General features: G+C 44.6%; 1 protein-coding gene across 1 annotated transcript; it reads right to left on the bottom strand.

Moving 5' to 3' along the window:
- Positions 1-7549: 7549 nt before the first annotated feature.
- On the bottom strand, positions 7550-69608 carry DAP (death associated protein). Its single transcript, XM_063086875.1, has 4 exons — positions 69395-69608; positions 57051-57147; positions 10843-10885; positions 7550-9463 (listed from the first exon to the last, which is right to left on the bottom strand). Exons 1-4 carry the CDS (start codon positions 69447-69449, stop codon positions 9350-9352), a joined length of 309 nt encoding a protein of 102 aa, XP_062942945.1. The 5' UTR covers positions 69450-69608; the 3' UTR covers positions 7550-9349.
- Between the last annotated feature and the right edge of the window lie 74571 nt (positions 69609-144179).

Here is a 144179-nt window from a genome sequence, read left to right on the forward strand (position 1 = left end):
CACGTGGTCCCTAGAGGGTCCTTAGGGTCCTCGGGATCCTCCAGCCCATCCCTGCTCTGGCTGTCATGAACCTGGGACTTAGGCCTCCTGTCCAGTACCTTGCTGTTGTTCCTGAACACACTCTTGATTGTCAGGGATCCCAGCATCCCTTTCTGGAATCTTCTCTCCTCGCCAATCGCAAACCTTTGCACCTTCCCAGCACGTATGTCCATGTGGGGATCCCTGTCCTATGGATCCCAGCCCTGCCTCCGTTTACTGAGTGCCTGCATTAAGCAAGAGGTTGGTATACACAATTCCTTCTTGTCCTCACAAGGCTCTGTGGGTACACAATGGCCTGCTTCGGTAAGGGCGGAACTGGGGTCTAGATATGCTGATGGAGGGACTCTGTGCTCATCAGGGGTGAGGTGTGAACCAGTCAGGTGTGGCTGGAGCCTGGGCTTGCCTTGCAGTGCCATCAGCCCTGCCCTTTTTTGATCCCCCCTTTCACCACCTGACCATTGCCGGCTGTGTCTGCTCAAGACCCCACATACCCATGGCTCTGCTCAACAGAGGACAGCCGTCCCCCACCCTGTCTTCCCTAAGCAGAGCTTCTTGCCCCCTGTGAGGGTTTCAGATCAGCATGTGCCCTTGCAACAGATCTTTCTCTGTGGATTCTGCCTTCTGCTTAAATCACCCTCTCCCAATCCAAATGCTACCATCTACTAGCGCTGGCGACTCTCTGTGTCCCTGAGATTTCAGCATCGGTCTCAGAGTCCTTGGGGTTTCAGCATCCAAATGGACCCTCCCAGGCCTTCTCATTTCCTCGATTTTTCTCAGTTGGATCTTTGCTGTACATGTCAGGGTTCTCCAAAGAGACAGGTTATGTACATAGATATATGAGAGGGGACTTATTAGGGGAATTGGCTCCTGTGATTGTGGAGGCTGAGGAGTACCACGATAGGCTGTCTGCCAACTGGATGCTGGTAGTGCGGCCCAGTCCAAGTCTGGAAGCCTCAGGACCGGGACACAACCAGCTGATGGTGTGATTCTCAGTCCGAGGCCAAAGTTCTGAGAGCCAAGGGTGCTGCTGGGGTAAGACCTGGAACCCAAAGGCTGAGGAGTCTAGAGTTCTGATTTCCATGGACAGGAGAGCAGAGTGTGTCCCAGCTCCAGCGGATAGAGTGACAGGTCCTCCTTTTCCTCTGTTTTTGTTCTCTCCGGGCCCCCAGTGATTGGATGGTGCCCACCATACTGAGGGTAGATCTTTCCCACCCAGTCCACTCAGGCCTACAAGCTACTCTCTTCTGGAAACACCATCATGGACATAACCCAAAATAATGCTTTACCACGTTTCTAGGTATTCCGTAATCCAGTCAAGTTGACACCTGAGATTAACCATCACATTTGCCATTACGCCACCCCGAATTCCTCTGACTGCCTGTCTCTCCCCTGCCCTCACACCCCAAGGTGCTGTCTCTGCAGTACCTGCCCCTCCTGGGCTAGCAGGCCATGAGGTCTGCTTGATAATTGAACACGTGACTGTGGTAACACTGCTTGCCTCCAAGTCCGTCTTCCAAGCCTCAGTTTCCTGGTCTTGTGAGTGGGTGTGATGACACCGGGGTCTGCATCCTGGGGTGGATGGGGTACATAAAGGCCTAGCACATAACAAATAACAAAAGTGCATGTACGAACGCTTGGTGTACGCTGGCTGTGACTGCTCCCTGGCTGGGCCCTACATGCAGCTCTCAGTGCATGGTGGGAAGTGCTCCTAACCCTCTGGGCCACAGCCTTGCACCGACCACGATGCTGATCCCCACTGCCCCTGGAGTGTGGGCAGCCTCTCCTTTCTCCAAGTCCCCTGCCACGGCTGGAGGAGTCTAAGCTTGGCGCAGCGATTCCACTACGGCTCCGCTCTACCTCAGCTCAGTCTTCCCAGGCTCGACAACCTTCTGAATCGTCTTTCACTGGCCCTGCGGCTCACACACTGCAACCTTTCCGTCGCCTGCTCACAGACGGCCTTCCACGGGCTTTGTTGAGAGGGCTGAGCTGGCGCTGCTGAGCGGGTGGCCTTAGCTGTCCTCTTCCGGACCTCAGCACCACTGTCCTGCGTCCACACCAACTTCTGTCATGCTTGTCTTCATCTCCAGGGTGGGCTCCCTGCTCTGGAGCCCGAGCCCACCTTCCAGTGACTCAGCTACCATTGCCATCACTGACCATCTGGCCGCTGTTCTCTTTCCATGCCTTCAGTCACTCTGGGCCTTCCCCACAGCATGTTCAGTTCTCCCTTTAGCTCATGCTAAAAACAGCCGTCCCTTCTTCAAACCCACTTTCCCCTTCTTCCCATTATGGACAAACCTCTCCACTCTGACTCCTGGGAAGTCTGGCTTCAGGCCTCCCACTCACCAGAGACCCCTGCTCTCGGGTCGCCAGGAGATAGAACTGTCGCCTGTCTTTAGCGCCTGGCTGTCCTCAGCCCCCAGGTCCCGTCCATGTGCGCTCCCCTTCCCTCCGTCACACTTTGGGTTCACGTAGCTGTGCCGGGGCTGGCCCGTGCCCCCTCGCCCAGCCCAACCTCTGCGGCACCTCCTTGCAGACACCTCCAGCTGCTCTCCCGCCCTGCACCCCACAGGCTCTGGTTCCACCTGTCGGAGCCCCACTCAGTCACTCTGCCTGGAGAGGGACATGTCGGACTCTGCCCGTGGTCTCTCGCCTCCCACACTCATTCTCCCACTGTCGGTGCTCGTTTTTGTCAACACCTTCCCCAACACCCTGGCCACCCAACCTTGCAGCCGCAGCATCTCCTGCGTCTCCTGTCCCTCGCCTCAGAACCACACTCTGCGATCGTGTTGCAGCAGCAGCAGTTCCTACCTGGGCTTCCTGTTCTTTCCTCCCAAGACCGTGGCTGAGGGAGACACGACGCACCATGGAGACGATGCTCTGCAGTCAGAATGACCTGGATTCAAGCCTCAGCTCTGCCATTTGCTAACAGTGACTTTTAAGAAAACATCTTTGAGGTGTAGCTACCATACTGAACAGCTCTTCCATCTACAGTGCACACTTCAATGGCTCTCAAGCACATTCACAGACACGCACGCATCCCCATGGCTGATTTTAGAGTATTTTCATCACCTCCGAAAGAAACCCCACACCTTTTAGCTGTCACCTTCCTATTCTCCTTGCCCCCACCAGCCCTAAGCCTGGTCTCTATAGATTTCCCTGTTCTGGACATTTCCTATGAATGGCATCCTATGATATGTGATCTTTCGAGACTGGCTTCTTTCACTGAGCATGTTTTCAGTGTTATTCCGTGTTGCAGTATGTTTGAGTTCTTTACTCGTTTTCATGGCTGAATAATATTCTTTGTGTGGATACACAAAACGTGGTATTCTTCAGCAGATGGACATTTGGATTGTTTCCACTTTGGGCTACTGTGAATAATGCTGTTGTAAACACATGTGTACGTGTTTTCGTGTTGATATTTTTTTTTAAAAAAATTATTTTATTTGTTGAATCAAAATCGATTATACATATTTTGGGGCTTGAACATTAAGATATGTTGATTAAATCAATATTACTAGCATATATTTTGTTACAAATCATAATTATTCTTTATGCCCCTTGTCCAATCTCTCCCCATCCCCCTCTGCCTCCCCCTCCCGCCTCTGATAACCCTAGATTTCTTCTCTCCTTCTCAAAGAGTAATGGTTACTCTGTGGATTTGTTGCCTAGATGATCTGTCCAACGCTGAGAGAGATATGATCAGGTCCCCCAATATTATCATAGAGCAGATGCATCTTCTGTCACTCTGAAATGGGTTTTGTGGAAAGAGACATCATCTTCTTTTCTTTGTCTTTGCTAGTGACTCTTCTTGTGTGAATGTGCTCCAATGGTTGGTGGCCCATCTGTGTGGTGGCTGTGGCATCTAGCCACTTTTGTGGCAGCCATGGTTACTGTGGTGGCTGTGGTGGGCCACCCAAGTAGAGGTGCTGTTTTTGGTATGCTCCTTGGCACTGGTGGTATGCCTGGTTGTGGGGTGTGTTTGGTCCCCTTCTCCATGCGTCTGGTCCCTGGGAAGGCCCCAAGGCACTGGCGCAATGTGCCTGGTTGTGGGAGAGGGGTCCAGTCCCCTTCTCCATGTACCAGGTCCCTGGGTGGGCCCCGAGGTGCTGGCACAGTGTGCCTGGTTGAGGGAGGGCAGTCTGGTCCCCTTCTCCATGCCCCGAGTCTCTGGGCAGGGCTAAAGGTGCTGCCACCATGTGCCTGGTTGTGGGAGGAGGATCCAGTCCCCTTCTCGATGCCTCAGGTACCCAGGTGAGCCCCAAGGTGCTGGCATTTTATGCCTGGTGTGGGAGGAGGGTCCAGTACCTGGCTCCATACCTCAGGTCACTGGGCGGGACCTGAGGCACTGGCTTGGTGTGCCTAGTTGTGGGAGAGAGGACCGTTCCCCTTATCCTTGCCCCAGGTCCCTGGGTGGGCTCCGAGGTGCTGGAATGTTGTGCCTGGCTGTGGGAGGGTTGTCTGGTCCCATTCTCCATGCCCTGGGTCCCTGGGCAGGCCCCAAGGTGCTGGCGTGGTGTGCCTGGTTGTGGGAGAGAAGTCCGGTCCCCTTCTCCTTGCCTTTGGTCCCTGGGCAGGCCCTAAGGTGCTGGCGTGGTGTGCCCGGTTGTGGGAGGGGGGTCCAGTTCCCCTTCTCCATGCTTTGGGTCACCAGGATGGCCCCAAGGCACTGGTGCAGTTTGCCTGGAAGTGGGAGTGGGGTCCATCCCCAGATCCAAGCCTCCAGTTCCCAGGCAGGCCCCAAGGTGCTGGTGGTGTGACTGGGCCAGAACTAATTTTTTGTTCTTTGCTTCTAACATGGGGGAACCTCCTGTGGGAACCAGTACTTGAGCTGTGTGGTTGTTTAAATTGCTACTTTGCTGCTGTTTCCCTAGGGAAGGTTTTTTGTGCAGCTCAGGGGTTAATGGTTGACCTCATAGGTACTTTCGGCTCTCCACAGACCCAGTGCACCTGGGTTGTGTAGAAACTCTGATCTGGGCCTGAGTCCTTTCATCAAACTGCACCCCATGCAATTCTCTATTCCTGACCAGTCTCTTCTGAGTGGTCCTGTGCTGATTGGGGGGCAGATCAGCTGTCCTTGCTGTGTCCCAGTGTTCCCCTGGTGGGCCTGTCTCCCCCACCGCCCGTGCTACAAACACTTCCCATGGGATGGGCCCTGCACTGGTCCCTTGCGATGACTCACTGGCCTCTGAATGGCTCCCCTTTTTTCTGGTTGTTCTGGCTCCTCGCTCCTGTGTGGGTCCACGGGAACACTATTAGTGGTCTTGCTGTCCTGGGGGCCACCAACACCCTCTTCTCCCCTGCTGCCTCCAAGCAACTCCATCTGAAGGGCACAGCTGCAGCTTCTGCCGGCTCCTGCTCCATGTGCTCATTAGCTCGAGCCTTAAAGCAGCTGCGAACCGAAACGCTCAGAGCAGCTTTTTCTTTCTCTCATTGTGGTTTCGCCCACCTTCATGAACTCTGTAGGTCTCTCCTCCTCTTCCCCTGAGCTCCAGTGGCCCCAGCTTGGCTGTTACATTTTTATAGTTGTAAATTTGGTTGACTTGTGGGAGAGAGTGACGCTGGGGACCGTCTATTCCACCATCTTGATCGGATCCCTGTGTTGACATGTTTTCACTCGTCTTGAGTATAAACCTGGGAGAGAATTGCTGGGGCATGTGGTAACTATGTTGAATTGTTTGAGGAACTGCCAGACTGTTCTCCCCAGTAGCTGCACCGCTTGACATTGCTGGCAGTGCTGTATTAGGTTTCTGATTTCTCTACATTCTCATCAACTCTTGTCATTATCTGACTTTTTGATTCTAGCCATCTTGACAAAGTGGCATCTCATTGTGGATATGTGATTTGCATTTCCCTGGTCACTAAAGATGTTGAGCACCTTTTCCTCTGCTTGTTGGCCATCTGTGTATCTTCCTTGGAGAAGTGTTTGCTAACAGTGACTTTTGACACTGGACACCGAGCTTCAATCTTTCCATTTGCAAAATGAAACAACCACCGCTGATGGAGCACTGTCTTAGAGAACAAGTGGGACCTGGAAGCACAGTGACTCTGAACTGAGGGCATGTGTGACTGAGAGCTGCAGCTCTCACAAGTGACTGGAACCAGGGGCAGACAGCCCTCCCGACCCTTCAAATCCCTGCTTCCAGTCTTTCTCTCCCTGACCCCTGCAGATGGGCTTTAACTGCTCCATGGCCAGTGACACTGTGTTATATCTGTAGCAGGTGAGGCATTCTCACAGAAAAGATTTTTTTTTTTTCTTTTCAGAAAAGCAATTTACTGAATGAAGTTATTAAAATGGTGTGGGCTGGGAGTGAGGTTCCTGGCTTTTCAGCATATGGTTTATGTCCTGGGTTGAATAATGCCCCCCAAAAGACATGTTCAAGACCTGTGAATGTGACCTTATTTGGAAAGGTCTTTGCAGATGCAATTAGTGAAGATGAGGTCATACTGCATTAGACTGGGCAGTAATCTAATGACTGGAGTCCTTAGAAGAAGAGGGAAATTCAGACACTGACACACATAGAGGGAGATGGCCATGTGATGGCACTGTGAGTTTGGATTTATGCTGCCATGAGCCAGAGTGCCAAGGATAGCCAACAACCGCCAGAAGCTGGAGGAGACGAGGAAGGATCCTCCCCCACAGCCTTTGGAGGGTGCACAGCCCTGCCAACACATTGATTCAAACTTCTAGACTCCCGTTTGTTACACCACAGCAGCCTCAGGAACCTGATGCAGGTGACAATAATGCTTTCGAACGATGCAGAAAGCCCTCGAGGACAGTTCTGCTCAGTTTGTGGCGTGTCTGCATTTCTGTCCACCACTATTTATTTACTGACAGCAGACTCTCCGTCCAGCGATACAAGATGAGTAAGACCCTGGTTCCCGTCCTCAATTTAGAACAAGACACAGGATGCCAGAGAACAGGAACAAACAGCAGCTTCCAGAGGCAATACGGAGGGCGCAGGCAAGACCGGGCTGTCGGGAGATGGATTCTAGCCAGGACCCCCTTGCCCAAGCAAGTGTGCCACCCAGTCCTTTCCTGATGAACATGGCTCTGCGTGAGAAAACTTCAAGGCCCTTCCCAGCTCATATCCTGGGATCTGATTCTGGATCTCTCAGTTTAACAGTTGTGGTTCTCTTCTTACGCACAAGGGTCACAGAAGACCTTTGATAAAGGCGAATGTCTTGCACATCAAAAGCTGCTCACTGCCGCCCCGGGCTTGCTACTACTAATTAGCTCAGATCTGTTCCCAGAGGACCTGTGTAGCACAGAACTAGCTGCTGGGCCCAAGTAATATATTTTAATCAACTGTATTAAGCTTTTCCATTTTATGACATTTTAAGTAGATGATTAGACCTGAGTTGCCAGATGTCCAATAGTTCGTCTTTGTGTCTGGGAAATAATTTTTGAAAATATCCATCATGTACATGTGTCTGTATTTCTATTGAAACCATCTGGTAACCCTAGTAGAATGTAAAAGGGACTCTGAAATATAAGAATAGACAAACCACGAGAAGTGCAGGAACTTTATTTATAATCATAATTATTCTCAGTGTTAACCATGGATAAATTCATTTAGGAAAACATTTTGCATTCAATGTTCTAGAGCCTAGAGATGCATGCCAGATCTAGTTAAAAGTACAGGAAAAACACACCTTTGGAAAGAATGGCACTCCCTCTAGCTGCAGAACTAAAAAATATTCAAGATGCTTCTCAATTTTTGTAGCCGAGGGTACGATGGTCTGTACAGGCCTGATTGGTGCTGCCGCTCCAGGTGGCCCTTCCTAGATGCTGGCTTCCCAAGACAAGCCAGGAGGAGGCTGCTAGTTTCGTGTGTTCTGTGAGGGGAAATGACACAGTGCCTTGAGGGTGACACTCGGGCTTCCCCTAAGTCAGTTAGCTGGGAAGCCAAACACTGCCTTTAAAATGTGAGGCAGTGCTATGCTTGTCCCTCAGGAAAGAGAGAGAGCTGGGCCTGACAGCTCTGCTTCTACTGACACCAGCTGGAGGTGTGGACTGGAGAATGGTATCAGGAAGGCTGGTGGTATGGACCCTGCTTCCAGTAACACTGCTGACCTGCAGCAAATTCAATTGTTGGGGAGAGGACAGTCGGGGCTGCACCCTGTCCATAAGCTTCGATCCAGAAGATTTTAATGTCTAACTAGATGAGCCCTTTGTTTTTTCAGAAAGGCGCGGCATGTTATGGCCAGATCCAGGGAGCAGGGCAGGGTGGCTCTGAGCAGGAAACACATATATAGGTCAGGGGACAATCTGACGTGCCCGTGAAGACTGGCCCAGGCAGGTACATGTGTGGGGCAGGAGGGATTCTGGACAGTGAGACTGACTGGCAAACAGGTTTTCTAGCTCAAAGGGAATGTGGTGTTACACCTCCCTAGGGAGACAAGAGCAGGTTTTTCACCTGGTCTTTTCACGCTTTTGACTCTTGTTCACGTGTCACAGAATTAGCAATGTCTCCTCCTCCGCCCTGGTCAGTGGTCACTTCCAGAACTCAAAACCACCTGTGTGGTTACTGAAACATTCAGGTTTGCCTTGATTTTCCTCATGGAGCCTATCTGGATTGAGGCAATGCTGGACTTGGGACCCATGTTGAGATCTCATTTCAGAAATGCTCCCCTGCCTACATCTTCATTTCTCAGCACGATGCCTCCTGGAATAAGAGAGCCATTTCAAAGCTGCGTGTTTTTCTTTGGCTTCCCCTGTGAGAGCCTGATCACCTGTACAGCAACCCCTCACCCCACAAGGGAGGAACACTTGGTGTCGCTGTCGCCTGTGGCAAAGGTCTTTCCTACACTGCCTTTCCAAAACTTGCCACCTTAATTAACTTCCTTATTGCTGACTCTCCTGTGGGTGTGAAGATTTTATTGTCCTATTACTAAAAAGCCTGAAATGATTGAGATTTTCCCCTAACCTTAATCTAACGCTCCCCAATTTGTGCCTTCTTGTTTTTAAGATCACAGATAAGGACCCTAGGAAATCACTAAAACAGAACTAAAGCTAAAGTTTGAATGACTTCATTTTACTAGGGTCTTGTCAACTCTGCTAATGGCACTTCTGGGGCACAACGGCTCTCGAATGGCATCTAGCCAGGACTCCCTGCCCTGTAAACAAGGTTTGGGGTTTGGGCCATTTCTAGTTTTAAATATGGAAATTTAAGGCAAAGGAAGGTTTGCTTTGCTTTGTCTTAGATTTCCCAACCGAGCAATACTTTGCAGCGTGCCAGTTCTCTCTGCTCGGAATATCACATGCAGGAGAATGGCACTGCTGGGGAGGGTGCGGGGTCCGGGTGCTGGTTCACTTGCGGGGCTGCTGGATGTGCTGCGTTCTCGGGGCAGGGTGCTTGTCCATGGAGGCATGGGGCTTCTGGTGAGCCACCTGCGCGGCTGCAGGGGGGAAGTCTTTGTCACCCTGTCAGGAGACACAGAACACAGAGGCTGATCAACAGTAAACGTCTGGGCGAGTGTAAGAGGAAGCCCCCAATCCCAGCGTCCACCCCCAGTCCCTGCAGCATGGGTGGGGACTGTGAGTAGGTGATGAAATGGTGAACCCATCAGCAGGCAGACGCCTGTCTCCTGTTGGTTGGAGGGGGTCCGGAAGCTCTCATGGCTATCAGAGCTGGGAGCTGCAGGTGGCACTGAGGCCAAGCACCATCAGGACGGTGAGTGCTCACTGCCCCACGCCACAAGACACAGGCACCGTACCACTCACTCGCAACGAGGTGGGTGCAGCAGCTTTCTTCTGCTAGGTCTGTTTTGTGAACAGACCATCTGATCATTTGAATGGGGGCAAGACAGGGCTAAATCTAGTCTGAATTCAGATTTGCTGCCACAGCTGTGAGCCAGACCTAGATGCTGGTTGGGAAAGAAAGTCACAGGCAAGGGCTGAAAGCATAAGACAGAGCAGATTTGACCTGCTGAGTCTTGGGGAAGGTATCTGGCTGTGTCCGGGATGAATCAGCTTCTCGTGCCATCAGTGGGTGTATGACTGGAGCTGGGGCAACTGGCTGAGGTGTGACCTCAGACTTGTGCTAGCATTCAATTTTCTCACATGTAGTACATATGCCACCCGTCCGTCCAGGATCTCTGGGTGGCTGTGGTCACAGCTCCACCAACAGTGAGCTGTCCCCAACTATGGCATTTTCTTCAGACAACATATGATAAAGATCGAATGTCCTGAGGGACAGAGCCATGGACGGCACTCCTGTGGGAATTTGCTGGTGGAAAGTCTGTAGTTAAGACAAAAATATAGATCTCACCAGAAGGGGGCTCTTCTAAGGTAAAAGGTGTGACAAAAACCATGAGTTCAGTGCACGGTCGGCAAACAAAAGCAACCACAAATGGGTTGTAATTGAAAGGGCGTGGCCATGCCACCAAAGCTTCATTCGTGGACACTAAATCTGTGTTTCATTAATTCTTATGTGTCGTGACATGTAATTCCCATTTTGATATTTTCAATCATCTAAGCATATAAAGACATTCTCAGCACACAGGTCACTTAAAAACACCTGGCCTGCGGGCCCTAGCTTGTGACCCCTGGCTCAGTCTGAGGAGGGAGGTGGTTCTGCAGCCTGTGTGGCTCCCGTCTGCTGAGTCACACGTTCTTAACTGCAAAAGCACAAAAGCTCGCTGGAACGTGAGCGCCCAGGAAGCCCCAACCCGGGTTAGATGTGCAGTGTTGTCTGGTTACTCCAGGCAGAGCTGAACGGGAACAGGAGGAGTGGGGGAGGGCGCACTGTGCTGAGCTGGCGGCCACTGCAGATGCTGGCGGAGGTTGCGAGGAGCTCTTACCCGGGCGACAACACCAGAGATGAACACGGTCGGTTTGGGTGGACTGGAAGACAAGATGGGAGAAGACGGGTTTACAGAACAACTCACTACAGGTGAGTGCGGAGGCAGGCACTGTGAATGTGGACCAGACTGTTTTTAGGGGTGGAATCAGCAGTGGCCATTTGGGCCACTCTGAGGAGCAGGGAGGGGATGCGGGCAAAGCTCTTCTGAGGTTTTCGTCATGTCGATGGGCTGTGCGGCTCAGCAGCCTCCCTCTCCTGAGCTCAGGGCAGACATACAGTGAGAGAGGAAAAGAGATCGCAGCCAACAGCAGAATTGCCTAAAAACACTTCACGTTTTTGTTTTTCTGGTTAATCCTCAGTGTTTTTGTTGACTAGCCAGGACAGGGATCCGAAACCTTGACCTCGTGTTAAAACACCGTACTCTAACCAACTGAGCTCTTAACCATGGGCAAGCCCAGCAGTTCTGGTTTAATGCAATTTTGGAAACAGGCGCTTCTTTGAGGCAGCTTCACACTGGGATACATTGGAGACTCATCAACCAAGGGTTTCCTTCCTAGCGTCCTCATGGAGTCAGTGGCTGCCGGCAACTTCTACGGCATGAGATCCTACATAAAACTCCAGGCCCCTATGGATCCCCAGGTATTATACGTGTAAGGTCCTTGTGAAGCTGCTGTCACTTCTTAACATTTTAACTCATACTGAGCTCGCCAAAACTGGCACAGTACTGAGGAGTGGAACACAGTACCAGAGTAACACAGGTTCGTTGCTGAAACGCAGACAAATCAAAGCATGTTCAACTGCTACCACCTGGAGATAATCACTGTTTACATGGTAGACACCCTTCTAGTCTTTCTTATGGGTAGATGTACTTGCTTATTTTCTTATTAAATTCTTTTCTTACAAAAAGAGAGTGTTTTGTAATTTGCTTCCTTGAACCGAGAACCTGTGGAGCACAATTCAATGTTAGGATATACTGTTCCATGTATTTTTTTTGATGGTGCATGTATCATAGATTAAAAACAATGAGACACAGTTTGGGATAGTGCACATGGTGTATGCACCTCTGAAATGCCTCTACCACAGGTAAGAAGACCCCGTTGGGACAGTGCCATCAGGGGACAACTCATGGAGGTATAAAATAGACACACACACTAAATGGGACCGTAAGCAGGCTGCCCCTGACTAGTAGATCTTGCTTTGCGAAGGTGGAGTGGCAAACACTGGATGCAGAGAAAAGACAGGCACCAGCTTCCAGTAGCTTCCAGCAGCCTCCATGCTGGAGGCTCCCGACAAACTCCTCGTGACACCCCAGCCCCACCATGCAGCAGCCATGCCACCCGTGGCTCTTGGGAACCTGGGTATCAGGAGTTTATCCCCAGCACTTGCTCCCATCTGTGTGCATACAGGTGTCCAGACCCCAGGGACCCGCCATGGGTCTCACTCTTCCACCCAACAGCCTCGAGACATCTCACGGGAGATGTGTGTGAACTGTGAGGGTAAAGGATCATGACAAACCTGCTCCAGCCTGAATGTCAGAAACCCACATAACAGAAGCAGCCTCACGTTTGGCCTTTGACTGCTTGGGGCCTGCTGAGGCCAGTTCTCTCTTCCTAATACCCACTTCAGCATCTTGTCCCCATGTGAGCCCCTCAAGGAGACTGTCCCATCACGACTGCTGAGTGGCCATGCAAGACTATGAGGGCTAAAAGAGACCCCCCGTAATAACAATGATCCCCCCAGTCCCAGCTTATTCCAGGGGTGTCAGGGAGTGTGGTTGCAGATTTCAAGGGTCTCCATAGGCATCTGCGGAGGATGATCTCTTCGCTAAAACCCTGATCTTACAGGAGGCACCTATGTTTTGATGAGTCACCATCTAATCTTTTGAGTATTAGTGGCTTGTTGGTTTCTGCTCAGAAAGGGAGAGTGTGCCAAGGGAGAGCGTGTTGGACTCAAGAGTAAAGAAATGTGCTTCCGATAGCAATCAGGGCAGTGGGTGGAGGTGAGGTGGGGCTCATGGGGTGCGGTGATGAGCTGGTGCTGGCTGGCTTTCTAAACCAGGTGCTTCATGGTATACTCTGTGCAAAGCGGCTATTCACTCAGCTGGGAGTGGTGTTTGTGACTCGGCCCAGAAGCTGGCATGAACCAAGGTCTGCAGGCCCCATCAAAGGGACTCAGGATGGAAGGAATGTGAACTTGGCCTTGTGTGTACCCCAGCAGGCTAATTCTGAAGCCAAGACAGGGAATGTGACTTGATGGCAGCAAGCTCAGGTCAGAGCAGCCTTCTGGGGCACAACCAAAGCAATGTGCATTCTGTCCGGTTACCTTGGGGCAAGGGAGGGGCAATGTTAAGATCCCAAAGACTTTATCTTGCACTGCTGTTCCCCAGTGCCTCCATCTGTTTGATACTGGTAAGAAATAAGGTTCTGAGAGAAGTAAAGGAAAACCCTGCATATCCAACACATTTGCAAGTAAGGCTCTTGCTTTAACATGGCACTTAAAAAAAAAAAAAGCAATTCAAGAACAATGCTGCATGTGCAAAGTCTTCTCTGGCCGAGAGAGAGGAGACTCAGGTGGGAATCAACAGGGACACCAACAGAGGGTCTACTTTAGGTCTGGTCAGCTCCAGGAAAATGTTGCTGCTGAAGATAGAGCCCAAGCTCGCCCATCTCCTAAATTTGCTTTAAAACCAAACCTAGTTCAGCAACTAATTAAGAAAAACTGTTTACCATAATTTTGGCCATTTTTAAGTGCACAGTTCAGTAGCATTAAGTACATTTAAAATGTTATGCAACCATCACCACCATCTATTTCTAGAACTGTTCACCATCTCAATGAGAACTCTGCACCCACTAAAAAATAACTCCCTGTTCCCCACTTCCCCCAGCTCCTAGCAACCACCATTCTACTTTCTGTCTCTCTGAGTGTGACTACTCCAGGGACCTTATACAAGTGGAGTCAAGGTTCATCTATGTTGCAGCATGTGTCAGAATTTCAATCCTTTTTGAGGCTGGATAAATAATATTCCACTGTATGTCTATACCACATTTTATTTATCCACTCATCCGCAGATGGACCCTTGGGTTACAGTGGAATTGCTGGATCATATAATTCTGTGTCTAACTTTTTGAGGAACCGCCCAACAGTTTTCCAGTGTTTGAACCATTTTACATTCCCACCAGCAATGCACGAGGATTCCTAATTATCCTCACCAACACTTATTTCCTTTTTTTTTTTTTTTTGACAAAAGCCATTCTAATAGGTGTGAAGTGGTATCTCATTGTGGTTTAGATTTAGCTAATTTTAACTAATTTTAAGAATAAGCTTCCTTGCAGCAAAGAATAATAAATATCAATCTGTATTGATCGTTCCTTCAAGGTCTTTGAGAACCAAAAGTCCTCTGAAAAAATCCTTCTTCTCTTCTCTAAAACTGAAAAGGCCATCATCGCCTGTAAGAACATATGGCAGCTGCCTGTGAACAGACGGCAAAAGGCTGGCCTGGTCCCTGGCGTCTACCAGCCACGCCCACCTTCATAGAACTCTTCCTTCAGCATGGCACATGTCGCACTGCAGGTGTTCACCAAGCTCGGCCAGAGGCCCCTGAGCACAACACCGTTTTCCACCCACAATTATTGGCACCTTAATTTTGTAAACGATTGTTTATTACATTTATATAGTAAAAACACTTTCTAAAATCTTTGAGATATGATAGCTTAAACAAAGATTCACAAACAAGAAACCCTGGTAAGGAATCTGGGTACAAAGCTGTGCTTGCAAAAAAACACGTGTTTTAAATTCCATTAGTGTTCCATGCAAAGTACAACCTACATTTCTGAGATTCTATAAACTGTGGTAGCTGCTTTGAGGATTTATTTAATCTGATGAAAATCATTCTGACAGATGCTGTTTTGAAGATGCGACATTATTTTCTCTCAGGAAACAAGAGACAGTGAAAACTATCATCCCTACCCTATCCATATCCTCAGGACTTTCCAGTCTTTAAAAACCATGCTTATTTAAATTTAAAGGAACTGCAAGCCAGGCAGAATTAGCCAGGATCAGAGTCGCAGTAGCATTCCCATACGTCAGCAGAAACCGCAGCTTTGCCACACCTGGGACTGAGTGGATGCTGAATGTGTGTACGCACAGGTCTCTGCTGTCCACCTTTGAAGAACCACGTCAAACTCTTAACAAGGTCATTTGTCCTTAACAAAAGTTCTCTGTTATTTATTTTCTAAATTTCCTTAACGAGTAAGGCTTACACCCATTGATGTTTCATGGAAACTGCAGATGGGCAGGATAAAATGCAGAAATGCTCAGTGAACTGGTGATCTTTGGAGTGCAGACATCACTGAGACTGAGTTTGATGGTCTTATCTTGAACTGAAAGTCTTGAGGGCTGAGGAACCTGAATTCATGTTTTTAAAACTTCCCTGAACTCCAAAACAGCAGTTATTGAAATAAATTTCAGTATATTTTATTTAATTCAGTATATCCAAATTACTACCATTCCAACATGCAATCAACATAAAATCATTGAGATGACTTGACTTTGTTGACTGTGTGTTCTAAGACTTCATGAGCTTCCTCGTCAATGCAGGTCCCCGACGCCGTGACGTTTCTGCCCCAGCTCTGAGGTGTAAAGCAACACATGCTGCACACTAGAGCTGGACGGAACCCTACTGGTGACCTGATCCAGCATCCCTCCATGTGGAACCTGTTGCTGCATGTGCCTTCACACCTCTGCAGACAGGAGCTGAGGGCTCCCAGGGCAATTGGGGAAGTCCCCATGTGACCTGCATTCTGGCTTCCTGCACTTTGCTCAGAGGTCCCATCCCAAGTCTAACCTGGGACATTTCCCAGGCTCAAGGGCATGTCTTCAAATTCCTTCAATTGCTCTCCATTTAGGTTCCAGTGTGGTTTCTAGATTTTGCCCAGAACTGCACGTGACACCCCACATGTGCCCACACAGTCCTTACAGACCACCTGTGTTCTAATATGACTCTCTCCTGGGCTACAGAGAGCAGGTCAGCCCGGGGAAACGATGCTGGGCTCCCAGGAAAAACCGATTGCTAGTACTAGTCTCGTAAGATCACTGCTGACAGGCAGCTTGTGTTCGGAGTAATCCAGGTCTGCGGCCTTGCTCTCCCAACTGGTTATGTGGGGTCTTCCCTCCCTCCCTTTGGTGCAGGGGGAGCCCCTGCACCCCGAGAAAAATGCAAAGCCCTTCCTCACCAAAGACAGGACTGTGTGCAGCAGGGAGGCATTTGATGCCCATATAATTAGGGTCAGCTTAGTTACCATGTAGGGGCATTTTGGGATGACACACATACACACACACACACACACACACACACAGAGAGAGAGAGAGAGAGAGAGAGAGAGAGAGAGAGAGAGAGAGAGAGAGAACTGGGAATCCAGTCAAGTCACTGATCCTATTGAAAATAGCCGAGATGGCAGCACAGGCTTTACTGGAGAGTTGTGCAAGTATTTAACAGAATCATTTCCATTTTAGCAGCTCTCATCTGTGTTCAAGGAAGACCACTCAAGCTATCCCCTGCAAATGCTTTCTCCTCTTCGTATAAATGCACTCTAAAAATACCAGTGGGAAGTGTTCACACTGAAGGAGGGGACACAGCCTTTCACGCACTTTTTTTTCTTTATTTTCCCTAAAGAATAGGAGTGATCTTAGGTGACAACAACTACTATTTATCCATCACTTACTATGGTCCAGGCACAGAGTTAAGTGCTTTATTTAGAACTGTTGTATCTAACCCTCTCAACCCTGCAAAGCAGGAACTATTACCTCCATTTTACAGACAAGAGGAGTAAATCAGAAAGGGTCAGTAATCTGCCTGAAGGTTGCACAGTAGGAAAGGGCTGGGAGCCAGACCTGGAATAAGGCACATGATCTTGCCCATGAACCCAAGCCCTCATTTTGGGGAGCTTAGTAGCCTCGATTTTTAGATTCTGTCTTCTGAATATGATTTAGAGATGCAGATTTTTAAGGTAAGCAATCTAAATGTAATCTGAGATTCCCTTATTCAACCAGACTGTGCAATACATTCACATCTACTTAACTATTTACTTTCTGACTTGATAATTAATTTTTTTCTTAAAAACTATCATTTATATCTTTAGCACTTAACTAGCATACAGGGCACTTCCACATACATTATTCACTCATCTGATTCCCCTCAGCAGGTGTTATTTCTATTTTATATTTTATAGCAGAGGAGATGCTGCTTCAGAGAGGCTGGCAACTTGTTTGAGGTCCTGAGCGCCAGGGGGAGCTCTCGGGCCAGTGCTAACATGTGAACAGCTTGACTGTTCCCCTTTCCCAGCCCACTGAAGAAAAGAAGAAACAAATGAAAGTGACATGGTGGCCAAGGACGGTGAGAGGCCGCAGTGGGCCCCAGCTCCAGCTTACTTGAGCTTACAGTGGAACCCGGCTGTGTTCTGGGGAAAGGGCTCGGAGGAAAGGGGTCTGGAGCTGTCAATACTGAGCCCACCAGCTCCTCCTGCACCCCTGGCTTCTGAACACAACCCAGGAAACAATGACAGAAGGAACCCTGGCCTGGACATTGACAGTGTCCAGCGGTAGCACGGCGCCATCCGGAAAGGACTCTGATGGCTCTGTCAGTACATGGGAGGGGCCAGCACGTGGCACTACCCCTTCCTGGTTAGAAAGTACGTGGGTGCTCAGAAAGGGATTTTCCCCTGAAAATCTCCCTAAAAGTCAAGTTGCCTGGTGAGTCAGGGGGCAGAGCTCAGAAAGCTGTGAGAGTCTCGATTTCATTCTCTAAGAAGTTAAACAGTTCCATGAGAAGATACCTCTCCTGAGGCTGAAGCCACAGACGGGCCCTATTTAACCTGCGGCAAACCCACATGGAGTGCTCTGCTGCCCCCCACCACAAAGCCCCTCGAGGGTACTGTGTACCAATAAGAGGGGAGGAAAGGGCACCAGTGGTCTCCCCAGTTCCAGTCCCACCGGTGGGATCTCTTCCTGTGCATTCCCTCCTGCTGGGGTGGGGGATGGGCGGGTTTAGCACTGGCTGGGACGGACCTCACTGGACCGCACGAGAGCCACAGCATCGCTCCCACGCCTCCACAGATACGGACTGAGCCCCTCCCAGCACAGGGGAGAACAGGTCGGAACAGCGGCTGCCCCCGAGGAGCTTACAGTCCAGCAAGGAGTCCGAGTGTCAAGTGGAGATGCACAAATGGCATTGTGTGCCAGGAGGGAAACAGAGGGCGCTGTGCTGGACACACTGGGGGACTGCTTTGTAAAGGGGAGTCCATGCAGATCCCAGGAGGTGAAGCTTGAGCTGAGCTCCACATGTGTGCACGTGTGCATGACAGAAAGGAGGACACGGTGCTGGGGCGCAGAGGTGGAGGGGCACGCAGTGATCAGCTGTCGCTAGCCCCGAGTGAGTGAGGACCAGGGGCCTCTTCTCCTACAATGACTTGGGGTGATTTGGGGTGTGGCCCAGCACGTGTGGTCATTTACCCCGGAAAGCAGTCTTCTTGCCGACCCTCCTTATGAAAACTTGGGGCCTTTAAGGCGACACAGGAGCAAATTCTGAAACTCTATTTCAATTTCACTCTGAATCTGTGGCTTTGTGCTTTCCTGTGGCTTACAGAAAAATATATTCCCACTGGGATGATTTAAAAAGAGCATTTCCTAGTAAGCAGATGAAATACAAATCCTTTCCTGCCATTTTTAGTTCTTGAAATATCATCCTGACTTGGTCTTAATTTATTTTCGTTATGAATTTCCTGGACACCAAAATAATAATTAGCGTGGCTGGTGAGCAGAGGGGAATGCCTCAGTCGACTGCGCCCAGACACTGCTTTGTAACGTCATTCTTCAAAGCTGACAGTCAAGGTTGCCCAGAACATTCCCACAAGATGGCACTGCTGGTCCTCTCAGTGTTGGCTCTCAGGGCCTGCAAAGGCACTGGCCGGCTCAGCCATCCTGAGGATGACTACAAGACGATGGCCACCACGGGCAAGGGCACCTTAGGACAGGTGCGACCCCTTCTCCCTAAGGAGTGGTTTATTGTCAAGTGAGTCTGACAGAGGGTAAATACAACACAACTCAAGTGCTTTACGTACAATTCTAAAGCCTAGAGAAAACAACCTGGAGCCCAATTCCTTCTAGATGTGACATATGGCATGTATAGTAGCTTTCAAAAGGGCACGGGCAGAGTTACTCTTCTAGTGGAGATCATTTGAGCTTGTGTTCAAACTGGTCTAATAACCCCTCATTTTTAATGAGAAGACAGTGGTTTCACTACACTGGAATCAGAGTCTTCACATCTTTCAGTGACGGGACTGTGACATAGCAATAATCACCCTCTGCTCTCTTAGTAATCCATCCCCTTACTCAGACATACTGATTTGAGGCTACTGCCATTTTTAGGGCAAATCCTTACCCCCAGCCTGCTCTGAGTCTGTCCTAGAGATGAGGAACAGTCTGGGCTGGGTCCTTGTGAGGGAAGGATGCTCTTGTTTGGGGGTTCTAAAATACTTCTCTTTAGATAATGTGCACCCACAGATATTTGGTTAGTTGCTGATCCAGCAGTCAAAACTTCACCTACCCACTTAGTTAGAGAAGGCTAAAACCCCAAGTGCTGAGTGTGTAGGGTAAGAATGGCTTATACACAGACGATGTGCTCCACAGACACTCAGAAGGTGGTGTGAGAGCCACTGACTGCTTCAGAAGGGGCTGGCAATCTTCACTTTACCTCTAGATGGGCTCAGAAAGCTACCCTAAAGCGCAGTACTCTTGACATTCCAGAAACCCCATCATCCAACTCACAGCTTTTCCCGTCTCCTTCTTCCCTCTGCTCTTATCGCCCCCTTTCCCTGGATGCAAAGGAGATAAAATAAACACAGTAAGCACTCTAGTTACTCATCTCGCATCTCGCAGATTGAATACATAGTGAGTGTCTTGGGCCCACGAGTCCTCATTCTTCACACACAGAGGAGTGACATGCTGTGACAGGAGAGACCCAGGCCATGCCTCCCCTGGTGGGCTGGTGGGCAGGTGGGCGAGGGCGCTGGTCACTGCCTGTGCTGGAAAATCCCAGTTGTTTGCTGCTGCCTGGAGCTCAGAGGAGCTTCAGAAGCACCAAGAAAAGCCATGTGATGGCACGTTTGAGGGCCTGGGCTTCGGAGACTCCCTTCAAATCTCAGTTCAGATGAGTAGCCTATCCGAGCCCTAGTGTCCGTCTGCAAAATCTAATACGACAGATACCTATTTCACAGAGCAGTTGGGAGTTTTAGTGAAATAACATGTTCACTTTGCTGAGAATATGCCTCTGCTGACAGGCTCATATTGAATGGCAATAAGTACTGAATTAATTTCTTATATACACTCCAGAAGTTGCTTTTTTGTCTTCTAATGTAATCTAAGAATTCCTTTCTTCCTTTCTACCTAGAGAATTTCAGGGCTTCTTAGAGCTTCTTTGAAGAATGCCAGGATGCTCACTTGAATTTCCCACTCCTTTGCTGTCAGCACCATGCATTCCAGGGGGCAGGATTTGAGGGCACTGTGATGAGAAACGAGTCCCCAAGTGCCCACCCCACTCCCAGCATCCTGCATGATTCAAGCGGTCTAGGGCAACAAAAATGACTGCCTCCTTTACTTTGCTATGTTCCAGAGAATACAACTTTTAGGAAAAACATAAGTTATCATTAAAGGCAAGGGACAAGTTTGAAAATTTAAAAAAAAAATTGCGTGTGTGTTTCACCACTTGGCAACGTAGAAGATGCTGGCGGGGGACAGGGGGGCAGGAGCCTGCTTACTGGGTAGCTCCAAAGCTGCAGTGTTGGAAGACTGGCGGTAGGCAAGCCTCCTCTCAATGTGCTAAATCAGCATCTGTGATATTCGGAAAGGCTCCTAGGGGCTGCCTAGGAAGTGCCCGCTCAAGGTGTGTCCTCCTATGGTTAGCTCATCACAAGAGAAAAACGTGCTGTCATCCAGCACAGCCTGAGAACAATCTGTAATTATCTGACAGTCTGTATAACTGCCATATATGTATTAAAAAGGTGACACGCTACTTGATTTTAGCAAGTAACACTTACACTTTGATTCTGAATACATCTGCTTTACGGTCATTCTTTTGAATTTCAATTATGGCAAAATGCCAGTGAATAATAGTTAATGCTGATTAAACAGGTGCTAAGAATCAGAGTATTTATTGTCTATATCTTGAAATCAGATCTTCAGGTTCAAAGTTCAAGTTTTACAACAGTAGGATTTTCAGGAGGATGGTATCCATGGTTCAAAGTGCAAAGTGTGTATTTTATATAGGACAGCTATTAAAAAGCTTTAGAAAGGAAAATGGCCACACAAGTAGAAAAAAATCTGACAAGACAACTACTAATAGAATTCCTACTAGAAAAGAAGTACACATTAATCAAATACAGACAACAAAAACTTCATCTGGTCTGATTCTACTCCCATCCCTGGTAGTACAGGTAGTTGACCTGAAATGGGACCAACTGTCACTGGGATGTTTTTGTTTAGATCCCAGAAATATAAGAAGAGAAATGCCAGATTTAACTTGTTCTCAGGATACCTTCGGCTGGTCTCATAGTCATGGGAGGTATGCATCTAGCAAGAGTCAAAACTAAACCCAGCTCAGACTAAAGTCAGGTACATCTGATGATGGACAGGAGCTTTCTCGTTTCTCTGTTGCTGAATTCACTAGTAACTACTCTTAATCCACCTCCACACGTGTGTCAGGGGAGGGTTTTGGTGATCTGAGTGTGTGGTCACTCCCTAGCCAGTCATGCTGACCTTATACACTGCACTCCTCAGCCTCTGGATATGCAAATTCAATTGCTGTGTGATTAGAAATGCTGGCTCTAGGGACCTTCCTCAGATCATACCAAGTGCTCAGGCCTTTTCTGGAATTAGCAGAAAAAGGGAAGCAGAGCCAAGTACTCAGAAAACTAAACCCACCACCAATTTTACTTACTTTTTAAAAGCAGCTGGTGAGTTAGGGTAAATTCTATTCAATCCAAGAGCCCCATCCTCACCCCTCACCTACATGTTTATAGCAAGTACTCCAGAATATTCAAACAGCCTGGGAGAACAGCAGTGTAGACTGTGGCACAGACTAGTGTCAAAGTCACTTAAAGTATGGATTTTGAGAAATGTACTCTGAGCCACTGATTGAAGTCCTCACTTATTCCTTGATACTGACTAGTCACGATGCTCTGATGATCTCCAGTGACTAGGTCACACAGGTAAATCAGTAGTCAGGGACTTAAAGTTCAGTTATGGCTTATTTATTAGTTGGTTTCATTTATTTATTCACTCACCATGCACAAACACACACACACACAAAGATACTTCAAAAAGTTTGTGGTAAAATAGAATTAAAAGATAATCGAAATCTTTCCATGAACTTTTTGAAGACCCCCATATATATACATACATATGCATATATATACACACACACATATGCATGCTTATATATATATGTTATATATATAGTGTCTGGTAAGTAGCAAACATGCCTCAAAACCGAGAGGTATCTGCATCATCTCTGGAGCACCTCCGTCCGTTTTCTGCCTGGTTGGTGGCTGGAGGGACTAGGAGTAGGTCCCTCTCCACACCATCATCATCTCCCTCCTCCTCTGCACAATCAAGCTTTTGTTGTTCACCCACTGTACAGGGGCTGGGGGCAGAAGATGGGTCCTAGAACACCCCATAAATATCATCAAAAGGCCAAAGGGGCATGCCTGTGAGGTTTAACAGAAGCCAAAGTGGAAAACAGGTCATCAGCAGGGCTTGTTCTTGTTTCGATGTGGCCATTCTCTGTGGCAACCATAAGAAAATGGAGTATGTCCTTATCAACGGGAAGACCGATACTCCATCGAGTATGCAAATTCCCCCACAGCTGCCCCTGAGGACGTGTGGGAACCACAGAATCCCCATGAGCTTGGCAAACAAGGAAGGATTCCAGGTGAGGAATGAAAGAGCAGGAGCAGGGAGCAAAGCAATATCCACACGTGCGCTGCACAGGGCCCACGACCAAAGACCCCCACCTCCTTCCTTCCAGTGGTCCTTCAGCATGTCTCTCTCCTTGAGGCCCTTTCCTTTGCTTTCCATGGGGACAGCCAGGTCTGCCTCACCACCTATGGATCCACCAATGACGCGGTCAGTGTGCCTCGTTATTTACAGTGAGGTGGCTGACGATGGACGCCGAGGCAGACCCATGGGGCTGCAAGAGAACAGGGCCAGCAGCAAGAGACCTGGGTTCTCACAGAGAGCTGGCTGGCAATGGGCACTTGAGTTAAACTCTTGCAGCCTCAGCTGCCTTATGTGAAATGAGGAGCTAAGCACTCCTCCGGCGCTCGTGGGACCTGGGAAGACCAAATGAGCTCCCACGTGTCATCACGCATTAGGCATAGAAGGGAACTGTTATCAAGTCAGCGTGTAAACCAAAGCAGATTTAGACAGCCCGAGTGACAGTTTGGTGGAGGGGAGGACTGGATTACGGTTATAAAAATGACAGTAGAGCAGCACCGCCCTGCGTGTGGAGGACGGCCCCAAGTCCCTGGCAAGGCTCAGGGCCCCAGCGTGGGCCTTCCCGGGGCTGTGCGGAAAGGGCTGAACTCTGCCAGGTGAGATGCCCTGGAGAGATGGTCACCAGCACAGAGAGGGTGGCCGGGACAAAACCCTGGGTGACCCCTCAGCAGGGTGAACACACATGCTTCTAGGGAACATCAGGGCTAAGTATAAACCTGGCATTTAAGAAAGCAGAAGAGAATTTATATGTTATAATCCTCACTTTGAGAAGGTACGCACGAGGGGACACCCCCTAGAACACCCTCCTGCTTCCGCTGCGGCTGGGCAGGCAGGTCCACCCCTCTTATTTCTCAGGCCCATCTGTTCCCTGTGACAGAAAGTGTAAGAACAGTGTGGCTGCGCTTCAGAGGAGTCTGAGAACCACCACGACAAATGAGAATGACCTAAAGAGGCTGGGGCAAACAGAAGAACTGGAGCCTTTGCTTTTTCTTTTAACACCTGCTGGGCCCTGAAGGAAGGGGTGTTTTGCTTGGGCTGGGAGAGGGGAAGGCCATTTTTGGTTGAAGAGTAGGCTCTGGTTGGGGAGCTCCAGCTGGCTCAGCTGAGCCCCTGGGGTGGACGGGATACGCAGGGCAGTTAGCATACGTGGATCTGTGCTCACCACCACTGTGCCTGTGCTGTGCACCTGGTAACTATTCACTGACAACCCCCCAGTGCCCCACAGAGCTCCGTGCTGCAGACTGACTGCATGGGGCACTAGGTCTGCAGGGTGGTATGGGCTCAAGCCAGATCAACCTGCTTTGCAAGCGAACTCAGGGCCCCTGCTTCTCTGGGCCACGTGCCATAGATAAGATAGCCCTACAATTCTGCATTTTGTTATCCAAAACCAGATCACATTACCTGACCAATACATGTCCTCCTGTGGCCCATGGGAGAAAAGGTTTGACATCAGAACAATCCAAGAAATCTGGGCCATGTGGTCCCTGCTCTGGAGTAGCAGGGTGTGAACCACTCGTGCTTCACTGTTCCATGTACTCCCTGAGCAAAGCTGTCATCTGGGAAACCGGAGGGAAGGACCCCAAGGAGAGGTGACACCCAGAAGGAAAACTATGGAGTCTGGGTGGGGCATGTGTGTCCCCAGTCAAGCCCCGAAACATCTGTCTGCTATGGGACACATCTCCGCAGGAGACAGAATGCAGTGCTTCACACGAGGTGTGTGAGTGAAGGGCCCAGACGGAAATCGTCTGTTCCATGCCACCTGTTCCACATGGTGGAGGTGGGACAGGATGGAGCCCTAACTCAGAACATGGATTCAGAAGAAAGTTCTACCACGTACAAAGAATGGGACTTGGAAGTGTTCTTTTCAAGCTCAAGATGCAATTTTCACTTTTTCTCAGCATTTGCCTCAATAAGGTACCAATTTGAATATAAAGAAAAACCCAGCATCTTCATGGTTCAGTAACAGGGCTGAGTGAGATGGGGCCCTAAACACAGTCATTGGGGACATAAGTACAAACATTTTCTGCACAGTAGCCTTCAAAAATCATTGCAATGGCAGATGGCATTGTATTTGTCTTCTATTTTTTTCTTAAAAAAAAGGGGGGGGGGGTGCAGGCAACCAATCCGCTGCTGCCTGCTGTCTCCTCTCTGACCAGAAGGGAAAACGCACTTTATTCAGGGCGACAGAATTACACCTCACCTTATCCCTAGGATGGTGACGTGCCCCTGACTCCCTGCGACAGTCTGGGTTTAGGCATCTGTCGTGGTGTAATTACTAATAGTCCCTTCTTTCACTCTTAAAAGCTTACCAGACTAAACATGTATGGTCACTCCAAGCTGAGACAGAATTAAAGAGTCTCATTTCTGTAGAAGATGTGCTCATATTCCTGGTATAATGTTGTACTTGAGCCAGCTGGTAAACACCAGCCTCAAGGGCGGGCTCACACGGTATCTTTCTGTTGCTCTCCCTGACCCTGACCCTGACCCACACAGAACTTCTACTTTCCCAGCTGTATTCCCACAAGAGCTTCCCACTTATCACAATGTGGCATGGGCTTCTGCGTGCCTGGCTCCCTTTCAAGGTCAAGGATGATGGTGAAATTTGCTGTGTCCCCAAGAGTGAGCACAGTGCCTGTCACATACAGATGCTCAACTAATGCTGTTAGCACCCCACGAGCATCGCTGGCCAGGGATCCTCAGCTCAGCACAAGTTCGCAGTAATGGCCAAGGAGTGAGTTAACCAGAGTGCTTCACTGGGCCTGTCTGTTGCTCACTTAGGGATGCACACAGCTCCTTCTGCACAGCGAACCTCAAAGGCTTGCAAAAGAGCAATTAGAGATAGGGGATTTATTTTTGTTACCTAACAATCTGGCCCAGCTGGATCCACTGGTGATGGAGTGATAACCCGGAGTCCCCAAGTAAATGGGCTCTTCCCCCAGCTTCTGCCAGACCAATCTTGAAGGTTAGTAAACAATTTTTCTCTCTCTTAAGAGGGAGCTCAGGCTAAGAGGTACTTCAGAACATCTCAAGCCAACCTTGAGAATGGTGACAGAACCATCAGTTGAATCTTAAATGATAAGAGGTTAGCTGGGGCAGGAAGGAAGAGAGGGATGGGGTGTGTGCCTCATCAAAGACCACTTCCAAGAGTCTGAATTAACAATGTAGCACGAAAAAACCCAGCCAGCTTCTGTACGCAACTTCCACGGAGCGGCCGCCAAGGGCTGGATTTCTTTGCAAGATTCTTGACGTTTTTCCTTAAACATCCGAAATCGTTCAGAAAGTACAGGTGATCAGAGTGAGAGACTCAGGCTCAAAGGCAGCTCATCTTGTAGAGAAACTGATGTCTTTATAAAGTGTGATGTCATTCATGACAAAAAACCCAACTCAATGCAAAAGGGATCATAGCATCCAAGGCATTTTCTCAGGAGCCGCAGAGAAGATAGAGACGTGCAGCCATGACTCTTATCCTTGGCGTGGATGATCTAGCACGCTCTGCCTCCTTGACTATATAGATTCTCAAATACCTGGCAGACCCAGGTCTTAATTTTGAAACTTTCTTCTCTGTACCTAGAGCCACCCCCTGATCACTGGGTTTAGTCATCTGCTAAGTATTTGGAAACATAACCTATTTAAGTTGATTTCCATTTATCACCAAGCACCTAAGAGCAGGAGCGAGACGCAGGGCTCTGTGAGGAATGACCCAGTCTAGGGCAGTGGGCTATGCTTTACAAAGGAGGTGCTCCCAAAATTAGGAGCTAACTTGTTGGCACACAGAAGATTTTTTCCCCTTAGAAACAATATGAATGATGCTTAGGTCCCTGAACTGTCTCATAATCCATGGGATACCAGTGTAGACTACTAAATGCCAGTGTCCTGAGTTTTAGAGCTGACAGTGGGACTGGCTGGCTGGCTGGCTGGTTTCTGCAGGGTGTGGCAGCCCTGGGGCACGGGCATGGGGAGGCAACTCCTGCAAGGGCAGGTCTATGTGCTGCACATCAGGTGCTTCAGACTGAGGGACAATAGTGAGAGACTCTATTTTAGAAACCTGGAAACTCACTGAGAGAGTAGCCCAATGAAGTTAGCTCTAAAAAGACTCTTTTCCCTAACAATTAAAAGAAATACACCAAAGGACCTGTGAGGGATGTATAAATTATTAAATTATTAAGAAGTTGCTATTAAGTATGCAGTGTTAATTCAATAATTCATACTGGACTGGTACAACAAGATTATTAAAGCTTGTAAAATACTGCTGGCTTTTGGCAGCAGCCAGCAAGCTGAGGCGTGGGCCAGTTGCTTTTTACACAGCATCCTGGGTGTGAGGCACCAGGGGGCTTCTTCCTGGCTGGCTTCCCAAGGTCCCCAGTGGAACAGACAGCAGGACCCTGCTGGGTCTCACCGGCTTGGGTAGGCAACCGGCACCAGCTTGTGTCTATGGCTTCAAGAGGGAGCTATGAGAGGGAGGAGGAAGGAATTCCACAGCACCCAGGCCACTTTGGTGAGAAGCATTCACGTGGGTGTGACAATCTCTTGCCTGAACCCAGGAACAGAGCATCCTGCCCTTCAGAAATCCAGGCCAGCAGGCGACATTCACTGTTGTGTGGATCTTTGCACCTCGGAGTCTTCATTATAGCCCCTGATCTCCTCTGCCTGGAACCCTTGGGGCTAGACAGGGTTCAGAATTCAGAATTTTCCAAATTTTATAAAGGTAATATGTTACGTAAATCATATATAATGAACAGGCCCAGAGAGATCTGGAGCAGCCCCCCATATTCAAATCCACTAATTTTTCTATAGCAAAACATACAGATATTACACTGAGCAGGACACATAAGGACTATAAATAGCCTCACATCAGCTCAATTTTTGCCACGGTATGAATTTTAGTGTGAAAATATGAAAACCTTTGCAGCTTTCTGAGTCCTCTGGGCTGCGTATATGCTTGCCCTGGCAACATGGGCACTTTCTGTTCACTACTTCCTATGCATCTCTGTGTGACCACCCCCTATGCCACCAAAAAAGAGAAATGGATCTGGGATAGATGAGATGGGAAAGCTGTCAACAGGTAAACAGACTCACAGGCATTTCTCTTGGAATGCATGGAGAAGCTATGTCAGCGCTATACATTTATGTACATAGGGTAAAACTGGATTCACTCAATTAAGCAAAACCCTTGGCAAAGCAGAATAAAACAAATGCAATCAGGGACTTTCTTACAAATTGTCAGTCCCATCTCAGCCTTTTCTTATAACTTTAAGGAGGAAATGTTTAATCTTAATTATTAATTCTTCTCTACTCTGAAAGTGTTTAAAATATTTTCTATTGAATGGCTTTTGCACAATAAAAATTTGGATCATTTTTCATTGTAATCCATTGTGCACGGAAGCACACTTGCGCACACACACACGCCCTTAAAACAAACAATTCTGACGCTTGTTAGCTTGGGATGTACTCTAATATTTTCTTCTTGATTCTATTCCATTTTCTTAAAATGCTGATGTCTACCCACTAACCAACTTCACGGCCCACCAAGGGGCTACAACTTACCCTCTGAAAAACACAGGTGACTCTGAGGAACACACTGAAGGATGACAGTTTCCTGAGCTTCCACTCTTCTCTGTATCACAAACAATGAGTGTAAGTCACTGTGTTACACAGGTGAAGTCCCGCACTACAGGTCTGTTAAGAGAATGGGGTTCAGGGCCAACAGGTAAGGTCATGACCACTGTCAAATGATCTCAGAACCTCGGACCAGATACACACGGGCACAGGAGGACTGTGTGTGCTTGTTATAAGGTGAATGGTTTTTCCAACAGAGTAAAACCTTATTTAGTTGGATTTCACTAATTCTAAGTTTATGTTCACTGGGAGAAAGGCTGGGCAAACAGGCAACATAAATGAGATGGCAGGAAGAATTTTAAAACCCCTTAAGAAAATAAGGTTTGGGGAAGACACCCAAACACCCTGTAATGAAAACCTACACACAAATAATTGATATGTTGATTACAAACAATTCTTACTTAGCATTAAATCATGTCTCTTCTATGAGGAGTTTACTGGACACCATTCTGTAGACAAGTCTGAACTACTGTGTGATTATGAAAGTAACATCATCACATTTCTTCATAAATATTTAAGAATTTGGATTTTTAAAAAGCATATCAGACTATCATTCGCTATAATTAACACAAATTGGTGCAGTTCTACTGCATGAGGTTATGCTTTTTAAATGTTTTCAGGTTTATACATTTTCAAAATATGTACACACATTCCCATAAAAACTTGGACAAATTACTTGGGATGGAAGATAAATAAAAAATTCAATTCCCTGTCTAGTTACAGCGTAACTGTTGCACGGTGTAGAGACCCAAACAATATACTCCCAGAGGGGAACCAGTCAAATAGGTAACATGCTAAATAAATTCCACCACTGGAGGTTTGTTGAGGGTTTCCATAGCCCACCTCATTGCCCAGGTGTGTTCATAAACATCCCACCACACCACCCAGAGGGTGGCTTCGTGGGCACTTGGGTTTGGCAAATGTTGGGCTTAACAGGTGTGCGGCGTTCTCTGAGGTAGGGCCTTTTGCCAGGTCCTAAGCTAAAGTGCATGTGAATTTCCAAGAGGGACCCGAGGGGGACGCTTGCCCAACGTCTCTGATCCTCTGACCACAGGGCTCTCTTTATCAGAGAGCACTTTTCAGGACTGGCACACTAGGAAGACACTGCACAGTGAACGTACCCACACTCCACAATGGCACTGAAAATGTGGCTAACATAAAAGAAGCGGCAGTTACCTGCTCATAACATGTCCCAGGTGATGCCCCAGAGGGAAGAATGACTCACCTGGAATTGGGCAGAAAAGCACATTCTTAGGACCCACCCCGTCCACCTCCATCCATAACTCTGGGCCCAGCTATCTGTGTTTAAACAGCCCCAGGTGAGGCTGAGAACCAGGCTCTGCTCCAAGGGAACAGTGCCCACTGGAGTGGGGCAGCCCCAGGAGGTTTGGTCACCTCCACCTTCAAAAACAAATTAGGGAAAATCAGCTTCCTCACATTGAGGACATGAAGACAAACAAGGAAACACTTTTCAATACCCTGGCTGCCTCTCCCGCCCCACTCCAGAACAACCCAGCCCTGCAGCCTTAGGGGGCTGGGCAAGGCCCTTCCAAGAGCCTGCTGCTGGCCAGGTGCCACCTGGAGGCCTTAACCAGCCTTGATCACATTATATCTTTTGAAAAATCCTATGAACAAAGTATCACTGGCCCATCTTCAAGTAGGGAAACAGGTCCAGAGAGTTGCAGTTATTGGGCCAAAACCACAGAGCAGCTCTAGCAGAGAGAATCAGCCCCGCTCTCACCCTGCGCTCACCTCCCTGCACTGGGAAATGTGATGTGTCTGCAGCTACGACATCAGACAAGACACTGAAGGGTCACAGAACTCTGTGGGGCTCAGGAATGACAGAGTATTCTCAGTGAGATCAGGTGGCCTTTGAAGTCAGGTCTGGAAGCCTGGTGGGAGGGTGGGTGTGCTGGGGAGACGCAGAGGACGGAGGGAAGGAGGGACCGCATGGAAGGATGGGATGGGGGAGCGCAGTGGGGAGTGGGGCTGAGAAGGCACTTTGACCGAGGAGCTGCACTGTCCTCTGAGGATGATGGGGAGCATCCAGGAGGGGAATGTTCTTCCCCCGGTGTGTGTCCTGGCCAGAGGCAGATGGTATCTCCCACCGGAGCCTGCAGCCCGGCCTTGGGGAAGATGCCCAGGTTGTGGCGAGGCCCAGGCCAGACTAAAAACCCAGGAACAGCCACGTGCCACAGCCTACTCTTGTGCCCTCGACTCAACCTGTCCCAGCCTGAGCCCCTCACAGGGAAACACGCACGACCACAGCAACGGGCAGCCTGCAACTGCAGACAGCAGCATATTCCCGGCTCTCAGGACCGGCTCCATGCTCAGGGCCTCTCCACCCCATCCCAGGGCCGGGTACTCAGTGAGGATTCCATGCAGGGGGCGATCCACTGACACAGACAATTTCAACCCACTGTGGCTTAAAGGAGATTAAACAGAGCTTCAGGGAAGCTCAGGAAAGGGGTGCCCATCCCTGCCAGGGAAGTTGAGGCTTTTACCTTCATTAGAATTTCACCCCAGAGCCAAGAGTCCTGTGTCTCCATTCACCCTCTCCCGAAGGCCAGCCTTGGACAGGGTGGGACTGGGGCCAGAGGAGGTCTGACTGGAGCATAATTACCTTGGCTTGATTAAGAAACACTGTTTATAGGCCTCTCCAAATGAACACCTCCAAATTTGGTGCTCTGAGGACACTGGGACAGCTACGATAGCCGTGCTTTTTCCTGGCATTTAGAATCCTCTGAACTCCTACAGTGCTTTCTCCTTTATTTGACCTGTTTGGTACTTTTCACTGTCCTCCCCTACACATGTCTGCCCTCAAGCACTGGGTATGCATTGGACTCCAGACTCAGTTTCTCCTCTAACAACGACTTGAGCGTCCAGCATTTGCAAGCACTGTAGGGATAATAATAGTACACAGACCTTCCTCAAAGAGGCGACATTTTCAGCATCAGCACCAGGCAGGGCTGGAAGCACGTGAGGCAGGTGATGACCGTGTGCTGAGAGGCTGTTCTGGGTTGAAATGCCCTTCCCACCCCAGTTCGTTCTGCATCCAACATTCACATGTTAAAGAACGAACTCCCAAAACCTCAGAACACGACTGCATTTGGAGACAGAGCCTTTAAAGAGGTAATTACGTTAAAAACGAGATCACTCAGGTGGACCTTAATCTAGTATGACTGGTGTCCATATAAAAATAAAAATTAGGACACAGACACACAGAGGGACATGGAGACACAGAGAGACGGAGCCACCTACAAGCCAAGGGGAGAGGCCTCCAAAGGAACCAACCCTGGGGACACCTTGATGTAGAACTTCCGGCCTCCAGAGGTGTGAGACAGCACACACCTGCTGTTTCAGCTGCCCCATCTCCAGTCCTTTGTTAAGGCAGCCCTAGCAGACTACCACAGGGACACTTACGGCATGTGCAGAAAGAACCCAGGTGGGATTTGCTCCTGGGGCTGCGGAAGCAAGGCAAGGCTTTGTGAAGAAGTGGTGTGTATGGGGCCTGGGAGGACCAGCACAATTTGATGAGTTGAGAGAACCTTCCGGATGCAAAGGCATGCGGGAGGAATGAGCATCGTGTGTTCTGACAACTGAGCAGACACTTGCACGCTCAGGTCACAATTCATGGGAAATGGTCCACAAAGGCTGAATGGAGTGAGACTGGGCAGCACCTTAAATGACAGGTTGCAAAGAGCAAGAGCCCATGAGGCCAACAGGGCACAGTGGGGAGAGCTCTGGATCAGGGCTAGGCAAGCCCTGTGGTTCTGTGAATTAGCTTGGAAGTCTATGGGAAAGCCCCTGGCTTCCCAGGGCTTCTGTTTATTCAATTACAAAATAACAACGCTGAACCACATCAGTGGTTATCAGTTTTTCCCCCAGTAGCAGAAAACCCCCCTTTTAAAACATCCAATCTCAATGGAACCCCAATATATCAAATGGATCTAAGGGGGGGCTGTTCTTGTTGAAGTGGAGGGGAGCCTGAGGGGGACTCCAAGGCACTGTCCATGGGGCACACGTTCTCTAGTCACCCTTCCCCAGCCAGAGGCTCCATGATTTACTCCCAAGGAATAATGGTTATCAAGTGGGGAAACTGGAATGTCAGAAAGACAACTTAATATTGGAATCTAAGATAAAATGGACTGGGGGAAGACCCAGGCAGAGAGACCAGTAAGAGGTTACTGCGGTAAACCAAGGCTAGAGTCCACAGCAGTCGGAATATTTACTTTGGGGAGTTAAGTCAAAGGAATAGTGATAGGATTGGGCTGGACAGCAGAGGAGGAGAAGAAAGATGACTGGTTTTCAACCCAGGGGAAGCAGAAAATGAGAGAGGCTGTGACTGAAACAGACAGTGAGCAAGGACCGCCATACATAACGTGCTGCATCTTTCACAAAGCTGGTGTCTTCTCATCTGAGACGGATTATTATTTCACCCCCATTTTATACCCAAGAAGCCCAGGCTTTCAGAGTTAGTGCTTTTCCACGAGCACAAGGCAGCGGGTCACAAAGCTGGATCTAAAACCCAAGTCTTTTGCCCCAAGCCCTGGGCTCTCTGTACTGCCTACCACACAGAGCTGCAGTGGATCTTGACACCCCGAAGCAGCCGTCCCTGCAGGCAGCTGGGTGTGGGTGTGCTCTGGAGAGGCCTCAGAGTTGGGGTGCATGATGTGGCAGTTATCCCTACCCTGGGTAATGACTAAGGCAGGAAAACATGCAAGTCCTCTGGTGGATGGTGAATGGAAAAAAGCACAAAGGCCTGAGGGCTAAGAATCAGGGACAGACATCCTATAATGGAAAATTCCATCAGTCTGCCTGTGTATTTTCTCTTTGCATTTGGAAATGAAAAGGGTGATTGGGACTGGCAGTAATAATGCAGACTCACAACCAAATCACTTAAACAAAGCTGTGGGTTCTCTCCACACTGAGGGCACATATGGGCTTTGGAACATGACAGTCCCACCAAAATCCGGACCTTTGCAAAGGTGTCTGATGCAAGAGAAAATCAGAGTAGACTTGACATATGTGTTTAGACATATGGTTTGATATAACACGGATCTAAGAGGTATAGGATGAAGTTCTTAACCCGAGGGACCCAAAAGAGAACTTAGGACATCCATGAACTAGGCTAGGGGAAACAAACCAACCAACCACCCACCCTACATCTTTATTTCCATTAACATCTAAGTGATAGTTAGCATTCCCTCTCATTATGAAGCCAGGCAATAAATCACAGTAGTATCAGCAGTACCTGTAACTTTTTTGTTAACAGAAATCACAGACATTTTTAAATCACCTTACTGTTGTTGCAGATATCTCCAAATGTGAGTGAGATATCATCACCACTTCAAAGCGATAGCAGAGATCAGACCTATCATGAGACCTTGTTAGTGACTCTTTAAAAAAAAAAATCATAATTTAAATTAATATTTTGATAACTGCATTCATACTTCTTAAGGCAAGAAAACCTGTAATACAAGTAAACCAAAACAAGATCAGGAAAAATATAAAGAGAAAAATTCAAAAGGATTTGAAAAATTAAGAAAAACAGGTATACCAATACACAGATATGCAGACTATAAGGATCTCTGTACTTCCTAGAGTTGAGTCTCAAATGGACTTAAACTTCCTTGTATGCAAAGTGAAGGGAGTTTCACGGACAGTTGCTGAGTCCCTATTTTTTTTTTTATTAATTATTTTTATTTTAACATTTACTTCTACATATGTGTGGGGTGCAGTGTGTTGTTTCAATCCAAGCATACACTGTACAACGATTCACACAGGGTGGATAGTGTAGTTTTGTACCTGTTAGTTCACCTCTTCTCCCCTCCAGCCCTCCCCTCTAAGTCTCTGGGAACCATTATATTCTACTCTCTACTTCTATGTCAACCACTTTTTTTTTTGATTCCACATGTGAGTGGGATCATGTGGTATTCAATAGATGAATAGATTAAAAAAACAAAACTGTGGCATATATATAATGGGACATACTATCATTTGCAGCAACATGGATGGAACTGGAAACCATCGTGTTAAGTGAAGTAAATCAGATACAGAAAGACAAATGCCGCGTAAGTCCCTATTTTTAGAGAAGGAAGGGAGGTCCCAAATGCAAATTGCTGGAGAGTTTAAAGACTCTGTAGCCTGACATGCAGTGGTTTTGGTCCTTGCAAGGATGCTGCTGTACCTCCCACTAAAGAGTATTCGTGAAGTAGGAACAGTGGCCAGACTACATGGCTCAGGATGGCAACGGGAGTCACTTTCCAGCCCATGTAGTAACACTCCCACCTATCTCCAGGTGATGCTCTCTCAGGCAGCCAAGCCTAGCAGCACCAGTGCATGCCCAGCTCCATTCTACCCATGGGGCATGGGGCAGAAGCCTGACCCACTTGTGGGTTCCTACGGCACCATCCTCTGGCCTTCAGAAACTCAGGCAAGTGGGCAATGGCCTGTGGGTCATTAACAGGTGGTCCCTGAGGACCTGGCAAATGTCTTTTTAAAATAGTTGCCTAGTCACTTCTAGGTAAATAACACCCCTTGCAAGCAACAGAAAATGCTAGGAAGAGTTAACACAATTGTTGGGGAGTGAGTGGGTTAACTAGGTCTTGAGGAAAATGGGGCACTGGTTTTGCGATGCCATGGAGAGAAGAGGCCAGGCTGACGCAGACAGGGAGGCCGCCAGCTCCGCTTGTCATCTGCGCCCCCTACCCGTGAGAATTCACTGTGAGATTTCAACAAGGAAACTGCACCGAGGTCTTTATCACTTTCTTTACATGTCAGCACGTCACCTGTAACAATTAATTTGATGATCCCAAATTGGATCTGACAGGAAGCCTCTCGATGATACGCCAGATTCAGCAGAGATAAACACCGTGGTTAATTTCTCCAGCAGAGGATGCAGTATCAATCCAGGGCCGCTGTCATCAATTTCCGTCCCACTCACTCACGTTGACATTGCCCCTTAAACTGATAGCTGTAGCCCATTTTAGGAAACGGGGCATCCCAGGGTTGTCTGCTGATCATTTACTGTTTTCAGATGGGGAGAGCCAGAAATTGAGCACCATCAATGGGGAATCAGTGGGCGAGGTGAGGTTGAATAGGCTCCCAAACTGTGTTGGGAAGGAAATGAAATGTGACTAGAAGAAAGCGTGATTTACAATGAACTCTTTAGGAACACGTCTACTGTGCAAAGTAAACTCCCTTTGGGATCTAGAAATCTGTGGACAGCAAGAAAAAATAATATCCCCAATCTACCCCTCCACCTCTATGCTAACTCTAAACTTGTTCACTGCTGCAGCTGCTGGCTGCGAAACCCAGCCTGGACCTGGATGTCACCGTAAAGTCACCCTAATGAAAATTATCTGGAGGAAAATGACAATGTTAAATGATGACACTTTAGCTACCAACAGCCAGACCGTTCTCACACCCACCACCTAACGACTGGCACTCATTGCCAACTTTTTCTTCAAATTACTATTCCCCACCATCCTTCCAGGACTGCAGTTAGGAAGGAGCCCACAGAACCGCATATCAATCACAGAAGCCGCATAGCAAGACATTCAGTGTTCGATGTACCGAGAAATCCTCTTTACACGTCTTTATGCTTCTGGCCACTGCAGCTGCAAAATCCCAGCCATTAGAAGGGACAGCCATCTTTCAGAGCAGTGTTCCTTAATGGAATGTCAATGCCAAAGAAATACAGACAGATCTGCCATCTCTCCTCTCTCTCCCATCACAGTCTCCTCTACAAAGAGCAAGCAATTAAAAAAATAAAAACCTAAACGTTTAGTCTCTCTAAAACAGTATTGGTAACAAACTCTTACACTGATAGAAGACAAAACATACTGTATTAACAGCCCATCAGATCAAAACAATTAGAATAATAAAAACCATGGAAATTAATTCACCTCCCCATCTATATCTATATCCCAATCTACATCTACAACTATATAGCTCCTATCCTATAACTATAATGTGATTTGCACAAGATCACTCAGCTAGCTAGTGGCACAGTTGGCCTGACTCAGGTCTTCTAATGGGGTCCTTGAATTTCACCATGATGCTCTGTTCGAGCAACTTGGTGGCTCCAGGACCCTGGAAACAATACTTAGCTCTCTGGGTCATCCCAGCAAGACTACTATCGTTATGCTTGCTTCCTTGGGACACCTGAGGAAGATGTAACAGATGGAGGCACATGGAGGAACAATCACTAAGAAAACTAAGGCAAGAGATAAAACTAAACAGGTCTTGAGTGTTTTTAGTAAAGAAAAAGACAGCCCGCCATAGTCACTAATTAACACATAGCACTTTCCAGGGAGAGACTGCTTGATAGGCTCCAGGGCAGACACTAAAGCAAAAGAATGATGTGTGAAACCAAGCCCCACCTCACTGCAATCTAAGGTCTGAGCTGGCTACCCATTTTATTATACACCATTATCTCCTTCCTCATTACAATGCTGGGTTGTGACACCTTCAGTGTTGACAGAGATCCTAAGAACACATGGAAAGCAGACTTGCTCGGCACCTGAGCCTCTGCTGGGTGTCTATCTGCAAGACTACTGAAGTGAAGGCCAAATACAAAGGGTGCATTGTCTGGGTGCAAAGAAAAAGCACGACACAAAAGTAAACCTGTAAGATTTGTCCAATAACCACAGAGAACGGGCATTCCACTTCCTGTTCTATCCTGAAACATTTCACAATGACTTGCAGTAAAAACTTTAAATTATAAAGATTTGAAGGCATAGCAAGCACCTCTACTCCTGTTTAAGTCTGAAATGACTTCTGAACACCTGTCCAGGAACTATTGTACCAGCAAACCAAGGCAGACAGCCTCAGGGAGGACCAACCAATCTCCAGAAGTTTCCTGAGGACTGACATATTTTCTTATCTCCTTCAGAGTCCAGCGAGCTTCTAGCTACATAACAGGAACCCCACATATATGGGGCTGTTGTTAATTCATGCTGTGCTTTCCCTTCTTTCAAAGCTGACAGATATTCTTTTTTTCCCCTCATTTTGTTTTCACTTAAAACTCCCATATGAGAAATAGACACATGTACAAATCTTGGCCTACAAGATGAGACAGGTACCAAAGGTTAGTGACTTACCTAAAGCCACCCAGGAGCAATGGGCCAGGACCCCGGGAATCCCAGGCTCCTTCCCTTAGCTCAGGACTTTTCTAGACAGAAATGTTTACACACATTTCAGGCAGACGAGGGGAGGGAGCTCTTGGGGGCTACGTGTACCCTACTGTTAGGTTTAGTAGTCATAAATGTGGTCTTGGATTAAAAAAAAGTTGTAAAGACCAATAGATGAACTAACAGACAAAAGGCACAGCCTGGATTGGGTCAAACTCAAGCCATAAGGGGAAACATTTCTCTCTTCTGGTTCTGTGTCCCTGAGGGATGCTCCAGTGACTCAGAGGAGCAGCTCATGCTCCTGGGCTGGTCCTCAATGCCTCTCTTCCAGGGATGCAACCACCTGGGCACAAAGTTGGCTCTGGAAAATGCAAGACGCATGTGGGTGTATCCCATCTTACTCCCAGGAGAAGGGGCGGTTCCAGAGGTGCTTGCTGGCCTGATCTTTCCACTCCCTTCTCTCCCACGCAGGCTGCCCTCTGGCCCAACACCCACGGGCTCGGCCTTGCCAGGGCTGGAAAAGGTCTGCAGTTGTTTCTACCTATAACCACATCTGGAAACCCTGGCAAAATGAACACAAACTGTTCGATTCCTCAGCAGTATTTGTTTTGGGCCCATTTGGCACCACCCTTCCTATTTAAGGCTTATTTTCTTTCTGCTTGAAGTTCTATCGAATTTAGTAGCGCTGAGTCATTGGTTTTCGCCCTGACTCCAACTTCCTCTTACTTGTACGTTTGCTATCTGAGTTCCTCTCTGTGCAGTCGCCTTTGGGGATCTCCAGGGTTTGGCCTCTGAAGTGGAGTCATACCCAGTCTTCATGCCCTGTGCCTCCAATCCTGAGGGTGGCTTCTAAGTAGATGATTGCTTTCCTGGCTCTGAGGCTTCTGCCACAGAGATCTGAAGGCTCACCACAGAGACCTGTCACATCAGCCAAGCATGAGATGCCCCTGCGGAAGCTGCTGCCACTGCAGAGCTGCCCGACGCTGCCCTGTGCCTCGTACAACCACAGGGCTTGGGCTGACAACTGGGTAGAAGGAAAATGACAGAAGCTCCTTCTTAAACGAGCTTGGAGGGAAACCAGTACCTAGTAATACAGTGCTAGTGCTGAAAAGATGTCTCTGGCTTAAAAATTCCAAGATTTTAGGCTTTCTTCTCAATAATTTCCCTTCAACTCTGGGAGAAGACGACTCGCTACGAGAACAGAAACGCAGGCACGAGAGTGGGCAAGAGTCTTCGTAATCAGAAACATCTGGAGTCCGATCCTATTTCTGCAGTTACTGTCGGAATGACCTTGGGCATGTCATTAGTCTTTCTCAGTAAATCTCCTTGACCATAAAATGGGATACCACTACCTCCCTTTTATGCTGTAAAGACAAAACAAGACTAAGTACATAAAGAACCTAGTCTAAAGGTAGCTTGTACGTATTTGCCAGTATTTGGCTATTAGACTTTCTGAATGATGGCAAATTGCTTGTCAAATATCAGGGACAATCTTCTAAACTTCTCATTCCCCAAGGCCCAATTAAGATGAGACGTTATAAACTCAACAGGCTGAATGACAGATACTATCAAAACAGATTACAGCCCCATAGAAAAAATATTCAGTTCTGCCCTATGGACAGTTCATTTATACCATCTCTCTTTTCTCCTCTGAAGTACTTATAAATATGGTGGCCAATTAGGAAGTTATAATTACTCACCCACAACTAAAGGATAAACCCTCACACAACATTTTCGTCCTTTTACAGTCTTGATAATTTCTGGAAAGTGCATAGGCTTCACTCACATTATGGAGACTGGGACAGTGCACTTGCCTCAGATCCTTGCTGCTCCCCGTGCCAGAGAGCTCATGACAGATGCTGAGCCCAGGCTCACCCCAGCCCTAGGACAAACAGTGTGTGTGTGTGTGTGTGTGTGTGTGTGTGTGTGTGTGTGGTGTGTGTGTGTGTGTGTGTGTGTGTGTGTGTGTGTGTTACACACACAGAAGACGCAGGACCTCTGGGTCAGAGAAAAAGAGCATATCACTGAGCAAAAAAAAAGTGGCCAGAGCGGTATCTCAGCACTAGTTCCCCAAGTGCTGATCCTACAGTGACGGTGACATGGTAAGAACCAAGTGTTACCTGCGCACGTGGTGGAATCATCACAGGAGAGGAGGAACCCCACAGTTTGGGAGCTCTGATTTTATACAAGGCTGCAGGTGACCTCCCCTTCTTCCCCTCTGGAGAGAGAAACAGACACTTACCTTGACCCTGGAATGCAAGGAATTATCTTAGAGGCGGGGAAAGGAGGTCTTTTCTTTACTACTCTGGACCTTCTCTGGGGAGGGAAGACTTCTCCAGGCTTTATTGTCCTGGAATGTCTCCTTATACAAATATTATTAACCTGACTGTAATTGTCTCTGCTTGGAGGATCTGTACTGTGCAGAACCACGAGATGTCCATGGAGAACTATCTCTTGACGTGCCCATTGTCACGGTAATAGGTGGCTGGAACACAGTAGGATTGTACCCGGCCTCTGCCCCAGTGGAGCTGGCAGTCTGAGGAGCAAAGAGTCAAGACAAAGTGCTATGAGAGGAGAAGTCCCAAGTGCCTGTGGGAACATACGGGCCTCCTCCCAACCCAGACTCTTTCACCCCCATCCCAGGGAGATGGGAAGGAAGGGGTTCCTAGGGCTGCTGACTTCCAAGCTGAGATCTGATGGTCAGGATGGCTGGCCTCTGAGCACAAGGCAGGGACTGCAGTAATGGTGCAAGAGGTACGTGGGGTGGGGGCTGCACCCTTGTTCCTGATGCTAGAGGGCCTGACTTTATTCTGAGGGTTCTGGATGTGAGGGACTGGGGCAAAGGGAAAATAAACGTTGATTTCCTGGTTCTGCTTGAATAACTCAGTACTGAGAGTCTAATAATGAGACGGGAAAGCCAGGAGGAGAGCAGTGTTTGAGGGAGGGAAATGGTGTGCTCAGTTTGCAGGCAGCTGAACACACTGCAGGAATATAGATTGATACAGCCAGTCTATACGTAATCAATAGTCAAAGAAGTAGAACATCAAGGTGTCGTAGTTTACTTCTTTTTGTTTTGTTTTTTGGATACCAGAAAATAAATTTTTATTTTGTATTTGTTTACTAATATTAGTTTACAAATATTTACTCTTCTGTGAATTATTTGTTCGCATTGTTTTTAATCCACTGGGAATTTGATGTTTTTATTATTGATTTGTGTGAGCTTCCCATTCATTTTTACAGTCTATATTGGGTTATTAATTATCATGGCTACTTTTAAAAAGAATAAGTAAGGAGAAAATATTTAGATTTAGCCCAAGGGATAGGCAAGAAAGATAACAAAGACCTCTGATGGACTGAAGTCTTTTGACCTACATTCTCCTGCCCAAATTTTCAGAGCTTCAGGGAAACAAGATATAAAAAGATACAGAGTGGTAACTTACGGGTTTACAAAATTAAAGCAATGCTACTGATTTATAATTTTACTGATTTGTGAATGTCCTCTAGAAAACTTGACCTGCCAGTAAGTCCAGGTAAATGGATATAATCGCCAAATTCCTAGGTTCAAATTAATGTCAAATGAGGAGAAACTACTTTGCCTGAAGATATGACTTTTTGACCATAACCCACAGCAAGGGGCGAGGGGGCCACGCCAGGCCTTGAAGAAGCTTTGGAGAGATACACCCCAACATGACGGCACCGTTATGTGAGCGATGAGGGGGGAGAGAAGTGGAGAGGAAGGTGCAGAGGAGAGACGTGCAGATCAGCCCTCCCTCCAGCATCAGCAACATCATTTGCTCTGCCTTTCAAAATGACCACTGATGCCGTTCCCCCCGACCACGGCAGACTCCCCGTATTTCTGCCAATCAAAATTCTACTTGTGCTTTTAGGCTCAGAGTATCAACTTTGTCACATGAATTAAACAGTGTGTTAATTAACAGCAGTCATGTTGTTAATTGTCCTAGTTTTTCTCTTAAGCCACAGAACTTATTTAATATTGCAGGATATCAACACCCCTTCCCAGAGAGCAGTTTTCAAAACCGGCAGGACAATTCCCTCGTGTCCACCTTCTACTGAATCCATGCTTTGGATCCAGTTAACCTTTGCTATGGAGGTCACGCTGTGCTCTTCTGTTGGTAGGAATGTTAGATAAATAGAACGAATTGGTGCTCTTATAATCAAATTTAAACTTTATACCCAACCACTGTCTTCGAAAACAGACATACACATCAGAACTTGCATATTCCTACTCTACTGTCTTAGCCTTCCTTCCCTTCGTTTCCCACCTCCCACGATGCCTCCCAAAACAGTAAACGGCAATTACTTCTCTCAATTTAGTTAGAATGACCAAAGTTGCTCTAAATTTGGTTATCATTGCAGAGGGAAACTGCTCCAAAGGAACACTCAACAGATGTCATTTATAATCTTCTTTATTCCCGACTTATATAACTTCAAAGTTATCTAGTTAGTGGTGTCCAACTTTTTTGACAAATTTTTGGAATACTCAAGACATACTATTTTCGCCCATGTTCTGTAGCTGCCCCACGCTGGGCTCTGCTTTGTAGAATGCCAGGGCAGTGGCAGCCAACCACACCACTCGTAACGATCACGCCTTATTTGCAAGATCCTTAGCTTCAGGCTTGCCCATAAATCTAGAAGCCATGTCCATAAACACCCTATTCTAGTTTCCCCTTAGCGGAAGCCTCATCTTTCCAGCAACCCTGAGTCCACAGTGGAGCAGAAGTGCTCAGGTGTTGTGGCACTCAGCAAGAGCATGGCTTTGCCAGCCCAGACTCACCCACAGCTCTTGGGGACACTGCTTCACAGCTGCATCCTGGGACTGCCACCCATGACTCTTTGCATCCTCTCTCCACACACCATTCGTGGTAAGAAAATTCGGTGGGGTGGTTCTTCTTGTGCAGTTTTCGTAGGAGATAACAAACCCTGATGCCCCTGCCTGCTTTGTTTTCTGCACAGCTCTGAGGAGTCCACTTGCCACACCCTACACTCAACTGTCCATGTGCTTACTGTCTGACGCTCCCCCTGGAATGTAGGCTCTGTAAGAAGAGGGATTTTGTTTTGTTCATTAACGTGTCACCACTGTGTAGAAGAGTGCCTGGCACATACATAGGTGCTTCAGATATCGGGGTGGATAAATGAATGGCTATGAGCAGTCGAGTGGAATACTTGGATATGAATGCACTGAGAAACAGCTGAAGGCTGCTGTTAAAAGAAATTATTGGGGTACAAAAACTGTCCAGTACAAATCACAGAAGAGTGGAGGACAGTGAAATTCTAGTAACTTAAGCAGTATCTAGTTAATTCTGACGGTGTCTGTAGGGACTAATCTTTAAAAAGACATGGCCTTACTCAGAAACCACCTCAATTTTTCGTTCTAAACATATATGGCCTCTGCATATGTCTATTCCCAGGTTCAACATGCATACCCTGGGGACCATATCTGGCCTTAAGAGAGGGCTCTGCTGAGGGTCCTGGGAGGGGAATTTTTCGGGCTTTGTCTGGGCGCCACTTGTTCCTGGGACCCTGGGCCTGCATTCTCATCTCTTGCTGCTGCCTGGCTTAGGATCCTGAGCCTGTGCTGTGCTTCCCTAACCTTTCTCTCCAGGCTCAGTTCTAGGTTCTGATGTTCAGCTCAACCACCCTCCCTGGACTTCGTTCTTCAATGTCTAGACCTGGGGCACCTGCTCATCCCCTCTGCTCCAGGAGACGTCCCTGGACTGGCCTCTGCCTGAACACACTGCCCAGGGACTGTCTTTGTGCCTGACTTTCCAACACCCACTCCACCTCAAACTGTATGACTAAGACAATATCTGCAATGTTTGACTTAGGGATAGTCACATGACCCAGTTCTGGCAAATGATTTTGCTAGGGGGCTTTGGAAAAGCTTTTCTTGCTCCTAAAAGAGATGCAAGAAGAGATGCCTGCTTCTTCCCCTCGATACCACTTGTCTGGATGTGACGGCTGGACTTGCTGTGGCCAACCCTCGCCAACCTGCCAGGAAGCTGCCCCAGGAGGAAGGCAGAGCTTCGAGCAGTGCAGACAAGTGGACCTGGAAGAGCCCGAGGAATCCATCTCTCCTGCAGCCAACCCCACCCTGGGACCTCTTCAAGGAGGCAATCCATGTCCTATTATTCATAGAGCATCACATTCACCATTTTAACCACCTTAAATTGCACAACTCAGTGACTTTTAATACATTCACTGTGTTATGCAACCATCACCACTATCTCATTCCAGAACATTTCCATCCTAAAAATCAACCCATACACACCCTTTAATCTGAACCACCCCATTCTCTCCAGCCCCTGGCAATCAGTAATCTGATTTTGTCTCTGTGGATGTGCTTGTTCTGGACATTTCATAGAACATGTAGCCTTTTGTGTCTGGTTCCTTTTACTTAGCATAATGTTGACAAGGTTAATCAAATGTTGTAAGATGAATCAGCACTTCATTCCTTTTTATGGCTGAGTAATAGTTCACTGTATGGATATACCACACTTTGTTTATCCATTCATCAGCTGACGGACATTTGGATTTTTTTTGCTATTGTGAATAATGATGTAATGAACACTCATATACAAGTTTTTGTTCAAACACCTGTTTTCAATTCTCTTGGGTAAAATGCCTAAGAGTAAAATTGCTGGGTCATATGGTAATTCTGTTCAGCTTTTTGAGGAACTACCAAATTGCTTACCACAGCAGCAAGGGCTTCTTTGTTGGGTTTTGTTTAAAAATATTTTTATTATGGTAAAAAACATACCATAAAATTTACCATCTTAATTATTTTTAAGTGTGCAGTTCAGTAGTGTTAAGCATATTTACATTCTTGTGAAACAGACCTCCAGAACTTTTTCATCTTGCAAATCTGAAACTGCATACACATTAAACACTGACTCCCCACTCCCTTTCCCACCCAACCTCTGGTAACCACCATCCTACTTTCTATAGCTATGAATCTGACTGCTTTAATACCTCATATAAATGGAATCATCCAGTATTTGTCCTTTGGTGACTGGCTTCTTTCACTCAGCATAATGTCCTCAAGGTTCACCCATGCTATAGCACATACAAGATTTCCTTCCTTTTGAAGGTGGAATAATATTTCACTGTATGTATATGCCACATCTTGTTTATCCATTATCTGTCGATGAACATTTAGGTTGCTTCCACCTCCTGGCTGCTGTAAATGGTGCTGCTGTGCACATTAAGAGCACAAATATCTCATGAAGATCCTGCTTTCAATTCTTTTGGATATACACACAGAAGTGAGTGAGGGCTTCTTTTTAACATAAAAAACTTTGTGAATTCCTATCCTATAGTTTTCCTTTTAGTATCTAGATCCTTCTGGATCTTTAGCAAAATGTGACGTCTTACCTCTCAAGAACTCCTGAGAGCACCCGGATTAGGTGACCTTTCAGATTGCATCCAGCTCTAGATCTAATAATTCTATGAGATTTCTTGAGTATAACGCCACACTCAACACTGCAGTCAACATCAATTCTACATTAATAACTATAGCTCTGCCTTAGGGGATGTACACAACCAAAAAGTCAAAGTAAACACCCTGCCTAGAGAGAGCTGAGGGCCCAATAGAACATGCCTATGAGGATAGAGAATTTTCTTCCCCAACACCAACACTACGCTAGTCACCTCTTTTCACCAGCTGGAAAATAAGAAGTAATCAAGTTAGTAAGTTAGTTAACTATTTTATCTTTACAGAGTCAAAGTCTAAGGTAATTATTTCTGATTCACCGAGTATTTTCTGAGTGCTATGTATTCGGAGACAGTTGAAGACAATGGGGTTTACTTAGATAAAGGGAGTTTCAAAATTTCCAGTGTGGTAATTTTAATGTAATAAACTCAATAAAGGTCTCCTGCTTCTAAGTAGTTATTATTACACATTTCATTCTATAAAATCCAACTGCTGAAGAATTGATTTAAATGCAGTTCATATGCTTATGTAACAAGAAAACTTTCCTGATAAACAGTGCAACCTTTGAGTCGTACCATAAAAACAAAAGAGTCATCTATTCCAGGAGGCTGACTCTAGTGCAGATGCACATAGCAGTGCTGGAAGGGAAAACTGATAGCTCCATTTCCTCTTTTCCCCTTCCATCTGATACAAAGAGCTCTCCTGGTGTTATGGGAGTGTCACCGTCTTGTAAGGAGGCTGGGGGCCTGCGGAGGGAGAGAAAGCAGGAAGGGGCCACTCAGAAGCTAATAAATCACACCTGCTTTCCAATCTGTATGGAACCAGATGTTGTACAAACTCGGTCTCAAAGCCTATTACCAGCAGCAACAGGCCCTAGAGGAAAGCCAGGCTGTCCATACTTTCCTTCTCATCCCCATGTCCAAAGCGTTCAGCCAAGATCCTGTGACATATGGATGCCCATATGCTCCATCCCTCTGTGGTGAGGTTTGATTCACTACCTGCCAGACTCTAGCCTTTCTCTGGTGCCATCAATGCCAGAGGAGAAATCAGGCTGGGTTCAGCAGAAATCAGAGAGTGAGTTCCTGACATGCTAAAGCCCATGACTTCTAGGGCTCAAAGTATCCACGTCACACACACCTATCTTGCTCTGTGCTCAAGGCAAAACCGTATTCTGGGCAAAACTTAAAATGTGCACAGTTGCAATCCTATTAATAATGCTAAAATACACATATTCACAGGTTTTGGAAGAAATGTTTAATGTCTACTACATATGACAGCAGAACTGGTATTGGGGCCAACATGAATCAATCAACGTCTAAGGCAGTCCCTTGTGCTTAAGAAGGTGATGACTTAGTTGGAAAAAATGAGATAAACATGAAAATCTATTTACATTTATTTTTTATCTAAAGAAACAAAACAAAATGAATTAAGTGTTAGAGTATTTGCTACATACATTTGTCCGCAGAGAGACTGTGGCCACACAGTCCTGAGGGCTCCAGAAGTGGCAGGGTCACCACCCACTGGCCCTGTACCCCTTCACTTGCTTTCAGTTACTCTGCATGGTTAATGAGGTAATTAAATAAATTCTCTAGTTTCATCCCTGATATATCCCAAATGCCTAGAACTGTGCTCAAATATTGTATTCTGAATTTAAATGACCTTTTACAAAATGGACAGGTGGTTTAAAAAGATTGCTGCAAAAAAACTCTAGAAGCTGAAGCTAATCCACATACAAGTGGAGTGCACATGAAAAATAAGAAAATGGAAAAGCTCACACTTCTACTCATTAGTAACCACATTACAAATGCCAATGATCTAATCAGATTTGACAAGAAGCAAACCTCCCCCAACAAAACCTGAAATTACCAGGAAGGCGATTAGAAATTTAGATTTACATCCTGAATCATTAATGAGAAACCTCACCTAAGGGTATTTGGACCTTGAGATATTAGGTAATGATAGTACAAAGTCACAATGATTGGCAAGATATTTAAAATATTGCTTATTTCATCTTTAATATGTTACCATCCATTATGTATACATTTTATAATTTACATAGTGGTAGTGTAGTGCACATATATGAGTAAAACTTTAAAATGAACATACATATATTGAGGGTAAATGCAGAAGACTTTTTAAAAATTGGGGCCATATGCCTGGTCCAGAGTATCCCCTGCTCCAGAAGGCACACTGCTGCAGTGCTCATCCTGGGCAGTAGTCAGGACTGGCACAGGGGAGAGAATCACTTGCCATGTAAGCCTCACGGTTAATAAATTATTGTGCTGCCACTGCTGCTGGGATGTCAGCGGAGCTGGGCACTGCAAGTTGATGCCTAGTGGCATGAAGTGCTGCTTGCTTGTTGTGGGTTGAATTGCGTCCTCTCAAAAATATAAGTGGAAATCCTAACCCCAGTAGCCCAGAATGTGATGTTATTTAGAAATGGGGCTATTGCAGATGTAATTAGTTAGGATGCGGTCACATGGAGCAATGTGGGCCCCTAATCAGGTGTGGCTGGTGTCCTTATACAAAGGGAAATGTGGACACAGACACTCACGTGGTGAGAACCGCATGTGCAGACAGCAGCCGTGCTGCCGGCAGCTGAGGAGCCACAGCAGTTGGAGAGGACTGCAACAGACCCTTCCCGAGCACCGTCAGAGCGATCTCAAACTTGTGGCCTGCAGAACTATGGGACAATACACCCCTGCCATTTATTTATTTATTTTTTTTATTTTTATTTTTTAAAAATGTATTTTCTTTTTTTTTTTTGTCGTTTTTTCGTGACCGGCACTCAGCCAGTGAGTGCACCCGTCAGTCCTATATAGGATCCGAACCCGCGGCGGGAGCGTCGCCGCGCTGCCAGCGCAGCACTCTACCAAGTGAGCCACGGGCTCGGCCCTCATCCCTGCCATTTAAACCACCCAGTCTGTGGTACTTCCTATGGCAGCCCTTTGGGAAACCAGTGCACTGCTTCTCAAAGAAGAGGAGCCGGCCTGCTAGGAGTTCTGTCCATCATGACCAGGTGGGAATGAGGGTGGGTTTGTGTGAGCCTTTGCGGAGCCTCTAGACAGGGATGCTGCCATTAACAGGCTGCAGACTCCATACGGGCAGACAGACACCCAACCTCCCTCCCAGCCTCTCGCGGATGCTGTCCACATGGCACTCGGTGGGCGGTGGACGCTGCCAGCGGACTCGGGCTGCCGTCTAGGGATCTGGGGACTGTGCTGTCAACCTTCTGCTGCCCAAGTTGTCCCAGGCACAATGATCACCCTTAGCACTCCCTTGCTGGGAAAACACTTCATCAAAGTCTCGCTCTGCCTAGACGGAGAATATCGATCTCTGAGTCTCACTCAGGCAAACCAGACAGGAAGGGCTGCCTAACAGCAACCAGAGTGCCCCCGTTTTCCTCGCAGGGCAGACAGGGCTGTTTACTACTGTTTTATGCTGCCATGAAGTGGTGCCTCACGTGCTGCTCATTCTGAGAATTTCGCTGTGCCTCCTGTATAGCTTCTCCTTGGCACAGGCATCTCAGTCCACAAGCAGATGACAACCAGTTAGTCCCTTCATAAGGACACCCCATGTCACTCAAGGCCCCAACCATGTGGAGACTCTGCCTTTGGGATGATGCTGACATTGGTTCACCACGAGGTTTAACTGAAGTTCAATCTTGCAGATCACAGTTCAAAGATAAAAATTTCCAGGCATATAGGCCATGGGATTTAGGCTGGCACATGGAAGTTTATGGTACTTCGTAGGGCAGCCATCCCTACTTCAGAGTTTAAAATTTTCTATTTATCTTAACAATTAATTTTACAGAGAAAACCATTAAAAATTGCCATAGATAACCTTTTAGCATCTGTTATGGGTTGAACTGTGTTTCCCAAAGAGGATATGTTGAAATCCTAACCCCCAGTATTTCAGAATGTGACCTCACTTGGAAATAGGTTCTTTATAGAAGTAATCAAGTTTAAATGAAGTCATTACAGTGGACCCTAAAGCAATGCCTCATGTCCTTATGAAAAGGGGAAGTTTGGGCACAGAGACAGACACAAACCGAGAGAAGACACTGTAAAGAGACACGGGAGAACACCCGCAAAGGCAGAGAGGACTGCAGTGATGCACGTGTAAGCCTAGGAATGCCAGACACTGCTGGCAAATCACCAGGAGCTGGGGGAGAGGCATGGGACAGAGCCTCCCTCCCAGCCTTGGAAAGAACCAACCCTGCCAGCATCTTCATTTCAGACTTCTAGCCCCCAGAACTGTGAGGCAATACATTTCCGTTATTTTAAGCCACTCAGTTTGTAGTGCTTTGTGGAGGCAGCCCTAGGAAACCAATACTTGTCCCTATAGTTATAACCGTCTCAGGCAAGAATCCCCAGTGAATGCCAAAAGTAGCAGGTGAAAGTTTGACGAGAAACAGGATATTTATACAGTCACAAAGTATCTGTATTTTTTAAAGCATCACATTAACAAGATACTTATTAATTACAAAAGGTAAAACAATAACATCATAGTGGAGAAATGGCAGACACCATGCTATCCAGGAGATCAAAGTTATCACCTGCCACGGGATGTGGAGACATCGTGTGCCTCCTGATTTGATGCACCAAGAAAAACAACACAGTAATCCCCTCTTGTCCGTGGTTTCATTTTCTGCGATTTCAGTTACTTGCAGTCAACCATGGTCCAAAAATATTAAATGGAAAATTCCAGAAATAAACAATTCATAAGTTTTAAATTGCCTGCTGTTCTGAGTAGCGCGATGAAATCTCAGACCTTCCTGCTCTGTCTTAGCCAGGATGTGAGTCATGCCTTTGTCCCGGGTCCAGGGTCCCCACACTATACACACTCCCTGCCTGTTAGTCACTTATTGGCTGTCACAGTATCACAAATATTGCTTATGTTCAAATCACCTTTATTCTTCTTAATAACAGCCCCAAAGCACAAGAGTAGTGATGCTGGCATATTGTTATGATGGTCCTATTTTATTAGTTATTGTTGTTAACCTCTTACTATGCCTAATTTATAAATTAAACTTTATCCTAAGTATGCATGCATAGGAAAAAACACAGTATATGTATGGTTCAGTAATGGCAGCTTCAGACATGCAATGAGGGACTTGAAATGTACGCCCCACAGATATGTGGTATCCCTGCCCCCAAAACGTGACCTGAATCCAATCATCAGAGAAATCAAATTGAGAGGCATTCTACAAAATAAAGGACTTGTACTACTCTTCAAACATGTTGAAGTCATGAAAGATTAAAAAAAAAAAAAAAAAAAAGGAAAGGGGACTGGCCAATTAGTGCAGTTGGTTAGATCATGGGGTTTTAACGCCAAGGTCAAGGGTTCAGATTCCTATACTGGCCAGCTGCCCCAAAAAAAGGATGTGGTGGTGGCTGGAGAACTGTTCTAGATTGAAGAAACTAGAGAGATATAACTAAATGAAATTATTATTCTAGATTGAAATCTGAGGCAGTAGCGGGACAATTGGCCAAATCTGAATGAAGTCCATAGATTAGATAACAGCACTCTTTCAATGTTAACTTTCTAATTTTGATTGAAAACAAGAACCATATAATTATCAATACACACTGAAGTATTCAAGAGTAAAAGGCATTATATCTGGAACTCATTCGCAAATGATACAGAAAAAGTTCATGTTAACAGACATGAAGATTTAGATATATGTGAGGGTAAGAAATGAAAGGAGCAAATGAGATGAAATTTTATCACACAGGGATTATGGGAGGGGTAGACAGGATTTTTTTGATATCTTTTCTGCAGCTTCTGTATGTCCAAAATTATTTCAAAATTAGAAGTTTTAAAAAAAATCACCAAAGATGCAATAATAACTCACTGGCTGCCTAAAATCATTTGACGTATTTATATATAATTGTCTCATTGACCAATTATTTATAATCCCATGAGGCAAATATTATGATTCCCACTGGCACTCCAGGCCTGACCCAGAGCAGCAAGCAGAGGCCCACCTTGGTTGGGGAGGATGGAGAAGTGACAACCTCCCACCCTCAGGGCTTAGGCACACACACAGAGCCTGCTGAGGTCTGAGCTAGGGCAGGAAAACAGACAAACCTTCCAGACACTCATATCCTAAGCCCTTCTTCTAGGGAAGGTTAGGATCCCACCTTCAATGTTTCTGAAGACTTGAATCTAATAACTAAAGCAACAGCAGAGCCCAGGCCTAGTTCAACTACAGATACTAGATAGACACATGCACGTGCACGCCCACCCACACCAGCCCACTAATGTGCTTGAACAGAAAAGACATGCCATTTTCTGGACTGGCATAAGCATTCTTTATTTCAGTCTCTAGTGTCCTTACTTCTGTCTCTATTATTTTCTTACACATGAGGTCTCACTTTACTTAAAAATTTTGAGACACCTGAAGAAGTGATGGGACTCATCGTAAAGAAACAAACAGTAACAGACCCAGATGTTGGAATCATCAGATGAGGATTTTAAAATAACTGATAAATATGTGTGAACAGATGGGGAATTTCAGCAGAGAAATGGACACTATATATTTTTAAGAGCCAAATGAAAATGCTGGAAATGAAAAGGAGGTTATCAGAGATGAAGAATTCTTTCATGGACTTATGACCAGATGGGTACAACAGAGAAGGGAACCAGTGACGTGCACACAGGTCAATAGAAAATACCTAAACTGAAATAGGAAAAAAGAGGAAAAAAGAGGGCGGGGGAGGAGGACAGAGCATCCAAACCTGTGACCATATCCAGTGGTTTAATATCGGTATAACTGGAGACTCACAGGGAAAAAAGAGAGAATGAAGCGGAGGAAATGTTTGAAAAGATAATGGCCAACAATTTTTCTAAACTGGTCGTACCAAACCGTAAATCAAAGCAGCTCAGTGAACCCCTAGTAAGAAGAATACAAAGAAAACTATACTTGGTACATCATAAACAAACTGTTGAAAAACAAAAATAAAGAGAAAATGTTGGAAGCAACCAGACAACCGTGGTTCCCCTGATTGGAGGATGGTGTTTAGACACCAAGATCTGGGTCCTGGGGATGCTCATGGCTACACGGGTGCCAGTTCTTGGTGAACACAGCTAGGAAATATACGTATGTATACTAACCCCTCATCCATATGCATTTCTGTATCCACATATGTGTATGTTTGTATCTACGGTATCTCCATCCATCCATCTAAAACATGAGTTCATACAGACACCTCCAATTCCCCTCTGATAGCCCAAAGTTGACTTCAGTCTCCTCCCTACCTGTAACCTCTTTCTCATGATCCACAATCCATTTACTTATTTGCTCAGTCCTGGCATACACACAAGGCAATTTTGGAACTGTTAACCCATCCCCCCCAGGAAACCTATTTACTAACTGGAGGACAGCATTCATGCACAGTTCTTCTTTCACCTTATAGTATCCAGTCAAAATGCTGATTTCCAAAGTTACCTTGGTAACTCCCTGCTCCCTTCAGTGTGGCTATAGTATCAACTGTATCACAACTGGGCTCATCTCTCTGTGTTTGTGTGTCATTTTGAGTCCCTCCCACACCCTGGTTGATTTAAGCTGTTGGCTTATTTTTTGGAGATGTGAAATAGCCCCAGGGTTCTAAGAACAAAAAGCCGAGCTCAGAGGAGGGCTGCTCCCTGCTCACCCTCCCCACCCACTGCCATTTCTTCCTCATTTGCCCCCTTTCGCCACCTGCCTTTTGATGGCAAGTGAACCTGTTAGTTTCCAGTGTACCCTTCCTGTTACCCATTCCATTTTAAAATCATGATATCACCTCCATAAATGGTCCACATTAAAAAGTTTTCTTTAGTAAATCCTGACTCCTGAAGTCCATTCTATGTCTGCAATTTTCCCTTTACATAATGAAGCTGGGCACTTTATCTTACTGCACTAAACAAAAGGCTTTGAGGAAAATCATTGCTTTCTTTAATTGGGGTGGTTCTGAGATGAAATCTAGCAGCCACTCAGGAAAGTATTAGCTAATTATGAAGCCTATTACTCTTCTTGGATATGAAGAGTCACAGGTAACAAGAACTCAGCTTGATGGAAATTCTTAGGCAAGATATTCACATTTCTGCTATGTTCTTCTTTTTTTTTTTAAACAGAGCATCTGAAAACAACTTGGCAGCATAAGAAATCATTTTTAATCTCTGGAAAATTACAAGATTAAAGGGAGTAAGAGTTGTATAAACATTTGCCAGAAAAATAATTACTAGTAAAAGTTGTGGGTTCTTTTTTTTTTTTTTTTTTTTGGCATATAATAACCTTTTTAACGCTCCAGTTGTTTATTAATTGGTACTTGATTTTCCATTTAATGGGGAAGGGAGCCACCAGAGATGAGTCAGTAAACTTAAAACCAGTCTTAAAAATCCAGGAAGGAAAACAAAGAGTTTTGCAAATGCAGAACTATGGCTAAGGAAAAATTTGTGATCTGACACAAGGCACTTACTTTCATATCTGGAGAACAACTGATCAAAACATAAAAAAATACAAAACTTTAGGATTCAGGTACCATGGATGGTGAAGTCACGTGCCAAAAGACATTTCTAAGAGGATAATTAAATGTTTTATAAATTCTGCAAATAAATGGGCCTTTCCATAAGTGAAGTAAAACTGGCAGAGTCCCCTAAAACCTTGTAAACTACAGATTAGCCCACCTACTTGTGGTGAGGCTGCAGATGGATAGCACTATAGGCTTGAGGAGTACGCACAAGGTTATGGACAACCCCAGAATCAGTAAGTCTTATTTACAGAGGGATCCGAATTGCAGTTTATGTTGGTCCAGGGGCTTCTGTAACATATTAGGGGCATGAGCTTCCAAGTCAAGACAGACTCAAGGGTAAATCCTGGCTGGGCCACTGACTGGCTACATGTCATCAGGCTGCACAACAACCTCCCTAAGCCTTGCTTTCTTCATCTATGTAATGGGCACAGTGACACCACCTTACAGGTGGTGTGGGCACTAAATCTGATGTGAATCACTTCGTAAGTGCGCAGGAGAAACTAGGAGCTCGACTGGTAAGCACAGCCTGGTGGCTAAGAATGAGGAATCTGGGACCAGCTGCCAACGCTGGAATGTCGGCTCTGCCACTTACTCACTGTGTGACTTTGGAAAAGTCACTTAACTCTGAGCCACTGAAGAAGGAGTTGTAATCTGTTTACTCACAAGAGGGCCAGGCCCATTGACCTCTACAAGAATTACTGAGGATTGTGATTAACTATGAGTATCCATCAGCCCGCCAGAAGAATGGAGAGGGCGTGGTGGTGGACATAAACTACTGCACAGAGGACCAGGCCTGATGCAGGTTTTAGAGGGAGCTGTGTGGGCAACATACATCAGTAACTGAAGAGTGTACACAGGCTCACCCACTCTGTAAATGCTGTGTCAAGTGGTTTAACCCCCAGCGGTAAAGGGTCAAGCCCAAGGCAAAGACAAGTGCTAACACACCCGTAAGGAACACACTGCAGCGAGGTGGCTGCAGGAAACAGCAACAAAAACAACCGGCTCATGTGTTGTGCAAACCCTACCCTGGGGCGGCTGCTTCAAAATATTTGGTTCTACAGAGACAGAGAACAAATCTTTAAGGTGAACAAAATGCTAAAATCTAAAGTGCTGGGGTGTGAGATCTCTTCTCCTGTAACTATTTGTCCTCTGGCATATTTATTTAAATTGCTCATCTTCTATAAACACTGTATTTTATCTCATAAAAAAAAATCAATAGAAAAAAAAACTAGTGGGCTGTTCTGTCCGTATTTCTAAACACGCTAATAAATTATCATCTCACTGTATTGGCACCACGTTAGGCAGGGAAATGGCTTATCCCATTTCAATTCACACAGAAAAGCATCTGTCTCATTAACTTTCCAGGATTTTCTTTCCCAGGGAAGGCTTTCTCTCTCGTCCTCTTTCTTGCTTCTTAAAGAAACAGCTGGGTGTTAAGAAGGGTGATGACAGCCCAGGTTTCCTAGAAGGAAATCACTACAGGCCCATGGGCTCTTATCCTCAATTCTGAATTTAAGAATGTTCTGAAAACCAACAGTTTCCTTACAACTCATATAAAGGCAAAAGTTAATCTAAACTGACACAAGTCCTTACGTTTAAAAAATTTCTCTCACTTGGTCTGAACATCATGCAGATTGCAATACACTGCCTGAGACCCTACTAGAGGTACTATATGGTATGTGCAGTTTTATTCTCCTAACATCTGTATTATCCTCCTAAAACCCCCAAATTTCTGAATTCTGAAATAAATATGAGCACCAAGGCTTTTGAATAAAGAAGTGTGGACCTGTAGGAGAGTTACTGATGCTGCTGTGTTCCAAACACAGCTTTGTCAAAACAGCTAGTGAGAAAGATAATTCTAGAATTTTCCTTAACCATCCTCTTCTTTTAAAACCATAATTTGTACTGAACCTTCACATTGCTGATCTCATGGTTTAAAATGGTCAATAATCACTCAGAAATGTCACCCAAAATGTTGTCCTCCCCTCACATGGCTGCACCGTCTCTCAAACCGTACTAGGTTTTACAGAAAACAGCCAGTGGTGGGAGATACGAACGAGCAGACATGTGGGGTTACCAAGGCCATGCTTGCCCTTCCGGTGGCACACGCTCCTGGGAGCTACTCTTTTGGGAGCGCGGCCTGCTCTGGACCCCATTAGGCCTGGTTTAAATTCCTGCTCCATTAACTAGCAAGGTGCATGGTATGGGCAAGTTTACATCTTCTGTAGGGTTCTGTTCGCTCATGTGTGAATCAGGTAGAATACCAGCTACTACTCAGGGCTGCTGGAAGGAGATGAAATAAAACCATGAGCCTGGTCCACAGAAATAGAGGTTAGCTGTTTTCCATGCCCCCTTTCCCTTTCCACACTTTCTTTCCTCCTCGGGCTGAGATATCGTCTGGAGACAAGTTGTAAGTAGAAAGCTTAGTGTTCACTTTCTTCTATAGGAACATATTCATAGAGATGTACGTGCATTTGTGGTGGCTATACATGACAAGGTTGAAGGAAATGGATTTGCATCGAGGTCCTTGAACCAAACTCAAAATCAGAAACTCCAAAGAAAATTGGTGCTGAATAGAGAGGGGAGGACGTAGGGAGACCTCTGTCCAGGACCCAGGAGGGCTGGGGACAGAGATGTCATTTAAGTCCGCAGGTTAATCACAGGGTATGGCCTCGCTGATTTCAGATCTGGTTGAAGAACAGTGGGGAGCCCAGATGCTTGCACACGTTTCTTAAATCAGAAGTTCTCTACCCTGGCTGCACAGATGGCCAGCCCACCCGAGATGTAACTAGCATGGCTGTTCTCAAAGGCCTCCAGGTGATTCCGTACTGCAGTCCAAGTTGAGAACTAATGCCCCCAGACTGTTGGCATGTGCTTCTCTGGAATGACAGTGGAAACCTGGAGTGCAGAAGACCTGCAGGGGCAAGAATTCGCCTATTTCCTCCACTCTGGTGGTCCAGCCTGTGGGGAAAGGGTTGATCAATGGTGGCTGTGTGTGCCACCAGAGAACCAAGGGACCGAAAGAAGCTGCTCAGGTTGTGCCCATGTGCTCCTGCTCTGCACAGCCTCCTGGGTAGTAAGGGAGCAGCCCTGGCTAAACTACAGGCACTTGCAGCAGGTGGAGGGAGGTGTCTACCTGCCAACCTGATATAATTCCCCCACACTGCACACGAAGACAAACCAGAGCACGGGCCTGGCAGCTAGGTGGGAGCAGGGTGGGCTGGTGGGCTTTAGTCAGGAAAGAGGATGTGCTCTATATGCGCTATTTCTACCTTGTCTGGGAACAAACCCCTTGCCTCACTGACTGGGAAGAGAAAAATACACAAAACAGTGCTTATCATAGCCCAGGAGTTATCAGAAGCATAGAACAGAAAACAAATGTTAATGTTTAACTTAATGGGTCTTTGTGAAACATGCTCAAGAGTCACCAGAATTCTCCCACCTGGGGCTTTCCCATTCTTGGTCATCCTTGTCTTTCTCTTCTCTGGTGTCTCCCGCATGTGGGTGTTTCTGCACAATTCGCATGCCACCAGCTTTCACTGAAATGAAATCAAAGAGGGGGTGTGATCAGTGTGGAAATGAAACTGTCTGCAGGTCAGGAGGGTATAGCTGGAAAGTTTTTGTTGTCCAATGGCCACGGCCACAAGTCAGTCTGGAAAATCTGGCAATGACAATTAATAACTAGGGAAGGGTAGTGTTGTTTGGGGGAGATTCAACATGATATAGAACTGAACACTATCTCTTACTCCAGATCCACTTAGAAACTTCCCAAGACTCTTCCTGTCTTTTTTGGTCACCTTTCAAATATTTCATAAGAGTGGCAGTGTAACCAGAGCATAACCCATGTGAAGAAAGTGGCTGCTTGCTTTAGGGTTTTCACGTATTTTTGACACAAGGGCTCACTTAAACCTTGCCCTGTGATACTTTTTCAAATACTGATGACACCTTTGATGGAGTGATATAGCCATGGGTCACACAGAACAGCTACCATGCCATCACAGAGCCCAGTTAAGTGGCAGCAAAGATTTCTATAGCAGCCTTTTCCAGGCTGTGTTGTGAAACTCTATTGTTAAAAGATTTTCATTCAGTTTTTATAAAACAGATTTATTGGTATATTTCACATATAAAGCAATTCACCAATTTAAACTGCACAATTCAGTGGTTTTGAGTGTACTGAGTTGTACAACCATCACCACAATCAATTTTAGAACATGTTTATCACCCCATGCAGAAGCCCCAGTTCCCCCTCCCCCACTCCTGGCAACCAGTCATGTGGATCTATCCATTCTGGACATTTGATACACACAGAATCATAAAAACATGTAACCTTCACCATGTTTTTCAAGGTACATCCATGTTGTAGTACCTACCAGGACTTCATTCCTTTTTATTGCCGAGTAACATTCCATTGCACAAAAATGCCACATTTTATTTATCTGTTCACCAGGTGATGGACATTTGGGTTGTTTCCGCTTTTTCGCTATTACAGATAATGCAGACATGAACAATGTGTGTACAAGTTTTGTGTGGACACGTTTTCATTTCCTTGGGTACACTCCTAGGTGTGGAATTGCTGGGTCACATAGTAACTTTGTATTTACACTTTCAAGGAACCGCCAAACTGCTTCCCAAAGTCATGGCACCATCTGCCACTCTCAGCAGTAGGAGGGTTCCCATTTCTCCACAGCCTCGCCCACACTTGTCACTGTCTTTTAACTTACAGCCATCCTACTGTGTGAAGTGGTAGCTCAGTGCAGTTTGACTTGCATGTCCCTAATGAGTAACATGTTAATACTGTTTTGTAAAGTGGGGGAAGGGATTCTAGGATCTAATAAGACTGGCAAATGCCAGGTTGAAAAAAATCAAATGAGTCTTTTTCAAGAGAGATTTTCTCAGCCTTTAGTGCATTAGTTCAATTCTGTTGCTTATAACTGAATACCTGAAACTAGATAATTTATAAGAAAATTAAATTCATATCTCACAGTTCAGAGGCTGTAAGTCCACAGCCCAGGTTGCACATCTGGTGATGGTCTTCTTAGGTGGGAACCCTCTGCAGGGTCCTGTGGCGATCAGGGTGTCACATGGCAAGAATGGGCTGAGCAAGAGAGCTAACCTCCTCACTTGCTCTCCTTGTAAAGCCATCAGAATCACACCCCTTATTCCATGAGTGGATCAATCCATTCACAAGGGACATAGTCCTCACAATCTAGTTACCTTTTAAAGGCCCCCATGTTTCAAATAACATAATAGGATTTCCCACCCTCTTAACACTGTTATAATGGAGATTGAGTTTCCAGTACATGAGCTTTTGGGGGATCCATTTAACCCATAGCAGTGTGCTAACTTGCATCATGAAGCTTTATGAGGGGCAAGAGTGTGTAGTCTCTCCCAGATGTATTTAACCACAAAACTTTTTTTTTTGAAGTAATACTAGTTATCATCTTTTTGGACAATAGTGTTCTGTGGAACAGAGTCTGGACATGCTGGCCTTACACCGAAAAAATTGGCCTCACATGGTGGTCACGAGCTCGTGTTTTGGAGTCAGCAAGCCCTTTCACATCCTCGGCTACATGGTCTCAGATTCTCAAAGCCTCACTGCTTCACCCACAGTAAGGGGTTAGAGGAAGGAGCCTTCGGTGAAATTTTGGCACAGGTGAGTGCACGACAGAAAGTAGGGCCGTTGTCAGGTTTTCATTGCAGTCATCAGCCCCCCGGGTTCCTGGTGTGGGCCCCACCAAGCCTTGCCCTCCTCAGGACACTACTCAGTCTTCTGCTACAACACAGCTCGTGTCACACCATACAGTCAACTTGTCACGCCATGTGCTCCAGTGTTTCCAATCTGATTGGACCCTGCTGAGTCACGCAAGTCCAGGACAAGCTTCTTCAGGATGCTGATGCATAGGAAGAAGAATGTGAAAAGCAGCCTCAGGCTTCCATGCTTCTAACTTATTAGTCTTCAAATTCCCTTGGAGACTCTGCCAGCCCCTGACTTCAGGAAGATGGTGACACTTGCTTCTCAGGACCACCAGTGCCCTAGCAGCTGTCCGCTAGAAAAGGGCAAAATAGAGGGCGAGGGGAGCAAACGGCTGTGTTCACAGAGCGCCTGCCAGCCTGGGTCAGAGTGTGAATCTCCCTGCTGCCCCCCCCACTTCTCTTCCATGGAGATGGGGACACTCCACTTCAGAAAGAAGGAAATACAATCCTGTTCAGTAATCCTCTCAAAAACCTGCCTTTATCCCATCAAGTGATTTTTAATCACTGTATTTTTCATTTTCAGAGCTTATATGTTTTTGTTTCAAATTCATCAGATCTTTATTTGATCAGATCTTTTTCTTTTCTCATGTTTTCAATTCCTTTACATATTTAATCATATTGGACATACTTGTCTTATAGCTGTACATACAATTATTTTACCTGATCTTGCTGTTTGTTTTTGTCTGCTGATTCTTGCTCTTGTGCTGGGTGACTGTGGATTATGAGCTTTTTCCCACTGGGCTTTATCAGTGAGGGTCCTACAGGGCCTCTGGTGTAGAGAGCAAGCCTTTGGGGGGATGCTACATGTGTTTCTGTCACACCAGGAGTATGGATACTTGGAAATCCCTTCTATGGCAGATTTCTCTGAATAGGAATTGCCAGACCAAACAGTGGTAAATATGACCTCAACTCACATAAAAGCAGGCCTGCATTTTAATTCTCAAGGAGACTGTCCCCATTAGGCACCCATGCAGACCCCACACAGCCCGGCTTCCTGCCATCCCACTGTGTGGCTGGGCAGGTTCCCGTCCTCTAAGCTTCCCCCCGAGGGCCTGGCCTCTGAGCATCCCGCGTTATGCTGGGATCTCCAGTGCCACTCTCCACCTCACGTGGGCCCAAGTCTCATGCTGCATTTCATGCCCAAGTCTCATGTCTGAATTTCACTTCCTTCTTTGACGTTGATCACTAAGTATTTTTCTCACTTTGAGCTCAGTTTTAAAAAAAACAAAAACAGAGACAGAGACAGAAACAAAAAAGATCCACCGTTTGCAGGCAGCTTTTTAAGATTTCCTAGGTTATACGGTTTGCTATACCATCAGATATGGAGATTGCAAATGAAATTTGTAGTATGTTAAGATCATTTCCACTTTCTAGAAACGTAAGATCTGAGAGTTACAAATGGTTTTGGCCAAAGGAAGAGCCTAGAATTGTGCCACTAAATGCTTTTTTAAAAAATTTATTTCTTTCCTTCCTCTATCCCACCTTTATCCCCTGCCCATTAGAAACTGATTAAAGATGCTGTTATGAGCTGAATAAATTGTGTTCCTCCTAAATTTGTATATGTTGAAGTCCTAACCCTCATAACCTTAGACTGTAACTGTCTTTTGTTTGTTTTTTGGTGGCTGCCAGTATAGAGATCAAACCCTGGACCTTGTTGTTATCAGCACGACACTCTAACCAACTGAGCTAACCAGCCAGCCCTCCTTAGACTGTAACTATATTTGGAGAAAAGGCCTTTATCAAGGTGGTTAAGGTTAAGTGAGCTCATAAGGGTTTGGCCCTAATCTAATATGACCAGTATTTCTAACTCAAATATTGCTTGTAGGAAGAGGAAAAGACACAAGGGACGCATGTGTACGGAGAAAAGCCTATGTGGGGAAACAGAGAGAAGGTGCCATCTGCAAGCCAAGGAGAGAAGCCTCAAGAGACACCAGACCTGTCAGCTCCTTGACCTCGGACTTCCACTCTCCAGATCCATGACAAATAAACGTCTGTTGTTTAAGCTGCCCACTCTTTAGTATTTTGCTGTGGCAGCCCTAGCAAACTAATATAGATGTCCATTTTTAAAAGAACTCTAAATCATTTAAACTTGGCAGACACAAAACTTTTAAACTATAACTCACAGATGTAAAAAGGCTGTGCAACTAACCACAAAGAAAACTGATGATTAATGTCAAGGCGACATCTGAAATGGCGAAGTCTCCTGAAGCTCTTGTGGAGCATGTCCACTGTTCGAATAAGTACATAATGTCAGGCCTCAGTCAGCCAGCATTAGCACTCTCATTTAATTTAGTTTCTAAAAACAATTAACTTCATTAATCCCTCTCAGTATGTTTGGTGATTAATGCAGCAATAAAAAGTGGCAATAATAATAGTAACTCATGGCTGAGACAGATTCATTTTAACTTACAATACTGCCAAAAGATATGATGGCACACATTTACTGTGATTGTTATATTGCTGTCTCTAGAACTCTTCATTTGTAAAACTACAGACAATTATTTTTGCAGGAAGTCTTTGCAGAATTATTTGCAAATCTAAGTATTTTTATGAAAGACATTAGAAAAAAAGAAGTCAGGTTTTTGTTGCGGTTGTACAAGACCTTCAAATTTAAAGTAATAACAAACTTTCTCTTAGCAGAAGTGCCGTGCAGAGATGAAGGGCATGGATCCTGGAGCCAGACTCGTGTGTGTGTGTGTGTGTGTGTGTGTGTGTGTGTGTGTGTGTGTGTGTGTGTGTGTGTGTGTGTGTGTGTGTGTGTGTGTGTGTGTGTGTGTGTGTGTGTGTGTGTGTGTGTGTGTGTGTGTGTGTGTGTGTGTGTGTGTGTGTCTGTGCCTCAGTGGCCTCCATCTGTGAAGAGTGACAGTGTTCCTCCCTCCCAGGATTAAATGAGTTAGCACCGTGAAACACCCCCAACAGGGCCTGGCACACGGGATGTGCTCAACTGTTAGCTAGTCTTACTAACCAGGTTTCAAAAATTACCATTTAGTGCTTAGAGAGATCCTCCATAGTCTTCAAATCCTTGGTGCTATAATGTCTCATCACAACAGTTTCCCCAGGAGTAAATGGAGATGACAGTCCGACCTACGGATGTTGAGAATGCAGAGGCATCCTGCAAAGACCACCACCATGGTCAGCTGACCATCCCTGGGGCTCAAGTCATCATTCCATTACCTCCTAAGTGAGCAACCTTCCAGACAGTCACAGATCCCACATCATTCTCCACCTTCTGCTCTTCCTCATGGTCGCTCTGTGCCAGGCACTGCTATAACCACTTCCAGGCGTCACCCCACCTCACCATAACCCTCGAGAGCAGATCCCGAGGCACAAAGAGGGGGAAGGCAGTACCCCCAAATCACTCAGCTAGCAAGCGGTGGAGCTGGATCGGACCCAGGCAGTCTGCACCTTTAATTACATGTAGACCTTTCCCTGCTTAAACTTCTTCCAGTGAATAGAGCATGCTGGCGTCTCAGCAATACAAAATAACGGCATATACATAGGTCCTGGTTACTACACCACTATATGAGGGGAATGAAGAGCTCTCTGCAGGGCAGCTTCCTGCCCAAGAGGTAAAGGAGCAGATGAAGCTCCATCTGTGGTCACTGCAGCAGGTAAGGAAACACCAAAGAGGCAAATGACTGCCCACCCAAGCCTCCTTCGTTGTTAGGGTGCCTGACTGCAGCAGGGAGCCCCCGTTGCCTTGCTATTGCTAATGCTTGACAGCAGCCTGGAAAAATGCAGAGTGGGGAGATGGACAGGTGGAATGAGAAGGGTGTTTCCAGGATCACGCACTACTGCAACCACCCCACGAACCAGGGTGCAGTTTCCAGCACGGAGGTGGGAAGGGCTATTACTTCACACATATGTTTCCAAGACACTGACTGCAGATATTGAAGCATGCCTTCAAAGTGTGCGCTACCTTCGTCTTGCCTGAGAAACACTACTGACATGGAACTATTCAAAAGGAAGCCAATCCACCTACAAGAAGGGCCGAAAGGTTCTGAGGATTGTCCTCGTGGGAAGAACAAAAGAAAACAGAAAACATTCAGTGCAGTAGGTTAGGCTGAAACCTAATGATCTCAGGTAGAGCAATGGAGTGCAGGTAAGCGAAGAGAACATGGAATTGGACCTCTCTGGGACTGGTGAGATTCAGTGGGAGGGACTTCCTGACGGGAACAGGGCCAGGGAATACAGTCTGTCTTAGTTAAGAGAAATGGCTCTACTAGCAGAGAGGAGAGAGAATCACTCAGCAAGCAGAGACTCCTGGCTGTGCAAGCTCGTGCAACAAGGGTAGGAACCCTGTGCAGAGAAAGTGGAGAGGCTAAAACGGCAAGAGCAGCGAACATGTGTAAAGTCTGGGACTGACAGTCTGGATCCACATGAGTTATGGGGGATCCCGATGAGAACCCTGTGCTCCCCAAGACCATAAGCCCCTGACACATTCCTGAATTTGCAACCCTGACAGCTGCATCTCTAAGGAAGCTGAGGAATAAAAAGGGAAACTGCTTTCTGCACTGAGAATTGCAGACTGTGAAGGTGCTAAGGCAATTAGTTCACTTTCCAGAGGTGAGGATGAAGCTCAGAGACATGGTGTGAACCACAGTGCCACGGAGTTTGATTCAGAGCTAGGCCAGGTCCCCCCTTCCAAAGCAGTGCATGTTCCACTGCATGACATGGCTTTGACTCAAAGGACAAAGTAGGCGTTGACTGGGCCAGGATGGGCACCCTGCTGGACAGCTGACTGGGCCCCCTTCGAGCTGAGGAGTGTAGGGGGCAGCTGTGTGGGTAACCTTGAGTGCAGGAAGGGAGGCTGACTTCAAAAGGTTCAGGAGAAAGTAGGCTCTGTTGCCTGGAGGTGTTCTGGAGAAACTAGGCATGAGGGATTGCTGGTTGAGGCAGGCACTGGTTAGGTGTTCACCAATCCCACTCTCAGCCTCTCTTGCAGTTGGATTGGGGCCATTTAACTGTGTCTTGGCCAACAGTTTGGGGAAAAGTAACTGCAGTAGGCAACACAATGTTCCCTCACCCCGGAACCTATGAATGTGTTGGGTTACATGGCAAGGGGGAATTAAGATTGCAGATGGAATTAAGTGCTAAACAGCTGACCTGAAAATAAGAAGATTACTCTGGATTATCCAGGTGGGCCCATGAAATCACAAGGGTCTTTAAATGTGAAAGAGGGAGGCAGAAGAGTCAGGGTCAGAGTGTGCGATGTGTGGAGGACATGACCAGCCACAGCTACCCATGAAGGTGGAGGAAGGGGCCATGGGCTAAGAAAGAAAGGCAGCCTCCAAAAGCTGGAAAAGGCAAGAATACAGGTACTCCCCTAGAGTATCCAGAAGGGACCAGCCCAGCTGACACCTTAATTTTAGTTTAGTGAGACCCAATTTAGACTTCTCAGTTGGGAGGGGGAAGCACTCATAAAACCAGGTAAGAACGCACAGAGCACCGGCTGAAATGAAAAGGATACACACAGAAGTGGCAAGAATGGGTACACACCAAAGATGGCTAGAGAACGAGGTGAAATCTACCACTGTCTTAAGAACACTACAGTTCATCCTACCTGGAAGTTTCTGGAAAAATGCAGACTGAAGGGTCTTTTTCTCCCTTTGCATGTTGGGAGAAAAAGCAGACCTCTTATCTGTTCCCTTGTCTTAGTCTGTTTAGTGTTGTCATGATAAAATACCCAAGACTGGGTGATTTACAAAGAAAACAGGTTTATTTGGCTTATGATTCTGTAGGCTGGAAAGTCCATGATAGGGTAGCTGCATCTGGCAAGGGCCTCAGGATGCTTCCACTCAAGGCAGAAAGTGGAAGAGGAGCCTGCGTATGCACAGAGATCACATAGCAAGAAAAGCAAGAGAGGAAGGGAGGGTAGGTGCCAGGCTCTTTAAACAACCAGCTCTCATGGGAACCAACTGAGTGAGAACTCACTTACCCCTCCCTTCCATCCCTGTTTAGGGCATTAATCTATCCACAAGGGATTCTGCCCGCCCCCCACCCCATGCCCAAACACTTCCCACCAGGACCTACCTCCCAACACTGCCTCACTGGGAATCTAATTTCAGCATGAGCTTTGGAGGGGAAAACATATCCAAACGGTAGCAACCCTTCAATCTTTGATCAGTGGCTGAGTTGAGAATACTTGGGACTATGCTTAGCAAATCTGTGACTGTATGGTTAATACAATTAAAAGACAAAGTAGTCTTCCATTTCTAGCAACAGAATAGCCTAGATAATCTGAAAATTCCTGCAGAAAGATAATTCTGGGAGAATTATCACTCACAACCTTTTAAATGCATCCTTAACTCATGTCTTACTGATTGATTAATGTAACAGAGAATTGAATTTCTTTGCAGTTACTAAAAAAAGCAAAGTGGTCTATTTCTCATTTTACTTTAAATAAATATAATCATGTTTATATCTCCATTTCATTTTATTCTTCAGGGGATGTAAAGCGTACTTTTAGAAGAAAACCGTACATAGAATCAGTAACATTCCAAGCTATCACATATCAGATTTATGAGAATTTTACTGACACATGGTCTTGGCTTTCCTGGGAAATGGGGGGTAGGGGGGATGGAGCCAGCAAAATGTATTTAACAAAGAGATATTATCCACATCACTGCCACACACTCACGAAGACTGCAGAAATGAGTAACAGTGGCTTATAAAATATGTCCTCACTTCTGCTGTGGAATGATGTTACTGCTGTTAGATGAAACAGAAAGGACCTTGCTAATTCTAACTTTGCTAATCAGTATTTGCAATAACTCTCATAAAACAGGCAGTCTCACTCCATTTCTCTGCATCCTTGAGAGCAGCGGTGAGGTCTCAAATCATTACGACTAGACCACTTTTACAGAGGACAGGAGACAACAGCACATTTGCTAGACATAAGGCAGTGCGACCCGTCACTTGTCAACAGCAGTACTTTGTGTCCATGCAGCACCCCGCTTCCTTGCTCTTCAGAAACCTTACATACCACCTTGCTCCTCTCACACCTCGGGAGGCATGGCCTGGCAGGGGCTGGAGTCCTTTGTAAGACTCCCGATGGCCCTAAGGGAAAAGGCCTTTCGGGTCGCTCCCCCTGGGTCACTGGCTCATAGGAGCTGGCAACAAGAAACTGCAAACGGTTTGGTCAATTTTTTTTTAATGGCACTGTCATCAGTATCCCAATGGTAAGGTGATTGATGATTCAGTAAGTCAAAAGTGCCACGTGCTTTTAAAACTGTCTGCTTAGAACTGCGCTGGCACACTGCAACACTCACAAACTTTAGTTACTATTTCTACTATTCTGCTACCTAAACTGGCTGTGGGGACCACCAGCATCATTAGCACACTAGAGAGCTCAGAGACGGGAAGTTGCACACCACGAACACTTCAGGGAGTGAGAGGCAGAAGAGCCCTGGGGGTCTCACTTCGGAGCTACTTATTACGCATTTCATGCCAAGCACTGTGGTGACCCCTGGGGATAAAGTTATCGATGGGACCCAGCCCTGGAAGCAAGGAGGAGAGAGACAGACAGGTGGAGGTCAGCACAGTAACGGGAGATTGTGGGAATACACAGGAGGAGACCTGGTCCAGACAGCAATAAAGAGAAAACACAAAAGAACATTAGGGTAGTCACCATAAGAGAATTTTATTATTTCCGATTGAGGATTTAAGCACAAGTCTGTTATCCAACTTAAGCACTTAATGAAAGCATTCCAAACATGTTTAAGGCAGCTATTTTGATTTATGAACTGTGCTCTTGGCTATACTTGATGCTTACACGTTTTTATAGTGGGTTGCCTTTTTTTTTTCTTAAAAAAAAAAAAAAAGAAAAAAACACATCTACTCTACAGAACTGCCAACTCTCTGGCAATGCCAGACTAAACAAGAACACCTTGAGCTTCCTGCCAAAAAAGGTTCTCACACACGGTCCTCGGCGACATGGTGGGGAAAGAGGCCAAGGACCACAGTCTACAAAAGGCACCCTTCTAACCTACATCTCTGGGCCCAGAATGTCAGGCCCTTCCAGACTCTGGCCAAGTCGAACCGGCCTTACTGAGTGACAGTGATATCCTAAGCAGCTCCTGCTAGATTCAGATCCAAAGGATAAAGGATCTTCCCTGAAGTCACTTGAGGAGCTAACCTGTGGGTCTAACTACTCCGGGGGCTCTGATGGAAGCAATGGAGCTCAGGCGAGTCACAGCAGCAAGGCAGCCCCAACCCGTGACTTGCCCAGAGGAAGATCATCTGGCCAAAACCTCACATTTCATAGATGAGGAAAACTAAGCCCCAGAGAAGTGAAGTGTGTGCCTCCAAACTTAGATCCCAAGTTCACTGCTACACCAGCAAAAATAACTCACCTCTTCTGTCCCTAGGCATAAAAAACTAATTTGTAATTCACAAAGCCTAGCTGTTTACAATTCAAAGAAAAACAGAGTCCTGCAAGAAATTGCTCCCAGGTAGTTAAAATGTACAGTTTATACCTCTGATCTTAAAAATCTCCATATGGATATGTCTCTATATGCAATTTAATTACTGCTACTTTGACTTGGATCATTCCACAGATACACTAATGCAACTCATTACTCCGGAGAATGGACCGCTGCTGCCTGGTCCTGGAAATAACTCTGCCACGAATAAACTTGGCCAGTTTACTCTGCAAATAAAGGTGTTCCTCCCTACACGGCTCCACTGTGGTCAGAATTAAAAGTCAGAGTTATTCTTAAAGAAGGAAATCCCTCTGAGGTACTTTTTTTTTTTTAACCAATGCAACACAATAGCCCTCAAAGCCTGTTTTCCATCCCAGTGGAAGGATTTTCTAAAACCCCATACCTCTTAATTTCTCAGGCATCAGTTAGTCATTTTCTACCCCTAGTGCCAGTTACTTTTTCTCTTGCTGAGAGCCTGTCACCAGCGAAAAATCTTACATCCTCTGAAATGCAACATGTTTAAAGAACTGTTCCTATTCACTGTGTGGAGGCAGAGAGTTCATGTCCAGTAGTGGGGGAAGGCAGATGGACATTTCAGAAATCTTTACTATTACAAGAAGATGGCAAAAATGAGCCACAAAAAGCATCCATGTTTCTCTAAGGTTTCGGTCACTAGAAGACGACTGAGTTTATAACACTAACGTGTGCAATGAAGACCCTAAAAGAACCCCCCACATCCAGGTGACTGGCTTCTGGGACCCAAGGCCTTAGATCTTCTGACCGGTGTCCTTCCATATGGATCGACTGTCACTCCAAAGGAGAGCAGAAGTGGAAATCGACCCGTTTGGACGAGTCGAAGGAGCAACCAGGAACTGGGAGCAGAAAGGGGTGGGGACGGCATGAACGTAAAGTTTGCTTCGATTCCTATTTTCTAAGAAAAACGGCGCTTTCCTGGATTTAACTTCCTTTACTCAGAAGTGTAGCATTTGGGTTTTTTTTTTTTTTTAAAGCATGTTTGAGGAAAAGCTGATGTGAAAGACACTGGGTGTTAAAGAAGTCATATTGCGTGATTAATGATAAAAACTATTTCCGCTCCTCAGGTTCTTTTGTGTGATTTGCTGTCAGCTTATCATGAATCATCACTACGACACTAGAAACACTGACTTTTGTTTCTGTCACTGTTGTAAACATCTGTTCATTCTAAGTAAACACCAACCGCCCAAACTCTTCTTTTTCTGAGTTGTTTAACGGGGCTCACTCAGACCACACTAGTGTGCAGGCCCCTCCCACACCTGTGCCGTTTCTCGCACACCTGGTAAGGACACGTGTCTTCACCAGCACGGGGCCCCTCCCACACCTGTGCCGTTTCTCGCACACCTGGTAAGGACACGTGTCTTCACCAGCACGGGGCTGAGTGTACCTTCAGTGTCGCGCCGCGATGTGACAGCCGCGCACGGGTCACCTGCGTGCACCCAACGCCCCCCGCGCCGGGGCATCCGGGCGCCCCTCCCCCGCGGCGCCCCCGCCGCGCCCCCGAGCCCCGGCGGCCGCGGGTTCGAGTCCGCCCTGGGGGCCCGCGCGAGGAGAGAAAGGGGGAACGAGTCAGTACCGGCGGGCGGGTGTCCAGCTTTAGTCTCTAGCTTCCCCTCGAGAGGCGAAGACATGGTGCGAGTGGGTTTCCGCGGGGCTGAGGCGGCGGCGGCTGCGGCGGGTTCAGGCGGGAGTGCGCGCGAGTGTGAGGCGCCGGCGAGGGCGAGGGCGGTAGCGAGGGATGCGCGCGCGCGGAGCGCCGGGGACGCGCCAGCCGACGGACCGCCGCCGGGGAGGGGGCGCGGCCGACGCGCGCCGACGTGGCGCGGTCCCGCCCACCCGCGGAGTGCGCGCTGACGTCACTGCGGCCGGCCCGCCCCCGCCCCCCGTGTGCTCCGTGTACGGAGCATGCGCGGTCGGCAGCGCCACGTTGGAAGCTGCGGCCTCGGGTGGGGGCGGAGGAGGAAGGAGAGGGTGGGGCGTTCTGGGTTAGGACGGGAAGGGATGCGGTTGGCAGGGAGGAAGGAGAGTCTCGGGAAGTTAAAAAGGGCCCGACGTGAGCAAGGCTTCTCCTGGGCATGTGCTCAGCCCAGCGCCCCCAGACAGACGGGGACGCCCGGGGCTGAGGCATCCCTGCTGGGAGAGGGCCGTCTAATGAGGGGCCTCCCCAGCTCTCACCGCAGCGCCTAGTGGAGTGCGAACATGAGACCCCAGATGGGAGGGACCGGGCCGAGGACAGCAGGGATGTGTTAGAAGACCGTGCAAAGGGAGACTTCTCCCCGCGTGAGAAAGGCAGCTCTGTGAAGCCAGGACAGGGTACCGGACGCTTGCAGCCGTGCCCCGCTCTCTGCTGTCGTCTCCCAGTGCGATGGCACTTGATTCCAGCCAAAGCTGACTCTTGGCTCTTGTGCTCTGGCTCGCATCCCTCTGGCCTTCCCCAGCGCTTAGCAACCACAGTTAACTTCTCCTGCACCATCAGGCGCCCCATGCTGGATTAGCACTCAGACGTGCCTAATATGGGAAAGGAAACGCCACCACCTCTGGCAGTGTACTTCTGCCTTTGATACTAACAGATCTGCAACATAACCAGAGCCACTTTAGACAAGCCCAAGTCCAAAACTGCATGCCCACCGCCTCTCCTCTCCTCCCACCTTCCCTTTACAAGAAGCCTCCTGACTTAAACAGAAACCCCTTTTGCTTCTCCACCCCGACCCACATTAGCATGATGACCCTCTTTGATGGTATCAGCCAGCCCTTGGCACACTATATAAGCTCTAACACCCCACCCCTGGTGCTGTCCCCCATTTTCAGGGCAGCCCTGGGCTGTTCCCTACTTTGAGCACAGCCCGGCAGATTCTCTTCCTTTAAGAAAGCTTGAACAGTACCCAGGATCTCGGCTCACTTGCTTTCAGACACCCCTCTCATTCCCACCTCAATCCAGTCCAATCTATCTGGTTTTCATCCAACTCCTCCAGCAGTCACTAACCACAGAAAGTCCTCTAGTCAAGGTTACTCGTGACCTCCATGCTGCCAAATCCAGTGGTCACTCTTCACTCTCATCCTTGACTTCTCAGGGGCACTTGACCCAGCTGACCACACTCTTCCTCCTTAGTTTCCGAGATGCCACATCACTGCCTTGTTATCCAGTTCTGGACCACCCTAGCTGCTCACTCTCTAGGTTTCTGAACATTGGGGTATCCTCAGTTTGGGCCCTGTTCTCCATCTCAACAGATGGTCACGTGCTGCCCCGTGTATGTCACTAACATTATGTGCTTATGGATGCTGACAAAGAAAATAGCATCTATCTAGTTAAGGCACCTAAAATAGAGCCAGGAGGCCACCTCAGCTTGAAATTCAGGTGCATTTTAACTGGAACACTGAAACAAGTTTGGCCTAAAGCTGCTTCCATACATGTCTTGAGTTTGACCTAAAGGTTGCTTGCACACAGTGGAATGTAACCTAACTTGATGTATACATGGACCATAAGGGAACCTAAAATTATTACCAAATGACTGAGTCTCTGCCGATCATTGCAACTGAACCTCCAGCCAATCAGAGGCCAAAACACGACCATATAAGGCAAATGCCAACTGTAGCCAATCAGGTTATTTCTATATGTCATTTCCTTTTTTCTGGCTATAAATGTGACCTGCAGATGTGGGGGTGGGTAGGGGTGGAGCATTCTGAACAATTTTGGTTCAGAGTGCTACTGGATTCCAGAATTGTTTACCAGTTCTCAAATAAATTTTGTTTATCTTCAGCCAGGTGGTTATTTTACTTTGGTTAACCATGCCAAATCCACAAACCCATTTCTGTATCTCTGCCCCTCCACTGAAATCCAGACACATTTCACGGCCTCCTTTGCATCTTCTCCTGCATGTCTCAGTGCTGAGCAAATCTTTCTGCATTGTGTTGCACATAGAAATGCAAATGCCACACATTGATCTTGCATACTGCCTTCCCCACCCACATTTCAACATCTCTAATAACAGGATAGCCATTGGTCAGCAGGAGGTTGTGATATAGGTGTCATTGTCTTGCATTCACATCAAAACTTGCAGATGGTTGCCAGCAGCTTAGAAGAAAATCTTGAAATCAGTAGGGGAGCACTCTTCCAAGAGATGCTGCATCACTAACACTCTTGCTGGAACAGATGGAGCAAATTTGCAGACACTGACTTGGATTCTGAATGGAAAGAAGCTTTAATACCTAAGCAATTAATTTTATGAATATTTTCCTTTTTATATATGTGCAAGAGTGCTATACGGTTAAAGATTCATGTCTTAAGTCTAAAAAAACTATTTTTCAGAAGTATAAAATAAAAATTTGGGGTTGAAAGAAAAACATTATATCATAGTTTAATTGGCAGCATTTTTTCCCTTAGAGGTACATAAAATAAAGTTGCATGTTATGAGTGATGGCATCTTAATCTCAATGGTATATGGTATTGGTAGGGAACCCTGGGGTAAAAGAAGGAGCCTTCTGGGAAAGGATCAGAGCTATGCAGGGATTCTGGGCCAAGAGACACAGTTCTGACTGTTGAAATATAAGTAGAAGTCTATTGGTAGGTTTTCTGGGGAAATTTTACATTCTTGATATGAGGACAGCCCTTCCTCCTGGTGACTTCATTGTTTGATGACCTTGAATTCAGACAGAAGGTAGAAGGCAAAGCAATCATATTGCAACCACGGGGCAAAGGCATGAAAACCATATGCTGAAAGTGGCAGAGCAGAAAGATCAAAGGCATGTGGAACTTTGAGTGTCAGTGGAGGCTCTGTAGAGCTGTGGGCTCCTGCTCTGGATGTGTGTGTGTGTGTGTATGTGTGTGTAAAACAAAACCCTATTAAATGAAGTCCCTGTGGTTGGTGTCTTGTGCAGCCAAATGCAACCCCTTGCACACATGGCCGACGAGGCCCTGCATGATGGGGGCCTTGTCAATTTAAGCTCATCTCTCGTGACTCCACAGTGGCCTTCCTGATGCTCCTCTAGTGAGATTTCTTCCCCTTGGCCTTAGCATTAGCTATTCCGACACTGGGAACCATCTTCTCCAGACCCTTGCATGGTTAACTCCTTCTCATTCTGGAATCAGATTTTCAAAGGGTCTGCCTTGAACTTCAAATCTCAAGAAGCCACCCAGGCACTGGGTTTATACCACTTTGTCTTCATAGCCCTTCATCCTCATCTGAAATTCCTCATTTGTTGGTTTGCTTATTTACTGTCTTTCTCCACTGACTAAAATGTCAGCTTCATAGGGGAGAGACCTTGTCCATCTTGCCCACCGCTGTATTACCAGCTCCTAAAACCATGGTGGACACAGAAGCAGCATTTAGTAGATATTTTCTCCCCATAATTCTGGAACACAGATACATTTAATTTCTCACAATTGTTACCTATATGAGGCGTAGTAAATGAGGATTACACAGAGAATGAAAAATGTACATTGTATATAGAGAGCACATGGCCGCTAATCTATTCTGACACTCCCGCTGGTGAGCAGTGCCCGCACGTGCGTGTGTGCACATGGGTGCATGGGTGCGTCTGGCCTTACCCGTCCTACACGCTGAGGATAAATGCCAGGCACCACCCACTGGAAGCTTTCTTTGCAGGCATGCCTACTCAATAGATATTATTAGAATTTCTGAATGAATAATCTTATTTGAATCTTACAATAACTCTGGGAATAAGGAGGGTTAACCCATTTTACCAAGAAAAACAAAAACAAACAAGCAAAACAGAGAAGAGAAGGATTGTAGGACTTCTGTGGGACACAACTCTGGTGAGTATGAGCTGGGACCCGAAGCTGCATTTTCTAAGCCCCAATCCCATTTTCCCCACTGTTGGTGAACTTCTAGTAGAGTTTTGGGAGCTATTTCCCTTCTCCTCTAAATAGGCTGTTTTCTAATCCCAAATGGTGCTGGAAAAAAAATGGTGCTGAATCTAAGATACTACTTGATGTGAATGCTGTAAGTACTGGAAAAAATATTTAAAGAAGAAACAGAAGATGCGCATTCTCTTCTCCACATGTATATTTTGTAAACTTGGCTACATTGCTGAACCTTTTTGAGCCTCAGTTTCCTTATCTGCAAGTCAGATATATGAATGTAATACCTCTCTCGGGGAAGCTCTGAGAATTCAGGGCTCTGACTAAACATGATTAAACTGGTACAGCGCTGCATCATCTTATTTACTCCCCAGAGGATCCTGAGACATGGGGAGTTCTTGTCCTTTTTGATGGAGAAACTGCACCTGTAAGGGCCAACCCCAAGGATCGGTAACTAGTTTGGGGAGACCTGAGAGAACCCAGCTCTTGCCACTGTGCTGGTCGTATGTTTGAAAGTGCTTTGTGAACAGTAATATACTAGAGAGTGTACTGTTATTACTGCAAAGGGAGTTTTTCATCAGCATTCATGAAATACATGAATTGTCCCACGATGTATTAAAATACCCTATGAATCCACTAGTTCGATGAACATTACTTTCTTATTCCAGGCTGGCCCCTACTTTCTGTCTTCTTGTGCTGTTGTCTGATGAATGAGAATTTTTATATTTTTCTCATGACACAAAATTTCTCTTCCATTATTGATTTTGCTCGTAAAGGTAGGCAACAATCATTCTTAACTTTGCTTTCTAACATCCAGGATATTTCTTATTATATTATGTTATGTAGGCTTTAAATAATATTAATTTAAATATAATTTATTTGACATACTGTGGGACGTATGTCCCATAGTCAAATAAAAGTGATAGAATATCACGTGTCTTACACACACACACACACACACACACACACACACACACACACACACACACACACACACACACACACACACGTAAGGAATGGCTGGGGATAAATTGGGCCTCGACTTGATGCTCAGTTACAGGGTAGTTGAGAAACACTTTCAGGCATTTTTGAAAAGTAATTCAACAGCTAATAAAGAACATGGAGGTGGGTTTTAGTCACACATGAAGTTAGGTTTTAGTTAAGAATATTTGAAGAAAAAATAACCAGCCTGAACCTTAGCAAAATATTCCTCTTATCTTTATTTGGAAGTTAGAAAACAGAAAGTACAAAAAAGATGAGAGTAATACAACCATGAATACTTTGTAAGTTATTTATGAAAAATGTGTTTTAGCAGAGAAATGGGGAGAAGGGTAGGGAAAATTGTCAGAGTCAGTTTTTGACCTTGTGCGAGCTACTTACACGTTTTGTGATTATAGTTCCATATTGCAGGCAGTAATACCTGTCTTACTTGGGAATTCAAACAGTTATTCAATACTATATCTTAGCATTTATCTCCTTGTGTAAAATTTCTTATAAGAGCATATGAATTGCTATAAGTACAAAAATAAACATGGCAAAGATATCAAGAATAAAGGGGCTTTCAGCAAGATAAAATAGTCTCAAGGGAGAATAAAATCTGAAATTGAAGAATAGCATATTTTTGTTACCTGTTTATTTATTTATGTGTTTAAGAATCTATCTGGGATTCAATGGTACTAGGACATTATTTTACCCTTTTGCCCTTAAAATAAAAAAAACTTTCCAAAGGCCCTTTAGGTGTATGTCATATTCAGAGAGCGTAGGTGAAAGATAAATAGCAGAAGGACAGTGGGGGGCCACCGCTGCCTTTGTAGGCCCATGAGACTGCTCAGGCTTCTCAAGTGGCATTGGTCTGTGAAGGACAATCTATAAATGTCTGAACTTGGGGTCGCCAGACCTAGGTTTAAGACCCAGCCTGACCACACATCAAATGTTTTACCTTTGAAAAACTCCATCCTCTCTGAGTCTCAGCGCCCTTGCTTTAAAATAGTAAGGAACTTCTCATGAATGTTTACAAGAAGTATATGTGATCACATATTGAAAATGCTTTGTAAACTTTAAAGGACTAAACACACGTCTATTCAAAGCAAGTTACTTGTTAGAGATTTTAGAGAAACAGCAAAGTAAACATATAATACAAAGCAGAGCAGGATGAATGCTCTAGGACAAGAAGAGATTCCTGCTGGTTTGTGGGTGGGCAGGAAGGGTGATAATGAACAGGTTTCGTGGACAGAGAGCATGAACTTGAGCCTTTCCAGGCGACAGGAGACAGGAGGAGGGCGTTCCATATGGAGACTAGCAGAGGAAAAGCATGGAGGTGGGAGACAGTGGTCCACGTTCCCCCAATAGTGATTCTTACAGTTTGACTGGAGGGTGGGCTGAGAATGGAAAGACAGCAGAGGCCCAGGGGGTCCTGCCTTAACTCTAACAGAAAACAACTGATTCTCGTCTCTACCTCTACATTCAAACTCCTGCCATATCCGGTCACGCAGCCCCTGCAAAATGCCGCCACATGCTCCAGAGGGCATGTGAGTGGGGAAATAGCAAATGACAGGTTAGCATTACCGTAAACATAGTTTTGACCTCCCAGACCCCCTGAATGGGTCTAGGAAACCTCCAGGGGTCCCCAGAACATAGTCAAGAATTGCTGTTCCAGATTATTCCTTAGACAATTATTGGTTTAGGATGAAGAATAAAAAAGGATCTGGATTACTAAAACCATCACCTATAGGCAGTGGAGATGTCAGCTCTGCACTCGGCTGGGACTGCCATGCTAGCTGGCATCTCCCGAGCAGCAGCCAGGGCAGCAGGCGGGCCCTGGGGGCTCCCCTCTTCTAGGCAGACTTGCAGGCACAGGGCCAGCCCCTTCAGATGGGAGGAAGAAGTGGGCTTTGTCCTCCCCAGTGACAGCTGCCTCCACTGTCTGGGCGTCCTGCATCACAGCTATTTCTGGATCCACACAACCCCCATGCTGTGCCGTTTGCCTCTGTTAAGGTAGTTTGGGCAATCTCAGAGTTCTGATAGTGTTGATGACACCATTTTTCAAAGGTGCTGTTTTCACAGGCTTTTAAGTGACGAGTGACAAAGTGCAAAGGGTCTCAACCTGGAGGCTGTTGGTCGTTTTTTTTCCTCTGAAGTTGCATGTCATGCCTTCTCTCAGTAGGCCGTACAAATGTTTTGAATATTTTCAAGGGGCAAGTACTTTTTGTGAACACATTAAAAAAAAAAGAAACAAAAACACAGCAACAATATACTTTGGAAAACCTAAATAACAGAGTAATGTCCAGAGGAATGTGCAAGTCACCAGTGCTGAACACTCCTACCAGCACGTAGCATCAAGCCCCTTATAACATTCTGTTGTATGTCCTTCCAGACTTCCAGAAAAATATAGACAAGGATTCTTTTCAAAAGGTCATTTTGTAGATTTTCCCTCAACTCATGTCTGATGTTTTTCTCACTGTTAAACAGGGGTTATGGTCTTTTGGAAGGAGGACCATCATGCCCTGTCATCACATCAAGTCAAGGGTACCTGCTGCAATACTACTTATCACTGAGGACAATGTCCTTGGTCACCTCGTTGATAGAAAGGGTTTTTAAGTATGGTTAATAAGATTTAAGTTAATTTATTGGTGAGTTCAGCTCTTAATTAGGATTCAACGTGAACATGGGCTAAATTCTTTGTATCATAACCTTAAGGTTTCCTAATAATTGCTGAGTCTATATGAATAAGTGTAGGCCTGGGCATGCTTCTGGAAGATACTTTCAGTTCTTCTCATTTCAGCTTTATTCTCTCTTACTATTCTGGGGTTAGAGATGGCAAATAATTTCCCTAACAAATGTAAAGCCTATTTTTCCTGCTGAAATTACTTGGGTTTCTTTTTAAACCATCTTTCTTCTGATTTCCCATCATTGATTAATTATCCCATTCAGGCTGAAGTATCTGTGTGTGACTTTGCAGGCTTAGAGAGGTGGTAAATAATGACTTCTGTCGGATCCTAGTCCTTGGAGTGTTGGCAGAAAAGCCAATTCTGTTCTTGCTCAATTTCAGAAAAGGTCCGAGCTTGGAAAATATGGTTGCTCTTAATCCAGATAAGAACAAATCCCAAACCCATCTTTCAGGTTTGGAGGAACCCCTGTGGGGCACATTCAGGAGCTTTTCACTGATACAAATTAATAAACTACCTTTGGCCGTGGAAAAAATAAAAGAAAATATACAGTTTCAGTAGCTCACTGGAGACTTACAACATGTCTATTCATTACCTTAACAAAGAACCACAGGGCGTTTGGGTAACGAGAAGCTACACTTGAGCATCCCATGCAAGGTTGTGGAAAAGGTGTAGCTCGACATGACATTGCTCAACACGAATGTCAGAGAATGACATGCCGGGCCAGGCTGGGTTTGGATTTGGCTTAGTTACTGTTCCACTGTCACTGAAGGATGTGGTCATTCTTTTTGTCTCTTCTCTTTTATTTTCAGAAAGAGAAACAAACTCTGGGTTTTTATTGGAATATTTACAGAATACTGGAGAAGCTCATGGAATTAAGGATAGGACTCCTTTAGCTTCAGGAAGGAGGAGACCACAAATCCTTGGAAATACCAATAACTGACCTTCTCTCTCCAGGATGCTGCCAGTGGGTGGCTCAATGTGATGGTTCATGAGTTAACTTGGCTGGGCCATGAGACCCAGGTATTTGGTCAAAGATTATTCTAAATGTTTCTCTGAAGATATTTTTTAGATGTGATTAATATTGAAATTATTTTTCCCACCCCCCTGTTATCTATTATAAGTTACTAATTCTCCCTGTCAGATTTTTCCAGAATTTTATGTCAAGAGATAAGAACACTCCTGTTAGCCAATGTTTTACCCTGTAGTTAGCCTTTACCCATCAGGAATGTAACCCCTTACCACCATACTTTGTGTAACTCCAAGTTGTAAAACACGTTTAAGAGAATTGCGTCAGGCCCCCATTGTAGGAGAGTGTTCATAAATTGTGCCTGTTATTAATGACTTAACCTGCAAAATGATCTCACTGGCCTTGTATTAATTTAGTTCACCACCACAGATCATATATCTTATGTAAATTTTCTAACTAGTCAGGAGATTCTCAGACCTCAGAATCTAGTTTTTCTCCTTGCTAACTTGCAAACTGCACGTCAATAAAAAGCAGTGACTCTAATGGATTTTTTTTTTTTTTAATTGTGGTAAGAACACAACTTGATATCTACCCTCTTAAGATTTTAAGTGCACACTACAGCATTGTTAACTAGAGGCACAATGTCGGGCGGTAGATTGCTACAATTTATTCATCTTGCATAACTGAAACTTTATATCTGTTGAGTAGCAACTCCCTGTTTCCTGGCAACCACCATTTTACCCTGTTTCTGTGAGTCTGAGTGTTTTAGATTCCTCATGTAAGTGGAATCTTGCAGCATTTGTCTTTTCTGTGTCTGGCTTATTTCACTTAGCATAATGACTTCCAGATTCATCCATGTTGTCACATATGACAGGATTTTCTTCTTTTTTAAGTCTGAATAGTATTCCATTGTGTATATGACACATTTTCTTTTCCGTTCATCCGTCCATGGGCACTTAGGTTGCTTCCACTCTCACAGATTCATGCAATGGACAGTCTTGCTCTCCACCCCCTTATCTCTCCCCACTCCCTTGCTGACCTTTCTGATACTGAAGTTTGTTCTGCCCCATCATACCCATGCTCATGCCAGGCTCTCCCCATCAACAGCCTTAGGATCTCTGTTTTCATTCCTAGCTCCCTAGTGTAAGTCTGTTTCCACTTCTCCAGCTATCACTTAGGTGCGTGGAGAACGAAGTGGTCCTTGGGATTCCCTGCAGCAAGCTATTGCTGCGACAGCAGCTGAGAGGCTGAAAGGAGCCCTGTCCTTACCATCTACCTAAGTGTGGCGGGCTTGGCAGATGTGCACTGCCCTGAGCCCCACTCCTGGTGTCCCGCTCCTGTTCCTACGATCCAGGGCTGTGATGGTGGGGAGGAGCGAGGCACGGCTGGCTACCAGGCTGGGAGGGTAAATCTAGAAATTTCAAGGCTGGGAACAGATTTAATGATTTCATAGACTTTCTTTCACTTAACAAATATTTTTGAGCACCTACGTTATGCCAGGCACTTTTCTAGAAAGTGAAGATCTCAGCTTTCTTAGGGCTTACACTCCAGTCCACTGGTGGCCAAAATTGTGCATGGTGACAAGGGACAGAGGTAGGCTTCTAGCGTTCTCCTCCAAAACAAATTGAAATGCTGAATAACGCCCCAGTTTCTGAAGCTTTGCAATGCTAACATGCTGTGTTGTTTCTGGACAAATGCTACATACGATTCCTTGGGACACATTTTAAAAGATAAAGGTCAGGTGTCATGGCATTTCTGCTTCTTGTTATGAGCAGGCAAGATCCTTTAGGAAGAAACTTGGGTGGGGAGAGGCTGGCTTATGTCCACTTTGTCCCTTTCAGTTGTCCATGCCAGGGAGGTAGAACAAACCTTTTGAAGAGAGTCCTTCATTCTCTCTATCAGGGGTCAGTGCACTATGGCTGAGGACTGAATCCAGCCTGCCGCCTGTTTTTGTAAATGAATTTTACTAGAATAGCCACACCATTCATTTATGCGTTGTCTATGGCTACTTTTATGCTACGGCAGCAGAAGTGAGTAGTTGCGACAGGGTGGTATGGGCTGCAAAGCCAAAATTCTTATTTGGCCCTTTACAGAGTTTGCAGACTCCTTCTTTAAAGGAATGATTCTCAAAGTGTGGTCCCCAGACAAGTAGCATCCTCATCAGTGAAAGCTTGTAAAGCAATCCGAGTTCTTACCCTACCCCAGACCTGCTAAATCAGAAACTCTGGGGCTAGGGTCCAGCTGTTTGTGTTTTAATAAGGCCCCCTGGTGATCTCGAAGTTTGGGAACCACTGAACATCATGTGATCTATAGCTTCTAGGGGATTATAGTCTACCAGGAAGTCAGAAACCTGCAGCAGTTTTGAATTCCTGATATCTCCTTGTTTTCTTTGCTTAGAAAGTGAATTTTTGATTGCTTAGAAAGTGAATGCTGTGTGTTGTGATGCATTGGCTAAGGCGTTTCAAGAGTAGCTCTTTGTAATGGTGTTAATGATTAAGAATTGTGTTTACTGCAGAAAGGATCATTAACCAGTTTTAGAACACTTATGAGAGTTAATATTTAGCTCATTGATTTATGAACATCGCATCAATGTCCCTTTTTAATGTTAAATCTCTAAAATTAATCTTTGATCACTGTTGAGGGGAAGACATTGACTGATTGTGTGTATTAGTGCACGTGATTATAAACAGCTCCCTGTACTGTCCCAGGAGGCTGTGAATGAGTCTGATTTACAGATTCCTGTGAAAGGCACGAGAAAAGCGCGAATATCACCATGTCCTTCTTTACTGGGGTAAGTCACATGCTGCCAGCTGAGTCTACAGACAATTGCCCACTATCACCCTCCTCTAGAGAGGAAAAGACATGCCCCTGGGGCACACACCACATTGAGCTTCAGTGTCTGGGATATCTGAGATGCAGTGTAAATGATGGAATGCAAGGATAAGCCCTGAAGCTGTCAGCCTGTTGTTTGAAATAATAGACTTCTCCAGTCATGTGGATGGATCAGGAATAAAAAGATTCCATCAGACTTTTTTTAACTTGCAACTTGCTGGGCTCTTGTTTCTAGGTACTCAGACTTGAAAAATCTTCATAACCAAGCCTCTTCCTTTACCTTCATTTCAGGCAAATTTGAGTAATGATTAGTATAAGATTTTTAAAATTTTTTTCCCCCACTTATATTACCTGTATCCCCCAAAGAGATGAGATTTTCATGGAAAGAGCAATGATTTTTTGTTTTTTGACATATCATCAAGTAAAAGAAATTAATGGTAGAAATTCATCATTAGGGTGACAAAGGAAAGATTTCAGATTTTACCACCCTCACCCCATTGGTTCAACAGTCTCACCCCACTTTTTAAATGATTACAGACAACAGGAGAGTTTACAGGTCATATCTTCACTGTCTGGTTAGTGATTGCCAATACAGCCTCTTAATATTATCTGCACATGTTTATGGTGAAGCATTTTAAATGTGTAAGCTTAATGCTTTCTCAGAAGTAGAAATGCACTAGCTCTGTTGTACCTCCGTTGCTAATTTTTGTTTTATTCTCAGACAGAAAACAGGCTATTCTCTACTGCAGCATTGGTAGACTACGGCCAGTGAGCCAAATCTGACCTGGTGCCTCTTTGCGTCAACAAAGTTTTATTGGAACACAGTCATGGCCCATTCATTTACATATTATTTATGGCTGCTTTTGTGCTACAATGATAGGACTGAGCCATGTGACAGTGGCCATATGGCCCTCAAAGTAAAATTTATTGGCTGTCGGGCCCTTTGCAGAAAGTTTGCCATCTCCTGCTGTACTGCATTACTGCATAGCACCAGCTAAGGCAGCATCTCAGGGTTGGGCAGAGACTTATTTGTAGGCACTAAATTGGGTGAAAGGTGCCTTTTTTCCCCATATTTTAGCTCTGTCGCAGGCTCAGGAAATAAGTGGAAGCAAAGCACTTTGCATTCAGTAAGTAGCTCAGATCACAGACCACTTTAGGATTTTCCTTGATTATTTTTTAATCCTTCATTTCTTCTATGTCTACAAACACAGTACAGGTAGATCCTTCCAGAGAGTGCCATCTCTCTTGTCGGTGACATGAGCTATGAAGAAGGAACACTTTATGGTGAAATATCCCAGTGAAACTGTGTATGGCAAAATGTCTGTGTTGAAACTTACTTTGATTCAGAATGTGGCAGACAGCCTCTAAGATAACCCCCTATAATCCCTGTATTAGTCTATTTCTGGTGATTATAACAGTATACCTGAAACTGGTAATTTACAAAAAAGTGAGATTTATTTCTTCCAGTTTTGGAGGCTGGGAAGTCCAAAGTCCAGGGAAAACATCTGGTGATGTTTTGGTGGGAACTATCTAGAGTCCCTTGGTGACCAGGGCATCATATTGTGAGATGCCCTGAGCAAGAGAGAACCAAGTTTCTCACTTGCTGTCCTTGTAAAGCCATCAGAACCATGCCTATTACTTCATGAGTAGATCAATCCATTCACATGGGAAACAGTCCTCACAATCTCATCACCTCTTAACGGCCCCACTTTTCAAATACCATAATCGGATTTCCCACCCTCTTGGCACTGTTACAATGGGGGTCAAGCTTCAATGAGTTTTGGGGGGACATTCAATCTGCAGCAATCCTCTTCTCCTCTTACTGTCCTTGTGTAATTGCCTCCCCTTGGGTGTGGACTGGATCTAGTTGATGGCTTCTAATGAATAGAATATGGCAAAAGGAGTGGGGTGTTCCAGCTGAGATTACCGACTTCCGCCCAGGACTCATGTGTGTGCTCTCTCTCTCTCCTCTGTTTGCTCACCCTGGGGGCTACCTGCTGCAGTTAGAAGCAGCACTATGAAAAGGCCCATAGAATAAGAGACCAAGCCCTGCCAACAAGTCAATGAGTGAAGTTGGGAGCAGATCCAGGCCCACACCCCTGAGCTGAACCAACAGCTTGACTGCAACCTCACGAGAGACTTTGAGCCAGAGGCACCCCGCTAAGCCACACCTGGATTCCTAACCCACAGAGACTGTGAGATAAAAAACGTTTGTTGTTTTAAGCCACTAAGTTTTGGGGGTAATTTGTTATGCACTGTAGATAACTATTACAAAGGAGAAACACAGAGCTGAATTAGGGAGTGATATAGCTTTCAGGCTGATATAACTTATTCAGTCTACTTTATTTAAGTTAAAAGAAATCAGAAAATATTACATGGAGATAGGTAAATGAGCACTCTTTGGAAGTATACTGTTATTCTCTGTGAGTTCAGATGTCCCACCTGTTTTCAGACATGCTCAGGGCCTACCTGTCCTCTCAAGCATTAGCGTGCTGCTCTGGGGATGGGCAGGATGTCTCAGGGCATCTCAGGATGTGTCACCTACCTCTGTGCACAGGTATGATATCATAGGTCATTTGGGAAAATGGTCTCCTATGTACAAATGGGTTAATCTTAGAGGAGATAAAATGCCATAAAATACCCACTTTGGATGGAGGAGCTGTTTCTTTCTTTGAAAATGAAACTATGACACATCATAGGTGCCAACATCTGGACTTTGTAAAAATTCAAGCTTTCACTTACATTCCCTCCATAGGCAGACTCTCGTGCTCTGGCAGCTCCTGGTGACTGTGGTAGCCTGGCAGAGGGTAGCTGTAGTGCTGCAGCATCTCCCAACCTGGTCCTGCTGCCCCTCAGGCCCTGGCAGCTGTGCAGGTGCCCAGTAGAGCCAGGGGCAGCTCTGGGCCATCAGCAGGAGCTGCGAGGGCAGGGGAGGCAGGACTCAGCCCTGGTGCTGCCTGGTTCTGGATGGAGGCCAGTTTTGGTAAAGATGAGTCAATGCAACTTATATTCATTACCTTTCTTCTCTGTTTCCACATGTGGACTTTCGAAATAAAGATGCTTTCTGAATATGGGCATATGCTTAGAATGACACAGATGTGGACACACACACACACACACACACACACACACATGCACACACCTTTCCTCTCATGCTTGCTTCATGTGGGGAGCAAATAGAGCTGGAAGATGTCTCGAAGCTTGTGCACGCAGTGGCTCCAAACCAACCATTCACTTGCTGTACCTTGAGACTGTTTTTAAAATGCAGATTTGGGGTTCTAGTCCCGACGTAATTGAACAAGAGTCTGTGGCAGTGGGGCTCAGGAATCTGTATTTTGACAGATACTAGTTTGGTAATGAGTCGGTCTTAGAACCATCCAGACCAACTCTGCCCCTCACAAGAGATCCCTACGTGTTTGGTGGGTGGAACCCATATTAGTTTCCTGGGGCTGCTGTAACAAAATGACATAGACTGGGTGGCTTAAACAACAGTAATTTATCATCTCACAGTTCTGGAGGCCAGAAGTCTCAGATCAAGGTGTTAGCAGGGTTGTTTCCTTCCAAGGCAAAGAGTGTTCCAGATCTTTCTCCTCGGCTTGTACCTGGCTGACTTCTTCCTATGTCTGCTCTTATTGTCTTCCCTTGATGCCTATCTGTGTGCAAATTTCCTTTTTTCATGAGGATACCAGTCATATTGGATTGGGCTCTCCCTTCAGTGACTGTGAAGTTTAATTCTAGGTGTCAACTCGGTTAGATGAAGGAATGCTGAGAAACCTGGTGAAGCTGTCTTTTCAGGTGTGTCCATGAGGGTGTTTCCAGCAGAGATTGGTTTGAGAGTCTGAGTGGCTTGGGTGGGAAAGACCCACCCTCACTATGGGTGGGAACCATCCAATCCACTGGGGGTCCAGAGAGGACAAAAGACAGAGGAAAGAGATGAAGCTCTCTCTCTTGATCCACTGGAGCTCGGGTACACGCTTCTCTCCTGTGCATGGACATCAGAGCTCAAGACTCTTCAGCTTTTGGGTTCCAGAACTTACACCAAGGACACCATCAGCTTCCCTGGTTCTGAGGCCTTTGGACTTGGACTGAGCCACGCTACTGGCATCCGGTTTATAGACGGCTTATCATGTGACTTTTCTTCATAGCCACGTGAGCTAATTCCCCTAATAAATCCCTCTCATCTAATTATAATGTATCCTATTCATTCTGTCTCTCTGGAGAAACCTGACTAATACAGTGACCTAACTTTATGTTTGCTTACTTCTGTGAACACCCTGTTTCCAAATAAGCTCACATACTGAGTACTGGGAGTCAAGACTCCAACATTTCTTTTTTGAGGGGGATGGGTTGTACAATTCAAGCCATGCGATGGGACCTCTTCATCTAACAGGGCCTTCTCCCAACGGATATTACAGTATTCTGTAATTATAAAACAGTCGTAGCGACTGTTTGTTGTTTATTGGATACCTACTATCTGTGCTACGTATTTTATGTGCATTAATTTCAACCTTCACAGAAACTTTTGAAGAAGTTATTTTTAAGCTTCCCAATTTTGAGATGATAAAACTGAGGCTTAAAGAAATTTGGTAATTTGCCCAAGACCTCACAACCAGATGGCAGGTTGGGGATCTAGGCCTGATCAGAATGATTCCAGAAGCCATGCTTTGCACGACTGTACATTCAGTTATTGTTGCATGTTACAGTGAATCATATCATTCACTGTCATACCAAGAGAAGGTTCTACCTGTGACACAGTCTCCTTTCATTTAGCCAATATTTGCTTCCCTACACCATCGGTTTCACTTTTGTCTTTCTCTTGTAGCCAGAGTGACTGCATTCCTTCCTCACTGGCAGATGCTTATAGAAGGTTCCCAGGCCCTTTGTAAACTTCATTTTCAAGGAAATACATCCGTCTTCTTTCCTGGGGTGATATCACAGGGATCACAGTGGCCCCATCTTCTAGGAGCTCTTCGGTTTGCTAATGAGCATCTTAAAGTGTTGTCCCCAGTGCACATGGGAGCTGGGTTTAGACACCATCCTGCTCCAGAGGCACTGGCTCATTATGCTCACAGTCAGCAAACCTCTCCCAGTTCACCTGCACAGTGTCCTCATAAGCCAAATCACACACAGCTTCTGTTCTTTCCACAGAAGTACTTGTGTATTGGGATATAGGCTAAGCAAATATTGTTGCTGGAACTCTGTGTACAGTTGATTTCCATCTGAAGAACACGTGCCCACTGTCTAGACCAGGGCAAAGCTATCAACTGAGCAAGCAAGCCCTAGAGTTTCAGAAAGAGTGAGGGCCCTGCTGTTGGGACCCCTGCCAGTGTTTCCGGCCCACCGCGTGTGTCCACACCAAAGTGCTTTCCTGTTTCAGCTTCCCACAGCGAGCGCCCCCATCAGTCGGTGGCCAGCTTTCTTTGGTGGCTTGTCTTTGCTTTGTCCCTCCCCTCTGTGACTTTGCAGGGTGCAGCAGATCTGAAACAAGGAAAGACCTTCCTTCTCTCTATTTGACTGCCTTAACTTTAGTTTATGTAGCTTCTCTTTAGGCAATTTTAGTACTGAAGATATGATAATTCTACCAGATTCTTGGTCTTACACTTGGCCGGCTAACCTATTGAGGAGATGGACATCACCAAAAGGGACGTGTCTGGACGGCCTGGCTAGTCTCAGCAGCTGTTAGGGACAAATGCCCCCCTGGTGAGCTCTCCCTCCTGCCTCTAACAAGGACAGAGCTCGGCCTCCAGGCACTGTTCTTGGTCCTGGTGACCCTGCAACTGAACAAGACAGGCAAGGTTCCTGCTTGCAGGGACATTCTGACAGAGGGCTGACAGGTGACCCACCAATCAATCGATAAGTCAATGAAGTACATTGATGGAGTTTGGATGTATTGTCCTCCCAGAACTCATGGAAATCTGATCCCCAGTGTGACAGTTTGAGTCATGGGGGGAGATTCCTCATGAATGGCTGCCTGCCACTTTATGCCAAGAGTAGAAGCAGCCTGAGGCCTGTGCCAGATGCAGCTGTCCCAGAATCATAAGCCAATTAAACCTCTGTTCTTTATAAATTACCCAGTCTCAGGTGTTCTGTTATAGCAACACAAAAACGGACTAATACATATGTTCTGGCTGTTGACAGCTGCAATGATAGAAATGAAATAGGATAATGAGGGGTGTGTGTGTGTGTGTGTGTGTGTGTGTGCGTACATCCATCCCATCAGGCTCTTCTAGTGCTACACCTTCCAGCTTCTGATTTATGCTTCATTCTCTGACACCCCTAGATGTTAGTGCTAGTGTATTAGTCTGTTTCTGTAGCTTATAACAGAATACATGAAACGGGGTAATTTGTAAAGAATCAACACTTATTTCTTATACTTTAGAGGCTGGGAAGTCCATGGTCCAGGGAACACGTCTGGTGAGGGTCTTTTTCCTGGTAGGTGGACTCTTTACAGCACTTCAGGGTGTCACATGTCAAGAGAATGGCATGAGTGAGAGAGCTAAGCTGCTCACTTGCTCTCCTTATGAAGCCGTAAGAACCAAGCTGATTACTCCGTGAGTAGATCAATCTATTCATGAGGGCACACTTCTCACAATCTCAAAGGCCCCACCTTTCAAACACCATAATTGGATTTCCCACCCTCTTAACACTGTTATAATGGAGGTCAGGTCTCAGTGAGTTTTGGGGAGACATTCATTCCACACCAGTTAGGTCACATGCATCACCCCTCTTCATTTGCAAGGTGAGGTTCTACGAGGTAGATTTTGAATTTACTCCAATTATGAAATCAAAAGTGTTAAATATGCCATCAGCCAACTTAAATGACAAGCACTTCTTGCCGGTGTTCTCCCTGAGCCACATGCGTCTGGACATGTGATACGAAATGACTTCCTTGAAACCACCTCTGTTTGGTGGGAGTAGGTGGGAGCATCAGAGTCCTGGAGACATTGTGGAGTCGAGCACGGTGGGCTTTGTTTCTTGTGTTGCTGCCTTTCATCTCCTCAGCAACACCCCTCTCCCACTTTGCAACCTCTTCATTTTGGGTCTTCTCCACTTATCAAACCAAGAAAAGAGCTGCTATCATTTGTTTATGATTAGATGGAAAATCAGGGTTGGGGTACCGGGCCTAGGACACTCTATCCAGGATAAAGATGGTGCATTTTTCTGGAGCCTCGACATTCTGCATCCCTGAGAATCTTGAGCTTGGCTGTCCACATTGCAGAGGACAGGGACTCCAGCACCATCACAGCAGGGAAGAGGAGGCTTGAGGCCAGCCCTGCCTGCTTCAGTGGGGCACGGAGGCAGCCAGGGGTGGGGTACACAGCAGAGTCACACTGGCACGGTCCTTCTGAGGGGGACAGAGGCTCTCAGACCCCGGAAAGTAGAGAAGGCTCTAAGCAGGTCCCTTGTTTTGCTGAGGCTCAGCAGGACAGAGCCAATGGCCACAGCAAATGCTCCAGAGTCTTCCAGAGTCCCTGCACTGAGCTAACACTGAGGTGAAAATTCTTGCAGGAGGTTTTTTTTCATTTCTGCTTTTAACATGTTAGGGCTATTTATCTCATATTGTGGAATGAAGGCCCTGGCCTCTTTAAACAATATTTCAAACATCAACCTAAACTGCCCATCTCCTGGGCAGTGGGGTGGGGGTGGGATGCTGCTCCAAGCCTGGCCTCCAGTCCACCTGAAATCCTTCTCTAGGTTAGAACAGTCCTCAGGGACACCCACTTGGCCCTCCTAGCCTGTTCCTGAGTGGCCAGGGGATGGGGAATCGATCCTTCATGGGCTACTGCAGGCAACTGACCACATGAAGTCATACAGTGTTTCATATGTCCTTTAAGATCTGTCTCTAACACATGCATTCTAAAAGGGGGAGAAATATCCAAGGGGGGGAAGATTTGAGGGAGGTGTGTGCACAAAACATGGTACTCTTTATATATCTTTTCATGTGTAAAGTGAAGATATACAAATAATGCATCAATAGGTAAATAGTATGTCTTCAATATTAAAATTTCATTGGGAAGTGATTAAGACAAAAATGGTTTTTACAAGGCTTGTTGCAGGGGAGAGAGGTGACGATGGAAAAAATGTTGAGAAACACCGCACTAAGTGGATACTATTATGAAGCTCTTCTACTTTAAAATATCACCTCCTAATTATTTTTTTCAGATAGAAATCTGGATTTTCATATTTTGAGCTTGCTTAATGTAAGATCTATAGAAAGACTGTCACTGCTAAACGACAGCATTCATCCATCTTAGCCATTGCATGGAGGCCCCCCAGGAGAGTCTTTCAGTTATGAAATCTGTGCCATGTTGTTATAAAATAATAAGACTGCTTATTGTCCACAGCTTGTAGAGTGATCTCATTATTATTTTATGGTCAGATCTCTTTGGTAATAATAGTGCTGATAATTATAAGACCATATTTCACCAAATTAAGAATCCATTGATTATAAGATGCACCTTTAAAATTAGACACAATGACATATTAAAATTTGACACAATGTCGTAGACTTTCAGATGCACTGGAAAAACATTACGATGTGAAAAAAAATGTATCTTGTGATAAATGACATACAGAAATCATAGCTGAAAATCACTGAGCCTTTTCTACGTGACAGGCAAGACTTGGTTTATGTCATCGAACGCTTTCAGCAGTGATACCTATTATATATGATGATATCTCTTATTAACTCCAGTTTACAAATAAGGACAACTGAGGTTCAGGGAGGTTAAATAACTTGCCAGAGATTGTACAGCTCTAAAACAGTAGAGAAAGGAATCAACTCAAGGGCCCCAGGACCCTCGTGTCTCAGCCTTCTAGTGAACACAGGCTGCATCTTTCTGCATCTCTGTTCTTCCTCTCTGTTATCTAGAAAAGCCGACTCACCTCAGTTCCCTCAATGTGCAAGTTTCTAGAAAGCACACAAAATGGATTCCTTGTGTCTTTTATTTTTTTGTGGCTGGCCAGTATGTGTTCTGAACCCTTGGCCTTGGTGTTATAATGCCACACTCTAACTGACTGAGCTAACTGGCCAGCCCTCTTGTATCTTTTAAATTGACGAGGGAGAAGTTGTTTTGAAAAGGAATGCCAAGGAAAGGATGCTTTGGATAAGGTGGCATCAACACACCCTCCTGCCATGGTGGAAGGACGATTCATCTTGGAGCCACGCCACCTCGATCCTGACTCCTCCACTGGCCAGCTGTGGGGAGTGGGTGGAAATTCACCTTTCTGGTTTCCTCACTCAGGAGCCTCTCGGGGTTGGGGTTGTGAGGAGCTTTACGACATCACCTGTAAAGTAACCAGCTATTGCCACCCCTTTAAAAAAATTTATTTGTGTGTTTTGTGGGTGGGACTTTGGATACTACATGCACTTAAAGTGGTCACACCCGGAGATGTTGGTTCCTTTCCTTGTATAAACTGGAGTTTAATGTTTATTTGAAGTTGGAAAGAAGCCTATGCCTCACAAATTCAGGCTCGGATAGTCCCACAGCTTCATTAATAAACTCCCGAAGGATGTGATGTTAAACCCATACTTCTAATAGGTTTACAGCTTTCTGCTTGGGGGTTGGTGGCAGGCGGAGGTGGTCTCTTGGTATATCTTCTTTGTCTTTATTCCAATTGCTTTTCTGCAAAGGATCTCAGTTATCTGCAGTATATTTAGTTTATTCAGCTGGGACACTTTTTTAATGGTATAGAGATAACCAATTGTATAGTTTATACTGGAATTGAGGATTTTGCCTCCCTCAAGAATATCATAATCTTAACATTGTTTGAGGCTCCGTTGCTTTTGAATAAATACAGAATGTGTTTTCTCTTCCCCTATTCCAGTGGGCAGTTTTTCAAATGGACTGTAACAGGAGCTTTCGCTGTTTGCATTGGGAAGCATCTCAGGTTTTCATCCAGAAAACCTAATAAAAATGTGAACTGCAAACGATTGGGTGGAAGCAGAGGAATAAAAAGAAGTTGTTTGGTGAGGATTTTGCAGAACAATGGTACAAGGCTGTCGCTTGCAGAAGAACTCAGCGATTTCTTGGAAGGGGAGTTTGCTTCTGCACACCTGTCAGTCATTCCCAAGAGTTTGGATGACCATTAATCCCTCCTGCAAAACTGTCCCACACAGATGAGGTGGGAAATCCTCCCAGCACTGGCCTCTCTTAGATTGGGATGCATTTCTAGTAAGTAACAGTAAGTCCTCCTTTTTCCCTAACTCAATGCAATATAAAGCTGTTCAAAGTTATTATAAATAAAACCAAAACAAAGCAAACAAAAATCTCATAAGAGTGGATGTCTCCCAGAGCTGGCACAAGAATACTTATCATTTTGCCAATTTCTGAACAGCAAAAAAGTTCTACTTTTGTTAACTATACATTGTCCCAGGCATCCAAATGGAATTTTTCCTTCCTAGGATTTTTCCATTGTTTTAGTTTACTGGAGTAAATATTGTCAACCGAAAAAAAAAAATTTTAGCCTCTACATGAGACAGGGTGCAGTGCTGTTTCTTGTGGGTGCTTGGTATCATGGTGGTCTTTTGATTGAAAAACTGTGCCTTTGATTTACCCAGCTTGTGACTCCTTAGTACCTGAGCCAGCTCATGGCTTGTATGTCTTCCCAGCTCCACTTTCAGCGATGTCATTTTGATACCTTGAGATTGGCCATGAGGGAGTATTTACACCACAGAAATGGGCAAATCGTACAAATCAGAGCTCTCCTCCCTGCCCCAGCCCCAATCCCCTGAGAGCCAATTGCTAAACATGTACAGCCCTCCAGTGCCTATGGCTGTCAATTCTCAGTACTGCAAACCCTAGAAGATGTGTGACAAGTGTTGGACAGAAAGTCATTGTTCAGTAGGAAACTGAGGCTTCACTGACAGATAAGTCAGCTGGACATTCCTACAGCCATTGCCTCTGCCATCACTCAGCTGGAAGTTGTAGCTGTACCTGTGTGTGTATTTATGTATGTGGGAGCCCGTGTATACCCATGTGTGCCTGAATTTGTGTGTGCATTTGTGCGCACACCTGTGTGCCTGTGTGTGCATGTGTGTGTGTGCGTGTGCGTGTGCATGTGTGTGCATGTGTGCTTGCATGCCCAGTAGCTCCTGCCACACATTTTCTCTTTTCTCCTCACATATCTGTCCCTCCCACCTGAGCATGTGAGTCTGGGTCTGGGTGCATGCTAGGCTGAGTGCACAGCTGCTCAAAGCCTTGCGTGCAGTGGGAGACTGCGGAATGGCTCTCTCTGGAAGAATATGAGGATCAGGAACAACTCCTATCACATCTTTTTTCTTCTCTTGTCTAATGCTCCTTCCTGACCATTTGAATTAACATTTGGGAAGCTTTAAAGAGGAAGAAAATGCCCCAATTGGGAGGCTGGGGGGAATGAGGAAGAAGAAAGAGCTGATGCTGCCTGTGGCCTGGCAGTGGTGGAGAGTCTGTGGACTGGCCATGGCTGTCTGAGCCTCGCGCTTCTCCCAGATCTTCGTAAGGGCTCCCACCTTTTCATCAGTGTAAACTTAGACTGATTTCGAGGACCTGAGCCTTTGTCCAGCTCTTGGTTTCTTTCTAGCCTGTGTAGCTACTGCTTACAACATTAAGGGTGGAAACCTGAGTCCCCACCCAGAGTTAGAGATGTGAGCCGGAGCCCCAGCCTCCTTTGTGTGCCCTGAGGCAGGGCTGCTGCTGTCCTGACGTGTGCTTATGGTTGCACTGCCCTACAGTCTATGTACATAATGACCACTTTAAACCTCACAAAGACCCACTGAGGTAGGCCCCACACATCCCCATCTTTCTCTTGGGGAGACTGAGGTTCCAAGAGGTGAAGTAACTTGCCCTAAACCTCATAGCCAGCAAGTGGCACAAGCAGAACTGAAAGCCGAAGTTCCAGGCTGTCCGCTAAATCTCCTTTCTGCCTCTCAAGGACCAGAAGCAATACTTCCCTAACGTGAACCTCTCCTCAACCAGTTCTACATTTCAAATGTAAACACAGAAATCCTTCCCTGGCTTGCTGAGGATCTTGGTGTGTAATCGTTATTGCCGCGCTCTGCGGCCTTTAACGCTCGCTCCATTCCGTGCCCCAGCTTTGCTGGACCCAGGAGACTATCCCCTGTGCAGCCTCAACAGGTTAGAGCTGGAGGAGGCATCCATCCCTTGGCCCAGCCCCTCGCTCCATCCTTGGGGAACTGAAACGGAGGCAGCCAGAGATTCACCCAAGGTAGAGTGCCGGACTTCAGGCTCATCTGGCCAGCTCAGGCCCATCCCGGGCTCTTCCCTGTACCTGAGGTGCAGACCGGGCTCTGCTGCTGGGGGGAGGGGAGATGCATGGGGAACCCCCTGACAGGGGACAGAAGATCATTGCTTTGGCCACAGGAAGGAACTGCAGCAGAGAGCACAGAGCATGTCTGAGAAAAAATGTAAAAATGTAAAAATGTCCTGGGTGCGTGGCAGGGCTGCAGATGCCATGTCAGTGTGGGCATCACAAAGTGATGTGCAGACTGGGGACCCCAGACCTCACAGGACTATCGTGGAGCTAGAGGAAGTTTTTTATTTATTTTTTAAACCTCTGAGGTGATGCCTTGTGCAAAGCAAGTGCTCAAAATATATGATAATTGATGAATAAATCAACAAAGACATAAAAAACAGTGTTGACGGTGCATCTGCTTGGCTGTCTTTGCAGGCTGCTTTTTCCAGAGCATGCATTAGATCTAACCCTGGCAACAATCAAGCAAGGCCTCGGCTACATTCTTTTTCTTACCAGTAATCACTTGTTTGTCTGAGCACGGCTGTTATTTTATTGCCTGCTTGCAAAAGAAAATATGCTTGAATTTTGCAAGTTTATGAATTTCATACAGTTTTTATTTTTAGCAGGGGCTCTGGGCTAACTCCACAGCTTCCATCTAGTGATTGTTATTCTAAAGGTAGGAGATCTAATTTACTCATGAAGAAAACTGTTCTTCACAGTAAACAAAGGCACTCATGTGATTGCATTCATTGTTGTCTGTTTTTTCCCACTTGCTTACTGCTGATAGGTATCAGATCAAGTCTGATCTTTAGCGTTCCATAAAAAGTGGACTATGTGTAATTAGATCATTACAAACAAATATTCTGACTGAAATATTCCAGATATTATATTTTTTCTAACAGTTCATTTTAGTTCTGAATAGCAGAATGTCAAGCCTTAAAATATTCCATAGCTCCGAGGAGCCTGCTTGGAAATAATGATGTTCCTTCTGTGTAACGCAAAGTACAGAGGGATCCTTTCTTTCTTTACTTCTGTAAAGAAGTGTTCTTATAGCATGCACATTGCAGACGAACCTGAAATTTGCTCTCTCCATCAGAGGTCTCAAAAGTATGCCCAATAAAACTCAATAACACATCTCAGACTATTCCTTACTTTTCGGTGTTGTAAGGTTTACATACAACAATGTGTGTAAAGCCCTTATCTCATGGATGGCATGCACTGCATTAGGATATGGCCAACTCTGCAAATGGCATCGACCAGGAGGTGCTAATATCTTTGACCTTGACTGAAGCCATCATTCTTGGTCTGCTTTTTTATTATTTAGGTGTGAGGACTGCTACTCTGTCTTGTGCAAAAATATCCCTGTGACCTCTTAATCATCAAAGAAGTTTGAAATGATGCTTTTCTAGTGGTCCTACTCAGTGCATAGCAACAGGTCGTAAGAGTGACCTGTAATTATTTTCCACGTGGTAAGACTAGGGCAATCTTACAAACAGTTTTCCCTCAGCCCTCGAAATTCAACACATGGAGTGGGTCCTGATCCTCTGCCCCTCCTTTTTTCCAAACCCCTTGTCATGTAACTTTGCAGCTCTGCTTATCAAGGAAGGCATCGGTTTCCCCACTCCTGAGTGTGGGCAGCCTGTGACTTGCACTGGCCTCACAAATGCAGCAGATGTGACAGTTGGCAGGTCTAAGCCTGGTCCCACAGACACCTAGCAAGCTGCCGCTCACACTCATGCTCCTCTGTTCCCCAGGAGAATGGGCCAGGGCTAGCTTGTTGGAGGATGAAAGACTGTGTGCCGTAGAGCCAAGTTGTCTTAGCCAAGACCATCCTAGACCGGTCTGCCCTGGCCATCCTGAGATAGGAAGTGACCAGTTTCCCTGGGCTCAGGTTACAGGATATGCCTTTGGATTACAAGCCATTCCCCAAGGTTTCAAGCCCCTCCTCTAGGCCCTCCCACAGAGGAGAGTTACTTTTGCTAGCTAGACCTATTTTTGGCACCACTACAAGGAAATTGAGAACTCGTGGGGCAGGATTATGCAAATCCTGTGGCTGGGCATTCTCAGTGGAGAGGGGTTGTGTAACCCTGGCAACTGAATGACCTTCCACTGGGGGTGCTAAAGAGCACAGAATATTCCTGAATATATCTGGTACATGTGATAAGATTTGACCAATGAACATGCTCCAAAAAGAAATCAACTGAGCATGTGCAAGGCTATGTTGCATAACTGGGAACCATTCCCTAAACTGAATATTCATTAGACAGTGAAATTATAAAATCTGAATCCCAGCAGATGGTGGGGTTGTTGCTTACTTTCCTGGGGCCAACCCACACTTTGCTGGCTGAGGTGTGTATGCTTTATTTTTGTGTTAAACTTACTTTTAGCAGGTGGCTGCTCACTCTTTTAAACCAGCCTGTTCTCTGTACTAAACTTTAAGTGTGTATTTCTTACTTCTGTGTAAAATTTGGTGCGGGCCCTGGAGCAAGGCTGCACTCTTTCTGTGGAATCTGTATCTCTTGTCTGTTATATTAAACCTGTTCTCACTTTGTTCTGTGACTCTGCTCTTGAATTCTTTCCTGCGGTGGAGTCAAGAACCTGGTAAGAGGATGGGTGGGTGGAGGCCTGCTATCAGGACCCTGCCTCCGACATCAATCCTCCCATCCAACTGCAGATAACAACGCAGAGCCTAGCCCAGGCCAGTGGAACCACCCGGCTAACTCAGCGATGATTAATGGGTGTGGTTTTTATGGCAATAGATTTTGGAGGCATTTTGATACTCATCAATAACTAATTGATATACCTGGAGTACAATAAGAGTTTGGTAAATGTAGCTAACAGTTTTAGTTTTTTATTCAGATCACCAAATACCTCCTGGTTTCCTGTGGTGAGCCCGTGCCCTTTCCGTGAGGCTGTCCTCTTCAGTTCCTGCTGGCCTCTGCTCTCTGTGCTAAGCACAGGCGTCACTTGGCTGCATAGACACCGAACATCTTCTGCTTCTTGCTTTTCATTCCCGGTATAGAGTTCAAGAACGAACAGACCCAAAGGGATTCTTCCTAATAGAAGAAAGAGCAGAATATATCAAATTCCTGGAGCTGCATCACGTAGCAAACACAAAGAGAGAGGCTACTCGATTCCAGGTGCTGCGGTTCGACATCAACTTGACCTCGTCCTATTTCTTTTAAGCTGGGGCATGAACATCAGTCCTCATTCTCACAGTTGTCCCAAGCAAGCCCAAACATGCCAAGCACAAAGGGAAGATGGGTTGAATATGTGTGGAATAAAACTGAATCAGATGGAGAGAAACTGGTTGATTCTGGGTTTGATTGACTGTGCCAGCTATCTGCCATTCCACCTTGGCCCAATGAGTCGTTCTCTCTAAATGTGTTTCTTCTTCTGTAAAATAGGAATAATTATGTCTGTTCTGCTTGTCTCATACATCACTGCAAGGATTAAATTGGATGGCATGTGTGAAAATGCTTTGTAAACCATTGAAAACTATGTAATGCCATGCAGAAAGTGTTATGATTGCTACTATTTCAAGTCCACTGGGGGAGACTGGATCTGGGAAGAACAACTGACAGCCCAGTGTTGTGGGGTGGGGAGGCTGACTTGTTTCTTCATCAGTAGAAAAACCATCCTGACTCATATCAGAAAAGAAGCCTGGCAAACACAAAGAAAATAGTCTGGAGAAAGCTGATGGGCCCACAGTCGGAATTCTGTGTTGGAGTTTGGAAACATGAGCACCAGGATGCTGAAAACGTTGGCAGGAGTCCAGGGAATAGCAGTGCAGTCACTCCAGAACAGAAGGTCCGACATGTGAAGGAGCCAGTGTGAAATCTGTGGGCTTTGGCTACCAGGAAGTTGCACTAATTGCCCAAGTTCTTCCGAGAGGAAGATGCTATGGGGATATGTAACAAGCTCTGGTGTGGAGAGTGCTGGTGTGCAGGGTCCTGCTCAGGGACCCCCAAACTCTACCCCAAGTCTGGATGAAGAAGGCAGTGGGAGATGCACCAGACAAAGAGGAGCCAAAGTGCTTCATGTGAACCAAAGGGGGCTAGACCAGTTAGGATGCTTTTGGCTGCAAGTAACAGACAAGCTAACAGGTAAAGATCATTCATTACCCCCTTAACAAGAAGTCCTGAGATGGGCCAGTAACAGGATTGGTTAATCCAGCATTTCAATAAAACTGTATATGTCAGTTCATTCCACCTCCCTCTCTGCTGTCCTTGGTGGCTTCATTTGTTTTTGTTTTTTTTTTAGGCTGGCTTCTCTTGTAGTGCAAAGATAGCTGTTACAGTTCCAGGCATGTCATGCAGGTGACAACATATCTGTCCCTTTAAGAGCAGGGAGTAATTTCCCTGATGTTCCCCAGCAGATACCCTTCCCATTGCACTTGACTATGAATGTATTCTCTTTCCAAGCTGTGTCAGTCAGAGTTCTCCAAAGAAACAGAACCAATAGGATACATAAATAAGATATACATATATGCATTTGGCACGCATGGTTATGGAGGCTGAGATGTCCCCAAACCTATGGTCTGATGGCCTGAGATCCAGGAGAGCCAATGCTGTAAGTTCCAGTCTGACTCTGAAGGCAAGAGAGGACCAATCAGTATCCCAGCTTGAAGACAGTCAGGCACAGAGAGCGAATTCTCTCCTGCTCAGCCTTTTGTTCTATTCAGGCATTCAGTAGATTGGATGAGGCCCACCCACACTGGGGAAGGCCACCTGCTTTACTCAGTCTATTGATCCAATGTTAATCTCAACCAGAAGCACCCTCACAGACACACCCAGAAATAGTTTGACCAAATACAGTCACACATCCCTGAAGGACAGAAATACATTCTGAGAAATGCTTCCTTAGGTGATTTCGTCACTATGTGAACTTCCACAGTGTACATACACAAACCTAGATGATATAACCTCCTACACACCTAGCCTGTATGCTATAGCCAATTGCTCCAACCACCATTGTACATGCTGTCCGTTGTCAACTGAAATGCCATTAGGTGGAGCATGACTGCATCTGGGTGTCCCAGACCTAGTCAAGTCGACATAAAATTAACCATGACACAAGCCTAAATCAGTCACCAACAAGGGGCACAAAGTGACTATGACCGGCTTAGACCAATCAAGACGCACCCTGGAGCAGTGAGGGAGCTCGGCCCCCGGAAGCGCAAGGCCCTCTGATGCCTGAGCATGGCTGGGATTCTGTTAGTAAGTAGGGAGGCAGCTGACCGGGCAGTGATCAAGGACAGCTGCAGCCCTCTGGTGTGTACGACTCACAGGTGAGGCCCCCAGGATGTTTGCAAACAGAGAGGATGTTACTAGTGCCACCATGACAGCTAACACCCAGCGCAGATGTAACTGTCCCAGTGGATGACACTTTATCAGTGCCATCTCATTCAATCATCTAAACATTGTGAAGGCCCTAAGAGTGGCCTTTTCTGGAGGGGCGAAGGGAGGGACCTCAGTAACTGAATTTCCTAGGAAAAGTCCAAGGTTAATCCTCCTTATATCAAATTGCTCTCTATAAATAACTGTTTTGCTGTGGTTCTGCTGAATTCCTCCTTTCCTTTCTAGCAGTTGACCTTACTTTTGACTGCTGTGATTTCTACCCTGAATTGGTTTCTCAGACATTGCTCTCAACATGTGTGCCTACGGGTCGAGGGACACAGAAAACCAGCCCAGAAAGGAAAACCCTTTGAAATTCTACTATAATTTATTTTTGACTTTTGTTTTTGATTTTTTGAATTGACACACATAGTTAAAAACAAAATCCAAGCAATACAAAAGTACTATTAAAAGCTAGTTTGCCTCCTACCCTAGTCACTGCCCAAATCAACTCTCTCATTAATCCATTTATCCCTCTTTATAATTTATTAATGAGCTATTATTATGCAAAGGTCCATGCCAGTTCAAGCCTGCTCATGGGACTCTACAAAGTTATCTTTGGTTCCTTTCCTCCTGCACCCCCAACATCCACCAGATGCTGAGTCCTAAGCATCCCTCTGACAAGATCTCTGAAGTCTTCATTCCTTGCCCTCTCTTGTTTCTCCTTGGATCCTTTGTGCCAGCCTCCAGTGGCCACCCTGACTCCACTACCTCCTTCTCTGCTCTGTCTCCATCCTCTTTAAGAGTATTTTTTCTTACATAGACAATGTTATGGGCTGAATTGTGTCTCCCCAAAAATCATATGCTGAAGTTCTAACCCCAGCACCTCAAAATGTGACTGTATTTGGAGATAGGCTCTTTAAAGAGGTAATTAAGTTTAAATGAGGTCTTTAGGGTGGGTACCAATCTGATGACTGATGTCTATATAAGATTTTAGGACACAGACACACACAGAGGGAAGACCATGTGAACACACAGGGAGAAGACAGCCATCTACAGGCTGAGGAGAAAGTCCTGGGAAGAAACACACCCTACTGATGCTTTGACCTTGGACTTTTGGCCTCCAGAACTGTGGAATATACTATAAAGCATATGTACCTCACAGGGCCTGGTTTTCCAAAGCCTTGCAGTTTCAAATATTGACCTTGCGGAGGACTGGAAATTTTCCTCAGGCTATAAGTCTCTGGTGTAAGATAAAGATTTGTGGCACAGCAAGGTTGCTGGCTCAAGGACAGACTAGTTACTGATTGTTATGTAAAGATACTGAGAAATTGCTGTAAGAAGGAATGTTTGCTAAGATCAAGCTTTTATTAATTGCCTTACTGGAATGTCATCTGGCTTGTTTCACTGAAGGTTACCAGCCTATATTGTTAAACTATAACCCCACCTATGTTCTCTTCCTATAACTTCCTGGTCTGGAAAATAAATGTAGGAAGAGAACCCTAATTGGGGGTTAATTTCCTGAGGAAGGGTTGCCTCTTGCTGGAGGGTCCCAGGGAAGTTAACCACTTCGGGGCCTCTCACTGCTCAGAAGAGATGGGCTTTGAGTATTCCTTTGCGTCTCCATCACCCAGGGGAAGTGGGGTGACAAATCCGTGGGGGGCAAAGCAACACAAAGCAACACAGAACTGTGAGCAAATAAATGTCTGTGCCTCAGTCACCCAGTCTTTGGTGCTTTGTGATGGAAGCCCTAATACACTAACACAGACTACCTATAATCAGCTCACTCACTTGTTCAAAGCTTTTTAATGGTTCTTGGTTTCTTACCAGCAAGGCAGAACTTCTTTCCAGGGGCTCTTAGGGACCTTCTGGCACAGCGCCAACCTGCCTTCACTGTCTTCCCCGCTTACCACCCACATTCCGTGCTTCGGCTCATGCTGGGCTGATTTCCACTCAGCGACATGGCCTGTGCTTCCCCGCCTCTGCACCTTTGCACAAGTTGTTCCCTCACAGAAAACACTCTAGCATTTCCGTACCACCTCCCTCCCATTTCTACCTGTTCAAATCATGTCCATCCCTCAAACCCAGCCCAAATGCCACCTGCTTTCTACAGCCATACACTCTCCCCAAGCCACCATCTGGTGGCTCACTCTTTCACCCCCTTGTATCACTTGTCAAATCTCATGACAGGCGTCCGATCTGCCCTGCATTTTATTGGGTGGGCACTCGGTTGCCTTCCTATTGGACTGGAAAGTTCTCAAGGACAGGTTCTTCATGTCGCTCATCTTTCAGTCTTCAACCTAGGAGGGTTAGACAAGTAGCCATATTTTCACAAACATGAGTGGGATTAAAATGACAGGTCAGATTGTAAAATAGGATAAAAAAAATGAAAACAATGTCCATAGAAAATAAGAAGTAGGAAACATGGACTGAAATTGTGTCAAGCCCAGGATGACAAGGAGGAAGATATAAAATCCTGGGTGGGAGAAATCCTGAATAGAAGAAAGACTTAACTGCTTCTCCCGATATTGCAGCTATATTTTAAAATATATCTTAAGGGCACTTAAGATAGTATTTTTGATGAATGTTCTGGAATGTTTTCTGAAAGGGAAACATTTGATCCCTGGAGACAACGCAACAGAAGCTTCACCTTGGAAAGCTGACTGGATGGAAGGGTTTCTGAAGTCTTTTTACTCTGGAATTTACTTGCTTTTGAGAGACCTTCGTAGAATGTGAGCGGCAGGATTCAGCAGGGAGCAGGCTTTCAAGTGGGAACATATCCCCTTAAAGACCATCTGCTATGCAAACATGCAGAAATCATTAATAAATTGTAAGTGTAGGTTTGCACAGATCTGCCGCAAAACCATCAAAGGCACAGAGGTTTGCATAATCTCCCCTCACCATTTGCTCCTGGGGCTGTCATTAGAGTGCAGAACCCAGTCAGAGATGAAACATAAGAAAAACAAACCACAAAAATGCTGTCTTTCCCCCAAAGTTCCCCCAAATCAAGAAAAAAACCTTCCTGCTCATGTCTGCAAGAAAAAAACGAGAGCTGGAACTGTTTGCCATGTACAATCTAGTGAGGAAATGTGCGGATTATTTCCCCTAGCGGGTCTTAAAGCAGTAAGAATATTTTCCCCTCTTTTTCTTTTCCTTTAGTTTTTCCCTCTTCTGTCACATGAGCGAGGCTTGCTGACAAGGACTTGAAAAGGTTTTATAATGGTCCCCAGGCATCCCCAAGCATGGTGGCACATTAAAATGGATTGAAAAGTTGTGCGGGTGGGGAAGGAATCGTGGCTGTAGTATGGAAGTCCTCTGGGGAATGATGTGGGTGACTGTCCCTTGGGATGTGATGTTGCTGCTGCTCAGTGGAGACCAGTGCTTCAAGTCTTGTCCCCGGAGCCTGCCTGATGGTTTTGCAAGTTCTCTGGCCTCATGTCTGGGGCTGCCTAGGTGCCCCTGCTATCAAAGCCATGAGCTTTCTGGAAGGAAGGAAGTCAAGCAGGAGACTCGGAGACGGGGTAGAGTCAGGGTCTGCCTCGCAGCAGGAGTGGGCCATGGGTACTGAAAGGTCTCTACCCACCAAATTCTCTCTTAGATGCCAATTGCCTTAAGTCAGGTTCCCCAGAAGCAGAGCCTGAGGCAGGGAATTCTGTGCAAAGGGTTTACCAAGGCAGTATTTCCAGGAGAAGAGGGGGAGGGACATGGAAAGGACACTGTTGGGGGGTGGGGGACTCAGGGAAGGCATGGCTCTGCTGGAGACCAGCTTCAGCTTGACCTGTCCCTGGGAAGTCCTGCAGCAGAATCATAACACACTGTGGGTCCCTTCTGAGGCAGGGACGTTGGCATTTTGTATCTCCATGTTTGGTCATTCATCACTGGCCATGGCGGTGGGGGGCGGTAACTTCCCACTTCTTTTTCTTTTAGCTCTCTTTACTCTTTTGCCTGTGTTTCCTATTCCTTTTACTTTTTTTTTCTTTGTCATATGTTTTTGTTTATTTCCATTGGTAAGAACATTGGAGTATAATTAGGACTAAGAAAAGTTCTACCCAGGAATTGTCTTAAAATAGTATATAAAATATTATACTGTACATGCTTGTGGTTTTGTTCCTAGAAAGACTGATTTTTGGGTAAAGAGCATAGTTCATAGCATAGCTTATCCTGAAGGTCATAGATAAGAAGAGTAATGGTTCTTATTATGTATGAGAAAATGAAGCAAATCTCCATGTACTAGGCAGCTTCTAAGTGCCAGATACAAGGCTGGATACCGTACTAGAAACTCATCCGTTCACTCACTACATGTTTATATTGAGTGCCAAGTACCTTCAATCTGCCCTGGGTAACAGAGAAGAAATCTCTGCCCTCACTGAGCTTACACATTAGGAGGAAGACAGAAGCTGAATGAAATAAATCAGTAAGAAATGTAGGCTCTGTCTTAGCTCAACTCCTCTAGGAAGCAGAGGTTGAAGCAAGGATTTGGGAGGTGTGAGTTCAGGGTTGGGAGAATGTGGAAAGAAGGGGAGAGAGGTAAGGGAAGATGTGGAGCAATGCAGTGTGTACTGAGCTGGCCATAGTGTCACGAGCTGCAAAGAGGCACAGCAGGTGGCCTGTTCTCTGGCACATCAGAGTTCCACAGAGGGAGTGCAAGGAGCAATCTCATCTTGGCATATTCACAAAAGTGAGGAATTTATCAGCCTGGCTCCTTCCCATCTTTACTTTCCATTGGTGAAAGTTCATCCTATGGAGATTTAACTCCCTCACACTTTCAGATCTTGCTTTCTGCCCCCTCAGTGGTCTACTAGAAAGCCAGGCTCCACTCAAGTCTCTTGGTAGAAGGGTGACCTGGCAGGGCTGGGGTGTTGACCAAGAGAAAGAAAGAGGGAGGCAGTCAAGGAGAACAAAAGGTGCTGGGTTGTGACCCAGTGTGGCTGATGCAGTTTGCAAGAAAGAGAGACACAGCGGACGAAGTTGGAGAGGTAAGGGGGGTGGGCAGATCATGCAGCACCACCTAAGTTCTTGTAAGGACATTGGCCTTTAATTGGCGTGAGATGAAAGCTATTGGAGGGAGGTTTGAAGCAGAGGATGGACATGATCTGACTTACGTTTTCACAGGACCATGACAACCCTGCAAAGTCAATAATTTAGGCTCCAGGACATGATGTAATTTCCTGATGGTTACAAAGAGAGAAGATGGGGTAGCCAAGATTTGGACCCAGGCCTCTTGCTCTAAAGTCCATGCTCTATCTACTAAGAGCATTTCCTTCCTAATATATCTGTGGCAAAGATTTTTATTCTATGTGTCTTGCTTATGCCTCCATTTCAGGCCTGTCATTTCTGCTTGATGGAGAGTTAAATTTGATGGAGAGTCTGTATTCTTTCACTCACTCCAAAAATATGTATTCATTCCCTGCTGTGTGCATGGCACCATAAATCACACCAGAGGAATAAAAGAGGAAGACAACAAGGTCCCTTTTCTCAAGAAGTTTATAGACTAGCAGTAAAGTGAACACAGAATTTGTATTTAAATGATTTAAATCCAAAGATTATCACTTTTGGGGGTTGGCCTATTTCAGTTAAAAAACAGCCCTATCTGAGAACTGTGTGATTCCCCCTTTGATTTTATAGATTTTGACTTCCAGCTTGACTGTCAGCACATTAAAAGACGATTTCCTCCCTCCCCAACCCTAAACTCAACCTGTGATCAGAAAATCCAGCTGTGTACTTTCTATTTCTTGCCTCATCACCAGGAATAAAGATTCAGCTATCCCTACTTAACTGACAATGTTGCAGTGACACCTGAGGCAAAGTAGAAGCCAGCTCAGCAGTTCTGCAGTAGCTGAGCGCTATGGCACAGCATTAGTCAAAGCAGGCGATTCCTCCTCCCCCTCTCACTGGGGCAGCTTCTGTTGCGGTGGGAAGGAACGTTTAATGACAGAATCACTTGCAGGAGGATGTGTGACAAGGCTAAGGGGCAAGCATTGAGACCAAAGACTGTTCTGTTGACCTATGGCCACTATTTCAGTTATTTTCAGGATTTGAGTTCAACAGTTGTGCCCTTGGCCTTTCTGCAGGAGACTCAGGAAAGCACTACATTTTAGGAAAACCAGCTCTGGATAAGGATTCAGGACACATGGGTTTGAGACATACCTTGACCACAATCTGGCTATGGGCTGTACACGCCTCAAGAAATAAGTCAAGAAGTTAGGTGATTTTGTATACCCCACAGGAGCTTTATTTGGGTCTTGCAGAGTTGACAATGGGAAGCCAACAGAGTCATACCTGGCCTTTATAGCTGTTAAGATTCCCACCTTAGAAAGTCCATCTACTTTCTGCTTGCATTTTCCTGTTTGCTGTATGTGAACATGAACAATCCCTCAACTCTACAGATTAAAATAAACCTACCTATCACCCTTACCAGAAATATATGAGGAGTCTTCACAAAGTTCCTGGAAAATGTATATTCTATAACAGCTATGCATGGATTTCAAAAAATTTTTGCACCAAAATAAATCCATACTAACTTGTTGTAACAAGTCTGAACAGGATCTAGCTGGAGGCACTAAGAAGGATAAGACATCAGTTTGAAAAGACATCCTAACAGAGCAACATGAATTCTGCTAAAATAGGAGGAAGAACAAACATCAAATTTATGATGAAGCTTGGGTGGGAGAATGATGACATCACTGACGCTTTACAAAAAGTTTATGGGGACAATGCTCCGAAGAAATCATCAGTTTACAAATGGATAACTCATTTTAAGAAGGGACGAGATGATGTTGGAGATGGAACCTGTAGCAGGAGACCATCCACATCGATTTGCAATAAATAAATAAATAAATAAATAAATAAAAATAATAATAAATGTTGCTCATGCCCTAATTAAAGAGGGTCAATGATTAACAGCAGAAACATATCCAACACCGTAGACGTCACCACAGATTCAGCTTGCACAATTCTGACTGAAAAGTTAAAGTAAACTTTCCATTCAATGGGTACCCAAACTGTCCTGCCCAGATCAGCTGCAGATAAGAGCAAAGATTTCAATGGGAATTTTAAACAAGTGAGATCAAGTTCTGAAGCATTTCTTCAAAGAATTATAACAGGAGAAGAAATATGGCTTTACCGGTATGGTCCTGTGGACAAAGCACATCAAAGCCATGGCAACCGAGAGGTGGAAGTGGTCCAGTCAAAGCAAAAGCACAGGGGTCAAGAACGAAGGTCATGGCAGTAGTTTTTTGGGATGCTCAAGGCATTTTGTTTGTGGACTTTCTGGAGGGCCAAAGACTATGACAGCTGCTTATTATGAGAGTGTTTGGAGAATGTTAGCCAAAGCTTTAGCAGGAAATTGCCTGGTGAAGCTTCACCAGAGTCCTTCTCCACCATGACAATGCTCCTGCTCATTCCTCTCATCAAATGAGGGCAATTTTGCGAGAGTTTCAGTGGGAAATCATTAGGCATTCACCTTGTAGTCCTGATTCGGCTCCTTCTGTCTTCTTTTTATTTCCTAATCTTAAAAAATCTTTATTAATCTTCAGTTAATAATGTAAAAAAGACTGCATTGACTAAGTGGCTGGTATCATCGCTTACAGAAGTGGATAGAAATTGATGGAGCTTATGTTGAAAAATAAAGTTTATATTTTTAATTTTTATCTTTTAATTATATTTTTTAAAAATGAGCTTTTGAATTACCCGTGCAGTGTCTTTCACCTTAGCCAGTTTGTTCTCAGCTAATTCATCCTTTCAAGCCAGTGGAACTTCACACTGGATTCTTAACTATTCCCCACATTCTGTAGTCCTGAAACCATTGCCCTTTGCTTAGCACAGCTTCTTCTTACATGGCTGTGTAAGCCATTCATTAATTCATTCACCTATGGAACCCAGCATCCATCCTGCCCCTGATTTGATCATCACGCATTGTATGCATGTATTGATACTTTGTACCTACAAATATTATAGTCTATTAATATGTTTCAATAAAAAAAAAGGAAAGCAAAAGCGAAACAAAGCAATGCAAAAAAAAAAAAAAACCCCAAATGATTGAAATAATTGTAAAGAAAATTACTTTTAATTTTTTTTAAATAAGCTGTTTGGGCAAGTTCCTCTGGGCTACAAAAACATAAGCAATAGTGCTATCAGTTTCTGAAATAAAACTGAGGGTATGGAAATTTCTACCTAGAATAAAATACACTTGAAGCATGCAGAATTTAGCCTGCCAAATAGTTTATCATCGATTACAAAAAACTTATAATTTTTTTATATGTAGCAACTGAGTTTACATATGTATCTACCAAATAGTATACGAGCATAAGAATCTAGGTTTTTTTTAATTCTCACATCACTTCACTTTGTCATTAAAAATGTATTTCTACTATCAGTTTCCATTTAAATTAAATTTTTGTGTGTGCAATTGAAGGTGTTGTACTAGATGACAGTGACAGAAGGATGTTGAGGCTTGGCATGAAGAGTTTAATGGGTAGTTTACACTACAACATTTCTTCCGGTGGAAGCAGCCCCACTTCTACCCTAATCCATTGTGCACATCCAGATTTCTTCTCTTGCTCCTGTGTGGATCAGTGGCACTGTAGTAGTGAAAGAATTAAGAACAGAGCAGAAGCAAATGTAGGGAGAGTTAAAAATATTGAATTTCACATTTTACCATCTCTGAAGTCAAGATGCATCTTACAATTGAAAGGATGTGTCTTAGATTGATGAAATATAGTTGTCAGTGGGCTGGAAGTCTTAATGCTGATGAGTCAATTGTGACAATGCCTGCTTCAGTTTGGAATCCCCACTGTCCTAGTAGAGTGCCTTACATACATACATAGTAGACTCTTGAATATTTGTCACTGAAGACAAATATTGAGAAATAGAGGTGAATAATACTGGATGGCCAATAACTTCAGAGAATAGTGTTAGATAATTTAATCAGTTAAAATGGAGGGCTGTTCGTCTGGGTTAGATGAATAGTCTCATTTGAATACTTTTATCCATGTGTGATCATTTATGTATAATCCATATATGTCCTCTGCATTGGACAGTGAATTGAATGTATCCTTCAGAATGTTTCCCAGTTCCCTTAAATCTGAAGGTCTTGAAGATACTACCTTCAGACTCTCAGAGCATTCCCAGGAAAGCCAACTTGATTTGTAGAACCCTCCATAGTGAGAAGCTACCTTGGATTCTACCAAATCCAAGGACAGAGATGACTCCTAGGGGTCTCCAGGTTGCCTTTTAAAACAAATACCATTTGAGTGGCTCCCACGTGCTCTGGCGATACAGTGGTGAGCAAGACAGATGAAGCGTCTGCTGTGGTGGAATTGAAGTACCAGAATGTGGCGTGAGGTGCGTAAACACATTAGTGCAGTGCCCAGCATTCCGTAAGTGTGCCCTGAGTGTTAGTTTCCTTTCTGGTAGAGCTCACAAGCTGGAAGTAGCAGGGAGGCCAAGCATCTCCCCATCTGCACTCTCAACTGGCTCTTCAATCCCACGGTATTGTTTTCTTGCAGCAAAACTGTTGCCTTGGTAGCCTGGAAAGACATGTGGTTGCTACTAATTGGAGCCTGGCTGGAAGAAGCTGCAGCAGACATCTGTACACATTAGAGTCTAAGAAAGTGTTCCTAGTCCTTGAAGAAAACCATTACTTGGCTCACTGCAGGCTAATTGCATTCGTTCAGTCACTGTGAAAATGAATGCAGATGGGATGAACTGAGAAATGCCCTACTGTTAAATCACAGAATAAAGCCACTTGTTCAGGAGACACTATGGCCTGGGATGAGGCTTCACCAAGAAGTGGGAAATTGCTTGGTAGCTTTCTTTTTTCTGCCTAAGTAACTTCTTTAATTAATTTTTACTGACCTACTCCTCCTTTAACACAGGAGGTGTAAACATATAAAGAATTGGGCTTGCTGACAGTACCTTCCAGAGTCAAAAAGTGAAGATGAGGGAGACAAATTTGTTCTTTCAATCTGGAACCAAGCTTTAATGTGTTAGGATCTGCCACTTTGATAATTAGCCACGGTGGACACCATGTTGTCTTATTATCTTACCATTTCTACCTTGGTGTGGTAAGTGCTTACTTTGTAAATAAAATTCTGTGATGGTATTAATAACTAAGCAATGAAAAAATCAAATTATAATGTAAAAAAATACACAATGAAGATAAAAATATGTGAGATCTATTTAAAGGATAAAGGTTAAAACTCTGCTGTAGTTCCTTCTATCACAAAAGGATGTCCTTTCAATTGGTTAGATAATGACATATTGTCATCTTTGCATTAATAATTAAACGTAAAGATATAGTGTCATTTAGTAACTTGCTTCCATGTGGTAGAAATTCTAGTTGGTTTCAGAGTTTGGGGAGAGATATTAATCCTGATTATGCAGGAAGTGAATGTTCTAAAACACTGTTGTTCACTAATTTTATCATCCCTGTAGAAACTTATCAGTAGTTTGAATAAAAAGGTCCTATTGAAGGTCTATAATATTACTTCATGTTGTCCAATACTGAAGGTTATGAAACGGTGATTAGATACTTTAATATAATGGATAATTTCTTCTACAAGTAATACTATAAAATGCCACTTAAAATTATCTGAATTTAGATGAGTACTGGCCTCAGTATTAATCTAGCTTGCCTATGAGTACAGAATACTTATCAGCGTGTAGACCTCTTCCCCTATTTAATCAAGAAGACCACATGTAGCAAGGTAATCCTAATTATGTTTAAGTATTCTCTGAGCAGGGTTAACAGCATGCAGCTGCAAAGGGATGATACAAAGTCAGATGCCAGGAAGAGAACCCCAAGCCCGGCCTACCAGTTAGTGCTCAACCAGTTGGCTGGTTAACCACAGAGTAAAGCGATTTACACAGGTCGCATAGCCAGTCAGAGCAGAGCTGGGACAAGAACCCAGGTCTTGAGGATGGCTGGGGCTGCTGCCACCTTTTTGAGGGAATCCAACAATCTCTCATCTTTTTTTAAAAATTTTATTTTATTTTGTCAATATACAATGTGGTTGATTATTGTGGCCCATTACCAAAACCTCCCTCCCTCTTCTCTTTCCCCCCTCCTTCCCGACAACCTCATATCTGTTCACTTGTCATATCAACTTCAAGGAATTATAATTGTTGTTTCTTCTTCCCTCCCGCCCAGTTTATTTGTGTATTTATTTATTTATTTTTAGCTCCCACAAATAAGTGAGAACATGTGATATTTCTCTTTCTGTGCCTGACTTGTTTCATTTAATATGATTCTCTCTAGGTCCATCCATGTTGTTGCAAATGGCAGTATTTCATTCTTTTTTACAGCAGAGTAGTATTCCATTGTGTAGATATGCCACATTTTCCGTATCCACTCATCTGATGATGGACATTTGGGCTGGTTTCAACTCTTAGCTATTGTAAATAGTGCTGCAATGAACATTGGAGAACAGGTATACCTTCAACTTGATGATTTCCATACCTCTGGGTATATTCCCAGCAGTGGGATAGCTGGGTCATATGGGAGATCTATCTGCAATTGTTTGAGGAACCTCCATACCATTTTCCATAGAGGCTGCACCATTTTGCAGTCCCACCAACAGTGTATGAGAGTTCCTCTTTCTCCACAACCTCGCCAGCATTTATCATTCTCAGTCTTTTGGATATTAGCCATCCTAACTGGGGTGAGATGGTATCTCGGTGTGGTTTTGACTTGCATTTCCCAAATGCTGAGTGATGTTGAGCATTTTTTCATGTGTCCATTGGCCATTCGTATATCTTCCTTTGAGAAATGCCTATTTAGCTCTTTTGCCCATTTTTTAATTGGGTTACTCGTTTTTTTTGTTGTAAAGTTTTTTCAGTTCCTTGTATATTCTGGATATTAATCCTTTGTTAGATGTATATTTTGCAAATATTTTCTCCCACTCTGTTGGTTGTCTTTTAACTCTGTGAATTGTTTCTTTTGCTGTGCAGAAGCTTTTTAGTTTGATATAATCTCATTTGTTTATTTTTCCTTTGGTTGCCCATGCTTTGGGGGTCATATTCATGAAGTCTGTGCCCAGTCCTACTTCCTGAAGTGTTTCTCCTATGTTTTCTTTAAGAAGTTTTATTGTTGCAGGGTGTATATTTAATTCTCTCATCCATTTTGAGTTGATTTTAGTATGTGGTGAGAGGTATGGGTCTAGTTTCATTCTCCTGCATATTGATATCCAGTTCTCCCAGCACCATTTGCTGAAGAGGCAGTCTCTTCCCCAGTGTGTGTTCTTGGTGCTTTTGTCAAAGATCAGATGGCTGTAGGTGTATGGGTTGATTTCTGGATTCTCTATTCTATTCTGTTGATCAGTGTGTCTGTTTTTATGCCAGTACCATGCTGTTTTGGTTCTTATAGCTTTGTAGTATAGTTTAAAGCCAGGTAGTGTTATGCCTCCAGCTTTATTTTTTTTGCTCAGAATTGCTTTAGCCATGCGTGGTCTTTTGTTATTCCATATAAATGTCTGGATAGTTTTTTCCATTTCTCAGAAAACAGTCTCTCATCTTAAACACCCCATAGGGCCTGTGATGGAAGAAAATGGGAAGCATTGATGACTCCTAAATTGATTTGTGGGACAGGTTTAATGACCTACACATCCATCTCCAACAGTTTGGCTTCCAGTTCTAAACGAAGATAAGTCAGGCACCAGCTTCCACATTAGGATCAGGGGATAAATGGGTTCTTAGGGTTTCTTAAGGTACACAAACACACGAGGGGTCTTCAAAAAGTTCATGGAAAGATCCTTATTATATTTTAATTCCACTTTTCCATGAACTTTTGGATGTACCCTCATGTGCACGCACGCATGTGTGTGTGTATGATTCATGGTTCTGACCTTGAAATGTTAGCCACATTGTTAGCCTCTATCATAAAAAGATAAAAAAAGGTTGTAGAAATACTTTGGCTAAAACCCTATTCAAAGTTTGCATGTAGTATATAAAGTCTCTTCTCTGGATCATAATTTGAAACTGATAATAGTTTTGTGCTGTTGACTGAGACACAGAGCACTGAAGTTTCTGAAGTGAATTGGAGACTTTATGCTTTTGGGAGTTTTAATAATTTAGTAAAAGGCAAGGATAGACTCTCCACATTGCAGTGTGTCTAAAAATTCTCCTTCCTCTTGGGTAGCAAAGCCCATCTGTTCTTAAGCTGTGCGGGAGCTGCTGACGCTTTATTAAGCTGTTGTTTTGCTAAAATTGCAGTTATCTAAAGTGACACTTCCCCTCCACTCCTGCTTTCCAAAGAGCAGTAACCATAACTACTTCTTACTTGGGAAAATGTATGTGGCTGCCCCTCCAGTTGGTTAATACACAGAGTCAATATTTTTGCTTTATTTTGAAGCATCTCAGCATGGGGCTGTGTTTCTTGGATATTCATTTTTTCTGCCTCTCTTTTTTCCTTTCACTCTTGATGTAAGAGTGGATGCACTGAATATTCTATTTCTAGTATGGGGAAGAAACCAGCTTTTAAGTGATGTCTTGTTTGCTGTTTATTTAAAATATGCTGTTGATCACAACCTGCAGCATCCTTAGACATATTCATTGTTTTGGGTCTCAAAATGATACAGAACAAGGGACTTCTAGACTCAATGATTTACCTCCTTAGTGAAGAAACTTCTTCCTGAAATGTCACCTCCCTTCTCTTTTTTCTGTCTTTCCATTTTTCCAGCAGGTCAGTCTACCTTGACCTGGGCTGTGAACTTGTGCCCCTCTTTTGCAAGGATGCCTTTCTCACCTATGTGGCTGAATGTTTCATATACAATGGGAGATGTTTTAAATGTCATGGTCTGGCTGAGCCACTGGATCTAAAAGTAACATCTCTAGGAACAGATTCCAAAGAAACAATCAGATTCTGGAGTTGGAGTCTCAGTTCCATGCTCTCAATACTTATTCACATGTTTTTTATTTACAAATGTCATCAGCTAACTTTCAGCCATTGTATTCAGAAGAAAAATAAGAGACATAAAATGAAATGAGGATAAGTGGAGTGGCCTTGGAAGAATTAGGGAAGATAAACACTCTGCACCCACACATGTTCAGGGTCTTTCCTTCTCTCCTTCCCTTGAGCATTATTATTTCCTTCTCATTCATCTCTAGGTCAAAGTCTGCACTTGCTGTGCTGGGGAGGGGGTCTTCCAACATAGGTGGCAATCAGGGACTCTTGAGGTATGGAGATGAACAGGAAGGACATGTGGGAAAAATTCTGGGGACCTTGGCATGTGAGAGGTGGGACTTGGAGTCCAGGACAGAACCTGAGAAATCTCATGGAGCCCAGGAAGCAGAGTTTCAGTAGAAGGAGACTCCTGGGACACGGAACTAAATCCCCTGAGTGTGTTTGGGAGTGTAAAAGTATGTGTGGGCGAGATGCTAGAATTAAATAGTTCAAAAGAATGGAGAAAACTGTCCGCTGGAGAAACCAGAGCACAGGCAGAGTGAGAAGTCACAAATCTAGCAACTAAACCAATAGACTGTTTATTGTTTATTCCTAACTATTGTGAAGCCCAAGTAACTCTTAGGTATCATATGTTGATTTACCTTGAAACAAGTGTTATTTGTCCACAATTCTGTGTTCTGCACTAGCTCCTGCATGTGTAGAGAGGCATACAGTCTTCCAGTCATGTGGACACTGGGGATGATGTATTTTGCAGGTTCAGGCTCCAATGACAAGAAGATTCTTTACACATTCTGGTCTGAGAGCTCTGCCCATGGGTCCCATCCTCCCAGGCCTTTTTTTGGGGGAAGGAATAAGGTTGAGAAGGAAGAGAGGCCAGGGAAAGTGAGAGGAGGCAGTCCTCTACATTTCCTCTTTTGGTTCAGCCACACAGACTGTTTAAATGATCCCACCCAGCTTATCCATAGGACAAGGCTTAGCAAGAGCTAAAGAGTTGTTCATGTGCATCTCTGTTGCACCTCAAATCTCTACTCTTAGCTTTGGCTAAAACTCCATTCATCTGGATGAACATAGACTTGAAATATTGCTATAAAAATGTAATGGGAGACAATAGGTTGATTAAAAAGGCTTTAAATGGTGGAATCAGATCCTATCCTGTTTTAATGTGGGAAAAATAAAGGCACTGCCTGGACAAAAAGAGGGAGAAAGAAAAGCTAGAGACTGTAGGAATCTTGGTTAAACCTCAGGGACTTGAGCATTTTCTCTTCATCAGGCCTGATTTACTGAAGGTGAGGGCAAAAAGTGACCTTAAAGGTCAGCTAGTTCAATCCCATCACAAGTGAGGATCGAGGATCCCCAGAGGTTAACGCCTTGCTAAGGGTCATGGAGCTGGTCTTCAGAAGTGAGTCTAGGACCAGATCTCCTGATTTGCAGTTCTGTGCTCTTTTCACTGCAACACATTGTTTCCAACATCCATGAGGGTGTGATGACAACCATGGGCCATCTTCCCTGCCCAGGCTCTGCAAGAAGGTACTTCAGCAGGGGTGAGAGGGTGCAAGGTATGGGATTGGGAAGCCTTAAAGAAGGATTGCAGAGCAGACCCATCAGCTGGTCCCTAACTATCTCTTTCTGCAAATCCTTCCTGGGATCCTGCGTCTACAATTCCTCTGGGGGCTGAATGCAACCCTGTTTGCAAAGTTTAAAGTTCTCAGTGCTTTAATACTAGTCTAAATTTGATTAATTTGGAGACATTTGTTCTAGTTAGATTTTTTCTTTTTTCTTAAATTCTGATTTTGCCTGAACAACTGTGTTCTGCCTTATCTTTCCCACCCTTCTTTTTTCCTCTTAAGTTTCATTTTTTCAAATTCAGATAGAACTCATTGCTTTTGAACTTTTTTCTTTATCCTGTCTCTGTTGAGCAACAGAGTCTCAAAATTAGACATAAAATAGAGACCTGACTACCATGGAGTGTAGGAAGACCCCTTCCAGGTCAACATGTTCTTTGTTGCCTGAAGGATACCAATGTAATGAGAATCCCAAGGTGGGTGTTTATCTCGGCACTATCTTGTTATGTGATCTGAAGCCATGAGCATAAGCTCTCTGTACCGAAGTCTTTTCATCTAAGGAGGATAATAGCTCAGATAGCTCTATTTAACTCACAGTGTTGGGAAAATAAAATGGAGATACCAAAACTCGTTTGTAGGTGTAAAAGTGCTATACAAATATTAGATACTGTGTAACATTGTCATTCTCTGAGAACATCAAAGGCTTGTCAAAAAAGCTGATAAATTTGACACAAGTTTTATTTTAAAAAACATACCACTCTTGGAACGTGAATCTTTACACTCAAAAATACTTTCATGTTGCATGGGAATCCTAGGATTTCAGAGCTGACTGGATCCTCAGATCATGTTCCATCCACTTTCATCTTAAATCTGAGAAGACTGGAGTGTAGAGAGACGGCAAGTCCTATGTAGACCATAGATCCTGAGCCCATCTCCTGATCTCTGCTCCTCTGACTCAAGAAGAGGGCTGGCGCCTTTAGTCTGCAGATTCAGACTCCCTAAATTCTGGCTTTCAATCCTGAGAAAGCACAGAGCAATTAGCTTAGAAGCCCTTTGAAGAGAAGACTGTTTTTCCCTGTCCCCAGGATCTAGCCCAGGGCCTCAAATGGTGAGTGAATAAGTGACTGATAGGGGTTCAGGAAAATTTCTAGAAAGGGTGACTCCTTGCTTAAATCAGAGGAATAAGAATTAGCTGGGTGGGAGGGGGGACAGATCTCATGAAGATCTGAGGGTGAGAAAGAGTGGGATCTTCTCAGGGAGCCTCCAAAGGCATTTGAAGTATGAGCTGTCAACTCTTGAACTTTCAGAGACGTGAGCAAACTTGCTCCCAGAACATGTGTCTGCTGTGCTAACTGTGGACAGGTGGTACTAGCCGTCATTTGCTCAGTGCCATCCTGGACTTTGAGACACTTGGGCTTACAAATATATACATTTTGCAACCTAACCTGTTTTTAAGGAGAGGGCTCCTGGCTAGGTAGTTCATTGAGGCTGAAGGCTACTCTTGCTGGAATCTGGGCAGTGAGGGCCAGCTGGGAGGGCAGAATCAGACGGGACGGGCTTCTGTGCTATACCAGGGAGGGTAAACTTGACTAGAGGGTGGATGTTGTCACAATGGCATTTTAAGAAATATTGATAGCTTATTTTGTGACAGGTACCCTTCTAATGACTTTACAAGGGTGCTGCAAAAAGTTCATGGAAAGATTCACATTAACTTTTAATTCTATTTTTTTCACGAACCTTTTGAAGTACCCTTGTCTGCTTAAGAACTTTATCTGGCAGGCACTGTTACTATCCCTCTTTTACAGATGGTCTAACTGAGGCACAGAAGGTTGAGTAGCAGCTGGATTCAAACACACACATTCTGATTCTGGAGTCCTGCCCTTGACCAGTATGCTGGTGATGAACTTGGTAGTACTGTTGGGTGCACATTTAAGGGACCCTAGTGGAGGTGGGAGGGCTGGGAGGAAGATTTTACAGAGCCAGGAAAAACAGTGAGGAGAACTCGTCTTAGATAAGGGCAGTGGGAGTGATGTGGAGGGAGGGAGTGAAGCGCTGTCATGGAAACATTGACGCTGTTTGTAGCCTGGGAAAGACAGAGGAGTCACCCTCTCTGCTTTCAGTGAAGAAGATCGTGGTTTGCTATTTGGATTGTGTAGTGGATTGAATTATGTCTCCCCAAAACTCACTGGAACTTGAATTGTGACCCCCAAGTTTTATGTATTAGAAAGTTGGTCTCCACTGTGACTGTTAAGAGGGTGGGAAATCCTATTATGGTCATTCAAAGGTGGAGCTTGAAGAGGTGATTGGATTGTAGGACCATGCAGTAGTGAATGGATTACAAATGGTGGTCAGGGATGTGGTTCTGAGGGCTTTAAAAGAAGAGCAGAGTCTGTCTTTCTCTCTCCCTCTGCTCTCTCTGCTTCTACCATCTTGCAATGTGAGACCCCTGGGTCACTGTCACAACCACCAGATGGACTTTGGACTTCCCAGCCTCAGAAACTGTAAGCAATAAATGTCATTTTTGTTTATAAATCACCCAGTTTCAAGTACTTTGTTATAAGCAACAGGAATGGACTAATACAGATTGTATTTTACTTAGAACCGAGAAGTTTTAAACATATATCTAAAAACAGCTTAAAAATTCTTCAACACTTTAATGGCAAAGGATGGAAAAAAAAAATTCCCAAGGGAAACCAGGTGATAGTTATTAAGGCCATCCCTCTTTTGGCCTCTGTGCTGTGCGAGGGCAACCTTGTGGGTTCAGTATGGAGGCTTGTGATGTGAACTCTAGGAAGGCCAGGGAGAATGGACTGAGGACCAGGTGCTCGATTTATGCCCCCACCTGGGCAAGATCACCCAAAGTAAAGGTCCTTTACATGTAGAACACAGATATATTTTAACCCTTGGTTGTTACTTTCTAAAAATCATATTATTGTTTATGCCAGAATTGTGTCATGAAGTTTTGACATGCAGGGTTTATATTGTGGTGTCAACTCTACTATTCAAAGTTTTTCAATGCTTTTACGTTGATAAGAAAGCCATTCTTCAAACACAGATTAATTTTTCTCAGATATTTTCTTTAGTCTCTTCATGTACTTTTCTATACTTAATTCTTCAAAACATCAGAAATATATTTTGAGGTATTGTATAATTGTTTCAGTACCTTGAATTTTTCATTCCATTTATTCAATAACAAATAGCTTCTTATATATGAAGGTACTTCAAAAAAGTTTGTGGAAAAATAAGAATTAATAGATAATACCAATCTTTTCATAAACTTTTTGAAGATCCCTTGTATTTCAGGATCTTCTTCAGGTCCACCTCTACATTTTTTATTAATCTAATTCAATCTATTTAATTCTTGCAATAATACCATGCTTTTTAATTATTATAGCTTTAAAATGTGTTTTAATATTATTGATGAAAGTCCTCTTCCCTTCTTTTATTTTTAACAACTTAATTAATCATTCTCATTCTGTTGGATGTCTGCATTTCTACTTTTATTATTTATTATTTGTGGGCATATGAGAGCTATAACTAAGTACATACTTAGAGATCTTAGTCAAGCCACACTGAGATGCTTGACCCACAAACTTTGAGATAATACATTTTTTTTATTGAAACATAATTGATTGTACATATCTGTGGGGTACAGTGTTGAATATCAGTACCTGTGTGCAATGTGTGATACTCAAATGAGGATAATTACTGTATTTATCATTATACAATGTATTCATTTCCTTTTTTGTGGCCCTTTACCAATTTCTCGCTAACCTCCCTCCCACTCCCCCTTTCTCTCCTCTGGTGGCCTCAGTTCTGTCTTTCCTTTTGAAAGTTCAATGAATTACTGTTATTGTTCTTTCTTTCCTTCTTTCTTTCCTTCCTTCCTTCCTTCCTCCCTCCCTCCCTCCCTCCCTCCCTCCCTCCCTCCCTCCCTCTCTCTCTCTCTCTCTCTCTCTCTCTCTTTCTTTCTTTCTTTCTTTCTTTCTTTCTTTCTTTCTTTCTTTCTTTCTTTCTTTCTTTCTTTCTTTCTTTCTTTCTTCTTTCTCTCTCTCTCTCTCCCTCCCTCCCTCCTTCCTTCCTTTTCTTCCAGTTATGAGTGAGGACATGTGGAATTTCTCTTTCCATGCCTGGCTTATTCCACATAACACAATTTTCTCTAAGTTTTTCCATGTTGCTGCTAAAGGCAGAATTTTATTCTTTTTTATGACTGAGTAGTATTCCATTGTGTATATATACCACATTTTCCTTATGTAGTCATCTGTTGATGAACATTTAGGTTGGTTCCAACTCTTGGCTATCGTAAATAGAGCTGTGATAAACATGGGAGTGCAGGTATCCCTTCAACATGATGATTTACATTCCTTTGGGTATACACCCAGCAGTGAGATTGCTGGATCATATGGCAGTTCTACCTGTAGTTGTTTGAGAAACCTCCACACCATTTTCCATAATGGCTGCACTAAATTTACAGTCCCCCCAGCAGTGTAGGACTTTCTCCACATCCTCACCAGCATTTGATATTCTCTGTTTTTTTGATAATAGTCAGTCTAACTAGGGTGAAATGATACCTCGATGTGGTTTTGATTCGCATTTCCCTGATGCTTAGTGATGCTGAGCATTTTTTCATGTGTCTATTGGCAATTTGTATATCTTTCTTTGACAAATATTGATTTAGCTCCTTTACCCATTTTTTAAATTAGGTCCCCCTTTGTTTTTTACGGTTTTTTCCTGGATATTAATCCCTTCTCAGACACATAGTTTGGAAATATTTTCTCCCATTCTGTAAGTTATCTTTTTACTATGTTAATTGTTTCTTTTGCTGTGTGGAAGCTTTTTAGTTTGATATAATCCCATTTGCTAATTTATCCTTTTGTTGTCTGTGCTTTGGGGGTCATATTCATGAAGTCTTTGCCCAGTCCTATTTCTTGAAGTGTTTCCCCTATGTTTTCTTCTAGGAGTTTTATAGTTTCAGGTCTTCTATTTATGTCTTTAATCCATTTTGAGTTGATTTTGGTACATGGTGAGAGATACTGGTCCAGTTTTATTCTTCTACATATGGATGCACAGTTTTTCCAGCACCATTTATTGAAGAGGCAGTTTTTTCCCCTATGTATGTTCATGTTGCTTTTGTCAAAGATCAGTTGACTATAAGTATGTGGGTTGATTTCTGGTTTTTCTATTCTGTTCCATTGGTCTGAAAATCTGTTTTTATGCCAGGACCATGCTGTTTTATAGCTTTGCAGTATAATTTGAAGTCAGGTAGTGTTATGCCTCTGGCTTTATTTTATTTTGTTTTTTTGCTCAAGATTACTTTGGCTATTTGGGGTCTTTTGTTGTTTCATGTAAATGTTAGGATTGTTTTTTCTATATCTGTGAAGAATGTCATTGGTATTTTGATGGGAATTGCATTGAATTTGTAGATTGCTTTGGGTAGTATGAACATTTTTATAATGTTTATTCTTCCAATCCCAAAGCATGGAAAGTCTTTCCACCTTTTTATGCCCTCTTTAATTTCTTTCAGCAGTGATTTGTTGTTTTTGTTGTAATGATCTTTCATTCCCTTGGTTAAATTGATTCCTAAATATTTTATTTATTTTTGGTGATTATTGTAAATGGGCTTGCTTTCTTGATTTCTTTTTCTGCTAGTTCATTATTGGAGTATACAAACATTATTGATTTTTGTATCCTGCAACTTTTCTGAAATCATTTATCAGCTCTAAGAGTTTTTCGGTAGAGTCTTTAGGTTTTTCTATATATAAGATCATGTCATCTGTAAACAGAGACAATTGGACTTTTTCTTTTCCAATCTGGATGCCCTTTATTTCTTTCTCTTGCCTGATTGCTCTGGCTAGTAGTCAATACTATTTTAAATAGAAGTGATGAGAGTGGGCATCCTTGTCCTGTGCCTGTTCTTAAAGGAAAAGCTTTCATCTTTTCCCCATTAAGGATGGTATTGACAGTGGGTTTTTTATATATGGCTTTTATTGTTTTGAGATACTTTCCTTCTATATCTACTTTACTGAGAATCTTTATCATGAAGCGATGTTGAATTTTGTCAAATGCTTTTTCTGTGTTTATTGAGATAATCATATAAATTTTTTGTCCTTGATTTTGTTGGTGTGGTGTATCATATTTATTGACTTGCATAGGTTGAACCATCCTTGCATCCCTGGGATGAATCCCACTTGATCATGTTGTGTAATTTTTTTGATGTACTGGTGTATTCTGATTGCTAATATTTTGCTGAGTTTTGCACCTATGTTCATTAGAGATATTAGCCTGTTTTCTTTTTTGTTGATCTTTGTCTGGTTTTGGTATCAGGGTGATGCTGGCCTCATAAAATGAGTTTGAGAGAATAGCCTCTTTTTCAATTTTTTGGAATAGTTTGAAGAGAATTGGTATTAATTCTTCTTTAAGGGTTTGGTTGAATTCTGCAGTAAAACCATACAGTCCTGGGCTTTTCTTTGTTGGGGGACTGTTGATTACTGCTTCAATTTCATTACTTGTTATTGATCTCTTCAGATTTTCTACAAGAATAATCCAATCCCAAAATTAGTAGACAGAAAGAAATAATTAAGATCAGAGCAGAACTAAATGAAATAGAAACCCCAAAAATGTACAAAATGAAACAAAAAGTTTTTTTCAGAAGGTAAACAAAATAGACAAACCATTAGCTAGGTTAACATAAAAAAAAAAAAGAAAAGAAAAGGAGAGAAGACCAAAATAAGAAAAATCAGAAATGAAAAAGGAAACATATCATCTGATTCCACAGAAATACAAAGAATCATTAGAAACTAGTATGAACAACTATATGCCAACAAATTTGAAAACCTGGAGGAAATGGATAAATTTCTGGACACATACAAACTACCGAGACTGAACCAAGAAGACATAAATAAACTGAACAAATATTTGTTGTTTTAAACTTTGAGGATTTCAGATAGTTTGTTACACAGCCATTAATAACTAATACAGCTGTACTTCTAATAACAGGATAACTTTAATGGAGGCAGAAGATCTTCAAAGGTGCTAGTTTTATGTAAGGCCAGCAGTTCCAGCTCTCTCCAGGTCCCAAGGGTCTAAGCCCTCATCACCCCTCCCAAATGGGGCATTAAAACCCTGGCCCTCAGATGTTAGGACCCATGTCCAAGACTCACATCTCAAGGCATCATCTCCCTGCAAGCTCCCTTTTAGTTTCTGGCAGCACCTGAAAATTTCTCTTACTTTTGAACTTAATCCTGTACTCTTTAAACATTTTGTCATATTTATCCAAGATTTCTCTATGTTTTAGGAAGAAGTGCATGTCCTCATTGTCTCAGTTCTCCCCGTTGCCAGAAATTCCAAAGTGAAGCAGAAGGCTCTGGACACTCACACACAGGATGATTTAAAATCAAGGAGTCTCTGCATTTTAATTCCCAATATTGAAACAGATTGTTCTTTACCAACTGTTAAAATGCCAACTCTTGTTCACAATATAAATGATCTCCCAGGATGAATGCCATTAGGGCAATCTGGTGGCTTAATTGCTTCCTCCCTGATGACTTATGACTTGGAACGCATGGGAAAGTAGGGTATCAAAACAAATACTTGAAGGCCAAAGATAAAAAATGCTAATAATTAGTAACAGCTAGAAGCAAGTTAATTCTCAGTAGGCCCATAATGCCAACTATTTAATGCAAATTAACAAATGTCATTTTAATGTAAAGGATTTGAAAGCTAATATTCTAATTTTCCAAGTAAGATCAATAATTCAACACACAATAATATGTTCCAGGAAGGAATTTAGAACTAGAGCAATAACTTTATTTCAGAGATAAGTGAAATGCTGCATGAAGTTTATATTTGTAGATCTAAAATTAGTCTAAATTAGAGTTAGGTGCCACATGCATTGGAAGGAAGTCTTCATAAAAATGAAAAGTGCAAGCAATAGCTGATCACTAAGTGGGAAAATTGGTCACATAGCACTTGATAATGAGACAATCTCTTATTTATTTGATGGATTATGAAGGATAATTCTGAACTAAAATGGTGTTGTTTTGAATTCTTGGATCTTGTGTTTTAAATAAAAGTTTAGTACATGAATAATGAAACAGCATTCCAATTTCTGGCACGGGGCTGCTCTGGATGAGTAATTTTGACCCAAGGTATAAAAGCACACCCCTACATTCAGACTGTAAACTCACTGTGACCAGGAATGACATGATTTTTGTGCCTGGTTTACACAAAGCACTAAAGAAAACCACTGTGTTAGTCCGTTTTGTGTTGCTATTTCAAAATACCCGAGACTGGGTAATTTACAAGGAAATTGAAATTTATTGCTTACAGTTTCTGAGGCTGGGAAGTCCAAAGTCCATCTGATGGTGGTGACAGTGACCCAGGGGTCTCACATTGCAAGATGGTGGAAGCAGAGAGAGCAAGAGAGACAGACTCCCTTCTCTCTTCTTTTAAAGTCCTCAGAACCACACCCCTGGCCACCATTTTTAATCCATTCACTACTGCATGGTCTACAATTCAATCACCTCTTCAAGGCTCCACCTTTCAATTACCATAATAGGATTTCCCACCCTCTTAACAGTCACAGTGGGGGCCAAGTTTCTACATAAAACTTGGGGGACAAAATTCAAGCTTCAATGAGTTTGGGGAGGCATAAGTTCAATCCACTACAACCACTCAAAGCTGGTAACTTCCATTTGCGTAGTACTTTGCAGTTGATAAACATATTCTCACACCACATCTCAATTGATCCTTAAAATAAGCCTTCATGGTAGGCATTCTTAGCTCATTTGACAGATGAGGGAATTGAGAAGTTATGGTTTGCCTGGGGGTCATGCAGGGTTCCTCCCGGGACCTCAGTGGCACATTAGCATATTCAGAGAGACTTCTGTTGCCCCCAACACTTGGCTCCTTCTCCTCTGCCTGTGCATTTGATCTCCCTATCAGGTGGTCTTCTTCATCATTCTTCATTGTTTTGAAGTGTGTTGGGTCCTCTAGCTGTTCTAGCATTTGTTTATAGTCTTTCGTGTGTTGTATTTGTTCTTTATCAGACAGAGTTCTAATGCATCTTCGACAGGTGGACTGTAAACTCCTTGTTCTGTGGCAAGTTCTCTATCTCTGCTCCATCTTCCCCGCTACCCCCCACCCCCACATCTAGGTATTATTCTTACTCCAATTAAAAACAGAACAACTTTGTACTGAAGTATACTATGCATACAGAAACACTCCGTGCAATACCTTTTCAACAAGGCAATGTGCACATGTATTCAGGGCCTTGAACCAGAAACAAAGTTACCAGCACTCCAGAAACTCCCTCAGGTCCTCTCTCAGTTACCAACTTCTCAAAAGGCAATCATTGGTCTGACTTCTAGTAGCATACATTAGTTTCACCTGTTTTTGGAATGTATGTAAATGAAATCTTTTATGTCTAGCTTCTTTGGTTCAACAGTGTGTTTGGGAGACTTCATCATGTTCTAGAATGTGGTTGTAGAATGTTCATTTGCAATGCTGCATAATATTCCATTGTGTGGACTTTATTATTTTATTAGAATATTATTATTATATGTAAAATAATATATTGTAATAGAGTAGACAACTAATCCAATAGGTACATATTCTAGAATAACTGTAATTATCCATTTTACTGTCAGTAGGCATTTGGGTGGTCTCCAGTTTTTGGCTATTATGAATAGTTCTGATCTGAAAATTCTAGTACAGGTTTTGTGATGAAAATAGGTCCATAGGTTTTTGTGGTAAGGGTGATTCAACTTTTGGATCCTGATATTTTTTCACTGGCAGAAACAAAAATATATGAAGAGCATAATTGTTCATTTCTATATTGTATGTTAGTATTCTAAATCACATTTTCCAGAAAGGCAAGATCTCTGATAGCAAAAATGCCTCTTTTGCTTAAACTTCATCAGTTTAAAATTTGTAATAATTTAGACTGGAGTTTAACTGATTTCTCTTTTATTTAGAAAACAGTTTTCTTCAAAGGTAATGTCAATTAATATTTCAATATAAGGGATATATTTCAAATTCAAGATCTAGTCATCAAACACTTTAGTAACTACATTTACATACAAGGGGACTTCAAAAGGTTCATGGAAAATGGAATTAAAAGATAAAAATAAAAAGTATAAACTTTATTTCTCATCATAAGCTCCATCAAGTTCAAGACGGTTTTGCAATCAAGCAGTGATACCAGCCATTTAGTCCATCCTTAAAGAACTGAGGGTCCTGGGAATTTAACCATGTCAATGCAGCCTTTTTTACATTATTAACTGAAGAAAAATGAGTGCTCTTTAAAGACTTTTTAAGGTTAAGGAACAAAAAGAAATCACAAGGAGCCAAATAAGGACTAAAGGTGAATGCCTAATGATTTATCATTGAAACTCTTGCAAAATTGGCCTTTTTTGTTGACAGGAATGAGCAGCAGTATTGACATGGTGGAGAAGGACTCTCTCGTGAAACTTCTCTGGATGTTTTTTTGCTAAATCTTTGGCTGACATTCTCCAAACACTCTCATAATGAGCAGATGTTATTGTTCTTGGACCCTCCAGAAGGTCCACAAGCAAAATGCCTTGAGCATCCCAGAAACTATTGCCATGACCTTTGCTCTTGACCTGTGACTTTTGCTTTGATTAGACCGCTTCCACCTCTTGGTAGCCGTGGCTTTGATGTGCTTTGTCTTCAGGGCTGTGCTGGTGAAGCCATGTTTCATCTCCTCCTACAATTCTTTGAAGAATTGCTTCAGGATCTAGGTCTTACTTGTTTAAGATTCCCATTGAAAGCTCTGCTCTTGTCTGCAGCTGATCTGGGCATAACAGTTTTGGCACTTATCAAGCAGAAAGTTGGCTCGATTGTAATTTTTCAATCAGAATTGTGTATGCCGAACCAGCTGAGATGTCTAGGGTGTTGGCTGCTGTTTCTGTTGCTAATTGTAAGTGCTCTTCAATTAGTACAGGAAGAAGATCAATTTTTTTCTTTGCAAATTGATGTGGATGGTCTGCTGCTGTGGACTTCAATCGCAACATCATCTTAAAATGAGTTATTCATTTGTAAACTGCTGATTTCTTTAGAGCATTGTCCCATATACTTTTCGTGAAGCATCAGTGATGTCATCATTCTTCTACCCAAGCTTCACCATAAATTTGATGTTTGTTCTTATTTCAATTTTAGCTGAATTCATGTTACTCTAATAGGGGCTCTTTTCAAACCACTGTCTTATTTTTCTTAGGTCTTCAAACTAGATCTTGTTAAGTCATGTTACAACAAATTAGTACAAGTTTATTTTGTTGCAAGAAAGTTTTGCAATCCATGTGTAGGTATTTCACAATACACGTTTTTCAAGAACTTACTGGAATCTCCTTCTTTATAACCCAAAAGGTAATTACAGATGGGCCTTATCTAGAAATAAAAACTAGTTATCCAATGTATTAGTCCTTTTCTGTTGCTTATAACAAAACACATGGACCTGGGGGATTTATAAAGAAAATGAAATTTATTTGCTTACAGTTTCTGAGGCTGGGAAGTTCAAAGTCCATCTGGTGGTGGCGACAGTGACCCAGTGTTCTCACATTGCAAGATGGTGGAAGCACACAGAGCAGAGAGAGGAAAAGGCAGACTCTCTTCTTCTTTTAAAGCTCTCAGAACCATACCCCTAACAATCATTTTTATCTGTTCACTACTTCATGGTCCTACAATCCAATCACCCCTTCAGGGCTCCACCTTTTGATTATCATAATAGGATTTCCCACCCTCTTAACAGTCACAGTGGGGGCTAAGTTTCTAATACATAAAACTTGGGGGACACAATTCAAGCTTCAGTGAGTTTTGGGGGGACATAAATCCACTACATCCAAGGAAATGTCTTTTATAATAATGAACTTTGTTAGAAGGTTCTATTGAAGGTCTATAATGTAGCCTCGTGTTACCTAATACCGAAGGTTATGAAACAGTGATTAGATACTATAGTATACTGGATAATTTCTTTTATAAGTTACACTACATTCTGTTATTTCAGATCATCTTGATTTAGACATGATACTGGCCTTGTTATTAATCTAGCTTGCGTGAAAGCATGGAATATTTATCAGCATGTATAACTTTCCTCCAATTAACCAGGAAGGACATGGGTAATCCTAATCACATTTAAATATTCATTGAGCAATTTGTACATGGAAGCCATGGTGTAAACTATAAAGTGCTGTGGTCGGGGAGAGTTACTATGATCATGACTTTCAGATCCTCTCCCCACTCCCAGCCTCATTTTATTCTAAGTGCTTCTCCTGCAGAGTTACAACATGGAGTTTGGTCATTTCCAAACCTTTTCTTACTAAACACCTCCTTCCCTTTTTTCACCCTTCTTTATTACTATTTTTGGACAAGCTGAATCCCCTGCTTCTCTTTGCAAATTAATTCTCCTATCATCTCCTAAGAATAATGCTTTTCTCTATCTGCCACACAATGAATTAGGAGAAGTGTTTCGTGCCCTGGGAGATGGTAGAAGGGCATTAAACCAGCTCCAGGAGCCAGAGGATGAGGTAGAGAGAGGCCACCAGGGAAAGTATTTCCAGAGGGAGTGATCTTGAGACTCAGAACTGGAAGCATGGGATGCATGCGGTGGTGGTAAGATGTGGGTTAGTCGGTGTGTTTGGGGCAGAATGAGCTGTGTTTAGGAAAGAGCAGGACACTTGCGATGAGCCAGGGGCTCTCCCTTTTGGCAGAAAGTTGGAATGCCCTGCTAGAGCAGTTGTCTCTCGTCACAACCACGCTGTGTACCAAAAACTACACAATCACTGCAGTGTACAACCATGAGCGTTTATTGCTCATTCACCGGAGGAGTTTGGAGATGTGGCTCTGGGAAATATAGATTTAGTAAAATTAATCATATTCTTATAAACCTATGTGCACACCCGGGTAATGTGAAGCTTAGAGGAGGCACAGCAGGGAGGAGGCCAGCTGTGGAGCCCCCACACTTGTGTGTGAAAGCTGTTTGGTCCCGGGCAGGGCAGTATATGCTTCTTCACCTGTAAAATGATAATAATAATCATAATGCACACTTCATGGAATGGCTCTGAAGGTCGTACTGAGAGAATAGGTGAAAAAGCTGGGCACAGTTCCTCGTCCGTAATTAGCACTCAGTGAGTAATGTAATTAATTCATTGAGTAAAACTCTTATTGCTCCTTTTAAGTTTTTCTCTGTAAGTTCTCCAGAAAATTGGTCATTTGGAACAATACTGATGTCAGTCCTTTCAGGCTGCTGTAACAGAATACCATAGACTGGGTGGCTGAAATAACAGACATTTATTTCTCCCTGTTCTGGAGGCTGGAAGTCTAAAATCTGGGTGCCAGGGTGGTCGGGCTCTGGACCTTCTTCCTGGTTGTGTCCTCGTCTGGCCTTCTCTGGGGTGTGTGTGTGTGTGTGTGTGTGTGTGTGTGTGTGTGTGTGTGTGTGTGGAGAGAAAGAGAGAGAGAGAGAGAGATCCCCCCTTTTTTTATAAGGCCCCACCCTTACGGTACAATTACCTCCCAAAGGCCCACACTTCAAAATACCATCCCATTGGGGGTTAGGGTTTCAATATGAATTTGGGGGGGACACAAGCATTCTGTCTATAGCAACTGATAACATTCATATAGTGCATTAAAATTCATAAGATGCTTTTATAGACCTTCTTTGGTCCACATAATAATATGGTAGTAAATAGTGAAGAGGAATCTGAGGTTCAGGAATGTTAAATGTTTCAAGCGAGGTTGTTCAGCCCATATCCTCACAGCTGGAATCCATCTCCTGGCTGGAACATAACCACACTCCAGATGTGCACACTGAAGGTTTCACGAGTCAGGCCCCGGAAACGCACATGCTAACTTTCCCTTCTAAATTCCCCACAGAAGAGCATCAGGCAACCTAGGCTCACGTCCAGGTGGCCCTAAGAGTGCTGGAGGTTCAAAGGAGATAATACAATGTGGAGAATTCCTTTCTACATTGTAACATGCCACATATATTAGTTGTCAAACAGTCCTATTGTGTTTAGTGGAGTCTTAGCCTACCAGTGCAATATGGCTCACACAGCAACCTTCAACCCCTTAAAGTTTTGCAAACTTAAAGTTTCATGTGTAAAGAAAGGCAGATATTAATGACACAAGTCAGCAAACATTTTGAAGTGAGTAGTTTTTCTGGCCCCAGGAGTCCTTGCTTAACTTAGCTATCACTAGTATTTACAGTGATTTTACTTCATGCCACTTTAGGTTGGGGTCAGGGTTGGGCCAATGGGGAGTCACATTGTAATAGAAGATTTCCTTCTTTCCCGAATTCCTGATGAAGAATGAGGTTGTGTGCGTGTGTGTGTGCAGGTGTGCACATGTGTGCATACGTGCGTGCTGGGGCGTGGGAGCAGAGGGAGTGTATAGGAAGACACAGGTGCACATTTTCAGGTTCCTGTACTTGACCTCTTCGGCTACTTGTCTTCTGATACAAGTTTCCTCCCCACCTGGAGCGCTGATGGGAAGGAGATCCCTCTGCTGCCGGACCACGGGCTCTTTACTCACGGTGCGCTGATATACCTCAAGGACTCACTTTTCTGGGGCTTTACCCATTTCTTTCCTCAAAGGTGTGAAAATTGAGCCTTTTTCCCCCACATCTCTGAATTCTAACCTCCCTGCAAGTGGAAGCTCCAATCCACCTGCTCCGTCTCACCTCCCCTGTCCACGATAGCCAGGGGGGTCTTTTTTTTTTTTTTAAAGAAAATGTAATTTTATTAATATTATTTTTTACATTCTAGTATGTTGTGGCAGAGCAATTGGGTGGGAGGGGGAGGAGGAAAGGGGAAGGAAATGGGATGGAAGAAGGAGGAAGGAGGGGCGGGACAGTGGGGATCTTTTCTTTCTCACAACGCCTGTGATTTCCTGGGAGAACCACACACGTGGCACCGGCAATGCGCTGTAGTTTTAGATGACTTGTGCCGAGGACTTACATTGTGCTGAGTGCCACCCCAAGTACCTTACTCAAGATAGCTAACAACCCTCAAAGCACCCCATTAAGTACACAATAATTTGTAAATGGCAAGAGAAGTATTTTTGCGCCCCATGACATTTTAACAGGCTTTGAGCTGAAGTCCTCTGGGCTGCTGAATGGGACAGCAATGAAGTGAACCTTGGACGTGGTAGGCACAGAATACGTGTTAAATGACAAATTTACCAGCAGAATAAAACCTTCCACATCTATGCCGTCCTTTTTCTCCCAACTTTTTATTGTAAGATTTTTCAAATATCCAGAAAAGTGGGAAGAATTATATGATAAACAACAAAATTCTAAGTTCAACAATTGCTAATATTATACATATATAATGTATACGTATATAACAAACATGTTTTTGCTAAATCATTTGCAAGTTAGTTGCTGATGTGCTGACATTTTATTCCTATGTAGTATAGTGTGCATCTCCTTAGGAATAAGAGCGATCTCTTACATAACCACAGTACTGTTATCCCACCTGAGAAACTCAACAAAAGAACTGAATGTGGCTTATCTTTTTCTCTCCATTCCTACTTGACCAATAAAAAGGCAATAGAGAAAAACATTTTGAGTTTGGGTTTCTAACAGCCTAGTATTACATATCCTTTGGTTACTTGTAAATGTTGTAGTCAGTCTTTCTACTTGCTTGGAAAGCATTTGCCACTTTGATGGAAAGAGAGACGAATTTTTAATACTTTGAAAATTGGAATTCACTTTCTCGATATGGTAAGTAAGGACATGCCTAGGGCTGTAACTGGGAATATTAATGCTGAAAGTTACAGATACACTGTTTCAGCCTCTCTGGATTAGAACTCTGGATTTTTCCCCAAAAGTCCAGTTAAATTTGGGGCTAATCAATAATTCATAGATGCAACCTCTAGCCAAGGGATTTAATAGTTTAATGAACAAGAAATCATACACATGTCCAAAATTTAATAGTTAATAGATGGGATTTCACCTCCATTTTCAAGACTGTGTGCCAGCTAAGAATTCAATTACATTGGTGAGCTGGTGACAGACAGATGATGGCTTTCTTTTTCCATTTATGAAAGAAATCATTATTTTTGCTGACCACAGAAAAAGGTAACTCTAAAAATCTTGGAAAAATAATGTGCAAACTTTGCTTCATATTTATTTCCTTTAAGACTTTTCATGTTGAATATAGTTTCCCAATACACTATATTATCCTCCAAGTATTCAATTATACCTGGCTAAGTTGCCTGACAATTTTACTGTGAATGATAAGATTTTTTTTTTTACTACTTTAACAGTAATGATTAATATTATCTTGTCTCTGAGAGGAGTAACATTCGCTTTTTCACTCTAATGTTTGGAATTATGTTTGGTCATTACTAGCACTTGCGGATAGAGAAAAATGTTATATTATATTTTATAAGAGAATATCCAAATAACCAAGAAATACTCAATAAGCATATTATGTCTACATTAAAGGAAGTATTAATTTCTTCTTTCAAAGAGAGTCTGTACTATTAATGATAGCAAGAAGTATACCAGAAGGACAAAGCGGTCTTTGCTAAGAAGCTTCTATAACTTGTGAATTTTAGGGAGTACCAATTGCATTTTAAGTGTACTTAAAATAGCTGATATGAAAGCTCTCTAATATGAAATCAGGCTATTGTGGATTGCATTGTGTCCCCATAAATGGTATGTTGGAGTCCTAAAACTTAGAACATCACAATATGACCTTATTTGCAGAGAGTGTCTTTGCAGAGGTAATCAAATTATAGTGGGTGGGTCCTAATCCAATATGACTTGTTTCTTTAAAAGGAGAAATCTAGACCCAGAGACACATACACACAGAAAATGCCACGTGAAGATAAAGGCAGAGAACAGGACAATATGTCTACAAGCCAAAGAATGCCAAAGATTGCCAGTAAACCTCCAGGAGCCAGGGAAAAATCATGAAACACTTTCTCTCTCACAGTCCTCAGAAGGAACTAACCTTGCCAAAACCTTGATCTTGGACTTCTGGCCTCCAAAACTGTGAGACAATAAATTTCTATTGTTTAAGCCACTCGGTTTGTGATACTATGTTATGGCAGCCCCAGGAAACGAATACTCAAGCCAACTTCTTGAGGTGAGGCATGCACGTGTGAGCTGTAATGTTGCCTCAGTGGTTGGGTTACAACTAACATTAGTGTAAAATTTCCTCTGGGGAGCTAAAAAATGTTCCATATATTTACTTGAGGAGCTTTTTCTTTTTTACTTTTTTGGGGATCTTATGGAGTAAAATTGATGGACTATTTTATTTTAAAGTGAACTATGTGGATATCTACTACGCGTGTGAATATCTACACACCCAAGTGATTAGCTATTGACCATTGAACTATCAGGAATGATTACGTCTTTCTCCTTTGGGTGGTGAAGCTGCATGGTTTGGACTGCTCCATGTCTCCTCACCTGCGGAACACCCCTGCACAGCTGTCTAGTCCCTGCTCTGTCCATGTGGTGTGGTTAGAGCGGACTATGTATTCTAGCTATTCCCAGGGATAGCCAGTAAACGTTCTCCATTTCTCTGGTCACTGTAATTAGCTCAGTGATGAGCATTTGACCCAAGCTAGACCAATCATAGTGTTCCCCAGGAATTTTGCTGGCATGATCAGGAAAAATGCCCTTTTTATCAGGAATTAGAAATCATAAGGTCAGTGCAGACTTCTGTTTAGGGATGGGAAATGATGGAGCCAAGCTGGGGCAGGAGTACAGGGTCAATTAGAATTATTAATCCCTGGATCAAACCATACCTGAAATCAGAAATATTCTTTGGACCTTTTGCTTATGTTAGCCAATAACTTCTCTTATGTGCTTCAAGCCAGTTTGAGTTGGGTATTTGACACTTAAAATGAAAAGTGTCTTAACTCGTCTGCAAAGTGTAATCTTTACTCAATTTTAGACCCCTTATTGCCTCTGAAAGCCTTGGATTATTCTAATGTTAGAACTTTCTGGAGCATGGTAAAGCTCTCAGTCAGAGAGAGTTGAATTTTTGATCCTACATGGTCAGAATAAAATTGATTTCCACAGTAAATAAAAAGACACCAGGATGATTTTTCCTGTAGGGTGGGATGATCACAGTCACTGTTCATCAGTGTCACTGTGGCAGGTTCTGTTTTCCAATGACAGCTGCATGTATATACATATATCACCCCACATGCTTATTACACTGCAATTGTCCATCTTTCCACTGAGAAGTGGTGTCTATATTTCCTGCTCGTGAATGTGGGTGAGGCTTGTGACTGCTCCACCCAAGAGGAGATGGTGGAAGTGGTGCTATGTGACTTCCAGAGTGAGGCCAGAGAAAGGACACAGCTTCTACCTGGGAAAGCTCTCAGAAGCTTGCCCTGGGAACCAGTTGCTATCCCCAAGACATGTGATTGATAAACCTTCAGATCATTCCAGCCCCCACCTTCAAGGTCACGGACACTGTGGAGCAGAGTTGAGCTATGGCTGCAGTGTTTGGTCCCAATCCCTGACCCACTGAACACAGAAACACAACACATGGTTGCTTTGCACCCCTGAGTTTTAGGAGAATTTATCATGACTCCATGGTGAGATCATTTGCAAGCTGTTATCTAGTCTGAACTACATTCCTCAGAATTCCCTTTGCTATATGCCTTGATCAGGATGGGCCAAGAGACTCTTGTGGGAAGTGAAGTGGCAGCCATTTCGTAGCTCATGCATGTTGGCTCATTGGCACGTGTCAGCCACTGGCCAGCATCAGTTCTCCTGGGCTAGTGTGTGTTTAACTCTGTGATGAAGGGCCAGACTTCTTCAGAACACCTGCGTCATTAAGGTTGGAGGCAACAGGAACCGACACATGATGAGATCCAGTTTGTCCTGTGGCACCAGCTTGTCTGTGCAGCCCTTCCCGTTCAATCGTTTTCTCTTCCTGACCCCCTGCCCCACAGGTGTCAAGCTCCAGCGTCAGCTCTAGGACAGCAGCTATACAGATGTCACCTGCAATTGTGTAAGGTCAGATTCCTGCTTATAAAATAAAATATGTTACATATAATGCATGATATATAACATAATATTTAATCATAGAATATATAATACTATAATACATAATCATTTATTATAATGTAAAATACATCATACATAATATATATAATATACCTCTATGAATATAACACATGAGGGTACTTCAAAAAGTTCATAGGATTCATATTATCTTTTAATTCCGTTTTTCCATGAACTTTTTGAAGTACCCTCCTATGATACGTAATACATACACTCACACATATACCTGTCTATCCATCTCCTAGGTTCTGCTCCTTTGACTGAACCCTGACTGATGCACATAGTAATTGGAATCACACAGTACTCAGTAACCTGGCTTCTGTTTCATTTTATTCCCTCCCATTTGTCACTCAGTCTTGCACATCCACTTGCTTCTGGTTATCGCTCACAGCATCCTGCACCTGTTCCCTGTTTACATTAGTACTGCCACAATCCTCACTGATTTGCAAATCTGAACACATTTTGATGATGTAAATAAGCTTTGAATGCAAGCTGAGCAAAACTTTCCCAAGTACATAGGAAAAGATTTATATCCACATTGGACCTGGCAAATATTCACATGAAGAAAAGGGTTTGCTTCTTTCTATTCATTCCCTGGATGACTCTTCATCCACCTTTTTAGTCTCAGATGTCTTAGTCTGCTCAGGCTGCTATAAAAAAATACCATAGACTGAGTGGTTTAAACAACAGACATTTATTTCTTACAGCTCTGGAGGGCAAAAGTCCAAAATCAGGGTGCCAGCATGGTCAGTTCCTGGAGAGGGCTCTCTTCCTGGCTTGCAGAGGGCTGCCTTCTCACTGTGTCCTCACATGGCAGGTAGAGCACTCTGGTCTCTTCTTAGTACAGTAATCTTATCATGGAGGACCTACGCTCACGACTTCATCTTAACCTGATTACCTCCAAAAGGGCCACCTCCAAAGACCATCACATTAGGGATGAGGACTTTAGCATGTAAATTTGAGGGGAACACAAATATTCATTCCATAACACAAGATAAGAAAAAATTCCAATTTATCGTGAAGACTTCTGCTGATGGATTTAAATTTTTACTCATGGTTGAGTGTGTTAAGAATCTGGCTGTTGAAAGGTATAGTCTGCTCACTAGATATGTACTGGGAGGTAGGCCTGAGGGAGACTGTCTATGGTTCCTCCACCAGCCCTAAGGCTGATGTAAGTCTCGCCTCCATCAGCAGTATTGAGTTGCACATAATGGGGGTCATGTGCAAACTTTGAAGCTTTCTTGCCAAGGAGGAGACCACCGTAGCCAGAGATACGTGCTGCTAATTCAGAGTAAACATGGCAACCCTTCAAAAAATGACAACCATGTTCTCTGCTAGTGGAGGTGCCCTCAAAGGGAAATGTCCTTGCACAACTCAATGTATTATATTTTCTTAGTCCTAGATATAGTGAAGCTCATTAAAACATTGAGAATAGGAGCGTACTTCAAAAGTTCATGGAAATATTTGTATATCTTTTAATTCTATTTTTTCCACAATTTTTTTGAAGTTCCCTCATATAACCAGGCAGGTAGAATTACTCTTTTTACCCCAGGTGCAGGAAAGGCATGTAAGCATTTAACACTCTGGGATAAATTGCATATAGCAGTATGTCTGCCTGGCTCCCAATGGCTGGCTTCTGGCTTGGACTGCCCACACCCATGATAGTATTACAAAGCCCTTTGGTCACCGTTGGATGGACCTGGTATGGACACCTGACCCAAACTGGGCCAATTAGATTCTTTTTCCTGGGAACTTGGATTTTCACCAGGAGATACTCAATCTATGTGTTATTGAAATGTCAACATGTCAATATGGTACATCAGAATTATTTCAGGTGCAAGTGGCTGACATCCAGTCCAACTGACTTAAACAGAAGAGGATTTATTGACTCTATAACTAAAAGATCTAAAGGTAAGACTTAATAAAAGTTTAGCTTGATCCAGGGACCTAAATATTGTAATGGGACCATATTCTGTCTTCATTTCTTGACCCTGTTTCCTCCAGGTTGGTGCAATCTCAGATTATAGTGTCAAGAAAGCTGCGGAAGTTCCAGTTTACAAGCCCCAAGTTTAAGTACACAGGGAAGAGTGCACGCTTCGTTCCCTGAAGCTTCAGCAGGAATCTGATTGCATCTCATTGGTTCTGCTTGAATCACATGCCTATAGCTGAGCCAGTCTGCAAGGCTGGGAAATGTGATGCTCTGACGGTGGCTCACCTGGAGCCAGGAGTGTAGTCAAGGATTTAGAAAAACAGAAAAAGAAAAAGCAAGAGACAGCCTCAAGTTACCAAATGTTCACTACTCACTGGAGCCATCGGGTGGTCAGTTTCCACCATGAGCACGGAGAAGCAGAGGAAGCTCTGACTAAAATGAGAGAAAAGACTGCCATAGATAAGCAGAAAGAATGAGAGACAGAAAGCAGAGAGGGCACTTCCCAGATTTCTATGGTTTTCCATAGCCTGCTTCCATCTCTTCCTGAGGCTTTGTGCAAACCTGCTCTTAGGGTCTGTGAGACTCCTCTGTGGCTTGATAATATTTTCTTTCTTTTCTTTTCTTTTTCTTTTCCTTTCAAGATCGCTTGCATTGGTTTATAATACTCTCAGCCAATGACATTTACTGATCTGAGGAGCTCATCAGAGTTTTTCCATAACTCCATGATGGGAAAACAAACAGAACGTTTCCCAGGCTCACGAATTGTTCATCTGTCTTGGAAAGAAAAACAACCAAGCTGTGTGCTGTAATCTGAGACAGAGTACTGGAAATTTGTTGATTTCCCACCAGCATCTTCTCCTTGCCCCATGGGAAACAATTGCTCCGCCATTCTCCAGGGATGCATTGTGGGTAAAGCCAGCACCATGTTTAAGCCAATCAGCATGCTCCATCCTTCTGACCTGTGATGGTCACATGATACAAATCCTGCCCATCACAGCTAAGAAGATTCAATTCCCAGGCTTTTGTTGGAACTAACAGGGAAACATATTTCCTTTTCCTGTTGACATGAAAGTAAAAGGATCATGGGGCTGGAATTGTAGCAGACATCTCATGAGCACATGGGTCCCTAGTTTGAACTGAACACCAGGGAAGAAGAGTTGAGAAATCTAGAGACAGGAACTCCATCTCCATGAAATCATTTGAGCCTTGGATCAAGCTGTACCTGAAACAAGGGCTCCCTTTGGATTCTTCAGTTTTGTGAGCAAATAAATTCCTTTTCCTTTTCTTAAGTTGATTTGACTTTAGGGTTTTTGTCACTTGCAGCAGAAAGAATCATAACTAATACAGTCATGGGAAGTTGGATTTGAGGAAAAGTGTCAGGTAATCTATAAGATCGAGAGGCTGAGCTGCAGAGACAGGTTCTAAAGCTGCATTAGGCACGCTTTCTTCTTTCTTTGAGAAAATAAAACACTTCACATCTGCAATTGATATGGCATGTATCATATATTGCCTTGAATTGCAATTACAGTTTTCGTATGGTAGATACAAATTTCACAACCATAAAACTCCGGTGTGCAGAAATGTAACTTTCTTTATTGTTTTATAATTGAGCTTAATTTAGCTCACAAACTCTCTTTTCTTTTAATGGCAGAGAACTTAATCTTGCCAATTCCAAGCAATTCTGTCAGTCCTGGTTTAAAGCTCAGTATTTGTTCGGGGAATACTCAGTAGATTCAGGACTCAAAATCGTTTTCCCCTGGGGGCAATCAATGTTCCAGCAAGCATGGCAAGGAAGCAAAATGCCTGTCCTCTGACCATGGTGGGCAGCAGGTGGTTGATCCAGCAGAGTTGGGAAGCCATCCCTGTTGTCTTTGTCATCACCCAGCTCTTAGCTCAGCTTCTGCAAACTCAACCACATCCTCATTTAGTCCCCAGCTTGGGCTGTCCACATGGTCCCTGATGTCACAGCACAGTCACTCTCTTCCAGTCATGCCATCTTTCAGCTCTCAGCTCCTCTTGGCATCCCACTCCAACATTTGGGGACTCCTGAGTTCTCTACATCCTGCAGGAGTAAGGGAGACTGGGGCCTGGGTCATTTTAGCAAATTGTCTGCCTGAACCAGCTCTGCTCCCATTTCTGTACTATCAGAATCACCTGTGATGGTTAATTTTATATGTCAATTTGATTGGGCCAAAGGGTGCCCATATATCTCACTAAACATTAATTCTTAGCGCATCTGTGAGGTTGTTTCTGGAAGAGAACAGCATTTGAATTAATAGACTGAGTAAAGTGACAATGGCCTTCTTCATGTGAGTGGGTGTCACTCAATCTATTCTAGGCCTGAATACAATAAAGAAGCAGAGAAAGGGAGGACTCTCTCTCTCTCTCTCTCCCCCTCTCCCCACCCCCACTTCCTGCTTGAGCTGGGATCTTCTGCCCTCAGCTCTCTTGGTTCTCAGGAATTTACACCATGCCCTCTCCGGTTCTCAGGACTTTGAATTACACCACAGGCCTTCCTGGGTCTCCAGCTGGCAGACTGCAGATTATGGGACTTCTTAGCCTCCATAATCACATGAGCCAATACCTTATTATCTGTCTGTCTGTCTGTCTGTCTGTCTGTCTGTCTGTCTGTCTATCTATCTATCTATCTATCTATCTATCTATCTATCTATCTATCTATCTATCTATCTGTCTGTCTATCTATCTCATCTATATGTATGTATATATGCCCTATTGCTTCTGTTTCTTTGAAGGACCCTGAATAATACACCACCACATGTAGCTCAGGACACTCAGGAGGCAGCTTCCTCCTAGATATTCAGACAAGTCTGCTCTGTTCTTGGACCCTCAGACCTATAGGGTTTGACCTCAAGGGAGGGCACAGGGACTTACCCTTCCCCCACCCCCTCGCTTTCCTCCTGTGAGCTCTGCAGCCCCCACCCAGGAAGGGCTCTTGTCCTCACCGTGTGCTGTAGGCTGAACTCTTCACTGTGGGTCCCCCCAGGCTGGCTCTTGACATTATTTAGAATACAATAAAAAAATATTCTGTCTCTAACCTGCCTGGATCTTACAACTGAAAACCACGGTCTCTAAGACCATGCCTCTGTTCTTGATTCCCAGAAATTCTCTCCACGGATCCCAGATCCAGAGTTTGAATACTTGTTCTGGCTGCCTTTCTGGGGCCAGCTCTTCCCTGTGGCCAAGAACCTTAGCCACACTGTCTTGTTTTAGCGGAAGAAAAGCTTTGGAGCGAAAAAGGAAATTAAAGAGGAGAAATACTGAGAAGGAAAACCACGTTGGTACAATTTCACAACATGATCTGGCTCAGTGAGTGGCAGGGCTATTCTTCCAGCCATGGAAAGTTCCCCAGGTCTTGCCACCGAGGCTGACTGACACTGATGCTGACACTGATGGTTTTTGGCTGCACTCCACCCACTATACTGAGAAGAGGAACCAGCAGAAGGAATTTTCCCTCCTAGTGTGAAGGTCCTTTATCTTCAGGCCAATTGGCCTCTGGGTGATTATTGCTCTTGTAGCCTCTGAAAGTTGGCCTTAGTATTTTAGATTAGCAGCTTCCTTGTCAAGGCAATTTCCTTGTGAAGACACTGAGTTCTGGTCATGTTGGCTTGGGGTGTAGTGGCCCCTGTGGGACTCGTCAGTTATCCTCAGTGCTGTGGGTTGAATTGTGTCTGCCACAAAGATTTTGAAGTTCTAGCCCCTGGCACCTGTAAATGTGACCTTATTTGGAAATAGGATCTTTGCAGATGTAACAAGTTCAGGATTAAGATGAGATCATACTGGATTAAGGTGGTCCCTGAATTTAATGACTTTGTCTTTAATGTCTTTGTAAAAAAAGGTGAGAACACTCAGAGACACAGACACACAGGGAATGACAGAGGCAGATTGTGCAGTGGTGCATGTACAGGCCAGGGGACACCAAGGATGGTTGGGAGCCATGAGCAGCTGGAGGAGGCAAAGAAGGATCCTCCCCTAGAGCCTTCAGATGGAACATAGTCCTGATGACACTTTGATTTCAGAATTCTGGCCTCCAGAACTATGAGAGGAGCATTTCGGTTGTTTTAAACCACTCAGTTTGTGCTACTTTGTTATGGCAGACCTAGGAAAAAAATACACTCAGGAAACTCAGTCCTAACCCATTTCTCTCCATGCCATCCTAGGGTCAGATATCTGGAGGACTTGGGACACTGCAGGGATCCAGAAGCTGCTAAATAGAGAGTGACCCCCAAACAGGTCCCTGTTACTGGACTGGTGCTCACGGCTGTTGTGAGTCTCAGCTGTGGACGGCCCAGCACTGCTTTCCTCTCTGACAGTTTCTTTCTGCTGCTGTAAGATCTGTGCATCATGCACAAACCCCACACACTGGGATAGCTCACCTCACAAAGACCATGAGACAGAGTCCGATGCAATCAAGCAAGAGGAGTTTATTTCCGGCATGTCTGGAATAAACTTGGGTTACTCAGCATTCAAGACATAAGCGACCCCGAATTTACAATACAAGCAGCTTTTATACAGTTTTTCTGAACAGATCTTGTGACAGGATGAGTTGTTGGTTATCTGTGGCGCCTTTAGGTTTACAGGTGGGCTTTAGCAGGCTGGCACCCCGATAGTGCATTTCTCAATCATTTATCTTCCCCGGGACCTGGCCAGGTGGCCTTTAGATAAGGAACCAGTCATTTCCTGGAACCGGGTGGGGGCTATTAATGTTTAGTGTGCTCGGGCCTGACCCTTGTATGGCCCCTTAGAAGCTGCTTTGCTTAAGCATTTGTTACAAGACTGCGTACATTAAGGTTATATTTTTCTACAATTCTACTACAATTTTCTATGCCCCCCTACACTGCCTCACCAGGAGCTTTTGTCCCATGCCTCATGGGGAGGGCAGCCCACAGCCAACGACTGACCCATCGTCATGGGGAACAAAGACTGCCCCTTTTCCCAAATGGGACCAGCTCTGTAGTGCAATTTGTGCTCAGAGCTCTCTGTGGGTGAGGCTGAGGCTGCTCTCCAGCAGAGATCACCTCCTCACTACTTCTCCGGCCCTCTCCTGCTCCCCTTCCTCCCTGCTCCTGAGTCTACTGCTCCAATCTTCCACGTGCACCCGAATCTCTCCTCAGGTTTTGCTTCTAGGGAAGCTGACCAGAGACACTGGATTGTGATTTCCTGAGGGCAGAGCCTAAATTCTCAGTGGTTCTGTCCATCACTGTGTAAGGCATAGCCTGAGGCAGTGATTCTCAACCTCTCATGTGCATAGGAGCACCTAGAGAGCTTGTTTAGACACAGCTTCCTGTGCCAGCTCCAGAGTCTGAGTCAATAAGTCTGGTGTGGAGCCTGAGAAATGGCATTTCTAACAAGCCCCCAGGTGCTGCTGCTGATCTGAGGACCACTTTGGGACTCACCAGCCTAAGCCATGTGGATTGACAGGATCTTGTTGGGTCTGGGCAGGCCTGTTGACTTTTTGGCACAGGCATGACAGGAGAGGTTTGCAGATGCTCATTTGTATGTGGGATTTCTGAAGCTGGGAAAAGAATGTAAGGAGGCTGTGTGCTGGGTCGAGGGGTGTTAGGAGATGAAGAAGCTAATCTGGTTATTCAAAGGTTGATTCCTGGACCCAGTTCCTTGGCCTGTGTCTAAGTCTTTGGGAGTGAACAGTGGTGGGCAGAAGCCAAGGCCCTGTTTATCTGCAGGTCACTATGAAATAGAGGGGTCCCCAAAGCCATCCTATTGGGCAGCATGTGTGTGCATACATGTGCACATGCACTGGTGCACATGCATGTTTGTTGCAGGCATAGGCAGATTGAGTGTTTTCTCTTTACATGGCTAAGACAGACGTACCATCAGCAGCAGTGGCTTCCAACACAGAGGTCAAGACAGCCCCGTGCCTGCCGACACACACGCGTGAGTCATTTCTATTTGAATTCTCCCCTCTATGGTGCAGCAGTCTATTTTTGTAGGAAAGCCCTCACCTCTTCATTTGTGGTTCCTGAAAATTTGGGGCTTGCTGCTTCCAACCTTGCTGTCTGCCCAGCAGAGTCCCTCTGCCAGCGTCTCATCTTGCTCTGCCTTTTCTGTGTCAATTACACAGAGGGAAGTTTAGAATCTTCACTACTTTTGCTGTTCTGTTCACCACTAAGTCAGTTGTTTTGTGACTGTAGATATTCTACTTCACAGAGAAGGGATAAGGATTCTTCTGATTCTTTGTTCACAAACAAACCTGAGCTGTGGCCACTCCACAGCCCGCAGGCACATTGTCTGTGCTGTGCCATCTGCCAGCAGGTGGCAGGCTGTCCATCCTTCTCGTTTCTATAGCAGATTCTGCAGATGTGCAGTCGGCACCTGTCCGTCCCCGTGTGCCTTCCTTTCTCACACAAGCTACAAAGGAAGGGCTCTAGGTTCAGAGGCTGAGTTCATCATATTCCTGTTTCCAGCACATTCCCATCATCGGTCTGTCTGAGACGCTGTTCCTGTTACATTTTCTTTAGTTTTGTCCTTCTTTGCCAACCCCTCTCCATTTCCCCACCCTCTATGGGTATCTACATGAACCTGTTTGGCAAGTGTTTGCATCTGCAGTAAATGAGCACGGAGACCCACCTGCTCCCCTTTGCTGGGTATGCACCCAGCCCCATGCGGCCTTAAGGGCTACTGCTGGCAGCTTATACCTGCCCCCGTCTCTGGGTAGTGACAGGTACTCCTGCTGAAGGGGGCTGCCTGGCTGAGGGTTTACACACTCCCAAGGTGGGGCAAGCCACCAGTCAATACATGTCTAATAAAGGGTCCAGAAGGCCAGTCCCCTTGCCTCAAGGTGGAGTCTATGCTGAGATGTGATTTATGCCCCAGAGATCTCTGGATCTTTCTGGACTTTCTGCAAGCCCATAGCCTCTCTGGGCTCCTTCTCCTGCCCTACTCTGCTTCCTCCTGAAAGCTCTCTTTCAATGCATCACGTGCATCTGAATCTTGTCTCAGACTCTGCCTCTAGGAACCCAAACAAAGATGGTGTCTGTGTAGTCTTTGTATGTGTGTGTGTGAGCGCACACACACGCCCATGTGTGTATAACCCCCTTGAAGAGTGTTGTTGTACGAACTCACACTCTTGGCCTCTGTTCCTGTTAAGCACTGGCTACTGAGATCTATGCCAGCTGCTGTCTGTTCATCTAGTCTGCTGCTCTTCCTGCCCGTGTGTATTCGTGGTGTGGGCCACCGCATTTTATGCAGCTACTTCTCCAGTGATGAACACTTAGATAGGACCACAGACAAGACCTCAGTGGACAGCCTTGACATGGCCTTCTGTACTCATGTGACAACATCTCTGGATGGACAGTGGGGAGTGGATCTGAGTCACAGGCACGTGCACACTCAGCTTCCTGGTACCCTGCAGAGTGCTTGCCCGGGGCTGCACTAGTTCAGATGCCCACCGGCAGCACACAGGTGTCCCGTGTCCCCCATGCTCTGCTACAGCGGGAGGGCCCTCCTTTTCAATTTGTGCCATCCTGATGTCAGTTTTCATTATCGTTTTGTTTTTCTTGCCATTGCTAGTGACTTTTAGCAACGCTGCATGTGCTCATTGGGTATTGGTATTTCCCCTTTTGCAAACCACCTACTATCTTTTCTTAAAAAATAATTTAAAGAATTTCTTTGTTTATTGTTGACATCAATTTCCTGTTGTTTTGTGTAGTGGAAATCTTCTTTGAATAGGCCATCTGTCTCCTTCCTTGTTTATGGCATCCTTCATTGAGCAGAAATCCTTAAGAGCTACTGCCTTATGCTCACATTTGACAAAATAGCTCATTTATATTTCATTTGTCATTTATCACAGACTTCCAGCAGCCCTCAGGTGGGAGTCCAGAGGGGGCTGAGATAAAAGACTTCCTTTATTTCACAGAGACAATTTTCACACAAAATCACACTCATCTTACATAAATCCAACTTTTGCACCCTGGCCCACTGTTCTGTGAGCTTGAATTCTTTTTCTGGAGCTTCTCAGTCCTGCATGCCCTGGGACCCCTGGCAGGCCATTTCCCTGAACCCTGGAGGCACCTCAACTGACTTGAGCTGCATGGAAGGCACATGACAGCGTGCTGCTGCGCTGCTCCCACACTACAGCGTAAACAACAGGACTTTAACTCCTCGGCAGCCCCTCCTGAGAGGAGCTCTTCATCTGTGTGCGTCTCAATAGGTCCCCAGTCCCCCACTGCCGCTCTTACAGTAAGTAAACAATATTATAGCAAATGCCCCAATGGATACACAATGCTGAACAGCGTGATCTACCTGCTAAAGGCTGAGAAGGCAGATTTTTCCTCTAGTGGGGACCTTTGGGGATTCCAGTGGGCTCTCACTGAAGGCTGGGCACACTGGTAGGTTGACATGCTAAGAAGGGAGAATTGAGGCGAGGACCTCAGGTTCCCACAGCAATGATTGCGAGGGCCCACAGAGGGTGCTTTCAGGGTAATGGGCACAGATACAGGGGGAGATGTTACCCCTTAGGCTAGTTCCCAGCCTGAAAATGTTTTCTGCAAAGGGAAGAGAGTAAATATTTTAGGTTTTGCTGGCCATACAATCTCTGTCACAGCTACTCTTCTCTGCCAATGCAGCACAAAAGCAGCCACAGATATAATGCAAATGAATGGGTGTGCTGTGTACCAATAAAACTTTATTTACAAAAACAGGCCTGATTTGGTCTGTCGTTTGTTTTCTGCCAACTCCTGGCTCGTGCTGTCAAATATGTCTGTCATAGGGCCATGAGCTGATACTTTCAGAGGGGTTTCAATGTTTTGTAGTGGCTTTGAGTTGGCTTGAATAAAGCTAAAGTCACAAAAATTAGATGTAGCAGGATTCTGACAATATTTATGATATAATAATTATATGTAATATATAATGGAGTGCCCAGGGCAAGACTTAAAATGGGAAGGGTGTGGGCAGCTCCCCAGATTGGGAGTAGATTTTATTTAAATTTGCCCTGGCCCATGGCCCTGGGCTGGCTCTACTGTCACCAACTCAAATAAGATTTTTATCATGTCAAGGCAGGCCTGGTTAGTCAGAGAGTACAGGGCAAAT

Source organism: Cynocephalus volans, chromosome 2 (assembly GCF_027409185.1).
Source record: "Cynocephalus volans isolate mCynVol1 chromosome 2, mCynVol1.pri, whole genome shotgun sequence".
In the NCBI taxonomy this organism is placed as follows: Eukaryota; Metazoa; Chordata; class Mammalia; order Dermoptera; family Cynocephalidae; genus Cynocephalus; species Cynocephalus volans.

Bases quoted from the DNA above. Each gene is read 5' to 3' on its own strand.
- DAP (XM_063086875.1), bottom strand. From the start codon at position 69,449: ATGTCTTCGCCTCTCGAGGGGAAGCTAGAGACTAAAGCTGGACACCCG. The intron at 57,148-69,394 runs GTACTGACTCGT...ATTTCATTTCAG, and splicing joins AGCTGGACACCCGCCCGCCG to TGAAAGCTGGTGGCATGCGA. The intron at 10,886-57,050 runs GTGGGAGAATTC...CTTGTCTTCCAG, and splicing joins CAAGAATGGGAAAGCCCCAG to TCCACCCAAACCGACCGTGT.